Source organism: Lucilia sericata, unplaced genomic scaffold, assembly GCF_015586225.1.
Source record: "Lucilia sericata isolate MDLA Ls3-8-SP2 unplaced genomic scaffold, ASM1558622v1 Contig000377F_arrow, whole genome shotgun sequence".
Lineage (NCBI taxonomy): Eukaryota > Metazoa > Arthropoda > Insecta > Diptera > Calliphoridae > Lucilia > Lucilia sericata.
Window position 1 is genome coordinate 1 of NW_023994396.1, and position 144,179 is coordinate 144,179.

At 28.4% G+C, this 144,179-nt stretch overlaps 7 protein-coding genes across 21 annotated transcripts in view; 2 read left to right on the forward strand and 5 right to left on the reverse strand.

Annotated features, from left to right (window-relative positions):
- Positions 1–4,508: 4,508 nt before the first annotated feature.
- Positions 4,509–89,510, reverse strand: LOC119604278 (partitioning defective 3 homolog). Of its 11 annotated transcripts, none has more exons than XR_005231503.1 (10): positions 14,247–14,543; positions 11,197–12,693; positions 10,929–11,135; positions 10,325–10,857; positions 10,022–10,267; positions 9,330–9,949; positions 8,772–9,264; positions 8,318–8,416; positions 6,660–7,509; positions 4,509–4,613 (listed from the first exon to the last, which is right to left on the reverse strand). XR_005231503.1 is itself a non-coding variant. In XM_037956794.1 (10 exons), exons 2-10 carry the CDS (start codon positions 88,140–88,142, stop codon positions 6,978–6,980), a joined length of 4,347 nt encoding a protein of 1,448 aa, XP_037812722.1. In that variant the 5' UTR covers positions 88,143–88,700; positions 89,213–89,510; the 3' UTR covers positions 5,598–6,977. The 11 variants fall into 11 exon arrangements, 10 of the variants coding, with proteins under 10 accessions (XP_037812722.1, XP_037812721.1, XP_037812720.1 ...); XM_037956794.1 differs by lacking the exons at positions 4,509–4,613; positions 14,247–14,543 and adding exons at positions 88,023–88,700; positions 89,213–89,510 and having other exon boundaries at positions 5,598–7,509; XM_037956793.1 differs by lacking the exons at positions 4,509–4,613; positions 14,247–14,543 and adding exons at positions 88,023–88,790; positions 89,213–89,510 and having other exon boundaries at positions 5,598–7,509.
- A 400-nt stretch (positions 89,511–89,910) lies between these two features.
- LOC119604276 (pre-rRNA-processing protein esf2-like) lies at positions 89,911–91,785 on the forward strand. The gene is made up of 2 exons (XM_037956786.1): positions 89,911–90,443; positions 91,309–91,785. Exons 1-2 carry the CDS (start codon positions 90,035–90,037, stop codon positions 91,698–91,700), a joined length of 801 nt encoding a protein of 266 aa, XP_037812714.1. The 5' UTR covers positions 89,911–90,034; the 3' UTR covers positions 91,701–91,785.
- Positions 91,786–92,221: 436 nt separating this feature from the next.
- LOC119604274 (proton-coupled amino acid transporter 4) lies at positions 92,222–94,424 on the reverse strand. The gene is made up of 5 exons (XM_037956784.1): positions 94,068–94,424; positions 93,643–94,003; positions 93,122–93,579; positions 92,675–92,850; positions 92,222–92,611 (listed from the first exon to the last, which is right to left on the reverse strand). Exons 1-5 carry the CDS (start codon positions 94,199–94,201, stop codon positions 92,367–92,369), a joined length of 1,374 nt encoding a protein of 457 aa, XP_037812712.1. The 5' UTR covers positions 94,202–94,424; the 3' UTR covers positions 92,222–92,366.
- An 11,408-nt stretch (positions 94,425–105,832) lies between these two features.
- On the reverse strand, positions 105,833–122,088 carry LOC119604271 (proton-coupled amino acid transporter 1). 2 transcript variants are annotated; one of them, XM_037956780.1, is made up of 7 exons: positions 121,769–122,088; positions 107,752–107,828; positions 107,291–107,651; positions 106,868–107,224; positions 106,705–106,799; positions 106,470–106,642; positions 105,833–106,373 (listed from the first exon to the last, which is right to left on the reverse strand). In XM_037956780.1, exons 1-7 carry the CDS (start codon positions 121,784–121,786, stop codon positions 106,099–106,101), a joined length of 1,356 nt encoding a protein of 451 aa, XP_037812708.1. In that variant the 5' UTR covers positions 121,787–122,088; the 3' UTR covers positions 105,833–106,098. The 2 variants fall into 2 exon arrangements, with proteins under 2 accessions (XP_037812708.1, XP_037812709.1); XM_037956781.1 differs by lacking the exon at positions 121,769–122,088 and having other exon boundaries at positions 105,860–106,373; positions 107,291–107,641.
- Positions 122,089–129,602: 7,514 nt separating this feature from the next.
- On the forward strand, positions 129,603–140,934 carry LOC119604273. Its single transcript, XM_037956783.1, has 8 exons — positions 129,603–129,824; positions 129,951–131,172; positions 132,050–132,874; positions 135,243–135,627; positions 135,689–136,212; positions 138,111–138,472; positions 138,681–138,870; positions 138,940–140,934. The coding sequence occupies exons 1-8, from the start codon at positions 129,603–129,605 to the stop codon at positions 139,101–139,103; spliced, it is 3,894 nt and encodes a 1,297-aa protein (XP_037812711.1). The 3' UTR covers positions 139,104–140,934.
- LOC119604272 lies at positions 136,157–138,107 on the reverse strand. The gene is made up of 4 exons (XM_037956782.1): positions 137,660–138,107; positions 137,502–137,588; positions 136,686–137,438; positions 136,157–136,193 (listed from the first exon to the last, which is right to left on the reverse strand). Exons 1-3 carry the CDS (start codon positions 137,980–137,982, stop codon positions 136,856–136,858), a joined length of 993 nt encoding a protein of 330 aa, XP_037812710.1. The 5' UTR covers positions 137,983–138,107; the 3' UTR covers positions 136,157–136,193; positions 136,686–136,855.
- Positions 140,935–141,238: 304 nt separating the features above from the next.
- Positions 141,239–144,179, reverse strand: part of LOC119604270 (WW domain-containing adapter protein with coiled-coil homolog) — a 10,588-nt gene continuing 7,647 nt past the window's right edge. For 3 of the 4 annotated variants that reach the window (XM_037956777.1, XM_037956776.1, XM_037956778.1), the window contains 5 exons: positions 143,929–144,131; positions 143,383–143,864; positions 143,149–143,318; positions 142,479–142,606; positions 142,182–142,398 (listed from right to left, as the gene is read on the reverse strand). In XM_037956777.1, coding sequence (XP_037812705.1) covers positions 142,320–142,398; positions 142,479–142,606; positions 143,149–143,318; positions 143,383–143,864; positions 143,929–144,131 — 1,062 coding nt within the window. In that variant the 3' untranslated portion in view covers positions 142,182–142,319. Of the gene's footprint in view, positions 141,320–142,181; positions 142,399–142,478; positions 142,607–143,148; positions 143,319–143,382; positions 143,865–143,928; positions 144,132–144,179 lie in introns of those variants that run through there. The other variant, XR_005231502.1, reaches the window with a different exon arrangement.

Genomic DNA, 144,179 nt, shown 5'->3' on the forward strand with positions numbered 1-144,179 from the left:
TTAGAGATGTAACCAGGGACCGTAACCGATTTTTATAATAAAAATCCAAAAATAATTATTATTTTTGATTTTTATTTTTATTTGGCAGAAATAATAATTATTTTTCGATTTTAATTTTTTCAGGCAGAAATAAAAATCAATTTTTGATTTTTATTTTTTCTGGCAGAAATAATAATTATTCTGGATTTTTATTTTTTTGGCAGAAATAAAAATCAATTTATTCTAATAAACATGTAGTATGTATGTACCAATCATCATGTATGTATGTATGTATGTATGTATGTATGTATGTATGTATGTATGTATGTATGTATGTATGTATGTATGTATGTATGTATGTATGTATGTATGTATGTATGTATGTATGTATGTATGTATGTATGTATGTATGTATGTATGTATGTATGTATGTATGTATGTATGTATGTATGTATGTATGTATGTATGTATGTATGTATGTATGTATGTATGTATGTATGTATGTATGTATGTATGTATGTATGTATGTATGTATGTATGTATGTATGTATGTATGTATGTATGTATGTATGTATGTATGTATGTATGTATGTATGTATGTATGTATGTATGTATGTATGTATGTATGTATGTATGTATGTATGTATGTATGTATGTATGTATGTATGTATGTATGTATGTATGTATGTATGTATGTATGTATGTATGTATGTATGTATGTATGTATGTATGTATGTATGTATGTATGTATGTATGTATGTATGTATGTATGTATGTATGTATGTATGTATGTATGTATGTATGTATGTATGTATGTATGTATGTATGTATGTATGTATGTATGTATGTATGTATGTATGTATGTATGTATGTATGTATGTATGTATGTATGTATGTATGTATGTATGTATGTATGTATGTATGTATGTATGTATGTAGGTATGTACATATGCATTATAAACGGAAAATATTACAATAAACTGATTTTTATTTCTGCCAAAAAAAATAAAAATCAAAAAAGATTTTTATTTCTGCCCAAAAAAAAATAAAAATCAAAAAATAATTATTATTTTTTGCCAAAAAAATAAAAATCAAAAATTTAAAAATCATATCGTTTTATAAAAATATAGCTCAAACCAGTGATGCCAGGAGATTTTTTTCAGAAATCCCTACGCTTATGAGAAAAAATCCCTTTTTTCCCTACACCCACTTTTTATTTTCCCTACATTTTTCCCTACACTATTTTTTCCATTTTTTTCAAAGTTTATCTTAAAAAAATACAAAAATAACATCAAAAACTAAAAAATTAGCTACGTTTTATAATATACATATATGTATGTATTTTTTTTTAATTTTTAGGAATGAAATTTCTAGAATTTAAATTTAAATTTTTTTTTTCTTTCAATTTTACATCATACAAATCTTCCAACCCTGACTCTTCAGTTAAGATTAAAAAAAACAATTGAAAGATTTATGGCAGTATATCGAATCGTGATAAAAATTTATTTTATGTGCCTCCAACAAAAAATTTTCATAAAATAATTATTTTAAATAAGGTTTACTTTTGCGTTTACTTTTTGCGGTTTACTTTTATAAATTTTCAGAACATTAAATTCATTTTTTCAATCCTGAGTTACTGCATTAAGCCCCCGACTACTCTATCTATAAGGAGTCAGAATATATCGCCCTACAGGATTGGCATAATCCAAAAAGTCGTTTCAAGAAAAATGGATATGAATATTTAATGACATTTAACTATTGTTTTAATAACTTTTAAACAAATCAAGGGGTTTTAAAAATCCAGATTCAGATAGTTGAGGTTAATATGTTTCTCATCTAAATTGAAATTAAATTTTTAGTTGTCTAATATTCACAAAAACGTGGGTTTTAGTTTTTACGTTTACAAAAAATCGATTTCACATCGAAAATAATAGACATATTTGAAATTTCATAAATCTATATGAAAGATTTTAGTATGTCGCATGTTTTGAAGACCTTAGTTCAAGAAAGCCGAATTTTGGATTATGCCAGTCTTGTAGCGATATGTAGGTACATATATTGTAGAAATTACAAGCGGAATTTTTACTAACGATACACTTAAAACTGATTTCATTTTTAATTTAAAAGTTTAATACATGAAAGAGTATATTTTAGTTGTTAAAAACTATGAAATTGAAAAATCCCTACAATTTGACAATAGTAAGAAATCTTTCCCTTTTTCCCTACACGTGAAATTTTTGAAAAAAATCCCTACAAAAAGGGAAAAATCCCTACACTTGGCATCACTGGCTCAAACCAATAAAAATGGTATGTTTGAATTTGTTTTCCGATATTTTATTGTATTTGATTTTTTCTATAAAAAATTCAAAAATAATTATTATTTACGATCCCTGGATGTAACAATACGTACAGATTTGAAAATAATTGTTTTCCAGGGTTGCCAAGTTTTCGTTATAAAAATGTAGCTAAAAATTAGTATAAAGCTGTCTTCGCCTATAAGTTTCCAAAAACTGATTAATTTTTAATACAACCTAAGTCCATGGTTGGGGTATGAAATGAGGTTCTCAAATTTAATTTTCCAGGGTTGCCAATATCTGATAAATGTTTCAAAAGTCAATTTAAATTGGAAAAGTTTATTAAAAAACAAATTTGTATACGTTTTTGTAAATATTTTTAATTTTTACCAATATTTTCATAGCAAAACGCTGCAAACCTGTTAAAATAAAATTCTTGACTCCCTAAATCGTTCTCAACCTCTGGACTTAAAAATATTCTTCGTAGTTCTAATATTACCCGAGTTATTAGAATGTTTCCTTAGGTCCTTAAAAACTGTAATATTTAATTTATTTATGAAACCTGGTAACCCTGTTCAAACATTTTTTCAAGCTTTATACTTTCCCTATCCACTGTCTATGGTTTTATTCTTGTTGGTTCATGGGGTCTTAAGAAATTTCACTATAAAACTGTATTTGATTAACCCTTGATAATTAATGAATTTAAACTTATTTGCACAACTTGGCAACTCTACCAATTAATTTTTCAAATAGCCCTTTATTTCCCCTATACATAGCCTATAGTTTTATTAAAATCGCTTAATTGGTTTCCGAGATATTCCAGTTTTAAATAATCCCACTTTGTACTCGATTTCTGTAAGATGGTAACCCTGGAACTACCTCTGGTCAGCGCCATCTATTGGGCAACACAATTTTTGATCGACAAAACAAAAAATGAGCCACCAATAGATGGCGCTGATTTTATGTCGAAATACAATATTGCCAACATCAAAAAATACAAATTTCTTAAGCGGCATTGCCAAATTAAATTTTGATTAATCTCTGTATTTATAACGACTTTTTATAATTCAAATTGCATTTGAATCAATTTGAAAGGGATTTAAAGCGATTCTTATAATTTTATAGGGATTAACCAAATTTAGAATATATAAATAAATAAAAACAATTGTCTTAATATGTTTTAAAGAGAATTTTTTATTTTATTTTTTTAAGTTTTTATTAATTTTGAATGAATTTTTGTTTAATTTAGAAACTTATTAGTAGCTATTAAAGACAAGATAGTTGTAGATGTATTTAGCTTGGTAACTATAAAAGTTCTGTTGATTTAAATCCTTGAGACTTCCTTCAAAACTGAAACCAAAAATTGCTCCCATAATATTTTGTTTAAATCTAGACTCTGGAGAATGTTTTCAGAATGAAATTGTATAATAATTTCCATAACAACCAATGTTGCGTATGCAGTTTAAAATTACATATATTTCAAATTAATTGCACTTAGTGTCAGAATCAACATGATAATTTACGCCAACCTTAAACTCATGGAACAACTTAAAATTCCATTATAATTAAATGCAAAAATGTTGTTCGAGAAAGATTTATAAAAACAACAAAAAACGTGATTGGTGAGATCAAATAAATGTTAATCACGACATAAATTAAAAACATACAATTAAAAACATGGATTTGAAATACGATTTTGTTTAGTTTAACAGAAACAATAAAACCAAGTATTATATTTCTTTTTTAATAATTTTTGTATATTTTTTATATATATTTTATAATTTTTTTTCTTTTTTAATTCATATGTAAAGTTTTAAACAAATTTATCAATAATCGTACTTAAGTTAATTCGAAATGTATAAAGATAAACATAGAAATATTAATTATAATACTAAAATTAAATTATACAATTAAGTTTAAATTAAATGTCTTGTTATATGATTATTTATAAAAAACATAAACATTTTTAGAAACATATTACTAAAAATAGTTCATTTTGAAAACAAATATGCAAATTTCTAAAATTGTATGGGTTATAGTAGTCGCTTTCAATAATTAATTAATAAAAAAAATTTTGATGAAAATGATAATAAAGAATTATTTACATAAATTAAAACAAAATAATAGTAATAAAAAAAAAACACAAAAGAGAAACAGAAACAAAAAAAACATATATTTCTACACCATTTCCAAAATTATTTTGTTTATTAAAATAACTATAAAAATAGTGTAGATATTATTTAATACAAACAAAAAACTTACAGAGAATATATTATTAAATATTAAAGATTTAAATATAAGCAGTAAATATTGCTGCTCGATTGATGATTGAAGAAAAAGCTAAAATTAATTTAAAAATATTTTTAAGTTTAGAGCAGTAAAAAGTATTTCATATTTATTCGTTTATTTTTTTATGGAAATTATTAGTATTTTTCGCATTTTTTTTAAACATTCATTTTATTACAAAATATTTCTATATACTGGTAATTTTGTTTAAAAACTAAATGAAATTATGTTTACTAATTATTGTTAATAATAATTAAAACTAATTTGGAATGTAGCAATTGCTTTCATTTTTAATTTTTTTTCGTTTTTTTTTTTTGTAATTTATCTCTTTTTAGGTATTTAGTTAATTTTACAAACTGTTTCGAAATATATAATCACAGTTTTAGTAGGATTTTGTTTTAATTTACTTTTTAAGCTGTGTGTTGAAACTGCTTATCTTTTAAAGTTTATTTCAGTGCTTAGCATTTAAAATTTGTTACATTTAAGTCCTTTAGTTTTTATGCTTTTTAGCAAGTTTTCTTTAGAAAAAAAAAGGTTTAAATTTTAAATACTGCTGTTTTTGTTTTTAACTTGTATATACAAAATATATTTATGTTTTTAAAACATTTTTAATTTTTTTTTTAATTTCTCTTTATTGTTGTTATAAATGTAATTTGTTTAATTTTGCATTTTATTATATAAAAATTTGTAACAATCATGTCAAATACTTTTGTAAATGGATGTGGTTTATAATTTGTATTTTCATACAATGTGGGTATTTTTTCCCCCAATATATAAAATAAAATATTTTGAAAATTATATAACTGATTCAAAAAATACAGATTGAAATCTATTTTATAACCTTGCCTGGTTGTTCCACTAAATGTGAATAAATTTTGAAACGAAAACAACAAAAATTTTATTTACAAATATCTGCGTTCAAAAACAATAACAGAAAATTCATTTTAAAATTAGATATGAAAATCACTGTTTTTTTAGAGAATTTTTATACAAAATTGCAAAAATTGTTATTTTTTATAAATACAGGCCAAAGTTTTTAATTTAATTCAAAATATTTTGTTTTATAAAATGAGTTCTTTAACTTACATTTACAATTTTTTAACTATTACTGTTTAATTATTAGAAAATGATTACAATTTTATATAAATTAATTTATTTTGATGTTGCTGTATGTTGACACTTTATAACTGGCAATTTTGAAACAAAGTGATTCATTTTTCAGAGATAAAATAATGAGTGATTTGTCCTGAATGGAAAGATGAAAGCTTTTTAAACTACATTTACATTATTTTAAAATGTTAGTTACGAGATGTCAACATGTAAATATCAATACAATAGTTACGCTTCAGATCAAGTTTATTATAATTGTATTATATTAAGTTTTAGTAGAAGTTAATTTAAGAAAAAGGACTGAATTGGTAATGAAATTTTGAAAATAATTGATATATTTCTTTAAAGAAAGCAGAGAAAGTAAAAAAAAAAACGTTTTAGCTAAGTTTGTTTTGAAAAACAGAATTTTAAAATTTCAATTATAATTTGCAAATAAATTTAAACCCATGACATAACTTTTAAATTTAAAGCAATTCCTTTTTAAATCTAAACAAAATCAATTCAGTCCCTTTTAACTTTAAACTAAATAAATTTCCATTTAAACATTAAATACAATAACATAATAATATACATATTTCTCTATGTAAAATTGAAAATTAACAATTAGAAAAAATACCCACTTTTAAAGCAATTTCCAAACATATACATTACAATACAATAAATTTTATAATTAATAAACAGTCTCTAGTCAAATATTTTGAGTTTAAAGTAAGTTTTTTTGTAATAAATCTATATATATATTCGTTTGTCTTTTTTTGTAATTTACTTTTGGGAGAAATTGTTTTAATTTATAAATTGTGTTTTACTTTTGAAAATATATTCAAAAATTTGCACTTGCTTTTTAAATATTAAAGAGTCAGTTATTTTGTTATAGTATAGAAGTAATTTAGAAAACATAAATTTTATATAATTTCAACAAAGTATACACAAAATTTAATAAACTACTTATAGGGTGGTAGTCTGTTTATAGGGTTATTTAAGAAAACTCACCATGACTTATTAATAGTTAAAGATTTAGATTTTTAATTGTAGTTAGAATATTGTTTAGCATTCGGTGGCAAAATAAAAAATCTCTACAATATCCTCATCTTCTGAGTCATTATCCTGTTCTTCCTGTATACTAGCTTGGGATTTATGTTTAGGATTAATGACGACACCACCATTTGGACCACCTTTATTGAAGCAATTTGTTGTGTAATGGGAATTATTAGAAGTAGTAGTAGCTGAAGTAGTAGTTTTGCATTTACTGCTTAGGCCACGAACAACAACGTCTTCGCCCAAACATTGACGAAGAACGTTGGCCTATAGTCACACTTTTGAAGCGGTATGTTGCGGTCCAGCTACGGCACCTGAATATTGAGATTGTGTTTGATTGTGTTTTTGTACCGTTTGGTATGTAGGCTGTGATTGTTGTTGCTGCCCGGCAGCAATACTATTACCAGACGAGGGACCACCCAAAGTGACTTGAGTTATAAATGGTCCTCGACTGCGTGCACTACTATTCAAGGTGGCTGGTGAGAAGCCATTCATGGCAGCCGTCCTCCAATGAGCCTGACTGGTTGTTGTGGCGGATGAGGCTTGTTGTGAATGATGCGCAGGATGTTGATGTTGACTGGCATTTATTGTTATGCCCGCATGACCATTGTGTTTAATACTGCCGGTGCGTTGTTGGAAACTATTGTTAAGCATGGATCCTGGACTTAAATTATGTTGTTGTGCTGTTTCGTAATCGTAATAATTTGAACGTATACTTGTGTTATTGCTGTTCGTTTGATACTGTTGCATGTTTATATCCTGTGAGCGCGCACTACGTTGGGAATGATAATGATGATGACGACGACTGTTATTATTATGTTTATACACACATACATTTTTCATTTATATGTATAAATAACAAATATATTTACAATAGTTTTTAAATTGCAGTTGGTAGAATATAAAAGCCCAGCCATATAATTATGCATTTTATTATTATTTTTTTTTATTAATTTTTTTTTTTTTTAATAAAAGCAGAAGAAATTTGTTTAATTTTCATGAAAATAGATAAAAAGTTAAAGAAAGTAAATAAATGAATAAATGTTTAAATGAAATACAATAGCAACAGCAGCAATTGAGCTAAAATTATGCGGTATGTAGCGGGTTTAAAGCAAAGATACAGGCAGCCAATTATAAAAATAAGCAAAATTATATTAATCTAATTAATTAAACAAAACAGATAAAACTGCTACAAATAATCAGTATTTGTATTTATCAAAAAACGAATGCATTAAAAGTAACTTTTAGAAATTTTATTTGCAAAATATTAATAAAATAAAAAGTTTTTAAACGATCTTGCAACTATCTATGAAAAATTTAATTAAATTTATTTATTAAATTTCTATAGAAAGCTGGATTTGGTAACGACCGACTGTAGAATCCAACTGTTAAAAGCTTTCTTTAACAATAATAATAAACAAAAGCTCTAAAGATATTTTTATTTTCTAAAATTTCAACAAAATTTAAAACAAAATGAATGGAAAACTACTTTTAAAAATAATAAAGCTACTAAAACTAAAAAAGCAATTTGTAAAGAAAGATATAAACAAACAAATCAGCCAAATATTTGTTTGATGTTACCAAAAAAAAAGTAATTGTTTCAAAAAAGTTACCTTTCTGCTTCGACTTTAAGACGTTGTCTAAGCACTTGTTGACGCATGCATTCTAAGGTTGATTCCGACAAAACATCATTATTTGAGCAGTTATCATCACTATGACAGAAATGGGAAAAGTTTGGTTTTATAATTCAAGATTTTTCAAACAATTTCAATTTAGAATTCAAAACGAAAGTTGTAGGAGTTGTTGGTATGAAAAAGAACGCCATGAAATATAAATAAAATGAAAAAATTGCTGCAGTTTGATACCAACCGAAAAAAGCTTATGAATGTTGAGCGGATATTTAAATTAAAAAACCGTTTCTTATTTAAAATAAATAAAATGTTTGCTATTTTTTGGATGCAGTAAAAAATATGATTAATGATCATGTAATTTGCTCCTTTAGCCCATAATGTTATGTTTTTGTTTAGATTGATTTGAAAAAAAGCAGTATTGAAATTTGTTGCTCACCTAATTTGTTGATGATGATTGTGTTGTTGTAGCTCTTCATAGTTGGAATAGTGTTGATAGCGATGATTGAATATATCATTTTGATGAATGCCACCATTTGTATTACTATCAACATGATTTGCTGAGCCTCCGCAGCCTCCAGTACCATTTGCATTAGCTGGTGGTAGTGGTGGAGGAGGTTGATAAGCTGGTGGAGCTAATTTGGCATTACGATCTAAAGCTGCCAATGCAGCAGCAGGTATTTGATTATTGGCAGGCGTTCTTTCATTTGCAGCATTATTTGTAACGGGAGGCTGGTTTTCCGAAGGTGCTACTACATCTTTACGGTTTTTACCAAAACGAAACATGTAGCCTATGCCTCGTAATATGCCGGGCTTTTTAGCTCTAGACTTGTGTTTACCATCATTAAGGGAACTTTGGAAGGGGCCATTGCGTTGAGTAAAACCACCTTCTGCTGCATCTCCGTCTTCTAATAGCCAGGTTTGACGAGCTTCTTCAAATAATAATACACAGATTAGAGATTTTTTCCCAATAAAAAAAAACATTAATTAGACTTACTCTTTACATCATGATCACTGGCAACAGCCGCTCTTAAACTCTCTTCGCGTCCTCTGCCGCGTGGTGCTCTTAGGGTGGTGGGCCCACCTCTTGGCTCCTCTGACATTTGTATTTCTTGTACCATGGTTTGTAAAGACTCTAGAGAAGAAGATTTCTTTAAACCCAAAGAAGGACCCAAATCACCCACTTGATCTCTAGCTTCAGACTGTATCTGCTGCTGTTCAATGCCCGAGTTGGTTTTAGCATGTTTGTAACCGGGAATTCTAGCATTAGCTTCTGCTATACGAGCCGATAATGATTCCATAGAACCACTAAACACTGCTGACTTAGTATGGGCAATACGTCTCTCACGTTCTCTTTCCTCACGCAATTTCTTATTACGCTGATATGTGCCAGTTTCGCGAGCATCTAAGGCAGCATGATGTTTCTCGGAAATGGAACGTCTACCCAAAGCATCACGGCTAAAATGTTCGACTCCCGAATTGTTGGTTTCAAGACTAAGCTGTGAGGAATAAGTGGCATCGAAATTTTGAGGAGCAGATCCAGTTGTAGGATTACTGGAGGCGCTGTTATTGATTACACTAGAAGCTATAGATTCAATGGGACGATGAGGAAGAGTTCTAAACAAAAAATTAAATGCAATTACATTTTTTAAACCTCAAACATTTATAATTTTTTATGTATTCACTTACGGTGATGTTGGCTCGGGATCATGTTCTATCAAAACTGAATTATTAACATGTTGTGCTGGATGATGTACAGCTGGTGACCAGGTTTCATTAGTGGCCATATAATAGCTCTCATTGCGTAGAGCATGCGAAGCACTACTCTTAACACCTGCTGCGGAGTTTGTAGTAGCTGCTGTTGAGCGACCTTTTTGTCCTGAATTGCCAGAGCAAGCACCACCGGTTAGTCTATCCAAAACGGGGTTGCTCCAACTAATAAATATAATCAATTAAATTTCAATTTCATTATAATTTGCTAAAACAACTCACCGATTCATTTCACTATTCGAACTGCCACTATTACGTTTATCTGCCGAACGTTTTTCTGGACTTAAATAAATCACTGTAGCTCCACTAGTGTCACTGGTATTTGAGCTTTCATTGGTATGTTCCAATATATCACCCGAACTGGCTGATCTGGTGATTTTGCGAGCAACTTGTAGAGTAATCATGCCAGGATGTCTGCCTGGATTATTGACAATGGCATGTTTTAAGGTGTTCATAGCTTCAGCATTACTCTGCCCCAATAGGGAGACACCATTTACACTGACCAGTTGATCATTCATGCGTAAACGGCCATCTCGTGAGGCGGCCCCACCATGTATGACATTCTTAACAAAAATACCCAAATCTCCATCGTTTTTCATGGAACCATTCGAACTGCCAGTAGAGGAGCCGGTAATATTGGAACTTGTCTTGCCTTTAACACTAACACCGAGACCAGCTTTCTCGGTGTCGTGAACGGGTATGTGTAGTGTAAGCATTTCTCTGGAACGCCAGGCAATACCAGCTTGTAAGCTGTCCTGTTTGTTTAAGAAAAAAATTAAAAACAATTTCGTTAATATTTAAGGGGGATTAAATAAGTTAAACTTACACTTGAAGCCGCCGATTCACTGCCAGCATCAATGAAATGTTGAGATTCGTTAAGATTGTGATTTTGTTGCTGCTGATGCTGTTCGAATAATGAACGGGCACTATTGGACTTTTTAACATCTTGCTGATAATTTTGCATAGAAGCAGGTAGCACTGGAGCTGGTGGTTTAGGTGGTGAATCAAATTCATTTTCTTTGTTTTCGAAATTCTGCAAAAAATATTAAAATTAACATATTTTTTTAATTTAAATTAAATTAACTATAACTTACAATTTCCCTTTCTTCTGGTTCCGCCAATTCTTGTTGTCTTGATACCACCAATCTTACAGTAGCTCCTGGTAAAGTGGCTCTTAATATGGACACCACATCCGTTTGTGTTTTACCCGTCATGGCCACACCATCTACCTCTAAAAGGCGATCTCCCGGTTTTAAACGACCATCTTCTATGGCAGCTCCTCGTGGTAATATATTCTTAATGTAAATGGGACAATGACCACCGGCAGGATTGTCACGTGTTGTTACCGAAAATCCTAAACCGTTGGGACCTTTTTTCAATATAATCTCTATTTTGCGTCCTAATTTTCGTGTATTGGCCACTTGCAAAGAAGCACCTACTGGTGCGGTATTTGGCTTACGGGTAGGCGAAACTGTGGCTACTTTACTCTCTAAACTAGAGGCCATTTTCTCTTCAGCTTCTATCATTTCAGCCACCTTAGAGTCTCTACGACGATTTTTCGAGCCTTTGGCATTTGCTCTTATTACACGCACTCTTAACTCGGAAGATTCTAAAGCTTTGCGTAAATAATCCTGAACTTCTAGCTCTGTTAGACCCATTAGTTTTGTACCATTAATTTCCAATATACGGTCACCTTTGCGTAAACGGCCACGCTCAGCGCGACTGCCGGGTTCTACATGTTGTACCAAGAGCCCACCACCATGTTCATTGTCGGGTATAGCGGTTAAACCCAAAGGACTACCATACTCATTGATGAGTAAAAGCATTTCACCGTCTTTTTCCCTTATAGATTCGTAGGCTTGGCCTAAAGGTTCTTTACGTGTACTTTCCCGTGGCAAAGACTTGCTGGAGAAAAATTGTTGTTGATAATCTCTAGAGGGTTGTTGAGGCTGTTGGGATTGGTGTTGTAACTGCTGTTGTTGTTGCAATTTTTCAGCTGCATCCATCCATTTATAACCGGTGCCATCACCCAAAAACTGCATAGAAAGTCTGCCGGATCGAGCAAAAGGTTGGTGAGCTGGTACTGGTGGTGCTTGATGATGGCCATCATCTTCTTCCTCCCACTGAGGTGGTAAATAACCCGCCTTTTCTATGTGAATTCTTTCGGGAGAATCACCAGCACAATGAGGTGCCGCTGCTGACCAACGTTTATTGCCATTTTCAGCCGCTTTCAGAGAGGCCAATAAATTAGGATCACTACTACGACGCACTTGTAGACCCAGTCCAGTCATAGGACATGCTGTCGTGCTGGTTACCTCAATATGAGGTGTGGAATTATCATTATGAGCACCATTAGTGGGCGCATCTGTATTTGTGGGATCACGAAATATATCGGGTGAACCAGTGCCAACTGATGAACTACCTGAAGCACCATCACCACCGCCCTGTGGCACACCTGGATCCGGTCCAGAATCTTCAAAACTAGCGTGTATATATTCACGATCATCGGCTACATCACGCACACAATCATCGGGATCTAAAATGCCGCATTGTGTTTGTAAATGATGTACGGAAACCCAAGAATCTGGATCCTGAAATTAGTTGAAAAAAGAATAATTAGAATTTGTTCGATTCTTTCTTTTAATTAATATTTGTATGTTAGTAAATTTTGTAATGGGTATTTATGTATTTAAAACGTGACTTGCATTTTATTAGTTGGGGTTGGTAAAGTTTTGATTTCCTTTAAAAATATAAATATTTTAGGTTTGACTGGTGTCCGACGATATTGGCGGAATATTAATGATTGAGAAATGTAAGTCAACCAATAGCTATAATGCTTTATCGATTAGAACATAAAAATTATAATGTTACAAAAAATAATGTTTATTCAAATGTGGGAATAAATTAAGCCTTTAAAAACTGGGGAGAACCAGTTTTACTTTTCGGGGATACTTAAAATTTCTAAGGGTCTAATTTTGAATAAGGTAGAACAAAGTTCTGTACAAGGGCGTTTTTTGTTTGTTTTTGTTTTAGAAAATTTGGCAATTTTTATATCTAAAATTTTAAAAATGAACCTAAAATATTAAGGCCTATAAATTCCATTTTAATCTTGATAAAATTTCGTTTTTTTTATTCAGATATCAACAGGTTTTTTGACTCTGTTTCCTCCAACTGCAATTTAATACCGAAAAAACAATAAATTATAAAAAAATATAAACAATTAAATGACTCATGTTTAACACCAAAATGTGTGTTTTTTAAAACAACATTTGTTAAATTTTTTCAATAAACAAAAGTTGTGGGAGTTGCATTTTTGATCTAAAAGAAGAAAAAAAAAAAAAAATGCCGACCAAAACTTCACACAATGTTAACTACTATTCCTACAATAACAACAACAAAATAAATAGACCAAACATTTGGACAAAACAAGATTGAATTAAAAATAAAGGCAGTTCGAAAAAAAGAAGATAAAAACCTAAAAAATTGCATCACAAACATGATGAAACCAAACGAAGCATGAAAACCAAAAAACCTATTTTTAACAAATTAAAAACAAATTTATTTAATAGAATTTGCATTTTGTTTTTTAATTTATGTAGGTTAAATGTTTGATGTGAATTTTAGCAAATAACATCAGATTGAAGGAATTCAGAAACTTCTAAATATTTTCATACTTTGGAAAAAAATGTATGACATGATAACCCTACGTTTTTTACTAATTATGAAAAGAATTGCTGTCTGAAAACTCTACATTGTTTACAAACAAAACATTTTTAGAGAGAGAGTAAAGTTGTCATTCAAAATTCTAACAAAAGAATAAATAATTGGCAATATTTAATAGAACTTTTTCCTTTCTTCCTAGAAATGGTGTATAATTAAACTTTTTTTAATAAATAAACAGAAAAAATATATTAATAATTGTATTGTACTCAACCGGAAATATGGCCATTGCTTTAACAGAAAACCCAAAGCAATTGTCATTTTTGATAAAATAATTAAACAAAAAAAAAAAAAAAAAACGCACAGAAGAAGGAAAAACTCCAACAAACAACATTACCATAAGATTAAAATAACTTTTTTTTTTGGAATAAAAAAACTTTTTATGACTTTAACTACATAGATATGCATAAATATGTATATTTACCTTTATATAACCATATGGTGATGGTGGTCTTTTGGTTGGTAATGTTAATGAATAGGATTTTTGTAAATAGACATGTTGTATGCCTTCATGTTTGGCGGAGACTTTATAGGTATGACGCCAACCAAATATGCCCGTTAATTTATTGGCCAATGCTGGACATTTTGGTGGTAAATCAAACATTGTTTAAACTCTTTGGTATTTAGTTGATTTATTAAATTTATGTTTTTTTTATTAATTTTATAAATTAAATAATACTTTTGTTATAGATAATTCGTTTCAATTAGTTTGGTTTTTTTTCAAGTATTTCTCACAATGTTTAAGACATTTTTAACTAATAATAAATAATAAAATTTTAATTTTTAAATAAATAGTTATATGTTATGTATTGTATTGTGTTTGTCTCAAATAATACTAAAGTATTGTTATACATTTCATTTTAAAAATATTTAATAAAATTTTTTTATCTTTTGCAAAATTGTACCAACAAAATTTTTTTACTGATAATGACGCAATTTTTAATTTCACTGATAATGAAAAACATTTTTTTGTAAAAATATCTTATATTCATTTACGTGAATAATTAAGTTAAATGTAAGGTAATCTTATCTTTTAGTTGCCATGAAATATTTCATGAATTTACTAAGATGCCAAATAATTGAAGACATTTTTTGGAATGTTAAAGTAATTAAAGAACTTTTAGTAAGCTTTCTAGATAAAAAAATTGTATTTTAATTTTTATATGATCTAGAAGCAAAATATCTTGTAAATGCAATGAAAATATTTTTATACTTTTTACAACCAATTTAAAAAACTGCAATTGCAACACTTTTGCAACTTTTTCAATATGACGAAATTAAAACAATAGAGAAATTTAAAGATAACAATTAAAGCAAATTTATATAAGTCACTCCGGGGAATTCATTTTTTATTGTATATCGTAAATCATTATTATTGTATATCATCGCTCCTTGCTACAAGACTGACATAACTCAAAAACAAATTGAAAATTGTTCTATAATAAACAGCTAGTCTAGCTGTAATCAAAACAAACTAATTTTTTAAATATATTGCAAATTATGACTCAATTCATAAATACAAACAAACACAATTTGCAAAATTTTTAAAATACCTAATAGATTACCAAAATAACACGTGCTTTTAAATGAACAAAAACAATAAAATATGAAATACATGTTAAATTGATTGATAATAAAATATGATCAATATGACATCTATAATGATGATTAATTTAATTTCAAACTTATATTCAAAAAGCATAACAAATAAAGAAAAAAAGCAACAAATACTTATGTATGTGTTATATCTAAAACATGGTCCTACGAGCTTAATCTTAAATCTATTAGATCTAGACTAGACTACGGTAGACAAGGCGTATTATCAATGAAATATATTAGCACTCAAGTTTTAAAAATGATTAATAATTTTTTGATAAATTTCAAGAATTTTAATACTTTAAATTTTAGCAAAACCCTAACTAATGTAAATAATGTCTTTTTACTATTTCTTTTCAAAACAAAAGTAAAAGTTTACATTACTTTTCTAATCATTTTGTCAATAAATAAAGAATAAAATAAAAGAAGAACTTATGTTGACTTAGTATGGAGTTGTTATCGCAAAAATTCCTTAACAATTGCATTGTTTTAAAAATGTTAAACACACTAATAGTGTAAACAAATTATTAACAATTTTTTCAAGTTATAAATTTACTAATTATGTATTTCCTTTAAAAAAAGATAAGAATCAATGTGTCAATGAGTTTTTGTAGGCATTGTTTTATAGTAAGTTTTTAAACAAATAAATAATAAAATGTTAAAAATAAAAACTTATTTACTCAAGCAAAAACGAAGGCAATTAAAAAGCATAAAGGTTTAGAGTTATAAACAATTATAATAAGAGATCAATCATTAATTCCAATAGGCTAAACTTTGTTATAAGTTAGTAAAATGAACTCATAATATCTACTTATGAAGATGTACGTGTGTGTATGTGTGGCTATAAGCTCTTCAATTACGAAATCTCTTAAATTTCTTCATTATCTTAAAAAAAAAAAGAAAATAAACTTGAGGATCATCTAACTTATATTAAGATATCTACTGCATTTAAAGGGTTTTTTATTGTTTACACTTTGGGTTATCGTAAACAATATGTAACTGTATAATCACATAACAAAAAACCGTTACCTGATAACTGATGTAAATCTCATTTTACTACAGGAAGATATTTTTAACTGTTGTACGCAAAACAATAATAAAAACACATTGTTAAAATTAAAAAAAGAAAACATTTCATACTAGATCAGACGACTATTGTTGACTTTATTTTTAGCTTATTTACAAGTACATAAGTATGTATAGTATATGTAGATGAATATGTAAAATATTTTGTGAAGAAAGAAAAAAATGATCGTGTAGTTAAACAGGTTAAAAAAATGTATGGTAGGAATGTGTAGTTGAAGTGAGTAAAGTTGGTAAATAATTGTATGCATTGCAATTTAACAATGTTGCAATTTAACGTGAAAAAAGTTGGAAAAAATTATGTTAGCAGTTAAAAAAAAACTGAAAGAGGAAGAGATTTGAAATTTAAAGGGTCATGATTAAAAACATGGAGTAGATAATTAGATAAAAATAAGCAATGACTTTTTAACAACAGTAGAGACTCTGAGTTTTAGTCCATCTATTTTTTGCCAATTTATAAAGAAAGTGGATAAAGTCCGATTTTTTAAAATCTTAAAATTTGTAGTACATTTGTTGAATCCAACAAATGAGAAAAAAGATATCATTAATATAGACTACACTAGACTATAAACTAGTCTATAGACTAGGACTATAGACTAGGCTAAAGACTCGACTAATAAGACTAGACTATAGACGCAGAACTATAGACTAGTCTAAAGACTCGACGATAAAGAACTAGACTATAGAACTAGACTATAGACTAGACTATAGACTAAGACTATAGACTAGACGAATAGCAGACTATAGACTAGACTATAGACTAGACTATAGACCTAGAGTATAGACTAGACTATAGACAGACTATAGACTAGACTATAGACTAGACTATAGACTAGAGACTATAGACTAGAACTATAGACTAGACTATAGAACTAGACTATAGACTAGACTATAGACTAGACTATAAGACTAGACGATAGACTAGACTATAGACTAGACTATAGACTAGACTATAGACTAGACTATAGACTAGACTTACTAGACTATAGAACTAGACGAAGACTAGAAGCTATGAACTAGACTATAGACTAGACTATAGACTAGACTAATAGACTAGACTATAGACTAGACTATAGACTAGACTATAGACTAGACTATAGACTAGACTATAGACTAGACTATAGACTAGACTATAGACTAGACTATAGACTAGACTATAGACTAGACTATAGACTAGACTATAGACTAGACTATAGACTAGACTATAGACTAGACTATAGACTAGACTATAGACTAGACTATAGACTAGACTATAGACTAGACTATAGACTAGACTATAGACTAGACTATAGACTAGACTATAGACTAGACTATAGACTAGACTATAGACTAGACTATAGACTAGACTATAGACTAGACTATAGACTAGACTATAGACTAGACTATAGACTAGACTATAGACTAGACTATAGACTAGACTATAGACTAGACTATAGACTAGACTATAGACTAGACTATAGACTAGACTATAGACTAGACTAGACTAGACTAGACTAGATAGACTATAGACTAGACTAGAGACTAGACTATAGACTAGACTATAGACTAGACTAGACTAGACTATAGACTAGACTATAGACTAGACTATAGACTAGACTATAGACTAGACTATAGACTAGACTATAGACTAGACTATAGACTAGACTATAGACTAGACTATAGACTAGACTATAGACTAGACTATAGACTAGACTAGACTATAGACTAGACTATAGACTAGACTATAGACTAGACTATAGACTAGACTATAGACTAGACTATAGACTAGACTATAGACTAGACTATAGACTAGACTATAGACTAGACTATAGACTAGACTATAGACTAGACTATAGACTAGACTATAGACTAGACTATAGACTAGACTATAGACTAGAATATAGACTAGACTGTAGACTAGACTATAAACTAGACTATAGACTAGAGTCTAGTCTATATGACTACGCCTTGAATGCAAGAGTAATTGAATGAATCTCTCCATTACAAAATGGCCTAGTTAGTCATTTTAAAAAATAAGCTTCCATTAGTGCGAAACATTTGAAACAATTTTATTTTAAATATTTAAAATATTCTCTTTCAATTTACACCAATTAAACCACAATTTAACCTCATTTCGCGGTTTACAGCTAATAAATTGCCCCTGAATAATAGTTAATTTCTTAAGCATGCCATTGAGCTGTATTTTAAATAAAAATTACCTCATTTATTTAAAAAACAAAATAAATATGTAATCGAATTAAAATAAATTAACATTTACAAAAGAACTTAAGCATGTCTGCAATAGAACACAAAATGTACTTTAGCTGCTAAACTTAACAACTAACTAATTGGTAATCGTATTAACTAACAACAGAAATTTCCAAACTATTAAACATATTGGACGACTGAATTTATAAAACACTAATAGATATTAAAGGCATTTTGTTGTATCCAAGTTGTTAATACCGAGCGATAACGTGATTAATTACATTAGCAATTAGGGGCACAAATTAAAAAGCATTAGATTGAATTCTATGATTTTGAAAAAAGTAGCAAACAAAGAACGCAAAAATTTAAAGAAAATAAAAACCAAACCACAAAAAGTGTGTTATAAAAGCAAATGACCCAGATTTATTTGTAAAACTAAAAAAAAATAACTAAAAAATCTTCAATCCCTTAAAAATTGTAATTTAGTTTTTATAGATTTTAATTAAAATAATTTTTTACGTTTTTTTTTTTCTAAAGTTGATTTGAAATAAACCTATAAATCTTGCTTATTTATCATGATAAATTATATTGCCAGTTTGCATGTCATGAGTTGTTGCAAGCTGCTGCTGCAGAATTAATATTTTTCATGACATGACATCAAATCAAATGCAGTTTTTTTCCAACTATAATGGCAAAAATTAACAACACTGCCAACAAACATTTTTGATTTAGTTTATTTTCACAATTTATGAGAGATTTTTCGTGGCAGATTGTTTATTTTTTGCTGTTCATTATTTGATCACGAGCTGGGTAAAGTGTCAAAATGTTGATTTGAACTCATTATTTTTGAACAAGTTTTTTCTCTTTTTTTTCTTAGCATTCAATGAAAAAAAAAAAGTATCTTGTTATGACATAACAAAATGCCACCATTTGCATTTAGCTGTTGTTGTTCTTTTTTAATTTGTAAAATAAATACTAATTACAGCATTTAAATTGTAAATTTATAAACAATATACATAAATAGTTATTTGTTTATATAATATTTTTAGCATTAAGTTTTAAAAAACACACATTTGTATGCAAAAACAGTAACAAAATAAACATTTTGAGAGAGGGCGAAGCGGGGCGAACAACCTGTTGTTGTTGACACACCTGTATTTAGTAGTAAGTGGTGTATGAAGAGAAAAAACAAAGAATATTCTAAATAAAATAAATAAAAAATGATAAATAAATATGTACGAACAATTTTTAAAGTTACTCAAGCTTGAAAAACAATGTCAGTTGATTTTTTATTCATTCTATTGATTTTTCGATTAAAATATGTTTTCTTAATCGAATTTGAGTTTAGTAAATAATAAAGTAAAAAATTTGTATTTATATTTCTAGCGTGCAATTTTCAATTATTTCAAATATTCGTTAAACTTGACAGCTTAGCTTTTTTATTTATTAATGGGAAAAAATTCAAATTTATGCAAAAAGTACTAAAATTTAACCTCAATGTGAAGAGTAATGAAATTGAAAAAAAAAAAACTGTAAAATATTTATAAAAATAATATAAATTTTCTATATATACAAAGATTACTTAACGAAATTTTCTATAAAATAACAAATATTAACAATTTTAAGTAATTTTCATTGATTTCAATAGCTATTTTTAATAATTTTCTGAGAAAAAAATGTTTTCATTCACTTTTTTATTTCACTTTCATTAAATAACAGATTCCACTCACTTAAAACAATCAATGATCAGATCAAGTAATTTTTATTTATTTTCCCATAAAAATAAATCAAAAACTGGCTTAAATAACACAACAAAACAACAACAACAACAAACTTTATCATAATAATTATAATACAAGTCAATTAAAAGATTTTTGTTAAACAAAAAAAACAATCTGATTAACAGACAATTTGGCAGACACAAACAAACAAACGAACAACAACTAAAAAGAGCGAACAGCAGCAAACCGACCATCTTTTTCTTACAACACTACTGTGGAAAAAAAGCTCATAAAAACAGAAAGAAGGAAGAAAACTTAAAACAAAAGAAGCCAAACGTCAAATAAGCACAAACACATGAAATCCCCCAAACAATAAAAAAGATGCAATAACAAGTCGGGCGAGTAAAACAGAAAAATTACGTGAGGGTCACTTAAGTTCACTATCACTTTCACTTGAACAACAATAATAAAATCAATTTAAACAGAAACAACGACAAAAAATAGTTAACAAAAATTAAATATAGTGCACTACTGACAATCATAACAAACAACAACAACAAGTAACAACAATCTAAAAAATAAAAACAACAAGCCATTGGCGGCAAGTGACTTAATGATGATAAAAATTTATAAAGAAAAAAAAAAAAATAACCAAAAACCTGATTTAAAACTAAAAACAAAATTAAAAAAAAAATAAAGTTAAAACATGTGAATTTTGTTGTTTTTGTAAGTTGTATTTTGGTTTAAATAAGGTGAAAAAACCATAAACATGTAGTTAATAGTGTTTAAAAACAAATTGAATGCAAATGTAATAACTTTTTGTTGTAGTTGTTGTGCTTTTTTGACGTCTTGGTGCCCAATTGGCAAATTGTTGTTAATTGTTAAGTAAAAATATGAATAAAATTGAACTTGAACTTATTTCCTCCACCTTTAATTTATAAAATGGAGAAAATAATTCAATTGCAACAAATAGAGCATTTTTCCGGAGTAGGTAGGCTTAGGTGCATTTCTTTCGATTGAAAGTAACATACATCCTCTATCTATCTATCTATCTATTTATCTATATATATATATATATATATATATATATATATATATATATATATATATATATATATATATATATATATATATATATATATATATATATATATATATATATATATATATATATATATATATATATATATACTATATATATATATATATATATCTATATATATATATTATATATATATCTATATATATATATATATATATATATATATATATATATCTATCTATCTATCTATCTATCTATATATCTATATATCTGTCTATCTATCTATCTATCTATCTATCTGTCTATCTATCTATCTATCTATCTATCTATCTATCTATCTATCTATTTATCAATCTATCTATCCAGAAAGTCTTGTGTTAGTTGCATTTTTAATTTGTGGAAAAATGTCAATTAAAAATTATATTTTTCATACAAATGTATATTTTAATGAATCATTCATCTAAATTAAAAATATATATTAATAAACCTTTTCAAAACTTTTTTGAAAATGTCAAAAAAGTCAACGTTGTTTTAAATGTTACTTAAACATAATGTAAGTATATTTAGTTTATTTTTAATTTTCTTCTAGTTCATTTTAATAGTTTTTTTTCCAATGGCACACATTCTATCTAACCAACCGTCATCAGTCCATGCCAGCTAGCATCCGTCCATCAAATTAGTACATAACTAACTAACTAACTAAGCCATCATCATCATCTATCTATGTACTCTCTTTTCTTTAACAATTTCCTTTTATTTTTTTTTTCAAGATTTTTAAGTTTTATTTTATTTATAGTTTAAAGTGACACTTGATGTTAAGTTGAGTTTTAACCAGGTCCGCCAGTTTACAGCCACATAAGGCTTAAACAGAAAACACTTGATCTTTGTTGGTTGTTGGCTTTTTAACACGAAATGAAAATGAAACCAAAACTCTACTTAAAGAGTTAAGTTATAGTTAAGAAACTTTAGATGATCTCTTGGTTTTTTTGAAAATTGCAGTTAAATTTCCATGTTTATTATTAAATCTGGCATATATATTTTTCTTTGTAAATAAAATGGACCAACAAGAAACTAGTGTTTTTTTTTGGTTTATTTTCTACTCAGAATTAACGAATAACGAAAACGCCTTTCAAAAGCCACATTCCTTAGCCATAAATATCCAGTTTTTATGTTGTTATTGTTAGCAACTCTTCTTAAATACAACAAATCATTTACCAATATACTAGAGTTATGTATATTTATTGTAATATTACGAGGGTAAAGCGGAAAGTTGTTTTAGAATCTAATGTAAGGCTTAGTTTACTAGGAGGACTAAAGATCCATGTTAGAGTGAAATGTTTCTTTATGAATAATTTTTATATTTAGGGCTCAAGTTCGATTACTACCTAGGAAAGTTGGTTTACTTTATATAAAGTGTCAAACCTCGAACTGTTACGATCTCCCAAAGGACCTATCCGGGACTGAAGATTTTTTAGTTCTCAAAATACTGTTTTAACTTAACTTAGCTTGAAAGTAGGATGAATATTATATAATCCGACGAAATGTTCATAGGCAACTATCGGACCCGTTGGGATCTAAACCAAAACCCCATGACTAAAACATTACTAACTAGCAAAGGCGCAAGGAGGCTTAATAATGAGATTTGGTTAGAACATTGGATAGATACATTTGGGAAGAAACATATCAGGACATCAAACTTCGTATGATAAAAAACTGATTCAAATTGGGTTCTTTAAATAAATTTGGGTTATTTGGATAAACAACTCTATTCTGTTACCTTTGAAAATACATATGACAGAAAAACATGAAAATCTTCTGAAATTCAGTTAAAACAACTTTTAGTTCGATCCTCGTTTTATGTTATAGTATAATGTAGATGTTCATGTATCTGAATTGAATCTATAATTTAATCTTATAAGAATGTGTAAACGTGCAGGCCAGGTCTATCTTGCAGAGTATTAAGTTCTTTGTTTCGAGATACTACATTTGGCCGTAAGTAAATGTTATAAATGTCGGTTGAGTTGTTGCAGTCAGTGTAAAAGACTAGAGTAAATAATAATTTACAGCATGATTTAACATTTAAGCTTTTTTTTGCAATTTGTATATTTAACTGCAACACTTTTTTAATGTCATTCGTATGCAAAGTTGTTGCAATGGGGTATAGGTTTATGTGATTTCCTTTAAAACTTCTAGAATGTTAAATATTTAGGGGATTATTCATAATATATAGTTAATCGAAGGTTTATAAAATAAATTTGCTTAATAAGTGCCTAATAAATGATAATAAATGAGATCCTCAACTGTTAAGAACCCGAAGAATATGCCATCTTTATAAATAGATTAATGAGTGCTATATCCGGGAAAGATCTATAAACCCCGATCGTTGCCATGAATTGTTTGAGTAGAAGTTTTGATTGATTAATTGCGTAAATAACATGCGGTTAAAATTTTGGCCCCTTCCTCTAACAATAAGTTCGTGAATTGTCTCATTCCAGGTTATATCTCTAACTGTTCGAGGTTTATGGATCATAATAGTTGCAAAGAATGGTTAAGAAGTTTATTCACTAAAGAGATTTATTGTTTTTTTACTATTGTGCGATAAAAATAAAAAAAAATTGAATATTACTGAAGTAAGAGCCCTTTTAGAGCTCTAAAACACAACGTGTGGAAGAGTAATAATGGTTCCTTCTAAGGTTTTTGAACCCTCAATGAAACGTTAAATGGACCCTGGATTCATTTGGTTAATTTTAGAGGTAACTATGCAATCGATTTTAAGATTATGTTAAAAATTATCAATCGGTAAATTATTTATTAAACTATATTTTCTGCCGAAAATACTTTTGCCCTAAACGAATAATTGCACTAAAGTGTAATTAAGTCACATTCGAATTAAATTTGTGCATTATGACATTGTAATGGAGTTCTTTGGGAAAATTTACCAGTTTTTTTCTGCTTTTTTTTCTACAACATGGTGCATGATAATTTAAAACTTTGTTTTTAAATAAAGATTTTTTTAAACAAAAGCAACATATAAAACTTGATGACACATAATGCACATGATAATAAAGTTAATGATAATGATGATGGGTGAGAAAAATAGTAGGACGATTAAAATAAATTACAAGTGGGTAGATCGATAGAGAGATTAATGACAGATAAAGAGTGGGCTTTCAAGACTTAATCTGGAAAAAATGAAATTTATAGTTGGGAATTTAATAAACAGTAGGGATCTTAAAAAAGATTTATGTAAAATAATCTTAAGGTTTAAAGAGTTTTATTATTATTTATTTTTTTTTGTTGTTAAAAAAGGAAGTATGTAATTTTACTGCAATTTTCTTGATAATTCAATAATATAGTTGTTAGCCTGATAGGCTGGTTAAATAAAATCATGCGTTTTAAATCCAGCTTCATTAAAAATCTTTTTTTAACTAACTCGTGAAAGTTGCCTGTCTTTTTGACCACTATTATTATAATCACGGCCTTCCCAACTACCATTCAACCCGCCAGCGCTTATAGTTTTTTTATAAAGTCAAAAAATTAAAAGAGAAATACCACGAAAATTATGCAACATTTACGAAAAAATAAAAATTTAATGGTCAACAATTTACAATAAACAAATAAATAGATGTGAAAAAAATCCAAAACTAAAAACACAAATGAAAAAAAATCTCAAAAAAAAAAAAAAAAAAACAATCAATCATTTGTTATTATTAAAAACTGTGTTGTTTTCTTTTAAAATGTGACAAAATACAAATTTATTTTAAATTTTATAAACATTTTTCATCATAGTGAATCTAAACGAAAAAATAGTTGTCATTTTGTTAGATTTATTATTTGTTACAAGTTTTACAAGTGTTATAATTTTTTTTCTTTTGTGTGTTTAATATTTTTTTTTTCTTTAAATCATCTTCAATGATTTATAATTATAGTTTATAATGTTTTTTTTTTTTTTTTTTTTTTTTTTTAATAAAATTGGACTTTTTACTTTCATTTTGTCATATTTATTCACACAGCAATTGTTTGTTTCTTTTGTTAAGTTGGTTTTTAAATTAAATTTTTACAATTACAATTTGGGGTTTTAAAAATACAAAACTATTTAAAATTATATAAAACTTTAATATCTATGCAGTTAAACCTCTAATTATTCGGTTCATTATGCAATAATTTATTCTATTAAAATAATTTACGAAAAAAAGTTTACAAACTTGAAAATCCACTTTCTAGAAAACTATACACGCCAAAAAATCAAGCATTAAAAAGGCTAAAAATATAAAGAAATCAAATTTCCGATAAGAAATTCCCTTATTAGAATTTTAAAGAAATGTCGAATTTTCGTAAAAAATTAGAAAGTAGGATTTTTGGTCCAAAATAATAAATTTTCTGGTTAATATCGGAATCAGTCTATATTTTTGGTAATTTATTGAATTATCACTAAAATATGGAACTTTTGGTGGAATATAAAATTTTCGATAAATATCAAATTATCGATTTGCCATGAAGTTTGAATGTATGTCAAAGATTCGTTTAAACAAATTTTAGATGGAATATAGGTAGAAAGTAAGTATCGGAAATATCGGCGAAATGTCTATTTTTCGATAATTTATTGAATTATCACTAAAATATTGAACTTATAAAATTTTCGATAATTATCGAATTTTCGATTAAATATTGAATTTTCAAAGAAATATCCGAATTTCGATGATAGCATATAGAATTTTCAATAAATAGTTGAATTTGCAATAAAAAGTGAATTGAATTTTCAAACAAAGGAGTTTCCTGTTAAAAGTCAAATTTTTTATAAAAATCGAATATTGAATTTTTGATGAAATATTAATTTTCTAATGATATAGAATTTGGAATAAATAAAGGAATTTCAATAAAATATCAAAATTTCGAAAAAAAAAATTTATAAAAATTTAAATTTTTAAAGAATTTGTTGATAAAATATCATTCGATATCATTAATAGAAATTTCGAAGAGAAGTCAATTTATAGCGAATTCAAGGTGAAATATCGAATATTTAATGAGATAGTGAATTTTAGTAAATTTTTAAAAGAAAGATTTTTTTGGTGAAATATCGAATTTTGGATAGATATATCAAAAAGAATCCAAAAATTCTCAGAAAAATAATGAATTCAATTCAATTTCTAATATTTTTTAAATATCAAATTTTGGAAAAAAGTTTAATTTTTAAAGAAAATATTGAATTTTCGATAGATATTTCGAGGAAAATTCGAATTTTCGATTTATAGAAAATTTTAGATGAAAGAACGCATTTTTGATGAGATATAAATTTTTCGAAAAAAAAGTCGAATTTTAGAAAAATGGTAACATTTTCGATAAAGTTAATTAAATTAATTTCTAAAATATGGAACGTTTGATAGAAATTCGAAAAAAAAACAAATTCTCGAATAAAAATATCGAAGAAATTTCCAATTTTTAATAAATAAACAACTTTTTGATAAAACTATAAAAACTCCAATTTTCAATGAAAAGTCGAATTTTAGTGAAAAATCAAATTAGTGATAGTCAAATTTCGGAATTTACAGTTTTAGGAAAATTTGTTAAATAATTCATACATTTGGGGTAATTATCACGATTGGGAACAAAGTTTTGATTTAATTAAAACTTTAAAGAACTTTTTACTGTAATTTGTGAATTATCCCTGAGGAAATATTATATTGTAATTGTTAATCTCTATTAGTTTTCTAATTAAATTGTTCATATGCAAATTTATTTACTTCAATAATCCAAAAATATCTAAAAAACTGGGAAAAACCCCTAAAAACATTATCATCAAAGTTTATTAACCTCTCTATCATAAACTGATAAAAATACCATTAATAATACAAAAATTATAAAACAATACTTAATAAAATTAAGTATGAAAAACCCCCAAAACAAATAAATTACAATGAAAGTGTCTCTAGCGAGAAAAATAATCAAACTAAACAGACAATTGCAATAAACATATAAAATTACAACCAAACTATATATCTTACTTATCTATTTCTAACATCCAATGTCTTATTATTCCCTTTATAATTTTCATGATCACATTCCCATGACGTCCCTTCAAAACGACTACAAACCAGAAATACACAAGTCTTGGCAAAATGCCGGTGCTTAACTATTTGGCTGTTGTACAAACTTAACATGTGTGTAACATACACTTCAAAAGGAAGAAAGAAATTCCAAAAGCAAATAGGATTTTTTTAAATAAAATACTTAAAAGGAAACCTTAAGAAAACTAACGAATATTTTCCCACACTGGACAACAGGTAAAGTTAAAAAGTATCATCTGCCTCTTAACTACCTGTTGGAGTCAAACAAATAAAATACCTTTTAAATAAAAAGAGGGTGTTTCTACATATTATTGTTATTTTCCTAAAGAAGTCATAGAAGAAAGGTGTAAGAAGTCACAATTATTAGTTATTCAGCCATAAAAACATTAAAACGTTGTAAAAGGAGTTAAATTAAATAGTTTGTTTTTCACTTTTATTTTTTATCTTAAAAGATCTCCATTAATTCTTTAAGAATTATATAAAACCCATAAAAGGACTTTAATTATTATTTCTTTTTAGATTCTTTAGTAGTATAAAAAAGACTGAAATGACTTTACTTTAATCTTAAGTAATCTTTTAATTCTTTTAGATTTTTAAAATATTTCTAAGATTAGAATGAAATGGAAATGTTTATTAAAAATTCTGGTTTATTTATATTGTGTTCATATATGAATTTCAGACATTTAACTGGTATTTCAGCTTTTTTTCATCTTGTTAAAGTTTTGTTAAGATCAAAAGTTAATTTCACTTGCGCTTGTTTGAATATTTTACTACATGTGCAATTATTTCAAAAAATTATTTAAATGTTTTTTATATGTTTTTGCTGCAAATCTAGGTTAAAAATCTTTTTTTATTGTTCTCAATTTGTTGCAAATACAAAAGTCCTCTTTTTACGTTCTATTATGAGAAAGTTTCAATAAGATGTCGAAGAAAGAATACTAATCTGCTGGTTACTTATTTGTGTTAATCTGGGATGATTGCAGGCGGATGATCTATTAAATTATCTTGAAGATGTTAATGTAAAATGGTATCTAAACTTGATTTAATTTGTAGCTTATAAATCGGAATTAGGCTCTAATTACCAAAGATACATTTAAGGAATAATTGAAGTGTTAAAGACTATACTAAACTCAGATTTGTTTTAGCATTTTTGTGATTGAGCTGACAATGAATACATAACTACTAGATCACTTTTATTTAAAACTGTGGCCTTAAATAAATCAGAAGTATCGCTCTTAAAATGTATACAACTGAAGTGTTAGAATCAAACATCGCATGACGTTTAATGACCTAAAAAGAAAGCAGGGTTTTGTTAAAAGTAAATGAAAATGTATGGGAAGAGAGTTTATTCCAAATGTAGCACCCCTCAGTGTTTCTCCGGTGGTTTGTGTTGTAGCCAGTTAGACTGGAGGTTGTAGGTTCGATTCCCACCAAAGGCACTGGTGAAGGTGGAGAATTTCTTTGGATTTGATGTTAACTAATTAAATAACAAACTAAATAACAAACAAATAAACAAACAAACGAAGGAAGGAACGAACGAACTAACGAACGAACGAACTAACTAACGAACAACGAACGAACGAACGAACGAACGAACGAACGAACGAACGAACGAAACGAACGAACGAACGAACGAACGAACGAACGAACGAACGAACGAACGAACGAACGAACGAACGAAACGAACGAAACGAATCGAACGAACGAACGAACGAACGAACGAACGAACGAACGAACGAACGAACGAACGAACGAACGAACGAACGAACGAACGAACGAACGAAGAACGAAACGAACGAACGAACGAACGAACGAACGAACGAACGAACGAACGAACGAACGAACGAACGAACGAACGAAGAACGAACGAACGAACGAACGAACGAACGAACGAACGAACGAACGAACGAACGAACGAACGAACGAGCGAGCGAGCGAGCGAGCGAGAGCGAGCGAGCGAGCGAGCGAGCGAGCGAGCGAGCGAGGCGAGCGAGCGAGCGAGCGAGCGAGCGAGCGAGCGAGCGAGCGAGCGAGCGAGCGAGCGAGCGAGGAGCGAGCGAGCGAGCGGGAGCGAGCGAGAGCGAGCGAGCGAGCAGCGAGCGAGCGAGCGAGCGAGCGAGCGAGCGAGCGAGCGAGCGAGCGAGCGAGCGAGCGAGCGAGCGAGCGAGCGAGCGAGGACGGAGCGAGCGAGCGAGCGAGCGAGCGAGCGAGCGAGCGAGCGAGAGAGCGAGCGAGCGAGAGCGAGCGAGCGAGCGAGCGAGCGAGCGAGCGAGCGAGCGAGCGAGCGAGCGAGCGAGCGAGCGAGCGAGCGAGCAGCAGCGAGCGAGAGCGAGCGAGCGAGCGAGCGAGCGAGCGAGCAGGAGCGAGCGAGCGAGCGAGCGAGCGAGAGCGAGCGAGCGAGCGCGAGAGCGAGCGAGCGAGCGCGAGCGAGCGAGCGAGCGAGAGAGCGAGCGAGCGAGCGAGCGAGCGAGCGAGCGAGCGAGCGAGCGAGCGAGCGAGCGAGCGAGCGAGCGAGCGAGCGAGCGAGCGAGCGAGCGAGCGAGCGAGCGAGCGAGCGAGCGAGCGAGCGAGCGAGCGAGCGAGCGAGCGAGCGAGCGAGCGAGCGAGCGAGCGAGCGAGCGAGCGAGAGGAGCGAGCGGAGCGAGCGAGCGAGCGAGCGAGCGAGCGAGCGAGCGAGCGAGCGAGGAGCGAGCGAGCGAGCGAGCGAGCGAGCGAGCGAGCGGGAGCGAGCGAGCGAGCGAGCGAGCGAGCGAGCGAGCGAGCGAGCGAGCGAGCGAGCGAGCGAGCGAGCGAGCGAGCGAGCGAGCGAGCGAGCGAGCGAGCGAGCGAGCGAGCGAGCGAGCGAGCGAGCGAGCGAGCGAGCGAGCGAGCGAGCGAGCGAGCTAGCGAGGAGCGAGCGCGAGCGAGCGAGCGAGCGAGCGAGCGAGCGAGCGAGCGAGCGAGCGAGCGAGCGAGCGAGCGAGCGAGCGAGCGAGCGAGCGAGCGAGCGAGCGAGCGAGCGAGGCGAGCGAGCGAGCGAGCGTAGCGAGCGAGCGAGCGAGCGAGCGAGAGCGAGCGAGCGAGCGAGCGAGCGAGCGAGCGAGCGAGCGAGCGAGCGAGCGAGCTAGCGAGCGAGCGAGCGAGCGAGCGAGCGAGCGATCTAAGCGCTAGCGAGCGAGCTAGCTCTCGAGCGAGCGATCTAGCGCTCTATCTCTTCTATCTATCTATCATATATCTATCTATCTATCTATCTATCTATCTATCTATCTATCTATCTATCTATCTATCGATCTATTATCTATCTATCTATCTATCTATCTATCTATCTATCTATCTATCTATCTATCTATCTATCTATCTATCTATCTATCTATCTATCTATCTATTAAAAGACGTGCATGAGGAATAGTTCCCAAATATTTGATTAAGGAATTCAGAATTTTAAAAGGAGTGGATGATTTACAATCTTTGAAAAATTTTGAACTGTATAGCACCTAGGAATAATGTCCTTGATAATTTCTTTAATCATATTATCGTTTACATATTTTTATAAAAGCATCTTTTAAACAGCTTTAGATTTGCTTAGAAAAAAACTAGTCTCTGCATTTGCTGGAAAGTGCAAAAATTTCCGCGAACGTCTTGAATCTGTTTCTTACAATAAATGCGGAAATAAGTGCAGCAGCTGGTCTCATGGTGCTTTTGTTTTAAAAATAATTATTTCAGAAACGAAAAACTCTTTCATTTTAAATGCAATTTGATTATAATATTTTTGTTAAATTATAAAAATTACTGCAATTTAGCTAAATATTATTTTGAAAAGAGAAAAATCATTAGTATTTTATAGATAAACACGTTTAGAGATAATTAAAATTTTGATAAATATTTTATTTATATTTTTATGCAATTTTTTAAAAACACAACACAATACATAACAAATAGCTTAAATATGGTTAATTTAGGTAAAAAAACTTTTTAAAAAACATCAAAATTTGTTTTTATAGTTGTTTATAATGTTTAAAATTATTTTATAAAATGTTTAAATTTTGTTTGTAATTCTTTAGTAGTTTTAAAACTTGTTCAAAGAATTTGTTAGTTTTCTTTGTAATGGTTAATTACTTTTATAAATGTTTAATTTTTCGCAAGATTTACTCGTGTGGCAAACATTCTTTCACTTTATCTAAAAGCACGTTTAAAAATAATTTTTTTCTACAAATCCAAAAAAATTATGACTGATTTTTAAAGAATTTCTCATAATAAGGCCAATTTTGTAAAGAAAACACTCATTCATACACAATTTTTTATTTCTTTTTTTTTAATTTTTTGTTAAGCAAACTTTAAAATAAAAGCTGTCATTATGAAGTAACACGAATAAGAGTTAAAAAATTTACAATTTCAATTTAGTACACTTAATTTTATTTTATTTATTTTTTTTTCGTTAAAATTTTTTGTTGGTTTTCAAGCAGAAAATTCAATTTACAAATACTTGTTTTGTTTACTCTGCTTATTTTGGTTTTATTTTTTGCACGAATATTTGCCCAAGTGATTATTAACAGACGAGGTTTTTTTAATTTTTCAGTTAGTGAAGAGCTTTTGATTTGGTTTTTTTTAAATAAAATTTTTTTATAAAAAAAATAATTATTTTATTATTTATTACTTTTTATTTAAATACTTTTAATTTTTTGTAAATTAACGTTTTAAAAATCGTTCGTTTTTCATTTTTACGTTTGTTTTTGAAAAATAACAAAAAATACGTGTTCGTTACCGCAGCGTGTTTGAATTAAAACTAAATTTCAATGTTGTTGAAGTTAAACCAACAAGTGAAAAATCGTCTAAATAAGTTTATGTGTTTGTTGTTGTTATCGTAACGTAAAAACGGCAGGAAGAGAAATAACAGTAAGTAAGAGAAGAGTGTTGTGTTTGTTGTTTATAAAAATGCACGTTAAATATGTATTATGGGTTTTTTTTTATAAAGTTGGTGGCAATTTGATATAAAAACACCATGAATCAACGAAACAGATAAAAGATAAAAATAGAGAGAGAAAAAAACATATTTTTGCATCTTTGTACTTCAACCACTGACTACCATCTCTAATAGAAAATATCGCAATAGTTATCTACTTGGCTATTAGTTGAGTGTACAATTACTATTTAGTCACTTGTTTGTTATTTTTTTTGTTTTTGTTTTTTGTTTATTTTTAGCTATCAAGTAAAACGCGAGTAAAATGGTGGTTAAAATGTGTTGTTATTGTTGATCGTTCAATGAATGAATTTGTTTTTCCTACAGATTGAGAGAGAGAGAATACTCATTGCTATTGATTTATTAAGAGAGCTACTGATTAAGTATCGATTTCTAGCAATACTTTTCAAACTGTTATATTAAGAATATTTTGAGGTTTTTAAATATTTCTTACCAAGTCACGTTTTTCACAATAATTACCCGAACTGACCCATCTTAATGGCGGGGTATTTGATTAATTAATTTTAAATATTTTGCCCAAAGTTTAGAAAACATACCTGGAAAGAAAGAAAAAGTAAATTTATTAATAAATTTTAGTAAAAACGTCATTAATACGATAATATTTTATGGTCATACACGGTTTTTAATATAACAAATCTGTTATACGTATATTTTTTATATAGAAATTGTTAAACGGAAATATTTTGCATAAAAAAACTGTTATAAATATAATATTTACTGTAGAATAAACTGTTATACTAATATTTTTTTAGAGAAAAACTATTGTACACAAACTTTTGTACAGAAAAAGTAGAAAAAACTGTTATACACAATTATTTGTAGAAGAAGGTTAGGTTACGTTGATAGTAGGTGTGTATTAGTATATCATATCCGAGGAAATACACCTAGGCCACTATCGGGCCTGGTCACTTTTTTCATGAAAAATATTTGTGGGTAAAAAATAACAAAAACCCTTATAGTGTTCACTTCTACAAAAGCCTGACAATGGCAAAGAAAGTATTCAAGTGTTTTACTTTCCTCCCTACATGATCACTCCGAACACGTACCATCATAATAACCTCAGACTTGATAATTTTAAGGAGGCTTCTTGTCCAGCTTTCATTAAGATCCACCGTTTCATTATTCCAAGAGTCCTTATGGGATTCTCTCTTCCTCCCCTTTAAAACTAGTACATTCGTTCTGGCCTGATACCAATATACATGTGTATATATGCAGACTCCACCTCTGGGAGAGTATTCGTATAAAGCTTTCTTACAATCCAATACGGTCTTAGATTTTACTTTATCACCGTTTATACCAGTTGGCGCCATATTTACTCTAATCCAATTTTCGCATTTCATTATTGCTCGGATTTGTAGCTTAAAACTAGTATTGTGAATAGGTAAACGGTAGTATATTTTCGTTTCTGGGTCTTCAATATTTAACCCTAGGCCCGCTTTATCCCCATTTAGAGCTAACAATGGATTTCCACGGGTATTTGCTCTAATGTTCCACTTGACCATGACATTCTCAAAGTACCCCCGACATATACTGTTTCTGGTATACGATCGGGCATGTCCGATGATTGGGTATAGCCTTCCAATATGTCCAGTATACATGATGACGTGTCATATAACCGACTGTTAGTGCCACCTCAATGGGTGAAATATCTAGTGACGTTTCCAGAGCCTTGACGTAATGCTCACACAAGCATTCTATAATAAAGTGTTATACTTAAATTTGCTACAGAAAAAAACTGTTATACACAAATTTTCTATACAGAAATTAAAAAAAAAAAAACATTTTTTACACTTCATATTTTAATTATACTATTTTTTAAAGTGTATTTAAAAAAAAACAGTTGCTGCTTCCCTATAAAAATTTACGAAAAATAGTTCGAAAAATAAAAATTGCGCACAAGCGTGGCTTTAAACCTAAATTTAAAATAAACGTTAATGAGTTAATGAGAGTTAATCACAACATAAATCGGCCGGTGTTTTTAATACAAAAAAAAACCTATAAAAATTATAAAAAATAAAAAAAAAGTAAACCAAACCACAACAACCCAAATGTACCATTTAAATGTATAGAGATAAATGTTTTTATTTCTCTTTTCGTAAATTTATTTTTTTATTAAGAAAATAAATAAAAACCAACAAAAATAAAGTTCTTCATAAATATTTAAGAAGTGGTTAAACCAGCAGCTGATTTTGTTGTTTGGAACCTCAAATTTAACAGACAATTTTTTAGCTTTTTCTTCTTCTGCTGCAATGAGTAATCAAAAAATAAAACAAGTAGCTTTAGACTTTGTCTCACCAGCAACCAGTCTTAATAAAAAAAAATATTTGGCATTTGCAAAAAGAGGAAAAAAAAATATCTTAAATCGCGTTTTTTGTTTGTTTTTGTATTGATATTTTTGTTGGCTTGAAGTTTTTAAAGTTCCGTTCATAACATTTCATTATTATTATTTTTTTTCTTGTTTTTGTTAGTTTTATTTATAAAATGCGTTTAAAAAAAACATACAATAATAATAAAAATTTCATATTATCGTTCAGAAAAGTTGGTAGTCAACTCAGCAGCCAATTTGTGCTGCCTCCTCTACTTTTAACTGTTTGTATGATGGTGGCATTTGATTCGATGAATCGTGTGTTTGTATGTAAGCAGATTTTGAAAAGGTTTATTTATTTTTTGTAGTTTTTGTCTTAAAATGTTTGAGTTCATTCACCAGTTTACCTAATTTTTATGATTTTTTTTATAATAACAAAAAATAAACAAAAAAAGCTTTATAAAAAGAACCAAATATTGTTAATTTGCACTGAAATTTTTAAACTAAGTTTAATTTGCCGGTAGTAAATCAGTCAGCTAACTTAATGTTTTAATATTGTTTAAATAAAAGTTTCACTGTAAAATAAATTAGAGAAATTTTTGAAATTGTGATTACAACAATTCACGATTAAATAAATTGTTTGTTTTATAGTTTTGTGTTGATTTTAAAATTCAATATTTCTAAATTTTTGTTTAATAATTTCATTTTAAATAAATTCACTACATTGCCATGCAATCAACACAACATGGTCGGTCTATTCATTAGACCATGTTTAATATTAATATTAAAATTTTGTAAAACCGTTTTATTTTGTTTAGAAAAAAAGAGTTTTTTGTTTGATTTTTTTGCTTCTCTTTTAATGGCATTGCAGTTTTAAGAGTTTCTCTTTATAATCTCCCCTTCTCAACTTGGTTGGTTTAACAACAAGTGGTCATTTTACATTAAGTTTTTGTGCTTTTGTTTATGTTTTTTTGCTGTTTTAGAAAATTACACTGCATTCATGTGCAATTATATTTATATTTTTACATATTTTTTGTAACGCTTCAAAGATTTCCTTTTTTTGTTGCTGTTATTTCAGTAGCCGCCATATTATACTCACACAAAAAAAAACATATTTGAGGCTTCCTTCCTTTAAGTGTTGAGTGTGCATGAAAAATTCTTTTGTATCCATTCAATGTTTATTGGATTTTTACTTTAAATTAAAACTTGAGGTTAATGAAGTTTATCATAAAAAAAGAAACACGTTACAATTTAAAAATGAAATATTTGGTATTTAAAATCATTTTCACTTTGTTTAACAACAAAATTTATAAGCAAAACTTTTTTCAGCAACATAATTTTGTTTAGCAACAATTTTAATTAAAAAATTTTATAGTCTTTCTAGTCTGTAGTCAATTCTATAGTCTAGTTTATAGTCTAGTCTGTAGCCTAGTCTATAGTCTAGTTTAGTCTATAGTGTTTTCTCTTTTTAACTTTGTTTAGCAACAATTTTTATAAAGAAAACTTTGATTAGGAAAAAATTTCATTAACAAACTTTGTTTCAAAGAATATATAGTCTAGTCTATAGTCTAGTATATAGTCTAGTCTATAGTCTAGTCTAGTCTATAGTCTAGTCTATAGTCTAGTCTATAGTCTAGTCTATAGTCTAGTCTATAGTCTAGTCTATAGTCTAGTCTATAGTCTAGTCTATAGTCTAGTCTATAGTCTAGTCTATAGTCAAGTCTATAGTCAAGTCTATAGTCTAGTCTATAGTCTAGTCTATAGTCTAGTCTATAGTCTAGTCTATAGTCTAGTCTATAGTCTAGTCTATAGTCTAGTCTATAGTCTAGTCTATAGTCTAGTCTATAGTCTAGTCTATAGTCTAGTCTATAGTCTAGTCTATAGTCTAGTCTATAGTCTAGTCTATAGTCTAGTCTATAGTCTAGTCTATAGTCTAGTCTATAGTCTAGTCTATAGTCTAGTCTATAGTAGTAGTCTAGTCTAGTCTAGTCTATAGTCTAGTCTATAGTCTAGTCTATAGTCTAGTCTATAGTCTAGTCTATAGTCTAGTCTATAGTCTAGTCTATAGTCTAGTCTATAGTCTAGTCTATAGTCTAGTCTATAGTCTAGTCTATAGTCTAGTCTATAGTCTAGTCTATAGTCTAGTCTATAGTCTAGTCTATAGTCTAGTCTATAGTCTAGTCTATAGTCTAGTCTATAGTCTAGTCTATAGTCTAGTCTATAGTCTAGTCTATAGTCTAGTCTATAGTCTAGTCTAGTGTCTAGTCAAGTCTATAGTCAGAAAATCATTAAATTTTGCGTTTTCTAGCGGCTTTTGCAAAATCTGACGCTTTATAGCGGTTTTTGTGACATGGTTTAACGGGAAATGGTGAAAAATGGTAACACTGTTCATCCGCTTGTTATAAATAATTATTTAAACTATTTTCCTTTGTTGAAAGTTAGTTTTTCTTATTAAAATCATAGTTTTAATTAAAAACTAAAGTCTTTCTATTTACTTATTTTCATATAAAATAATTAGTTTAATGTTGCATCTAAAGTTTTATTATAAAATCTAAATAAATTTTCACATTATTTTGCATTACAATGTAAATCTTTTTATCATAAATTTCATTTCTTACGTACTTTAAGGTAATTAAATTCATCACATTCACATCAACACAATATACATCACTCACTTGCGATCACTTTAATTCACAACAATTCACAAACACCTTAAAACTCAACTTAAGTCGATTCATTTCACCTCAACTGAAATGCATGTAAACATATAATTTAACTAAATAGAGTTCAGCAGACAAACTACTTACGTACATATGCATCCATGTACGTACTCCACAAACGTACCGAGAAATTATATTAACTCATATGAAAAGATTGTAAGACACTTTTTTTAATATTTAGTTAAGTCTATAGTAATTTTGAGTTTAGTTAACAATCATGTACAAGAAACATATTTATGCGAATAAAGACAATTTCGTCAGGAGATGTTTTCAAACTAGTTTTCTAAATTTTATCCAAATAATATTTTTTGTATTCCAGAACATGTTAACGAGTTTAATCAAATTTTTTCTTATTTAACACCTCTTTCTAAAGCACACTTTTGCAACATTCCTTTAAACAATTTAGATCAACTATTTTTAATATTTTTATAAAGAAAGTCAATACAAAACAAAATGTGAATGTGTGCATAAATTTTCTAGCTTAAATAACGTGGGAAGTGCAGGAGGAATAAAGTCTAAATCAAAATAATTAATTTCAAAATGTTTATGTTTAACAGTGCTAAAAGGCGCATGTTAAAATCATAACTTTACATTTTATAACAGTTTTCACAAATTAATGAAATATGCATGAATATAAAAAATATAATTTTAAACAATTTCAAATTACTATTTGTATGGGGTGTGGTTTAAAAGACATTAAGAAAAAATCGTATAGGTAAGTATTTTACATATGCAGTTTATTTTTCCCGAAAAAAATTTACATAATTTTTCACCCAACCTTAAAATATTTTTAAAGTGATTTTTTTTGGTTGTAAGTATTTAGTGGGAAATTAAAGAAAAATGTGCATAAATATTTGAAAAGTTTTAAAGTGATACTAAAACTGTATATTAAATTTTATTTGAACGAGTAAAGTATAGGGTTTCTTAATGAAACTTTGTTTAGCAACACAATTTCTTTGCAACAAATATTGCATATGAAACTTTCTTAAAGCAATAAATTTTCTATATATCAACACATTTGTTTCTCAAAGTTTTGTATAGAAAATTTGTTATCCGACAATGTTTCGTACAACAAAGATTTATAAAAAAGGTGTTGTCCTAGTCTATAGTCTAGCCTATAGTCTAGTCTATAGTCTAGTCTATAGTCTAGTCTAGTCTAGTCTATAGTCTAGTCTATAGTCTAGTCTATAGTCTAGTCTATAGTCTAGTCTATAGTCTAGTCTATAGTCTAGTCTATAGTCTAGTCTATAGTCTAGTCTATAGTCTAGTCTATAGTCTAGTCTATAGTCTAGTCTATAGTCTAGTCTATAGTCTAGTCTATAGTCTAGTCTATAGTCTAGTCTATAGTCTAGTCTATAGTCTAGTCTATAGTCTAGTCTATAGTCTAGTCTATAGTCTAGTCTATAGTCTAGTCTATAGTCTAGTCTATAGTCTAGTCTATAGTCTAGTCTATAGTCTAGTCTATAGTCTAGTCTATAGTCTAGTCTATAGTCTAGTCTATAGTCTAGTCTATAGTCTAGTCTATAGTCTAGTCTATAGTCTAGTCTATAGTCTAGTCTATAGTCTAGTCTATAGTCTAGTCTATAGTCTAGTCTATAGTCTAGTCTATAGTCTAGTCTATAGTCTAGTCTATAGTCTAGTCTATAGTCTAGTCTATAGTCTAGTCTATAGTCTAGTCTATAGTCTAGTCTATAGTCTAGTCTATAGTCTAGTCTATAGTCTAGTCTAATAGTATATGTTGCGTACAACAAAGTTTTTTTAAAAAAGGTGTTGCCCAGCATATTTTTGTACACAAGAAATGTTGCTAAACATGATTCAATATAGAACATTTGTTGCCGTATATTTCGTTTAGAAAGAAATTTAGAGATTTAAATGAATTTTTTGTATAAAGAGTTTATAATAAACTGCACTTAGCTAAATTAAAATATGAAATAAAGTGTGAATATACATATTTAATTACTTTTTTTTAATAAATGACGAAAAACCTAGTGAAAAAGTTCAATGTTAAATTTTGTTTGTTTTATTTAAAAGGGGTTAGCAAAGCTTAACACTCAGTTTAACATAAATTAAGAAGATTTTTTTTGCCATATATACAAATTAAACCTAAATAAAAAAATATTACAACATATTTCTGTTTACAAAGCAAAGTTTAAGCATAAAGTTAATTTTTATATATAAACCGTATTTTTGTTAAAAAGGTATAAAAAAAAAAACTTGGCAAAAATTATGGTTCAGTAATCTTAAACAAAGTAGCAGACAAGTTAAACTAAGAAAACTTTAAAAAATATGTCTGTATACAAACAGAAAAAAATTGCATTAACCCTTTTTAAAAAGCAAAAAAAGTTAATACAATTAAATAAACTAAACTTGGCCTTGAGGAGCTAGAAAAACAAATGTTTATAAAAAATAACATGTTTAAAAAAATAATAAAAAATCACTCAAATGTGGCAAAATATTTTATATATTTAAAGAAAAAAACATACATACATAATTTTATAAAAATAGTAAATACTAAATATGCACGTGTTTATTTTATGTTTAAGTACTTTTTTGGAAAAATAAGCCTAAATGGTATGGCATTGTTAAAAAGCTTTTAACATGATTATGTTTTCCTTAATTAACATTAAACTTGAAAAATGTAAATAAATAATTAAATTAATAAGAAAATTATGAAATTTCTTTCCGGTCATATAAAATCAATTTCCTAAGAAATAGAGAGATTTGTAAATTCAAACAATATTTGGTAATAAACATGTATAGAAATGGACAAAAAATTATTAAAAAATTATAAACCCTTTACATTAATGTAAAAATGTTAATATTTTGATTAGTTTTTTTTAACATAAGTTAGGACTTTAACTGCTTTAATTGATTTGATTTCAATGTAATGGATTTTTATTAAACAAATCAGTTATAAATTACACAATTATGACAAACATTCAATTAGTTATGCAGTTAGATAATGTAAGTAATGTTTAAACAATTATTTGTTTTTTTTTTTCACTTTTATTTCTTAACATAAAGACGACGGAAACATCATTCAATTTTAAACAATACCAAATTTTTAGAGTCTTTTAACAACCATTTAAATTTGTTGTATAGTTATTGAAGTTTTATAGATAATTTTTTTTTTTTTTGAAATTGAAGTATTTAGTAAAGATTTATTTGTAATATTATCCGTCAAAAAAAGAAAAATAACTAAAACAAACAATGGAGTTTTATTGTTTTGTACTCAACGTTTAGCTTCATTCATCATATTTTTTTATACATTGTTTACATATTTTTTTTTTTTTTTTCATTGTAAAGTTTATTTAAAAGATCCATTACACCAACTAAATAAACAATCAATTTGTTCATGTTTTAACAGTGAAAAAAACCGAAAATGTGGGAAAAGATTAAATAAATACTTAAAACGTTATGTTTAAACAACAGCTTAAATAAACTTTTAGCAAAGTTTTAAATTTTCAGTTAAATTTTAAACTTATATATAAACAAAACTTCAATACATTTATAATTAAAATTAAAGTTGAATATTTATTACTACTTTTTACTATTATGAACTTAACAATTGATATTTGTTTAGAATTTCTAATTACAGGAAATGTTAAAAACAAGGGCTTGAAGTTACAATAATACAATTAATAATTTTGTATAATGTATACAAATACATAATTATGTTGAATATGTATATAAAAGTGCTAAATAAAACTCACTAACCACATGAATACTGTAATATTTTCAAACATGATACATAAATAGTTACAGTCTATTTAAACCTTATAAAAAAAAAAACAATTCATTATCAACACTTCTGTGTTTTTCAAACTTAATAAAATTGAAAATAAAACAAGTTTGTCAGTAATAATTTAAATTCTATTTAAATATCACACAAATAAGGTTCACCATTCATTATTCTCTATTTAAATTATGCTACTTTACACAATTTGATAAAAATTTATTCGTTTTAATGAACTACAACTTCATTTACTAGTATTTTTATTGAAAAATTATATTTAATCTTTAAAAACGCTGATATTAAAAAAAAAAAACATTGCAGTATTGTCAACACTAAAGAGTTTTTCAACTTTACCGCTAATTTCTTTACACCACCGCAGCAATCAATTTCACCTCCATTCATAACTCAATGCAGTGGTGAAACAGAAAGTATATGGTGGTTGCATTAGCTAAGCCACATCATATCTACACTATGGAGACAATTTTAATGCAAAAAGTCACCACATTTATGTAGTGTCCAAGAATAGGTTGTGGTACTGACTAAAATTTACTTCTATGGGAACCTAATACACCACACTACAGACCCACCGAATATTATGACGAAACTTTGCACAACAAAGTTCCTTCTAGAAAATGATTCTTAGCCGATCGGTAAACCTTAAGGTGGGTAAAGGATAAATATTTTAGTACGTTACAAACATCACCTACATATGTATGTGTGTATCCACACAATAGTGGTGTAGGGTGTAACAAGTTTCTTAGAGAATAACCCCCTCATTTTATAAAACGAAACGACAAACGTTCAAAAAAATTTTCAAAAATTTCCCAGTATTCTTCATACAAATTTTTTACGTTAACGAGAGTTTCGTTTTATAAAATGAGGGGGTAATTGTTATCTGAACCCAGTTTCTCATAGACAATTTTGTTGTAGTATTTTCCAAGTTTCATTGAGTAAATTTGTTGCCTCAACAAAGTTTTGGTAAGAAAAGTATATCTCAACATGTCTCTTTTAAATAAATTGTTGATCCAGAACAAGGTACCAGACAATTAGTTGCTCAACAAAGTTCCTTACAGAAAATTTACTTTGTGAAACGAATTATCTTGATAATTGAAACATGGACATTGGGTTCAAGATTTACATAGACAGCCAGACAGACGGACGGTCATGGATAGACTGTGAAAATGATTCTGAACCGATCGGTACACCATAATTTGGGTAAAAGATTAATATTTTAGGGCGCTACAACATAAGCACACCAAATAATATTTGTGTAGGGTATAAAAACTTTCTTAGAGAATAGTTGTTATATCAACAAAGTTGTGTAGGGAAATTTTGTTGTCGCAACAAAGTGTTGCCGTAAAAATTTCTTACTCAACATGTCTCTTATAGAAAATTTGTTGCTCAACAAGGTATCAGATAGAACAGTTTATAGGAACCAATTTGTTGCTCAACAAAGTTCCTTATGGGAAAATTGCTGTCAGAAGCAGTTTCTTAAAGAATATTTGTTATCTCAACAGAGTTTCTTAAAAACAATTTGTTGGTCAAAGTTTCTTAAGACAATTTGTTGCTCAACAAAGTTTCCTAAAGACCATTTTTCTCTAAAATTTTTCAATTAAATAGGTAAAATTAACAATCTTACAAAATTGTTCTATTCTTTCCATATCATAAACTTTAAAAATTCTTGGGAATCATATAAATTACAAAGATTAAAATAAAAATAATTCCTTGAAGTAATTTTTATTTATTAATAAAATTTAATTACCTTTGAAAATCCCCTATAAATAAAATCCCTTATAAAATATTTGTTCACAATTCAATAGAATAGATTTTCAAACATTTAATTAATCCGACATGCAAGCATAAAGTTATTTATTTCTAAGCAAAGTCATATATTGAACATTCTTTAGAAAAAGGTCTACAATCAATAATAATAATAATATTTTTTTTTAGAAAAAAAGGTAAACATAAAAGTTAATTTAAAATTTAAATTTGTTACAACTCATTAAGATAATAATCCCAACAAAGAAGCATCAACAAAAGGTCTGCCATCCAACCATTTAAAGGCGTTTTTTTATTTGGTATGCATGTAAAAACTTTAAAACAAAATAAGTTTATTAAAAAAAACTTCAAAATAGAATTAAAAAATAATAATAGTTGCATGAAGTTATAAGTGTATAAAAAAGTCCATAATGCAATAGATTAGGAATATGATTTAATAATCTGGTATAGAAATTAATTTTTAATCAAAATGTAATCTATTTAGTTTTAGTTTTGTTTTTTTTTTTGTAAAGATTTTCAACACATGAAAGATTTTACTCGCATGAAGCAAACACATTCATTGTAAATACACACAGATACAACTATAAAATTTATAAATTTATGAGATCTTTTGAAAAACATCGTCATCGTCATCGTCACTATCATCATTATGGTCTTTGTCATCCTCATCTTTGTCGTCATTATTATCAAAAGGATTGTATTGCGTTGTATATTGTTGTCTATGGTTGGTAAGTTGGACTTAATGAACTGTGGCAAATGTCTCAAAGGGAATTCCATTTACAACTATCAAACATACAAACAAACTTATGAAAAATATTCTTTTATACATATTTATTTATACATATGGGCAAGATAATAGAAAGCTTTAAAAGAAGCCTCCTCAACAGCAGGAGAATGCACAACAAAATAATAAAGAATCTTTGAGCAGGGTTTCACAAACTGTTTAAAAAATGGAATGCAATTGGTGAAATGTATAAAAAATAAAATGTTATGCATTATTTAATCAATAAGAATAAGTAGAATTAAACTAGAACTGCACTAAAACTGAACTAGAACTGAACTAGAACTGAACTAGAACTGAACTAGAACTGAACTAGAACTGAACTAGAACTGAACTAGAACTGAACTAGAACTGAACTAGAACTGAACTAGAACTGAACTAGAACTGAACTAGAACTGAACTAGAACTGAACTAGAACTGAACTAGAACTGAACTAGAACTGAACTAGAACTGAACTAGAACTGAACTAGAACTGAACTAGAACTGAACTAGAACTGAACTAGAACTGAACTAGAACTGAACTAGAACTGAACTAGAACTGAACTAGAACTGAACTAGAACTGAACTAGAACTGAACTAGAACTGAACTAGAACTGAACTAGAACTGAACTAGAACTGAACTAGAACTGAACTAGAACTGAACTAGAACTGAACTAGAACTGAACTAGAACTGGACTAGAACTGAACTACAACTGAACTAGAACTGAAGTAGAACTGAACTAGAATAGAACTGAATTAGAACTGAATTAGAACTGAACTAGAACTGAACTAGAACTAAACTAGAACTGAACTAGAACAGAACTAGAACTGAACTAGAACTGAACTAGAACTGAACTAGAACTGAACTAGAACTGAACTAGAACTGAACTAGAACTGAACTAGAACTGAACTAGAACTGAACTAGAACTAGAACTAGAACTGAACTAGAACTGAACTAGAACTGAACTAGAACTGAACTAGAACTGAACTAGAACTACTGAACTAGAACTGAACTAGAACTGAACTAGAACTGAACTAGAACTGAACTAGAACTGAACTAGAACTAAACTAGAACTGAACTAGAACTGAACTAGAACTGAACTAGAACTGAACTAGAACTGAACTAGAACTGAACTAGAACTGAACTAGAACTGAACTAGAACTGATTTAGAACTGAACTAGAACTGAACTAGAACTGAACTAGAACTGAACTAGAACTGAACTAGAACTGAACTAGAACTGAACTAGAACTGAACTAGAACTGAACTAGAACTGAACTAGAACTGAACTAGAACTGAACTAGAACTGAACTAGAACTGAACTAGAACTGAACTAGAACTGAACTAGAACTGAACTAGAACTAGAACTGAACTAGAACTGAACTAGAACTGAACTAGAACTGAACTAGAACTGAACTAGAACTGAACTAGAACTGAACTAAAACTTGACTAAAACTGAAGTAGAACTGAACCTTGAAATTGAACCATGAAACTGAACGTGGAAAACAGAACAATCTAAATTACGGTAAATTTATATGAATTAAACCCGAGATTTTTGAATCACATTTTGGGAATCTCTAGCCGAATTCTTTTTTATAAATTTATTATAAATATCTTTCTATAAGAGTGTGTGTGGAATTGTTAAGAATGAAAAGACCGCCAGCTAAAATTAATGGTTACTATAGGTTAGTTACACTACGATACTAAAAAGGAGAGAGAAATAAAAAATAAAAAGAGGGAATATGAATGTACGAACTGCAACAGCGATTGACTATTGTTGTGGTCAGCAAGAACAGAATGAACATTTCCTTGTCTTTCGTTTTTATAACAAAAATATATATTTATACAATTTTTTATAGACTTTTTATCATTATCATCGTTTGGTTATATAAATGTATAAGAAACTCTTGAATTTTCCTAAACACATGCTAACTCTTCTTTTTTTTAATTTTATTTATTTTGAGTTTCTTTTTCTTTAAGTTCTTGTCTTGTGTGTGTTTTTTTTTTTAGTTTCTAAAATGGCTTTTTGCTTGGATGGATCGATGATGATGATGATGGTGGTGGTGAAGATGTTGATGATGATGACGACGATGATATCGGTGGTTGGTTGTTTGGAACACGTTCACTACTAACTATATATGATGCAGTTTTAAAAGAATGCAAGTAAGTTTCTTTAAACAGGTTCCTGTGCATCGTGAAGCAGAAATAAAATAATAATATGAAAAACAACAAAAACAATCTTATAGAAAACCTTGAAAATGTTTACAAAAACAACAAGAGCGAGCGGCGGTAGTAGCAACAACAACAGAAAAACCATCAATAACAGAAAAAAAAAGAAATGAAAAATAATAATAAAGACAATAATAAAATAAACAAAAATGAAAAAAGAAAAAGAAATACAAAATATTAAAACAAAGTCATAAACTATCAACGTTTGACTATTGGTAGCTGGTAGCAATAACAACAACAATAATAGAAACATATATTTTAAATTTAAAAAGGGGGAAGGTATTCCCAAATAAAGGTTTTTTTAAAATACAGTATTTAAAGTTGGCAGCATTGTTTCAGACATTTTAGCAGTTGTTAGAGGTGGCATGCTGCCAGATGAATTTGGTGAATAACCAGGAAGATTTATGAAAATGTCGTATACATAATTGGACCTCAAAAAACAGTAAGAAATTCAAATTTGGGCTTGTTATTTATATACGATCCCAAATGCCTTGAGAAGTGATCAAAATTTTGACCTTCCTATTGTGTTTCTTCGTCTTATTTGACAACTATTTGTAGGCTTAAAACTTCAATAACGTTCATCAGCTATACTTCCCCTATCTAACCACCCTATATACTTTTCTCAACCTAAAACCTCTTAAAATTTAATTCTTTCAAAGAAACAAAAAATTATTATAAAATAATTTTAAAGGCCAACAAAAAACAACATTAATTATGCAGGCCACAACAACATTACAAAGTAGTCATAGGTCAAAAACACATCTACATAAAACTTTCATTGCACTTCTTAAGTCATTATAAATTCCAAAATGTTTTTGTTGCTGTATTTTTGTATTAAAAATAATAAAATGTAAATGACTATGAAAAGGTCATTTTAATAATAAAAAAAATCTAAAAATAAATACAATAAATAGATAAGGCCAAGAAAAAGAAAATATGCCTCTACTCCAAAAATTAAGCTTAAATTTTAAGAAAAACAAGTGGTTCTTTAATTTCAAACATAATTTATAGTTGGTTTTCGTTAAAAAGATGACAGTTGGAATTTTTTGTAAAAAATAAAGTGGTTTTTTGAGTTCTCAAACCGGCAATGCACCTGTTCCTTTATTAAAAGTTTGTTTGTTTATATTTACGGGGTTTTCTTCTCCCTTGTGTAGTTAATGGTGGTTGGTGGAAGAAAAACAAAATAGTTAATAACTTTTGTTCAATTATCAGAGTCTTGAGCTTTAAAATAAACAAAGTCATTATATTTATAATTATAGTTTAATAATTCTATTTAATAATGATCGACTTGGCTTAAGTGTTTGGGTTTTTTGTTATATTTCTATTTCTATAGTCATTTGAATAAGACAAATAATGACGTCTTGATAAGTTCTTTTAATTGGAATTTACATTCAGTTTGTCAGCTCAATTGAATGAAACGTTTGAGTTTTCTAGATCAATGTTTAACAGAAATTTCCAATTCTATTTCAGTATTTCTTCGATTATATTAAACAAGTGTTATTCAGAAATTTCCATTTATATTTCCGGTGGCATTTCAAATTTTTTCAAATTATGGAATTATATTATTAATTGAATATTTTCAGACTTGAGTTCGAGTCCCACTTGGGGATAATTATATCCTACACCACTATAGTGGGGGAGGGTATTATGCGCTTGTGCTGATGTTTGTAACACCCAAACCTACACTCACCTTAAAGTATACCAATCGGCTCAAAATCACTTTCAGAGTCGATTTGGCTATGTCCGTCCGTCTGTGTGTCCATGTAAACCTTGTGCGCACTCTACAGGTTGCAATTTTCAAGATAATTTGATGAAATTTGGCACATACTCTTCTTTTGACCCAAGGATGAAAATGGTCCATTTTTTAATATTTTCAAATTTTGAAATATTTCTGAAATACCTTTGGAAATGGTGTAATGATATTTTTGTTTATTATTGTATATTTTGTTTTAGCATCTTCCACTATTCTTAATTAACGTATATATGCGGTTTTTTGTCACAAATTTTGCTTAAAATTATTTCTAATTTATTTTTAATTTGCACTTTTGAAATAATAAGTAATAGAAGATCTTTCAATGTTAACTAAAGTTTTTTTTTTGTTTAGAAAAAACTTGTTTTTGTTTTTATTTAAAATTAACAGCTAATGATTTCATTTCCAAACGACATGTTCAAAGTTTTCAATATTTAAAGGTTTCGAAAAAAGTCGAAAAAAATTAAAAATGTAAAGATTAAATTAAAATTTTATTACAAAACAAATAATAAGTTTTGCAGTAAAAATTTTATAATTTTTCAATACTATATCGATTTTTCACTAAATTTTAATATTTATTTTCTTCTTAAATTCCCATATTTTACTTAAAATAGTATTTTTAAGATTTTACTCTTTTCAAATACTTTTTGTATGAATTTTATAACAAAAAAATTCGCCTCAACATTTATTTATTTGATATGCTTTTAAACGTGTGTTCGGCACATTTTTTTGTTTTTCTAATATTTTTTCTATTTTTCTTTTGGCCAAGAAAAATAAATATATCTTGACTATCTGTCCGTCGGTTTGTCTGCAAGGCTTCAAAAATTCAGCGGTAGTTAAATGTTTGCAACTAAACTGCAATCTAAACAACAATAAATATGAGCAGGCGCAATTTGAAAACTTACAAAATGTGCAAAAGAATGTTGAATAGGTTTTTTTTTCTTCGATAGATTCTTTCAAAAATAAACAAAAACAAGAAACCAGAACTGAATAAAATGTGCAAACAGCAGAAGAGATCGCCTGAGTGGCAGCTAAGTAATACAATGCGCTAAAAAAGAGTAATATATTAAAGTAAAGCTCAAAAGTGTAGTAGAAGTCGACTTGAAACTACTCTAAAAGGAAAAAAAGCTTTAACTGAATACATATCAGAAATGGGCAAAGAATTCTCTAGCTCTCTTGCTTCACAGATTATTTGCCATTCACTGACGATGCCTGGTATTTTTTAAGTATAAAATAGGTTCTAAAGTTTAAAACAGACAGAGTCTAAGCTTTTGCCTGCTATTTGTGTGAGCTTACATGCGCATAAAGATCTTACATGAGAGAGCTCTTTGCCGAAAACATATTTAGAGTTTAAAGGGGAATGTATGGTATTATGTTCGATTCTTATTTGCCGTATATAGGGTACATTTGCTTTTTTCTCAATTCAGCATAAAAATAAATTCAAATGTTACGATTGTCATAGATAAATTTACAATAAACAAAAAAACATAAAAAGAATTTCAGCAGCATAAAATTCTTATACCAAGAGCATAAGAAGAAGGGGGAGAAGATTTAAAAAAAAAAAGATGTCAACAACAAAGCTTAGGCACCAAAAAGAATCTACATATAAGCAGCCAAACAATACCAACAAAATATGAGCTTTAAAGATTCATTTTTTTCTTTGCAGACTTTCGAACGTCTTCCATTCTTAACTGACAATTGGCAGTTAAAACAAGATTTTTTAGTATTATTTTTTTTTTCGTTGAAAATAAAAACAGCAGAAAAAAACTATTGGATTGGAATGTTACGAAAGTGAATTGTATTATGTGGCCGTTTTTATATATTTTATGGTGGTGGCATGTTGGATATTTTTTTAAACTTGCTTTTGATTTGCTATTTAATTCAATTAGAAATTATTAGATTAGATAAATATTTCTGTAACAGATAACTGTTACATGGCAGAGAGATTTTGGCAAAGTTATAACAAAAATGGTAAATAATAAAAAAAGTAAATACATAGTTTCTATAAATAAATATTTCAAGATGTCCAAAAATGTATAGTATGTTTGTGAGGTTTTCTTAAGTATGTACTTAACACCTACATCACGTTTTTTATACAGAGTAGAGTTTTTTTATTGTGGGCCAAAAAAAGCTTATAATAATAACTGCTATACTTTTTATTTATAACAAGTGATTTTTTGTGGCCAGGTTTGGAAGTTGAAGAATTTAAAAAAAGTACTAAAATGAAAAAGCTTTTTTTGGGAAAAACTTATTTAGGAAAAATATTTTTTTTGTAAAGTAGATTTTTTTGAAAAGTTTCTTTCATAGAATATTATCTATGGTTTCTTTTATAGCTTTTTCTTAAAAAAGCTTTTTTGGGAAAAAGTTTTTTTTGGAAAAGCTTTCTAGGGAAAGCTTTTGAGTAAAAGGTTTTTCTAAAAAAAGAAAGAATTTTCTTTCATAGAATATTATCTATGGTTTCTTTTATAGCTTTTCCTTAAAAACGCTTTTTTGGGAATACGTTTTTTTAAAGCTTTTTAGGGAAAGTTTTTTTGTGGAAAAAAACTTTTTAGTAAAAGCTTTTTCTAAAAAGTTTTTTGCATTTTAGTTCATTTAATTTTTTTGAACTATTGATTGATTATTTTTTCAGGCTCGAGTTCGAGACCCATTTGGGAAGAAATTTTTTTCCAAATTGTAATGATATTGTTAACTATAAGAGTAGTGAAAAATGTAATATTATTGGAGCAAAAAAAAAGTCCTTTTTAGTTTTTAGTGTAAAAATTTTCTGTAAAAAGGCTTTATTAGAAAAAAATTTTATTTTAATGAAAAAAGCTTTTTAGTGAATAAGCTTTTTTGCAAAAAAAAAACTTTAGAAAAAGCTTTTTGTAAAAAAGCTTTAGGAAAAGCTTTCTTGTAAAAATTGTTTTTGAAACCTACGTTTTAGCGAAAAATCGAGAAAAATCCGTATATTTTAATAATGTTACAATTTTTGAAAAGTACTTTCAATATATTTACCAAACCTGTTTACAGGCCCACTTAAAATACTTAGTTCTTTTAAACTTTATAAATAACAAATTTTCTCTTTTTTGCACTTTTTGCAATTCTTTTTGCTAAAGTACTACTACATTTCACGAGTAGTCAGAAGTATTAGCGTGTTTTCTAGCTGCAGTTGCATTTATTTAAACATTTTTTTCTTTTATTCTTCATAAGAATTTTGATGTTCAAGTCAATGTTCGCTAAAGAGTTTTTTTATCAATTCTTTATATATATTTTCTTTTTGTTGAAAACAAAGTTTTTGGCGACTTTTTCTTTTCTTTTTGTATAATTGTAACAAGATCCACACACAGCAGTTATTCAATTCTTGGAATTCTTTCTTATTTTTTTATGATTTTTTCAACATTTAGTGTGAAAAATATATTTATAAATATTTCAAATTCATAATGTAAGCAAAAAATGCTTTATGTTAATATTTTAATGATACACAGAGAGAAAATAGAACAAATGAAAACGCTCATTAAGGGATTAGGTTTAAGGCGGGGGTGTTGATTTGATAAAAATCTATGGTAATAAAGTAAGGTTTGGTTTTTTAAATAGTCATGAAGTACATAATATAAACCTTGTTTCGAGCAATTTTTTCTCCAAAGTGTTTAAAAACAAGTTGAAAACATTTTTGTGAAAAGAAAACATTGAAAAAAGTCTATTTATTATTACAAAATATTTCAATTTAAAAACTCTTTTATCATTTCAGGTTTTCTTTGTTACTTTAACTTTTATTTCATCAGACAAAATCCAGTAGTAATAAATAAGTAAAAAAACACACAACCACTATTTAGATTTAAATGACAATAGAAATTAAGTCCAATTTGTGTAATTTAATTTGTTAAATTACCAAAATGTTGTTGAAATGAAATGTTGTTGAAAAAAGCCCTTAAACAATAACTATGACTAACTTCTTTTTTTTTGTGTTAAACTTTTTTAACATCAACTGCAACTTAATGAATATATTATGTATAAATTTCAATCTTCCAAATGGTTTTACAAAATGATTAATAATACTTTTTTTTAAGTTAAAAAAGAGCTAAAAACACAAAAAGAGCATAATATTTAATGATCTGTATGCACATGATCATGCAAGTTAATATATTAAGAGAGAAAGAGTGGTTAAAGTAAGCTTTGGAAAAGCCCTACTCAGTTAAAACAAATAAGCATTGATTTGCTTCTTAAAGATTAAAATGCGAATATAATAAATTTCACTAATAAAAAAGCTGTTAAAAAGCTAAAAGGTGTCAGGATAAATATGAAAAAGTCTATAGTCTAGTCTATAGTCTAGTCTATAGTCTAGTCTATAGTCTAATCTATAGTCTAGTCTATAGTCTAGTCTATAGGCTAGTCTATAGTCTAGTCTATAGTCTAGTCTATAGTTTAGTCTATAGTCTAGTCTATATTCTAGTCTAATTTAGCTAAAGTCTAGTTAAAAAGCTGTTAAAAAGCTAAAAAAATCAGGATAAATATGAAAAAGCGGAAAAAGTTTATCATTTATATTTTAAAAAAAATTTTTTGAAACTTATTTTATAAAATACGTTTTTTATAAACTAAGCTTTTTAAGCAAAAAGTCCAAAAAAAAACTTTTATATTCCTGTCTATAGAGAAAAATACCTGTTTAATACGACAGAAAACTTTTATGTTTTAGAAGTAAGCTTTTTAAAGCTTTTTTGCTTTTGATTTGGAAATAATTTAATAATAAGTAAAATACTATTTAAAGCTTTTTATACAAGCGAAATATGCGAAAAACATTGTTTTAGAAATAAGCTGTTTAAAGCTATAATGCCAAAAAGAACTATTGTTAAGCTTTTTTGCATAAAATATGGCTAAGTTAGTAAAATAAGCAAAAAAGCTTTAAACTTATTCAAGAGATTGGAAAATCATTATTCTTTTTTCAGAATCTGCTAAAGTTGTCATTCAAATTTTTAAAAATTTGAAGAAGAGAGGCAAACACTTTAAGTAACTAATGTTATTATTGCCAGATATAGATCTTTTTTTAAACATTTATAAAAAGTTTTGATAAGCTTATGAATATTATTATTATTATTATTTTGTTTTATTATTAACCAGCTAATAAAACAAAATAAAAGATGAAGAAACACAGCATGTATGATGTGTAAAATAAAAATTATTAAAAATGCTCTAAAATTATAAAATAAAAATAAAAGCCAAAAAAAACAAAAATAAAACAAAATTGATAAGAAAAATACAAATAAATGTTTAATTTCTATACAATCAATGATTAATGAAAAATTCATATCTAGCAACTTCATGAAAAAGGGCAAACAAATTATTAAAAGAGTTTTGGTTAAATGATGACCTAAATAAACATAAAAAATAAACAAACATATTGAATGCCATTGAAGATAAGATATGGTCGCAGTAAGTGCAACATGTTGCAATCAACAAATCATATCACACAAAAATTCTTTTTTAAGGCGAAAATACTCAATAGGGGTTTTAGTTGACATAAGGTTACAGGTAGATATAAATTACACTAAAATAAATATTTCTAATAAAACAGATTTTCTATGATAAGATAATAAATATCATGGCAAACAAAAGGTGTTATAGATTTATGTTATTTGGAAAGAAAAAAAAAAAACAGGTTGAGGTTAACTTCAAAAAAACAAAACCAAAATATGAAATACTTAACAAATTTTTAGAAATAAAACAATACATTTTAACAGCAAGTGTTTCCAATAGTTACCTGTAAAGAGAGAAAAACAAAAGTAATATAAGTATAATGTTAAAGTCAATGATTTTTTAAAATGAAAATTGATACACATATCAAAATAATTTCTATAAAAAATTATTTTTTTTTTCAAAAATAACGCCCTCTATTTATAATGCGTTTCTTGGTAATTCAATATTATTTTGAAATTTATTTCATTTTCGAAAATCTCTTCTCTCTTTTTGTCATAAACAACAATTCACGTGACATTTTTAAATGACAAATCCACTTAAGCGTTACAAATGCTATAAATTCACTTAAAAAATTAAAACGCAACAAGGTTTTAGTTTTTACAAATATAAATAATATATACATATGTAAGTAAATTTTGTAAAAAAAGAAAAAGAAATAAAAACAAACAATGGGAAAACACCATAAAATACCAACAAGGAAAATGTCATGATGATGTTGATGATGATTGCAAACGCAAGAACTAAATTTAAACTCAACAAATACAAAAACAAATTTGCAACAATTTAACATACACACGCAGCAGCAGCAAAAGTCATTGTAAGTAATCCCTGTCGTTCTGGTAGACGGTACTGAACTAGTGACTGTTATTTCTACCATTTAACTATATAATAGATCAGTATAATCTGAATAGGATCACTTGTATTGCGTTGTATAGTCTAGCCTATATTCTAGTCTATAGTCAAGTCTATGTCTAGTCTACAGTCTAAGCTAGTCTATAGTCTATATAGTCAAGTCTATAGTCTAGTCTATAGTCTAGTCTAGTCTAGTCTATAGTCTAGTCTATAGTCTAGTCTATAGTCTAGTCTAGTCTAGTCTATACTATAGTCTAGTCTATAGTCTAGTCTATAGTCTAGTCTATAGTCTAGTCTATAGTCTAGTCTATAGTCTAGTCTATAGTCTAGTCTATAGTCTAGTCTATAGTCTAGTCTATAGTCTAGTCTACAGTAACTAATACTCTTTTAAGATAAGTCCTCTTTGAAAAGTATCATGCACTCTCACGCGAGTTTTAAATGCAACAAAAGTTTTAACTGACTACACTTTAGATTACTTAGAGACAGTATAATGAAAGTTATTAGGTATTAAATTAGATTAAGGATAGAAATTACTGTATAAAATACGCCTTTTAAACTGTCGGGTATACTTAAAGGTAATTCACTTACATCGACTTAAACTGCTTTAAAATACACACCCCCACTTTTTGTCTCTTTAACGTTCAAAAGAGAGGAATAAAATACAATTTACAACAATGTCAGTTATATTTTGTATTTTTTTGAAATGAAGCCAACAAAGCGTCAAATAACGTATAAAAATATATGAAAATCGTACAATAACCTTCGTTACGTATGAATGTGTCCTTAAGGGGATAGTTTTCACTTTAACAAGTTAACTAAAGATTTAGTTAAAGTTAAACAACAGATTAACGATTACTATTGTTTTTATGATTTTTTTCAAATCAAGAAGAATGTTAAGTTTAATTAAAATTAATTTCTAAATACTGATCTAATAGAGGAGAGAGGTGGTATTAAAAGCGTTCTACTTGAAATCGAAAAATATGAAGTACTTTAATCTGCGATCACTACAATTTTCCCTCAAAACTCGATAAAGTATTAATATAATTCTCATTTAGTTTAAAATATATAAACTATAAGTAATCATGTTTCTGTCAAAGTCCAGGAAGAGGTTAATGTTTTGGCTAACGTATTTAGGATTCTGAATACTTTATGGATTAAAGTTTCGTCCTTAATTGATTCCATTTAAAACCCAAGATTAGCTAACTAATGTTTTAGTTAATGCACACTTTAAAACTGGCCCTTGAATTCGTTAAATACCTTCTATAATGCATTTGAAACAACAATTGGTTTTTGTGTCTTCTTTAAATTGTACAAACAAAAAAAAAAAAAAAAACGACGTAACGAATTGTCACTGATTTGTGGTAAAATGTAAATGAAGTGTAAAAGAAATATTTCGAAAAAAATAACAAAAATCCACTGCAAAAAAAAACTAAGTGTTTGTAATTGTTATACGATATCAAGGTGGGTGAGTTTATTGACTTACTGCGCATATTTGTGATATAAAACTTTGGAATTGGTTTTTAATTATAACATAATACTTTGCAAGAAATGGATGGTATGAGTTTAAGGAAGTTAAATTTTAATTCCCTTCGGAAAAAATATACTAAATATAAAATTACATTTAAGCCAATTTGGGTAATAAATTAAATTAGAGAAAGATTTGTTTATAGTTTAAACATATTAAAGAAATTTGGAGGTAATACAAATGTTGTTTTAAAATTAATTAAATTAGAAGAGGAGTAATTCAAAGAAATATTTTAATGTTAAGACTAAATCAAGTTGTAATTAATATAAAGATTTAATGGATCGAAAGTAAAGTTCTATATTCCCAGATTTCGCCTTAAATTATATTTTCGTTTAGATGTAATCAAACCTAGTAAAAACATAGTTAGTTAGTTAGTTTGAAAGGAGGATGTACATATATACATCAAATCCGAAGAAATACAGCTAGGCCTCTATCGGGCCTGTTGTGCGCTCCTTAACCAGTACCTTAGGTGGGAATCGAACCCACCACCTCCGGTCTACCAGACTAGAACACTAATCTACCGGAGGCCACTAGTAAAAACATTGTAATGACTTGTACTTACTCAAGAACATACTTTTCAGTGACTACTACATACCGCCGACATTACTTAGGAATCTAGTAATGACTTACAACTAAGTATATACGTAAGTGCTTACTTTTAGCCTTTGTTTTGTGTTTGAAAACTAGTAGTCGACACAGTGGACGTAAACTCCTAGTCTTTCTTTGCCTTAAAAACAAAACAATTACATACTTACTAGTAAGTACTTATCTAATTCCCTACTTGTAAGCGATAGCGGTAAGTACTTGAATATTTATGGCTTTGTAATTGAGAGACCAATGGTTTAACAGAGAAATTATTCATTTGAGAAATTCTCCAGCGTTTTTCAAATGTAGATTGCAGCATATTATCTGAGAATTAGCAGTTTCTACCCAAAGGTTTGACTTAAATGGAGAATATTTTAAAATAAAACCTTTTCTCAAAGACAAACGTTTGAGGATTATTTTATAGAATATATTAAAAGAGAAGTGCATTTTTTTGCTTGCTGGGTTATGTACTCAATTTTAATAAACAATGTTGTTTAATACTCAATTGACCACTAAGCAGAATAAGAGAATTCAAACAGTGATTTTCGAAAGAAAATCTACATATTTTAACTAGAATAAGCACTAGACAGATAGAGAGTGTTGTAAAACATTTTTAAGGTTTCACATTTAAAAACGAGTACCATTTTCTGCAGTTTAAACTACAAATTAAAGACAAACATAACAAATATTTAACTGGCAAAGTTCTAAATGTAAAATAGTAAACTAAATAGTTAACTAAACAATAATATTTAATAGATGCCCACATATTCAGCAGTAGTTGACCTCAAGAACTCATAGAAAATGGAAACAATTAAATAAAGAAAGAAATATGAATAGATAAACATAGCAACTTAAAAATACTATGCAAGTCTAGGAGAAAATAAAAAAAAACTAGAAATCAATTGTTATTACATACGCTCCAAAAAATATGTATTTAATAGGATTTATGACAAATTTCAGCAGCAAAAGCAGTAACAAGTGGCGAGTTGCTTATGTTAAATGAAATTAAATGAAAAATATTAGTCAATTAGTGAGCAAAAAGGAAATAAAAACAAGTAAATAAATTATAAAAATTTTAAAAAATAATGGAACTTGTTTTTTTTAAGTTAAAAATAACAAATTTCACCAAAAAGAAATTATTTATGAAAAATAAAAAACAAATTTAACACAATGTAATAGCACTGTTAAAAAAAAAATTTAAATAAATAAATGTTGTTTATTATTAAACAAATAAAAACAACAAATTTACTAAAATATTAGCAAAATATAAACTTTCTTAACTTTAAGTGACAATAATACTTAAACTACATGATTATTATTATTACTATTTGAAAGTTTAGTTAGTTGGTTGGTAGTTAAAAGTTTTCTTTCTTTTTGAAATGATTTCTTTAAAACTTATGTAATTGTAACCGGAAATCTCTATTTCTGTTTTTGGTTTCAAATTAAAAATGACACATTCATTCAAAGAGCAATAATTCTAAATGTCTTGTTAAAACCAGCATGCGGGAAGTGTGACTGACAATTTACTTGAAAAACAAAAACAAAACGATTTTTTTCATCATTATTCATTTAATACTTTTTGGTTTGAAGTTGAAAACGGTGTTTGAAAGCGACCTGTTTATTTAAAAGATTATAATAATATTCTTTTCAAATTATTTATAAAGATAAGTGAGTGGAGTGCACATACTTGTGGTTTGAGTTTTTTTTCTTATCTTCTCAAATACAAAAGATTTATTATTTGTAAAGCGTTCTCATGTTAAGGCCTTTTGTTAAAATTCTGTATGGGGATAAATGGGTAAAATATGAGTAATTATTAAAAGAATGTATACAACTAAGCGAACTAGAGAGTAAACATAAATTGTAAATAATAAGTTGATATTAATGCAGATATTTTATGAAAGTGCTAAACTTTCAATATATGGTAACTTATTTCAAACTAAGGAAGAAGACCAAGTTATACTTTCCTAGGGGATTTCTTCATCACTATCTGGTATTTGAGATATAGTGTCCTGAAGTTTAAAATAAAGGTTTAACATCTCTCATATATTCTTTATCCTTTGAGATATATTCAGCTTAAGCTTGAAAACTCATGGTTTTCGGTATATATTAATGGTATTTATACCCTACATTACAATAGTGCGTAGGGTATTATGCATTATAAATATTGTTTATAACGAACAAAAATATTGGATGTTCCAATCGATACAAAATCACTTAGAATTACCATTCTCTTATGTTGAGAAAATGGTTTCCTTCCCAATTTCGTTGATTACTAGGTTCTTGCGGTCCCCTAGAAAAACGCTAGCTCTAACTAGATATAGTAGTCTGTGTTCTTGTAAGGCTGGGCAGTCACATAGAAGGTGTTGTACCGATTCCTCTTCTACTTCCTCGTCCAAACAGCTTCTACAGTAGCTATAACGTATGTAGCTTATACGTTCCGACATATGTCCATTCACACAATGCTCGCTCAGTAATTGTACCAGTGAGAAGCCTAATCGAGTTCTTACTAAAAGATAAGAAAGTCCTAGTCCTAATTTCCGTCTCACTCAAAGCCCAGTCATCGATCAATTTTGATAGGGTCACCAGAGGAGTGTGAATATCTCTTTGCGCAAAGGTTAAGTCTAAGAACGACCCTTTGGTCCTTATGTCCTGGAACCCATATCAACTCAACGTGATGTTGTGTCAGTTATAACAATGATTGAATACAATTGAAAAGACATTTCGACTTAATAGCATTGGAGTTAAGAGCCTTGATTGATGCAAGGCTGTCCAAGTATATACATATGTATGTATAGTCGAATTTTCGACATTCAATTCCCGGATTCTTCTCGCGGCTGTATCGATGGCATATATCTCTGCCTGAAAGACCGTGCAGGTGTCAGGAAGATTCAGTTATTCGGAGAAGATTGCCTATCCCGTGCCCCTTTCTTTCTTTGAACCATCAGTGTAGATTGAGATCACGGTATTCTAATCTTGAATGGCCTATTAAAATCCGAAATAAGGTAGAAGCTTTGTTACAATTCCCATATTCCATTTCTTCAAAATTTCCCCAAGTGGGACTCGAACTCAACCCCGATTGAATAAGAATTAAGATCAAAACGTATATCAATCAGTTATTTATTTCCTTTTGAGATATTTATTACAATTTCACCCTTCTATGTATAAATACCACGAAAACATACTGCTTCATAAAATTCGTTCTCAAATGAATCTGTTCACTCAAATATTCGATTCTGAGAGGATTCATTGATTTATTTGTATTTCGTAATATAGAACTTTAATCAAATAATCTCAAAAAGCATTTGATAGGAGGAAATAAACATGAAGGGTCTTTCTAAACAATTAATCTAAATATATATGAGAAACTTCTTAGAAAACATGCAGACAAGAATTTTAGATATTTAAACAGGAAATCAATAAAGGCTTGGCAGCTTAAACCAAATTATTCCGTGTAATCTAAATTAAAATAAAATTCCTATAAGACAATATTTTCAATACCTTTGTTCTCTAAACTTTACCGCCTTTCAAAGGAAAACTAAGAATAAATAGTTGGTCTCATCAATTTCACTATTGACAAGCTCAAATTTCATCACATACACACCCCCTTCCGTTTTTACAAATTCAAAGAAACTGAAAGACAGACAGACAAACAATACCATCTAAAGTGTTATGAATAAAGATCGGTGAGTGGTGGAGTTTTTGAACTACAAAGTAGTAGAAAACACGACATAAAGAGGTATTTTTTTCTTCTTGTATGATAAAAGGATTTATTTTGATTAAGTATTCCTGAAAGGTACAAATTATAATTCCAATGAAATCTAAAGAAAACATAAATGTGAGACAACGCTGCATACAAAAAAGGCTTCATTTTTCAATAAACACGTAATAAAAATAATTTAACAAAAATATATTTATTTCAAATGTTTAAGGTATAATAAAAATTCTGTATACGTAATTTAGCCACAAGTATAATAAACATTTAGTATTTGAAAAAAATCTAAACTAAAGGATCTTGTTGAGTTATAAAATAGCAGAAATTCTCAGAAAAACCAACATTATCTAAGTAATAGAATTAATTTAAAATAGAGCATTTGAATAATAGAAAAAATAACTAAATATTCTTTAAGCATATTCATACGGAAAAATTTTATTAAACAGATTTTCTTGGAACTTTTTAAAATATTCAATATTTCATTAATAGTTAGTTATTGTTGAAATATCATTTAAAATAATTTGAAATTTTTGTACCTGTTGATTTAAATTGCTTTTGCTACCTGTCTTCTTAGTCATTATTTCATCATTTATGCATTTTTTGTTTCTAAAATAAAAACAAATTTTTGTGTCTGGGTGTGTGTGTCAGAATCTCTACATAAGGATTGACTGTAATTATTATTTTATGAAATTGTGTTTTGTAAATTGTTTTTACTGAATTTGTAGCTGTATGATTGTCGTAGTGTTGTACCTTATAAGTAGCGTAAGAATAATATAATATTTTTTGTACGAGTTTTTAATATAAATTTTTTATTTTGTTTTGTCAATAAATAAATATTGATAAAATAAACAGGAAATTCATTTTAATTGTTTACAGAAAAATAAATTCCTTAAACAAATATTTCAATGTTTTTCTTAAAATAGTTAACAAAAAGATTAATCAAATGAAACGTGATGCAAGAAAAATTTAAACAATTATCTTCTCAACAATAATTATAAACAAAATTTGTTAAAAAATTACCTCAACTTAACAATTTGCTTAAAAAATCACTCTAACTATGGAAAAAATACTTTTTCCAGCTATAACATAGTTATACGTTAGAGAATTAACATTTTATGAGTCGATTTAGTTATGTCCGTCTGTCCGTCTGTGTGTCCATGTAAACCTTGTGCGCACTCTACAGGTCGCAATTTTCAAGATAATTTGATGAAATTTGGCACATACTCTTCTTTTAACCCAAGCTTACTGAAAGTTTAAATCGGTCCATTATTTCGTATAGCCCCTATACAACCGTATACCCCGAATAGGGTTTTTGTTCACAAATAAGTTAAATGTTCTTGTGTCAATTTAAAAATCGGCAAAACTTAGTTTTATATGGCCTCCGGTAAGTTAGTAGTTAGTGTTCTAGTTTGGTAGACCGGAGGTGGTGGGTTCGATTCCCACCCGAGGCACTGGTTAAGGAGCGCACAACAGGCCCAATGGAGGCCTAGGTGTATTTCTTCGGATTTGATGTATATATGTACAAACAAACAAAGTAACAAACAATCAAACTAACTAACTAACTAACTAACTAACTAACTAACTAACTAACTAACTAACTAACTAACTAACTAACTAACTAACTAACTAACTAACTAACTAACTAACTAACTAACTAACTAACTAACTAACTACTAACTAACTAACTAACTAACTAACTAACTAACTAACTAACTAACTAACTAACTAACTAACTAACTAACTAACTAACTAACTAACTAACTAACTAACTAACTAACTAACTAACTAACTAACTAACTAACTAACTAACTAACTACTAACTAACTAACTAACTAACTAACTAACTAACTAACTAACTAACTAACTAACTAACTAACTAACTAACTAACTAACTAACTAACTAACTAACTAACTAACTAACTAACTAACTAACTAACTAACTAACCTAACTAACTAACTAACTAACTAACTAACTAACTAACTAACTAACTAACTAACTAACTAACTAACTAACTAACTAACTAACTAACTAACTAACTAACTAACTAACTAACTAACTAACTAACTAACTAACTAACTAACTAACTAACTAACTAACTAACTAACTAACTAACTAACTAACTAACTTACTAGCAAACTAACTAATCGAGCCTTATGTCACCCTCATCCCCCATTCAAAGTCCCCTTCGGAAAAAGACTTGATGGTCAAAATTCACACTAATATTTCGATGATATTCTGCATAAATAACTAATGTAAACGTAAATCCCTCTACCAAAATTTATAAGGATAAGACCATATTAACCCCCAAATACCCCTCTTATAGAAAATCACTTTTTTGTCAAAAAATTATTAAAATATTTCTGAATTAAGGTAAAAGTGAAATTAAATACTTTATTATTAAAAAATATTCAAAATTTGTAACATTATCACTGGTGTAGGGTATCATATGGTCGGCCATGACCGACAAAACTTTCAAATTCATTTGAGAATAAGTGGAAAATTGCAAAATCTATTATACTTTAAACATAAGCATTTCTTAAGCATTAGAGAAGTAGTTTGATGTTAAATCAATCTCAATTACTGGTAACCTAAGTTTTTCTTTTAAATCATTCTTTACGAACTAAACTTCTATACATACATGGGAATTTTTGATATTGGCAAAACACTCCCAAAAATCAAAAACTAAAATTAAAAAGCAATAAATTAAAAAAAATCACTAATGCTGATGATGCCCACAAACCGTTAAGAAATATTTAGAAAAAAACGAAAAGAAAACAAAACATAGTATAATACGTAAATATAAGCAAGAAAAAAACTATAAAAACATACAATTTACCGGCCGATTCAAATAATATTAGGCGGCTACTGTTGATTGAATGTGTGTTTGCTAAAATACCATAAACAAATATTTAAAAAAAAAATAAAATCAAATAAAAAAATCATGCCAAATTTGTACTGAAATAAAGATAGAAACAAAACAGCAAATACATACATATTACAAAAGAAACAAGTGAAAAAAGAAAGAGCAACAAAACATGCAAACAATATTTTCAAAAAATTTATACTGAAAAAAGGCGTAAATTTAAATATTTAAGCCAAGTTTAAAGTAACAAACCATAAGAGGAAATAGTTTATGATTAAAGATACATAAACAAATTACAAAGGTTACATTTTGTTTAAAATAAATTAACAAAAATTTTAAATAACACGAGTTGTAAGGAAAACCATAAACTTTTAAAAGTTGACAAATTCAGTTTGAAAAAGTTTAATTTGAAAGTAATTTGTTCATTTTATTTAAACACTTTGACCTAGTAAAAGAAATTTGTAAAAATTTTAAAATATTTTTTAATTTAAAAATTATAAACATAAATTTATTTCTTTAAAAATTTGTAGGCCTTTTTAAAGGAATTTCTTAGGCTTGGCTTTTTAACAATTAAAAATTATATTTTGTTATAAAAAGTTAAGCCTAATGATTTATAAGGCAAATACTTGTGTTAAAAAAAAATACAACAATTGCAAAATGATATAAAACTTTAATTAAAATTACACCGTTTTAATGAGCAACAAACCAAATAAATGTAAAGAGAAATTTTGAAATGAATGTTATAAAATGAAATAAAATAAAATATAAAATATTAATTTTGTAAAAATATGTGTAAAAATTGTTACTAAATGAATATAAAGGCTATAAAAATGTTTTAAACATTTTCCCGATTTATTTTTAAACAAATTTTTATCACGAAACTAAATCTTCTCAATCAAGTTTGTTGCTTAAGTCTTTTGTTTTATAGAATATTTGAATTAGATATAAGCAAAGAGCTTTCCAGGAAGCTTTCTTACACTCTTGATTTTCACTCTATAGACTTGTTCATAAACAAGTTAATAGAATATTAAATATACTAGTAAGAAGATTATTTCATAGACTGCTCCATGAAATAGTCAATCAACTAATCAATAGACTAATCCATAGAATAGGTTTACTAGTCTTTAAACAAGTTTATAGAATAGTCAATCATATAGTCAATAAACAAGACCAGACTAGATGGAGTATGCAATAAACCAGTCAAAAGGATAGTGCATGGATTAGCCATTGTCTAACACATAGACTAGTAAGAAGATTCGTTTATAGACTAGTCTATAGACTAGACCACAAGCAAGTTAATAGAATAGTCGACTAGTCTCGCACAAAAATCCATTGAATAGTCGATCAACTAGACTAGATTTAAAAGCTCTTATACTTGACCATTGAATAGGCAATAGGTTAGTCAATAGATTAGTCGTTAGAGTAGTCAAAAACCTTGTCAGTAGATTAATGCATAGACTAGTTCATACATGAGTCAATAACTCTTGGACTAGTCCATTGAATAGTACAACAGTATAAAACGGGCAACAAACTTGCCAATAGATTAGTTTATAGAATAGTCTAGTGACTAATCAATAGAATAGTTCATAGTGTTTAGAATAGTCAATAGACTTGTCAATAGCCTAGCACATAGATAAGCCAATGGACTAGTCCATAGACTAGACAATAGACTAGTGAAAACGCTAGTCAAAAGACTATTCCAAAGGCGAGTCAATACAATAGTCCATAGGCGACCTAAATTTATAAACAGAGAACTTATGGCTTATTTTAATTAAAGAAATTTGGGAGTAACCTTTAAATAAAAAATATTTGTAAAATTTATTAAAACAAATTTGCAAACTATTCAATCAAGTTTGTGCCTTAAGTCTTTTGTTTTTTCTGTAATATTTTCATAACAAAAATTCAAAACAAACATTTATGTTTTAAAAGAAGAAAGTAACCTATTGAACTAATAATAAAAAAAGGGGAACAAATTAAAAGTATTACATGATTTCACATAACGTGTTAACTTCTAATTATGAAAACTCAACAAAGACTTTTAATTAATATGATAAGACATCCACAGAAATATGTATAAACCCAACAACAACATACAACAACAACACCCTTTTGTATATAATTCACAACTGAATAGAGAAATAGAGAAAAACTGACATGCCATTGTCTAATTGATGGCATAAAAAAGCGCTATTTGAAAACTATTACAGGAAAAATGTTTAAAATGCAGTTTTTTACGAACTTTTTTTTGAAAATAATTAAAACACAAGACATAACACAATAGTCTAACACTGCTGCGTGCCTTAAATGGTGGCGGCTCATATAAGAAAAACATAGAAAAAGCAAAAACAATAAATGCAAACAAAATAGTTTTATAATGACTTTTTGGTGGCGAGTGTTAATGAGTGTGAGTGTTAAGAATGTCTGTATGTCTTTATGTCAGCCTGATGGTATGACTGTGTTCAAATATGCCGTAATATATGAAGAAAAAAACTAAAACCAGGCTGCATGTCTACAAATTAGTCAGTTCAAAACATTTGCATTTTTATATACGCATTAGTTTAAGCCAATTGTTATTGTTATTGTAATGCCAAACACGTAATTAAACTTGAAGGCATGATTACACGCATTTTATGTTTTCAACATAAAAATTTTGAGGAAAACCACAAAGGAGGGCAGAATGTTAAAAGAAACCCCAAAAAATAAGAGACAAAAAAAAAACTAAGTAACAGGACGTCATAACAAAAAGATTGTGTGAAACCATATTTTTTAGACTTTTAAAATGAAATAACTGCAGGGAATCCAAGCAAAAATTTAACAAAATCATCAATAACGACAAAACAGCCAAGACAAGATAAATCAAGCTAAAAAGACAGCTTTACACTCGCCCAAAAAGCCACACTTTAAAATTTAACCCAACCCAATTTTGAAAAAAAAAAACATATTAAATACAAAACTTAACATTAACAATTTATTTAACCAATATCTTTAAAAGAATTTTTAAGAAATGAAAATTTATCTGAAACAAAAAGTGAAACTGTGATGTTGGGTTATAAAAACTTTTTTTTTTTCAAAATCTTACTAAAAAAACAATAAAAATAATTTAAAGCTTTTAGCAACAAAAGCATAAATTACGTTGTATATTAAATAGTTTTCAATTTCTTTAAGAATAAATGAATATTTTTGAAAGAAGTTTAAAAACTTATTGTTATTGAAATATTTGAAAAAAAACACGTTAATAAAGTTTGTTTATGTTAGTTTAAGAGAAAACTTTTATTTATATAAAATTAAAAAAACGAAATTTATTTTAAATTTTTTATTCGAAAATTATTTGGAAACTATTGAATTTTCTGTCTAAATTTAATTTACATTTATTTTTCTTGCTAGCGACAGTTGTTTTTCCACCTTTTCTCCTCTAATTACTCTTCCAAGTTTAAATTACAAGTTTACTAAAAATAATAACAAATTTTTGCAGCATAAATACAACAAAAATAATAACAACACTAAAACAAAATACTAAAATCAATACAACTACAAAATAACTATAATTTTGACATAAGAATTCCTATAACAACAACAACTACTACTACTAATCAATACAAGCTTCTGTTAAGCATAAAAAAACCAACAATAATAACAAAAGTATTTTTGCAAAAACAACTGAATCAAAACATCTCTTTGTTTATCGCAATGAGAGAGTGAGTATAAGCAATAAATAGCTGTAGTTCTGTGGAAAGATCTCTAATAACAATAAAAATTTAACTTTAAAAAAAAACATTAAAATTATAAATAAATATAAAAGCAACAATAAAAAATGAACACGATTACTAAATATGAATCATTTGCTGTAAATGATAGAGAATGAATAAAAAGATACTGAAGGAAGGAATGAATGAATGCAAAAAAATAGTAATCAAATACATACATGTATGTATTAAAGACAGGGTTGGATAATGAAGTAGTTTTTACATTGTTTAGTATTACACTTAAGGTAAATTCAGTTGATATGATATGTTTTACATCAGTAAACCTTTCTCAATATATTAGGAAAACTAAATTTATTTTTCTTTTCTCTTAAGATACCTTTTATACAATACTAGCTATATCCAGTATGCTTTGCTACCCTCTCTAACTCTATCTGCTCTAACAGTTTCCCAGATATACGGTTTTTTTGTAGTTAATTCATATGGAAGGTGACTGGTCGCTCTAATAAAAGTCCGTCCATTTTTCTCCCAAATGTTCAAATGTATGTTAAAATTCTTCGTTCGTAAAATTTAGCTTCAATAGTTTTCTAGATAAACGAATTTTTAATTTAATTTATGTGGGAAGTACCACGCCCCTAAAATCTAGTCCCCCAATTTATTACCAAATATTCACATGGATGTCACAGTGGTTCGTGCAAAATTTTAAAATTTTAGCTCTAATAGTTTCTCAGATATACGAATTTTTGTATTCAATCCCCCTTATGGAAGTCCGCCCAATATTCTCCTAAATATTTTCACGGATGCTAAAGGCCTTTGTGCAAAATTTTAAGATTTCATCTACAATAGTTTCCCACATAGGTGAATTATAGTATTTCATTCGTATGGGAGGGGTGATCCCCTTTCTAATTCGCCCAATTTTTGTCCTAAACATTAATGTTGATACTAAAGTGCATCCGAAAAAATGCTGTATTTTCTCAGATATACTAATTTAATATTTTCTTTATAGGGGAGGTGGCACGCCCACTATAGCTAGGCTGCCATCATGTGTTCATGTGGATGTCAAAGTTGTCCATACAAAACTTGAGAACTGCAGCTCTTTCAGTTTCTGCTGTTTATTCCAAACAAACATACAAACACACATATATTTTTATAGCGCATGTCCGGACTGTCGAAGTTGCACTGTATATAAATATATAGATAAGTTTGTCATTCCGTTTGTACTTTTCACAATAACATTTCCGATCCTGTAAATTTTCTATTCCGAATTCTTAAAGATACCGAAGTCAATTAAGCGATGTCCGTCTGTCTGTATCTATGTCTGTTGAAATCAATGTTATGAAGCTCCAAGATTTTTCGGTATCAGGCTGGCAGAATAGTGATTACATTAAGTAATCCATTACAATTACTTGTAATGTGTAATTGAGCAATTATAATTGAAATTGTAATCATTACCCCAAGCCTGTTAGGGATACAAATCTTAAATAATTATATCAGACAGGGAAGTTTGCATTCAGCAATATTTGCTCTTAAATAACGTAGATATCAGCAAAAATCGGAATAAAACATAAGTTTTACAACATTTGGAATATATTTATTTTGGATGCCACTTATGTTCGATAAGTATTGGTACACATAGGCAATATGTATATCAAATGAGAGATATTCGAAAGACATTTTATTTGATATGCGTTGTATATTCGGAATATATCGGAAAATGTGTAAAAATATAAGATTTGGAAGATTTTCCTCATTAAAACATTTGAATTTAAAAAAATCCAAAAGTTGTTTTGAATTAAAAAAATAAGAAGTTTTCCACTCCTGACTTGAAATTCAAATTAAATAAAGAACACCTGGTTTCTGTAGAAAATTGGGGAAATATGAACGAAAAAATCCCAATTATTTAGTAGCAAATTATTTTTAAATTAATTTTAAAGTTAAAGAGTTTTAAAGGAACTAATTCATTAATATAATGAGAAAAGAAATCGAAAAAATTGTCATAAGTCGATAAAACTTTCTATGTTCAAATACGAAGAAAGTCAAGAGTGTTGAAATCCGAAATTCTGAATGGAAATAGATTGATTCAAATTTCAGTTTTATTAAAACTATAAAAATTACTTACAAAATTTCCAAATATATAATTACAAAATGAAATGGAACATACCTGAAAATAAAAAAAAAATAATCATTAAAAAATTACAGAAAATTGGGAATAAAATTGAAAGAATTAAATAATTATACAAAAAATAAAATTTTTTAATTTTATTATAAAATGAATAAATTTTTTCCAGTCTTCGGGTTCAAATCCCACTTTGAGTAGGAAAAATTTTCTTATTCACTACAGTTTGAAAATTTTTCCAGTCACAAATATTTTCATTAGTTTTTTAGTATAAAAAAGCTAGCAAATAATACCTGAATGATTCATTACCTAGGAATTTCACCATATTTATAACTAGATTTTATAAATCTATAACAATTTAAAATTTTTTCATTTCATTAATGTCATATTTAACCAATTTTTTCATTAATTAACTTGCAATATATAAACATTTCCGTTCAGGAAAGTGAAAAAAAAATTAAAACCTACACGACTCAAGCTGCATGCAGCAAGCAAAACAGCAATTGCCACGGAACGAACCAACAAACATTAAGGTCTGACCATAAATGGTTATTTTTTTTTCGTTATAAATCAATTTGAAAGTAAATTTTATAATTAATTAATTAAAAACGATACAAAACAATAAATACAGAAACAGAAAATGTTGTTTTACAAAGGAAATTAGCAAGAAAAGAAAAATAGTTTAAAGTGAAGTAAATTAAGTGTAGGTGGTGTTGTTTGAAATATTTTAAAAACAATTTAATTAAAATTGTAATGAATTAAAGAAAAAAATGAAGAAATATCTGTGGATTTACAATAAATTAAGGGCAATTACGATTTTATTGCAAAATAAGCAAACTCCATTTTTAAACATTAATAAAATTTCAACTTTTAAAATGGAAAATCAGCTAAATTATCTAAATATTATCGAAATGTTGCTTAAAAAACTTGTTAAAGCTTTAATTCTTTAACTGTTAAGCTTTAAAGTTCATTATGCTTTGTACAAAGCTTTATACACATCTCCAAAGAAAATACCCTTTATTATTTAACAGTATTTTTCATAATATTATTATTTAATCAATTAGTGGTTTAAATAAAAGAGCAATAAACTAATAGTTGAAGATATAAAAAAGCTAAAAAAAACTGAAATATTTCTTTTAAGTTTAAGTATTTTATAGCTAAAACGTGTTCAATTAAATAAATAATATCCTTATGAATACAACAATTGAATAAAAAACGGTTCTTATTTATAAACAAAAACTTAAAACACGTTTAATTTGACGACATAGCTGCAACTACTTAAAACAAGAGTAATAATTAAAAAAAAAAAAGTTGGCCCTCTTTTAACTAAAATGGAATAAACATGTTAACTGTTACGGTTAAATAAACTTTTTCGTTAACTAATTTAAACCATATAAACTTAAATAATTTGTCACACAACAACAATAATAACAACAAAACATGAAATTAAATAGCCAACAGCCAGCTAAACAACAAAACATTTCTTTTATGACGTTTTCAAGTCAAACCGACGACTACTCACTAACTCATCATACTTGAAGCCTGCAGATGTTCGGAAATAATAATAAAAACTGAAAAAAAAAAGCTTTTGAAATCAATGAAAGAATGAAATGTAACAGAAATATGAACAATTTTTAACAAAGCATGAATTAAAACACGTTTGTGTTGAAAAAAAGAAACACTGGTTTATTTTCCAAATAAGCCAAAATTGGTGCAGTTGTGTAAGTTTCAACTGAAATACGTTAAAAACCTAGAACATAGAGGATTTATGGTTTGACAGACATGGTAATTATGTTGCTGTACTGTAGTAGCTGGCTACAGCAACAGACTTTTTTAAGCCAACAATTAAAAAAATTGTAGATTGCGAAAAAAGTTTGCATGTGTTTTTTTTTATAACCCAAACAAAAAACCAATACAAAAATTATGAATATTCATATTAAAAAAATACACTCACGAGAAAATGTTAGTTAAAAGTAAGATTCTTGATAAGGATTACAATTATTTACATTAATCAAATATTGGACCAAATCTGCTGTATACCCGATATCTGTCATAAGAAATAATACTACATTCGTACGACTCCGTTAATATTGTGCAATAACTTGTTCACACGACACAATTGTAATTCATTTTAGCAATCAAATATGTAATACTATATTCTCCATGGCACCATGAATTACTTAATTCATTTTATTCGTTTTAGCATTAGTTCAGATTGATCAAAGATTTGTTGAAATCCGAAACTTATATGACTTTTGCGAACTAAAATCATACTATATGCCTACACCCTCGTCTTCTAAATTACCGTATAGTAAATTAAATAACAGAGTTATTTTATTCATCTTTGGAGGAGCTAAATTACAGCTCTAGTTCTTAATGCCAATTGTGTTCATTTATTCAAAAGTCATGGATTATATGCTTAATAATTGCTTACATTGCATTATTACCTAAAGTGGATAGTGTAGCAGTTGGACAATTTTAAGTGAATGGACTATTGCAAATTACTTTGTTCACACGACACATTTTTAATTCGAATAATCAGTTCCGATTAATCAAATATTTCAGGAAATCAACAACATATATAATATTTCTAATCGCAAATAATACTATTTTGACACGGCTCTATCAATTACATCGGTTATTTCGTTTTATTTTTAATTCAGATTGATAATCTCAAATAATACTAAGTGCCTACGTCTCCGCTAATCGTCTTGTTTACACTACAAATTTTTAATACGAATTAGTAGTTTAGATTAAACAAAATAAATTAACAACTTATATGACTTGACTATGTACTCTCAAATAATATGTACTATGTTCCCACGACTCTATCATTTACTTAATTCGTTGATTAAATTACTATTGCGATATTGTTCACACATTTGCAAATGGATTTAGAAGTTAAAGGTTCTTAAATATTTGATGAAATTAGTTCTTGATAACTGATACATATGTCTCGGAAACCGTGAAGCCGTGGGAACATACTCAACGTTTTCTGAATCATATATGTACATCGCTTTCTGAATCAATATTATAAACTACTCGGTTCACACAGGACTTCTTATATACAATATTATAACCTCAGATAGAGAAAGCATTTCAATCTTAGACAGAGATGCCGGTACTCCAAGATCTAAAAATGTATTCGACAGATAATTCTTCATTGAGAGATAGTGCAGGTTCAACACATGATGGTTCTGAGAACTAACGAATCGATGAATTCTTGATGAAAATCATCGATAATGTAATGACAAGTTATATTCATTATCGGTCCTTCACTCTGTACTCAGTTAAGACTAGAGCATTTCATTTTGAATAAATTTTTCTTCGAGTATATGCAAAATTTTCCAATAACTTTTGTTGGTCACACTTTCAAAATTGCCAGGCAACCGAAAAAAATTTCTAGAAAATAATCGAACTAATATATAAAATAATGTGCGAGCACCCATTACAAGTTTTTTATAAATTAAGGGATATTTTCAAAAATTCTTAAATTTTCTACAATTTTTGATAAAACTAAAACTAATGAAGGACACACCTTGAAAATTATAAAAAAACAACTTCCCTGTTTAATGTTAAACCACTAAATTCCTAAAACAGATGTAGTATTTATTTGTATTTAAATAGCAATTGCATGTCATTGAGTAGTATTAACCTTTTTTAGGGGTTACATACAATTTTTACCTTTATTTCATAGCAAAAATGTGTAAAAAAAACATCAATAAAATGAATTTTCATTACTATGACAACTTTGTAAAAATATAACACAGAAATATTGTATGTCGTGTGGTGCATTTAATTATTTTATGCTTGAGTGCAAAGTATGCGTACCGAGAAAAATTGAAATGAATGATTTATTAGAAAAAATATGGTCAATATTTTTTTTTAATGTAGAGGGTTTTAAAAACGTATGTCAATATTTGTTAAGAACCAAGCCTTTATATGAATAGAGTTTTTTTTTGTCACATAAATGCAATATTTATTTATGAATAACTTGAGAACCATAACTGTTAAAAGTAAAGGGTGTAATATTTGTGGGTGAGTATTTATAGTAAATACTAATTTAATTCGAAAAAAGTATGAAATGTTGCAGCTAATACTTTGCCAGAGTATCATTAATACTTTTCTTTTGAATTTTACAATTCTTGAAAAAAAATCTATTAATTTATTAGTAATTTCAATGAATAAATATAAAACAAAACCTCAAAATGTGTATTTTGTATGATGATACATAGATAGTTTATTTTTATAAACTAAAAAAGTTCTTTTTAAAGAATGTATTTTAGAATAGACAAAAGAAACCAATAAAACCTCATAATATAATTAACCTCATTAGCCATATAATAAATATGTAGTTTCTAATTTTATTATTATAAAACATTATTAATTCATAAGGCATTTTCAATGAGATTCTATTTTAAATTTTTCGATACAAAAATAAAAAAATTTTTGTATGTATAACTATTGAAGTTGTCATGACAACTTAAACGTTTCCAAACAAATTACTATAGTTATAATAGTATTTTTTGTTTTATTGGCAATACTGCAAAAAAAAAAGTTCAAATGAAATAATTTGTTTTTCTAGGAGTACCTAATACCACGTTATTTTTTTATTTATTGTCAGAGAATTAAGTTTAAAAAAAACGTAAATAGCATGCATGCGTCATGTTTTATTTGTTTATATTATAAGCGTAGCATACACTCAAAGAAAAATGTTAGTTAAACAATTTATATATTTATATCTAGACTAGACTATAGTCTAGTCTATAGTCTAGTCTATAGTCTAGTCTAGTCTATAGTCTAGTCTATAGTCTAGTCTATAGTCTAGTCTATAGTCTAGTCTATAGTCTAGTCTATAGTCTAGTCTATAGTCTAGTCTATAGTCTAGTCTATAGTCTAGTCTATAGTCTAGTCTATAGTCTAGTCTATAGTCTAGTCTATAGTCTAGTCTATAGTCTAGTCTATAGTCTAGTCTATAGTCTAGTCTATAGTCTAGTCTATAGTCTAGTCTATAGTCTAGTCTATAGTCTAGTCTATAGTCTAGTCTATAGTCTAGTCTATAGTCTAGTCTATAGTCTAGTCTATAGTCTAGTCTATAGTCTAGTCTATAGTCTAGTCTATAGTCTAGTCTATAGTCTTAGTCTAGTTAGTCTAGTCTATAGTCTAGTCTATAGTCTAGTCTATAGTCTAGTCTATAGTCTAGTCTATAGTCTAGTCTATAGTCTAGTCTATAGTCTAGTCTATAGTCTAGTCTATAGTCTAGTCTATAGTCTAGTCTATAGTCTAGTCTATAGTCTAGTCTATAGTCTAGTCTATAGTCTAGTCTATAGTCTAGTCTATAGTCTAGTCTATAGTCTAGTCTATAGTCTAGTCTATAGTCTAGTCTATAGTCTAGTCTATAGTCTAGTCTTTAGTCTAGTCTATAGTCTAGTCTAGTCTATTCTCGAATGGAAACCCATAACTGTTTTGACACATTTTCTTGAAATGAAGCCTTTAAACCACATTTTAGATCTTTCGAATTCTTGCTTTTTCCATTCAGTATTAATTTTAGAGTGTATCTTAAGCTTTGTGTGAGATAAAATTTTGTAAAAAAACACAACAAAAGTCCAGCAATAACAATGACACCTTAATATGGAAAATTCGCAAACTTAAATACGAAACAAAGTCTGAGTTTTGATCTTAAGTATGAGTAATTCCTGGGTTTATTAATGTTATTTAAATCGTATTAAAGATACTGATTCATCAGGATTGATATTAAAAAACCATTGTTTGGAGAAAAAGAAAAAAACTCTAAACAACAATTGTTTTAGAAAAATTTTTAAAAAATTACATTCAGATTAATGAAACATAAATAAACAAACAGTTTGTTTAATGACAGCTGTCATTTAAATTAGTTTTTTTTTTTTTTTTTGGTAAATTTGTAATGAAAGCAATTTAGAAAACCACATTTTATAGGCATATTGTCACAGACACACACATAAAACACACATAATAGACAGGGAGACAGACGAACAGTCGGACAGACAGATACTTCAAACTCAAAACTGGAGTATTGCATTTTATTTAGAAATTTAACAACTTCTGCAGTAACAGAATAATTGTAGGTTTCCTTTATTTTTTTGCTATTGTTTTCTGAATATAATTTGTGTTTCTAACAACAACATTGTTTCTGGGATACTTTTCTACTAGAATTTCTAGTTTTAGAAAAAGAAAATAATAGAAGAATATGGTTTTTGGTTTCTTTTGTTTCCTGTTGTAATGTTAATCATCTTATAAACAACATTTTACATTTTCTAGCACATGTCAAACATTATACAAAAGTGGAAATGCAAATAAACAGTGGGGGATAAATAATTAGCAGCACAAGAAAATTATCGTAAATACAAAAGGTTTTATATAAAAATAAGAGGAAACTTAACTATAGATTTTAAATTTTTATTTTGGTCCTTCAATGGTTAATTGTTTAAGATAAGTGCTATTACTTTTTCCACTGCTGTTAGTATTTTTCTAAATGCATTACTTGTACAAGTAGAAATGTATGTTGTTATAATTTGTTGGTTGTTCTAGGTTTTGTATTACATTACATGGAGTTTAATGTAAACATTTTTCAAGATTTTTTTTTTACTTTTTACCTTTTATTTTTTGAAAACCATACAAAAAGCATTTCAAACCGATTCGTTTATAATAGATCTTACGCACGTTCTACCGACATGATTTTCAATATTCTTTACTTGACATTTACTTACAAAAATGTAAAAAAGGTAAAGAAATTTCTTTTAAACCTTTTAACATTGACAGACGCATGAAGAATTATTCATTGTATTTATTGATGTTCGGCGTGCATATGTGTTATTTTTACTGATTAACAATAGAAAATAAAAGTCAATATTTAAAAACTAATTAACAATAGAATGTGGATGAAGTTGTGGGGGGATAAAGTGACGTTTCTATTACAAATATTCTATTCAAAAGGTGTTAATGTTTTGTTAGATTTTAAGAAAAGAATGAAGAAATTTTAAAAATTTTGACGGCTTAAACAAAATTTTAAAAATTTATAAAAATAAACCAAAATTTTTAAAGAAACAACAGAGCTAAATATTTAAGTTAAAACAACATCTCAATTTGTTGGTAACAAAATTACTAGAACTATTATCAAAATGTCATAGCTATAGGCTTATCTTCCCGAAATGTCTTCTATTTGAACTTTTTATAAAGATATATTAAACGTTTTTAGTAGATTTCAGTTTAAACGAAGTTTAAGTGACTTTTTCTAAACCTGATTATAGACTAGACTACAGAGTAGACTTTAGACCAGACTATAGACTGTAGACTAGACTATATACTAGACTATAGACTAGACTATAGACTAGACTATAGACTAGACTATAGACTAGACTATAGACTAGACTATAGACTAGACTATAGACTAGACTATAGACTAGACTATAGACTAGACTATAGACTAGACTATAGACTAGACTTTAGACTAGGCTATAGACTAGACTATAGACTAGACTGTATACCAGGCTATATACTAGACTATATACTAGACTATACACTAGACTATAGACTAGACTATAGATAGACTATAGAATAGAATATAGACTAGACTATAGATTAGACTATATACTTGGCTATAGACTAGACTACAGACTAGACTATAGACTAGACTATAGACTAGACTATAGACTAGACTAGACTAGACTATAGACTAGACTATAGACTAGACTATAGACTAGACTATAGACTAGACTATAGACTAGACTATAGACTAGACTATAGACTAGACTATAGACTAGACTATAGACTAGACTATAGACTAGACTATAGACTAGACTATAGACTAGACTATAGACTAGACTATAGACTAGACTATAGACTAGACTATAGACTAGACTATAGACTAGACTATAGACTAGACTATAGACTAGACTATAGACTAGACTATAGACTAGACTATAGACTAGACTATAGACTAGACTATAGACTAGACTATAGACTAGACTATAGACTAGACTATAGACTAGACTATAGACTAGACTAGACTAGACTAGACTAGACTATAGACTAGACTATAGACTAGACTATAGACTAGACTATAGACTAGACTATAGACTAGACTATAGATTAGACTGTATACTAGACTATAGACTAGACTATAGACTAGACTATAGACTAGACTATAGACTAGACTATAGACTAGACTATAGACTAGACTATAGACTAGACTATCGACTAGACTATAGACTAGACTTTAGACTAGGCTATAGACTAGACTATAGACTAGACTGTATACCAGACTATATACTAGACTATATACTAGATTATACACTAGACTATAGACTAGACTATATACTAGACTATAGACTAGACTATAGACTAGACTATAGATAGACTATAGAATAGAATATAGACTAGAATATAGACTAGACTATAGATTAGACTATAGACTAGACTATAGACTAGACTATAGACTAGACTATAGACTAGACTATAGACTAGACTCTAGACTAGACTCTAGACTAGACTCTAGACTAGACTCTAGACTAGACTCTAGACTAGACTCTAGACTAGACTCTAGACTAGACTATAGACTAGACTCTAGATAACAATTTCGAACACTTTAGCAAGTCTCTAGTTTAAATAGAGTTTAAAATGACTTTAGTGAAACTATTTAGAAATTTTAAGTTTCAATTTTAAAAAGTTTCATTTAAAAAATTTCAAATTTTGTTAAATTTAAGAAATTTTTTTAATGTAAAAAATGTGTTATTTTGTACTGTATCTCTGGAAACTTTGTTTTTGCATAAATTAAAATTATTTAACTGAATACATTGTAAAAAATACATTGTAGTTTTGCTGTCATTTTTTATTTTAAATAAAAAATTAGTATGCGGGTGGGGACGTGTTAAACCAAGCCTAAAAGTTTTTTATTAAAAAACTTTAACATACCACAACATTTTTTAAATTTTTTTTTCTTTGTGATATGTGCTTTTTTATAAAATAAATATTAAAAGAGAAACAAAGAAGTTTTGTAAACTAAAACCTAAAAATAATTATGATTTTATGCAAAGTAATTGCCACAATTTACGTGGGAAATCACAGAAAAACCAAAACAAAACTTTGAAAACTAAAGGTCAAGGTAAACAAAATAATGACATTTACAAGAGTACTAAGTACTCGTATGTATAAAGAGTATAAAATAAAAAAAATGATTTTATATGAAATTTTATATGCTTATTAAACACTTGACTTAATAAGCTTTAGTTTTTCTCATTTCGTCTAATATATGCTTAGTTGCTTGGCTTAAATAGACTTAAATTAAATTATAATAAATTAATATTAATAGCAAAAGAGTTTGTCTTTATAAAAATAACTAAACTAGCTTTTCTTTACAAATATTACAGAGATCATAGAGAAACATTTGTTGAAAATAGTATTAATGCTTGTTGTTGCTAGAAATATTTAATTAAAGTGAGAGTACTTCCTTTACTCTCACTATAGAAAAATTGTTCTTATACATGTGTCCTGAAAACATTTCCACCACTTCCGTTTTGGATGGAAATGACTAATATTTGAATTTCTTAAGATTGTAGTCATATTTATAGTAGCAATGCTAGTTTCCTTGAAAATAAATATTATAAATTACTTTCTTTGTCATTCCTAAGAATTTCAAGTACGTTCGTGTGCAAGCCAGGCAGTCACCCACATGTGTCTGCTTTCAGTGTTTTGTGTAAATATTTACTTTAACCTGTCTCTTAATGTCCCACATATAATTGACTTAATTTTTGTTTTAATGTATTATTTGTTTCTCAGTTTAAAAATAAAATTAAAATAAAAAAAAAAACTACAAAATATAATACATCTGTATACATTTTGTTCATATGAACCCAAGTATACTAAAATAAAAACAACAAAATATTTATTGTCTTTAGACAGTCATACTGAGCATGCGCAACTTGAGTAGCACAAAACTGAAACATGAAATTTTAAACTCAAAACTTGTGAGTTAGTTGTCTTTTTCATTCATAACAAAAATGTATGGCAAATTTACTATTTTGCATTACACTGGGAGAAATTTGTGTAAATTTTAAAGAAATTTTTTTTAATTAACAATACTAGATACAGTGACTAGATAATAGACTACACTTTAAACTAAACCATAGACTAGATTATAGATTAATTATGGAATACATGTAGACTAGACTATAGACTAGTCTATAGACTAGACTATAGACTAGACTATAGACTAGACTATAGACTAGACTATAGACTAAACTATAGACTATACTATAGAATATACTATAGACTAGACTATAGACTAGACTATAGACTAGACTATAGACTAGACTATAGACTAGACTATAGACAAGACTATAGACAAGACTATAGACTGGACTCCAGACTAAAGACTATAGACTAGACTATAAACTATACTATAGACTATACTATAGACTAGACTATAGACAAGACTATAGACTGGACTCCAGACTATAGACTAGACTATACACTAGACTATAGACTAAACTATAGACTAGACTATAAACTCGACAATAGACCATACTACACTTTATGCTACACTATAGTCTAGACTATAGACTAGACTACAGACTTTATTACTTATCAAAGTTTGTAAGTTAGAAAAATTGCCGAAAATGTTGTGGTTTTACCAGGCTATTGTTCCAATAATTTTAAACTTTGAAATAATTTCACTTTTTTAGTTTAAAATTGGATTAAAAATTCAAATTTTGACAAGTTTTTATATTCTAGTTTAAAATTTAACTTTATTCAAAAGTCCACCTAAAGCTGTCTTAACCCTGATTGAAATACTGACCCTAACTTTAGTTTAAACCTAGTTTAACTAAGTCGCAATTAATATAATCATTTTATAATGTTAACATTCCTAAAAAAACTTTTTGGGCTAAACTTTAACCAACCTTAACTGAGGTTTTGTTAAACTTACTTCATGTTAAACTCTTTAATTTATGTTTAACTGAACCACCATATAAAGTTATTTTCATCTTCAAAACTATTAATTAAACGTCAAAAACTTAATCTTCTGTTAACATAAGTTTAAAGGATTTCGTTTCTAGGCTTAGTTTTTTCATTGCAGTTTCTCTAAGTGTAACCCATATACTATTATTGTGTTTATGAGAAAAATTTAAACAAACAAAATACAACAATGAGCAGGAAATGTTCATGTTATTTGGAGTATTTTATTTTTTTAACTTAAAAATACAAAACCACATATTAAGCAAAAAATATAAAATTCAAAATTAAATAACAAAAAAAGACAATAAAGCTAAAAAAAAGAATAAGGTTGTAACATCTATATGATGGTTTTATACTGCATTAAAAAGTATGTCAAAATAATTTTTATTTATTTAGTTATTTTCTTTATGTTTTGAAAATTCCAGTCCAAAAAAAGTAATAATAAAAAATAATAAAATTGCAAGTATTAAAGGAATGATAATCAGTTTTTGCTGTTAATAAACATGTTTAAGTTAATGATTATAAACAAGTTTAATAAAACCGGGATTTTCTGATGTTTAATAATGTTGGCAAATTAAGTTTTAAATATGTAACTGTAAAAACACGTGTGTTCTTAATATTTTTTTGTTATGATTGGCAATGGTTGTTGGTCTTCTGCAATTTAATTTAAATATTTTGTAATTCAATGAAATAATGTGATTTTAACAAGAGCAGCAGCAGCGGCTACCAACACTGAATTCTTTTTAAATGTTTTGTAATAAATAGCAGTTAATAGACTAACGTTTTTTAGCGGTTATCAGGTACGTGGTAAAAACCCCCTGCTCTATTAAAATTAAAAATTTGTCATGCTTTTTTATATGGAAAATGGTTCATTAAATACACAAATAGTGTTTAGTTTAAATAAATATTTTGCATTTTTTAAATAGTTAACCATTAGTTAAATAAGAGCTTTTAAAGGTTTTAATTTTTTAGCTGAAAAAGCAGTTATTTGTTTAATTTTTATTTGAATGATTAAATTCTTTTTAAGTTCTTTTATTTTTTGAATACAAACTTTAAACGATTGAAATTAGATTTTTTTCGTTTTATTTTCAAAACGAGAACAAAAGCTTAGATTGCAATATGTTTTTAGTTGTTGTTGTTGTTTAAAGAAAATGCTGACATTTTTATTTCCCACGTTTAAAGTTGCAATTTTTAGTAGACCATATGAACATACTGGTGGTATGTTTAATATGTTAACCTTACCATACAATTATTTGAGTTTGTATTATATTTGGATTGGCTAGGTTTATATAAATTTAGTTATAAATTCCCGCTTGGAAATTGCAACAGTAACAGCTGTTGAAAACTACGCTTTATACAATTTATGACGTTTAACAAACTATACTTAAATCTAAAAGACTTTGTCAAAACTGTTAACTATGTTTAGTTTAAACTGCCTTTAAGTTAGATTAACATAACGAACTTATAATTTCTTAACGTTTTTTTTTTTTCTTTTCTGTTAGAAATTTAACAGCTGCCTTTTGTATCATCTTAGTTTAAACAGAGCCAAAGTTTAACTTAAGGTTATCATTTCACTTTATTTAGTTTAAACTCTGGATTAACCAGTGTTAAATGATTTTTACAAGTTTTTAAGTTCCATTTTTAAATTAAATTTTAATTAAAGTTCGCCTAAAGCTGTCTTTACACTGACTAAAACAACTGAAATTAAGTTCGGTTTAAACTTAGTTCCCTTTAAACTTGCGAACAAAATGTGTTTATTAATGGTTTCTAAGTTTAGGTAAACTACAGTAATCTCAGTTAAACTTAGTTTACAATATTTTTCTGTTAGTATTTCATTTCTGTTTTTGCAACAATTCATTTTCAACGGCTGTTACAGTCTGAGTTAAATAACGTTGACAACTAAGTATAGTTTAAAAGCAGTTTAACTAAGCTGCAGTAAGTAAATCTATAAATAAAACTACTAAGCAATTTTCTAGCTTTTTTATACGAAAGCTAAACTATAATTGATCTTAGTTTAAAATGTTAAGTTTAAAAAGTATTTTCTTAAGGTTATTTTTTTTAAACTTAACTATAGTTTAACTGAACTACACTCAATATAATCGTATATTAATAACTGATTAATACTAATAAGTAGGGTTCTATAGTTGAAACGAAAAGTCGACTTTTCGACTTTTAGCATTTTATGAAATGTCGATTTTTCGACTTTTTTCATTTAATTAAAAGTCGACTTTTAGAATTTTCAACTTTTAGTATTTTATAATTAGTCGACTTTTCGACTTTTTCCGACTTTTTCGACTTTATCCGACTTTTTTTCGTCTTTTCTGACTTTGAATTTTTTCGACTTTTTGACTATTTTCGACTTTTTTACGACTTTTTTTGACTATTTTTTTTTCGAGTTTTTCCGACTATTTTAGAGTTTTTGACTTTTTTCCACTTTTTTTTAAATTTTCGACTATTTTTGACTTTTTTCTACTATTTTCGAGTTTTTCCGACTTTCCGACTTATCGACTTCTTTCGACTTTTCGATTTTTATTTACAAAGTCGACTTTTTTCATAGACGATAATCGAGTTATCGACTTTTTGGATCAAAATAGTCGACTTTTCGACTATTTTCGACAAAAAGTCGATTGTTCGATTATTCGAAAGTCGATTTATAGAACCCTACTAATAAGTATTTGAATAAGATTTTGAAATATTATCGATTAACTTGCCATAAAAAGGAGTTTATTATTAGCTTAGAAGTTTAGCTAAACTACAACTGATTTCAGTTAAGTTGAGTTTAAAGTATTTAGTAATACTTTCTCAATGCTATTTTACTGCTCACAATATTTTGTAATTACTAATACATAACCTTTGCATTACTTTGAATTGGTTAAGTAAGTTACCCATCACATATACATATAAAGGATCGATCTAATTCTCAATTCGTTAAGAATATTCTTGTTATAAGGATTCAGGTCACTATTTGTCAAAGTTCTTTAAAAATTGCAATTGTTTTTCCCCAAATTTCCAATTGGGTTATTTTATATTCAACATTTATCGTTTTTTTTTTTATTTTTAAGTAGGCTTTTGAGTTTAAACTTACAATTTTGCAAATTTATTGATTTTTTTCTCTCTCTCTCTATTCAGTTAATTGCATATGGTTGATTGTTCCATTATTTGTTGATGAAGTTGTTTTAAAATAAAACTAAACAATTCTGCTCTAAAAAAATTTTGCTGACCTTCCCATTGTTAAGTCTAAAGCAAATCGTCCCCGTCATACATTTGTCAGATATTTCCGTTTATAATTTACAATTGAAATTTATTTTGTAGGCGTTTATTTAGTTGTTATTTGTTTAAGATAAAAATGTTAAATTTGCTAAATAATATATAATTTTATTAAAAATATACACAGATATGGAGTCATTCATTTGTAATTAATGTAAAAGTGAAACAGTTGTTATTTATCTATGAATATTTCATTAAATTGTATATTGTTCTGAAAAATAGACAGAACTTTAAAGGAGTTGTTAATGCCAACGATTTTCTAAAAGATAAATCAAAAGATTTAAAAACTAACGATTAAAGTAAGATTAAAGAATTAAGGTTAAGTTTTTTGAACTTAATTAAATGTTAAAATTCAATCAGCAGTTTACTAAACTACCTTAAACACTAGTTAAGCTATGATAATCTAAGTTAACACTTAGAGAAATTTAGCTTTTACTAAAAAGTTTTAGTAATTGTTTGCATTACAATTTGCACTTAAAGAATTATAGGTGTAATATTTATGTGTATTTTGCCTGCCTTGACGTAATTGTTTCAATATGTATTTTTTAGTTTTATATTGAAATAATTATTATTTAAAACCAGTTAAATTCCTTAACTGAATATCAAGAGTAGGTTGGTATGGTAGTGTGTTGTTGTTTTTATGGAGATTACGTTTCTAGTTAGAATTTTAATATTTCATTCAGGTGTTTTTTTGTCGATACTCTATGGAGGAGTGTCAAGTAAAACTACATTTATTGAATAATAATTGTTTTAGTTTTTGTTGTACTTGATATTTGTTGAAAAGAAATTACGTTGTTTCTATTAATCTTGTGTTAGATAAATATTATATAATGTTTTATATGAGTAAAAGTTTTTATTTTAATTTGTTTATACCCTACACTACTATGCATTTGTACTGATGTCTGGGTCAATTTAGCTATCGTCTGTCCTTCCGTCCATCTGTCCGTCTGTCCATGTAAAGCTTGTGCGCACGCTAAAGATCGCATTTTTAACGATAATTTAGAGAAATTTGGCGCATACTCTAAGGACAAAGACTATTGAGAATGGTTAAAATCAGTTCATTATTTCCCCTATCCCCAGTACAACGGTACCCCCAGAACAGGGATTTTGAGCTCATAATTATGTTAAATATTCTTCATTTGACCCAGACAATAACTTGAAGGTTAAATATAATATATAAATAAATGATATTACGATAACATTCAGCGTGAATAACACTAATGTAGACGTAAATATCTCTACCACAATTTATAAGAATGGGCCCATATAACCCCTCTTGTCCCCGTATAACCACTCTTTCGTTGGGCCTTTTTAACAGTGTGGGCTTTTGAAATTTTATGATAACATATCTCAAAAACATAAATAAGATAAATTGCAAACTAATCTCCCAAATTCAAAGTTCGTAAATACTAAATTTTATGAGAATCGGTCCATCATTGACACCCCATATAAGGTCCCATTCTGAAAATGACTTTAATGCTCATTACTGGCTTTAAAATACGAGTATAGCGATGCAAATCGTAATAAGTAAGTTTCTTACTCTGAGAAAAATCTCTTTATCAAATTTTATGAGGATCGATCCATAATTGTCCGTACCCTCCACTTATAGACCCTTAAAAACCGTAAAATTGATATCTACTCTTATATAAGCAAGTTTATAAGTACATACTGGATTTAGAAAAATATGTATTCTGAGACGATTGATGGGTGTTATTGCTGAGTATACAACGAAATGCTTCTGTCAAAAGAAAAGTTAATTTCACAAAAAGAGGTATTTAAGCAAAAAAAAAAAAAAACTTTGAAAACAATTGCCAATCCATCAATACATGTACTTTTGACATTGTATAAAGATAAAAACACAGAAATAACTATAAAATTTTATAATAATCTATGTAATTTATAATAAACCCGATCATACAAAGTAATCCATAACACAAATAATTCACTATGACACATAATAATTTTTACCTAAACAACAACAAAAAAAAAGCACAGCAACACAACTAATTTTGATTGATCATCTTCAGCTTCACCAAAAAATACATTTGAAGCTGATCTTACCACAACAACATGAAAGCAGGGTGTGCCACACTTCCAGCCTAAAACACAACAGCAGCCAGCAAACAGCACAACAAGAAAGGTTTTTTTTTTAAGAGCCCTCCGCAGTCTTAGAAGATTTGAAAAATGTTATAATAACAAAATAATAATAATGCTCCAATTTGATGATATATTAGTAACCACCAACCAAACAGCACAAAAAAATAATCTTGGTGAGAATTAAGCATGATTTTTCATTTTATACAGAGTAACGTAGTTATTTTTTAACAAAGAAGATTTATTTTGTTTTGCTTCAACAAAGACTTATAAGGAGTGCTGGAAGAAGAACGAAGATGATCAGCTCAATTTTTCAAGTACATACTTTGACAAGATGATATTATGTGTGGGTTAGGGATTATAGGTTTTGACTTGTCACTTTGTTATCTAGTAATAATAATAATAATTCATTTTGACTTTTCTTAAATAATCAAATTGACAAATATTGGAATTAAATTTTAAAATTTAAATAAAAATAAATCTTTTAAACAAATAAAGCTTTATTTAATTTATGATTAGTAATCTTTATAAACAGTATTTTCTATTAATTTTCAAAAACAAATCAATCAATTTGAAAACAATCTGTGATAAAGTACCTGCTGTTAAGTGAAAAGAACTGTTTACTTGTTTAGTTTTCTAAAGTAATTTCTTTCTACGATTTTTTTTTTCTTATTTTTTATTTTGACCTTTTACAAGTGATTAATTACTTTTGATCTATCTATCTATCTTTCAGTAAAAAGTAAAGCGTTAAAAAATGTTTCGTTTTTGTTTTTTTCTCTAAACTTCAAAAGGTAACTATTTCATTTCAACGTGCAACAAGTGTAAAAGAAGGGCGTCTTTAAGAAATCTTGTTTTTGGTTAAAAGAAAAATTTCCATTAGGGTTTCTTTTCCCAAAGGTCATTGGGGTTCATTTTAGTAGTGTTTGTTGTTTTTTCTTTACATTTTCTTTTAAGCTTTAATTAAAAATTTATGGGAATTTTTCTTGTTTTATCAAATTGTAAGTTTTTCAAATAACAAATTTTTAAAAACTACATGCATTATGATTACCAAGCAATTTGATTGGTTGTAGTCTCTGTTATCTTAAGGTAAATAAATAAAAAAAGGTATTTCAATTAATTTTTTCTTTCTTAATTTTATGAGAAAAGTCTATATAAAGAAATAAACGTACTTGTAGAATTGTTTAAGCGGTAAGTTTTTAAAAGGGTTTTTAAAAAATTTATCACCTCAAAACATTTTTTGTAAATGTTTAAAACGGAAATGAAATTTAAGTTATAATTACAAGTTTTAAACTTGGTCTTATTGAAAAATATTTAATAAAAACTGTTCCTAAGGAGAATTTGTGCACTTTGTATGAAATGTTTAAAAGTTGGATTTAAACCCGGTCCTCAAAAAAAGCATTTCTTTATTTCGTTTGCATATTTATTAGATTTGCTGAGTTTGCAATAAATCATTCACTATTGTGCTCAAAATTTTAACATCTTTTGTGTTTTTCTGATTAGTTTAAACTAAAACCTGTAAATTTGAGGAGTAAATATTTCCTACTTATTGCACAGTTAAACTGTAAACAAATTTTGTCTGTAATTTCATATCAATTACCTGCAACACTTTAGAGGGTTAAAAGTATTTACAAGTAACAACGGAAGCCGTCATTTAAGCATAAATCTTATCTTATTTAAAAATTAAATATTTATCTAAGAAATTTTTTAAGGGAATTAATTTACTTTATGATAATAATATTGAAATTCTTGAAATTTTATCATAAAAATATGTGCTGTTTATAAAAATATGTACATATCTAAATGAAAGAGTAATAAAATATGCAGATAAATGAATATTTTTTCGATATAAATAAAATATGACTTATGAATTCGAAATGATTTAAGAGACCGTTCTGAATACAAATATATTTGCAACACTTTGGATAATAAATTTACAGTTAAGTGCAGGAAAAGAAATCCACATTTATGAATTAAACAAAAGAATTTCTAAAGAAATCAATAGGTGGCAGACAATTTGAACAGGGACTCATCATTGTTGTTTTGTTTGCTCTAGTCAATAGATACGTGATATTTCTAACGGTCATCTTGTAGAACTGTATGTGTCAGGTGCTAAATTTGACTAACAGACTGAATGTATACGCAAACCAAAGAGAGAACAGTTATCAGGATAATAATTGTTATTTACATAAGATTTCCGATTTCCAGACACTAAAATATTGAACAAAATTTTATTACATCAGAAAGAATACGAAAAAACAGATATTTAACCAAAATCTACTAACAAATAGAATAGGACTAAATAACAAATAGAATAGGACATCGAATAATAATGATTGATAAATCTGTTTTATATCAAAAATTCTGACCATTGTTAAGGTATATACCTATTCGAATTTGGAGAAAGTATTTATGTCAACCTCACTAAAATCAACTTCTTCTAGTCTTAACTTTAAAACCAAAAGAGAATCATAAAGATCACGAAACTGTAAAGAAGAATGTTGTTAAAGACAATGACTTCAATGATGAAGAAGCAGACGATAAAGCACTGACTTAGCTCACGAAGGTCCTGACAATGGTGACAATAAAATTAATTTCAGTAGTTTTCTAAATTCTGCTTAAAAACCCAAAAAGAATCAAAATAAAGTCATATTTAGAAAATGAACGTTCATTAATAACCGCAATCGTTGAGTTTAAATTTTAATCTAATTTCCAGATTCAGAATTTAAGATGTACCTACCTATGTATGTATTAACTAATTTCTCAAAGATTGAAATAATTTTTTAAAATTTCTCCTCGAAAAACATCAAGAAAATAAAGTATAAATTTCTTTATAGTATTTGAAAGTGAATTTAATTGCAGCAGATTAGACAAATTTAGAAAAAACACTTGTTCTAATTTCTCTTTAAAAATATTTTTCTAAGAAATCACACATAAATCTAATGAAAAGCAATGCAACTATCTAACAATAATTATTTATTTATCTAACTTTTCTTACCCACCAAAAAAATACTCATTAAAACTACAACAATAACATAATACAGAGAAAAATAAAAGAAAAAAACTAACTGATAAGATTTGTTTGTTGTCGTTTTTTTTTTTTTTTTTTGTTTCGACTTACCTTTCCTGCTGCTTTTTTATAACGTCTGGTGGCTTCATTAATTAAATCCTTCACCAAAAGATTTCCATCGCCACAAGGCACTAAAATGCGTGTGTCACCAAAACAAACGGTGACTTTCATGTTGGCAGCAAAAAACTCACGTTTTTCTCTGACTTTCTTTTGCAAAACAGCAACAATAATAATGAAGAAGAAAAGACAACAAACACAATTACGTTCCAGGCAAAAATGAAACAAATAACTTTTTTTATAATAAAGTTGAAGTTTATTATTAATGTTATTTCTTTCCGCAAAATAACTAATTTGTATTATTATTTATTTATTTAACTTCTTTTCACTTGTTTATTTTTTGTTAATTTTTTTCTCGTTTCTGTTTTATTATTATCAATTTTACTTTGCAATTGCATTCACATAAAATGTTTGATGTTGTTGTTGCTCACTACTAGGTTAGTGTTGTTTAAGTTGTTTTTGCTGTTGTTGTTGTTAATATCAACGTTAGAAAAATAATCAACGTAAAAAAGCAGCTGCATTGTTAAGAATTTTTTAATAGTGCTACGTTCTTATTGTTGTTTTTCATTTGTAGTTGTTGTTGTTTTTAATGGAATACAGGGTTGTTATTACGAATTAGTAATAAACTAGTAAAGGGAGTTTGCTCATACATGTTTGTATGTGCGTACAATACTTAAATGAAAGAGAGAGATTTTAATATTTAAAGGACACTTGCTCAAATAGGGAATTTTTGTTCACTTTATTATATTAACAGCACACTTGCTAGAAAGAGACCACAATACAAAACACTAAAAAAAACACAAATTTTTATTAACAAACTAACAAAATTTAGTGATCCTCCAATAAAGATAAACTTTTTATGGTTTTCTGTTGTGTTATGTATAAAATACATAAATATATTTATTTTGATTTGTTTAAACTTAGGCTTTATCTGTGTTGTTGTTATTGTTGTTGTGTATATTTCGTTAATGATTCATTTTGTGTTCACAGAATTTATTTTTATTTGGAGGAATGTCTGGAGTAATAGCACTTTCAACACGCACTTTATCGATTTCAAATTCCAACATTAGATTGTTAATAATTATACTCGGTTCAATTTTATAAACATTTTTATTAATTTATTATGAGCTTTTTTTCAGCAACATTAATAATTATGTTGTTTTATTTGTATTTGGTTTCATTACTCAAACTCTAAACTTGTTTTTCTTCTTGTTGTTGTAGTTTTTGCACTTTGTTTTAGCACTGTATTAAGTCGTTGGTTATTGTAAATTCTTATAGATTTCGTTGTTGTTTTTCTAATTTAATAAAACACTTATTTCGTTTAATTTTAATTTCAATATTTCGTTAATTTCATTTATTTAAGTTATGCAAAAGTTTAAACTTGGTTACTCTATTTATAATACTACATTATTATTTTTAGTAAAACACTAACGCGCGCGCCCTTTCTTTTAACGACTTTACACGTTCATGTCAACAACTCGTTTGTCGTGTAACGTATTTTTCTAATTTTGTTTTGTTAGTTGTTTTATTTATTTTGCTTACCTGTACTTTTTCATTCTTGTAGTTTTGTCGCTAACAGGGTTGTATTCTCCGTGCAGAAACATCTGGCTACTCTATAACAATGTAGAATTTTTCAAAACAAAGGCGCCATTTTTTAAACAAAAACCGCTACAAAATAACTGCAATTTTACTGAGTCTTAGTAAGAATCCGGGGTATATGAGCAAAATCTGCTCATAAGAATAACGAACTGAATTTTCTGTTTCATTAAAGTCAGTTTGCCACCAACAGGGTTGTATTACCTTTGTAAAAACATCTGGCTATTCTTTCACAAACTATTAATTTATAGCACACCCTGTTTATTTAGGAAAATGGGCAACTCTTAACAACTACACGTGAAGTGAAATGTCAAATTAGTTTGTTTTGTTTTTTATTTCTGTGAGCTCTACAAAAATTTGTAAAATTATTTAAAAAAAAATTAAAGTTACTATAGAAATTCTGATTAAAAATGTCTGTTAAACTAAAAAAACAAAAGAAAGTTAAGACTGGTATAAACAATTCCCAGAAAAAATTAAGCACTACACAAACTACAAATTTGAACGAAACTGTTTTAAGTGATAAAGAAGAAGAGGAAACTATGGAGGAGAATGTTCCTGAAAACAATGAACAGTCCAATGAGGAAGAAGTAGATGATGGCACTGGCTTGGCTCATGAAAGTTCTATGGAAGAAGATGATGAAATGGATTTGGGTAGTTTACACAAATCTGGCTTAGATAAACCAAAAAAGAAACGCAAGAAGGGCATTATTTACATATCCAACATACCGAAACATATGAATGTTACCCGCATCAGAGAATTTTTGGGGGAATATGGCAAAATCGGTCGTGTATATTTGCAACCGGAAAAGTTGCCGGGAGGTAAGCTTAACTAAAAACTATAATGATAGTGAAATATAACCATAATCGGGAATAGTCGGGATAAATAATTTATAATTTAATATGGATCAAATTAAGGATGGCTGTGGGTTGTTGATACCTTAATATATGAACCGACATCACCAAATATTGAAATCATTGATTCACTTTCAAAAAACATATGTGTTCAAAATTTAACTCTAATATGATTGTTTTAAGAAATTAATTACAATTTGTTCAAGATTCAAATATAATTTGTTTAGGAGCTAGGTGAGGTAACAAATATGTATATTAATGAAATAAAAAATAAAATTAGACTATATTAGAATATGTGCTGAAAATTTAAATTCAAATGCATGCCCTCGCTTAATTAGTATTGTTGTTGCTGGGGTTGACAGCACTTGGCCGAATATTTCGGTTCATTCCGGGACGTAGAACCGGCTATCGAAGAATGTTTTAGTTTTAGAATGGAATTAGTAGTAAGGGTTTTAGTATGTTAGCAGTAAATCGGGGTTTTGCTTCTCACGGAGCGCACAACAGGCATTTTCAAATAAATATTCTAAATGAATCATTTGTAATGTGTTTATTTATTTAAAATGTATGTTTAAACGTAGAAATGTACGTAAAGCAATTAAATATTTGCTTTTAAATGAATGAATGAATGAATGAATGAATGAATGAATGAATGAATGAATGAATGAATGTACATATCTAGAAATATTTTTACATAAAATTTGCTGTAGTTTTGTGTATTTGCATTATAAACTACTTAAATAACTGTATTTGAAATCAGTATCAATTCATATCTAATTATTTCCCATTGTAAAACATTTTAACTAATATTTTCAAACCTTTTTTCTACTTCTAGGTGATGACAAAAAGAAGAAAAAACGTAAGCCCTTTGCCCGCCACTTTACCGAAGGTTGGGTAGAGTTCGAATCGAAACGAGTAGCCAAACAAATTGTACCTTTATTAAATAACAAACAAATTTCCACACGTAAAAAATCACAATTCTACGATTATCTCTGGAGTATGAAATATTTACCCCGCTTCAAATGGTGTCATCTTACCGAACGCATGAACTATGAACAGGCCGTACATAAACAACGTCTCATGACAGAGGTATCACAGGCGCGCAAGGAAACTACATTCTTCCAAAATAATTTGGATAAAAGTGAATTTATTAAGAAGAAAGAGAAGAATAAACAAAAAATGGAAGCGAAAAAGTTAAAGAAACAACAACAGCAGGGAGAAGTGTAAATAATAAATAAGAAAATAAAAACAAATGTTAAAGTGAATATTTAATAAGTGAATCAATCAACTGCTTTACTGCAAACAAACGAGAGAAAAGTATGTATAATTAAATTAAACAACAAGATGCAATCTATTTTTGAGCTCAATAAAACCAATATGAATGCATTTATTATAAAAATGCTAGCAATGATGACAAATCCACAAGAACAAGTTGTACTTGAACTAATGCTTAAAACAAGTTGTAATTTGATGTTGGCAGTTGTTTAAATGTTACATTACTATGTATAAAATGTTGTAACAGTAACAGCAGTCAAGTTATTTTTTTTTAGAATTAACAAAGGCCATTGCTAATGCCAATTGTCCGTAAAAAACTAAAACGCAGTTGTTTTTTAATTTTTTCAAATAAAGTCTTTATAACTTTTAAATATATATTTATAAACTTATGTATTGAGATTTATCTTTATATCTTTACAAATAATACTTATTAAACCAGTTTAAATTAAATTTTTAAAAACGACAAGTAAATACACTACACATAATCAAACTTAAATAACAAAAATAATATACAATAGAATAATGGATTTTTATATTAACAAAGTAGTAAAATATCATTAACAATTTATATGTACAAGTAGAGAGAAAGCACTTTTTTCTTATTCCTAATAAACTAACTTATTCCATAAATTCTTTTACGATTTCATTAATACTTTCGTAGGTGCCAGTGATAATACCCAAAGTGGCTATAATCAATATTACTATGTTTTTCAAATACACCCAGGTATTTAAACCTTTGGGTCTCTGAGCTCTAATAACAAAATCGACGAAAACGGGGAAAACAAAAGCCAAGGCGGTTGAGCAGAAAGCACCAATTAACGATATGAACAAATGCAATTTGGGCACCATTAAAGCAACACCAACTGTAGGAAAATAAATGGAAAATTAGATTTGTTTTGTTTTCATAGATTTTTAGTTAAACTTACAGGTTAATAGTACCATGAAGAATCTTAAAATGACTTGTATGGTTATGGGATATTTTTGGGCGCTAGAGTAATTTTGTTTCATGGGTGGCCAGATGATTCTGATCATGATAAAGAATTGTATGGGATATCCAAAGAATACACCTAGAGCGGCGGCAATTTTGACAACTTGTGATAATCTGAAAAAGGGAAATTAAAATAATTAAAATGAATATGTCTTTATACACAAAACAATAAGAGCCTGTTTCCTTATAACGTGCGAGTACTTTGAGTAAAAGTTTTAGTTTTAGTTTTTTATCAAAATAACAATGTACAAGTAAAATTTATGTTACTCAAAGTACTCTCATGTTATCTGCAAAGAAAAGTAGATTGAACATTTTTCAATTGAAATTCTGATTAGAATAATTGAAATTGCAAACAAAGTATTTTTTAGAAATTCTTTATACTTACGTATTATTTGGATCCAAATTCAAGGTAATACTGCCTTGAACATCTTCGCCCCATCTTAGATAACTGATGAAACCGGTTATAATGAAAATCGAGGTAATGCCCACCATAGTAACATTCAAGACACCATAACGACTATTGAATTTTTCGGGCTTCTTCATGGCATTGCGTAAAGGTAAAATCAAGGCCACACCTTCAAAAGAAAACAAGGCGGTGCCAAAGAACAAAGACATTTGTGGACCATTAGTGAATAAATGTCTCTCGGCTGGTGAAGGCATAGGGCCACTGGATACCGCTATACTCAAAGTAGCTACCATGCCAAAAATCAAGGAAAAACTGGCCAGAGCCGATACGGGTGAAATATATTTAAGATTGGTCAACAGAGAAGGCAACATGGCGGGTAGTAAACATAACAGCATGGTAATATTGAAACTTATTTCAAAGCCATATGATTCTAAAATCTACAGGGGGAATGGAAGGGTTAAACCAATTCAATTTTCTTAATATTTCAATAGCTGTCCTACCTGATGTAAATTTTCGGTTATAAACACAAAATAAATGGAACAAAAACCAAATTGTGTGACACACAAAAATGTTTCCACCATTACTCTCATAAGTTTGGCCAAACGTCTGAAGGGTTTGGGTCCATATTCGAAACACTTCTCCACTGTATCGGGATAATCATAAAATGTGGCACCTTTAGTGCGTTCCACTGCTAAAACAGAGCCCGCTATTAACATTTGTTCACAGTGTACACATATCAATGCAATAATGGGTAAAAATATAGTGGCACCCGCCAAGCCACCATTTTTAAAACAATCACCCATGGCAAACAGACCAGCACCAACACTGCCCTTAAATAAATGTATGGCAGTCTCCAGTTGACTGTAAAAATGTTCATAAAATTAAATTTATTTTATTTAAATTCATTAAATTCTTTTCAAATTACCTGGTTCTATGTGATTTCTTAGTGGAAGCTTCAACATCTTCGCTTACATTTGCTGCTGCCTCCCGGGCTTTTGGTGTTTGTAATTCTAAAGGACTTTCAGTCTTGGCGCTTTGTATATCTTGTGGTAGACCCATTTTTAAGTGTTTGTTTATATTTTAAAGTTATCACAGTTTTATTAAATTATAAACTTTTTTTATTAATTGTTAAAAATTAAAAATTATGTTTTATTTTCTTAAGTTAAAAAAACAGGACCAGCCTTTAAACATTTATGTCGACTAAAATGAAACAGTGAAAAAAAGTAAAAATAATATTAATTAGTTGGAAAGAGTCAAACACTGAGGACTGACTGATTTATTAAACATAAACCGTTAACGGTATTTATATTGATTTAAGTATTCAAATAATCGTTTCTTAAAAAAAATTGCAGAGAATTTAAGGAATCTAATCAATATGATTTAATAAGATTTTAATCATTATGTTTTCAATATGAAATTAGCTCAATATTATTAGCTGAAGTGTTTTTGCAATTGTATGTTTAAAGTTTTATATTTTATCTGCCATTCACTTGACGAAAGTAATTGATAATCTTTAAACGAGATTAAAACAATTGAATTTTGTAATTTGAATTTGATTGCTAAAATCAAATACAAGACGTCAGCACTAAACTCATCAAAAACTGCACTTGGTGGCATTTAATCATGACAACCAATGCAATCGGTTGCAAAAATCAGACACATAGATTGTGTTTACTTTAAGATAAGATAGTAAATAATTAAATGGCTGCACAATTAATGGGGGAATTCAATTAGTATAAAATATATACATACATATCTTTTGAACAAGTTGTTAATGTTTTAAATAAGTTGTTAAATTTTTTACTAAATTTTGACCTTTTGAGAAATGCAGATGCGTCAATTACGAAGTTTGAAAATCGGTCACTATATTAAGTGAAAAATATGAATTTATTTTAATAAAACAATTCCTAAATGAACCACTTTTTTCAAATACTTAAAACACAATGATTGAAAAATTAATTATTCTTAATTTGTTGTACAAATGTTTAATCAAAATTAAAAATAATCACGATTTAATAACAAGTTAAATTCCTTAAAAATATTTTATTTGTTGTAAAAATAAAATTAGCACATGATCAAATACAATTTATAAATGTATGTACATATATAAAAAGTAATTTTGTTTATTATATTTTATAAAAACTTCTGAAGATTTAAAAAAGTGTAAAAATTGTGAATTGTGAAGATAATCGTCACTTAAGTGTCCTCTTTGTAAGCGAGAGAGGGGACACTTAAAAACAAACTTTTTGTCTGTCTTTTCGTAATCTATGGGGTGATGATTGACTTCCTTGTAGGACAAGCACATGTTAAAATAGCTAGTCACCTGGACAGTCGGTGGCTAGGGGTAACCCTAAGTGGTATCCCTAAGCAGTAAGAAATATAAATCTGTTTTTAATAAATAATTTATTTACATGCTGGTTTTTATTCATAAAATGCATTTGAAAACGGATTGTGGTTTTCCATTGCATTAATTAAGAAGAAAAGTACCTTTAAATTGAATTCAGATGAGAAAAATACTAGATATATTGCTCAAACAATACTTGATATATTGCTCGGACATGGCCGAACATATCATACCCTACACTATGCTATGTGTATATATAGAAAACTAATTTTCTAAAAGTGGTTTTATATGGAAATTAAGGACAAATATTAGATGATCCTAATAAATCTAGTAGGAGGAATTGATTTTGTATAAAAGTCCTTAAAAATGGCGTGAGAGTTGCTCTCCAACTCAGGCCCTAATTCGTATTAATTGCGACACTAATGGTTATAAGTCATCATTTTCTTAAAGGGTACCTTGAATGGGATCTGGAGTCAAATGGGAAGATATAGGGCTAGGTAAAACAATGGACTAATTTGAACCATTTTCAATAGTCGCCCTTGGATGGAAAAAACGTATAGTCCAAATTTCATCAAAATATATTGAAAATGGATGTCTGTAACTTGAGCACAAGGTTTATATGGACAGCTAGTCGGACTGAAAGATGGACGGACATGTCTTAATGGAGAGAGACACTGAGTCTACTTTATGCACAAACGCCTAATACACTCCCCTCTATGGTGGTATAGGGTATAAATGTAAATTTTTATTGAGGAATCAAACAAGAACTTCGGAAAAATTTGAAAAAAGTAAAAACTCTAACTATACTTCCATAAAGGATTGCGCTCTTCTATATCCGAGTCTTACTTTAGGTTAAGAATTGGAAAATGGTAACTTCTTTACTAAATTATACTCAGGCCTCTGGGTTAAAAATTCGTACTTCAATCCTAGTACATACAAATCGGGATCGAATACGAGCACATACCGAATAATTAAATTCGATAATATCAATAAAGTATTTCAAAAACTTGACGACATTTTTATTTGAAATTTGCTGAATTCTGCATTTTAAAATTAATAATTTCGTTTAAAAATATTAAAATTTATTTAATTGTATTTGTTTAATTATTTTATTTTTAATCTTATCCATACCGTAGCTTTTGATTAAGAATCATTGTGCATATTTTTATTTAAATTCACTGAAAAAAACGTGACTTTTTGGTATTTAAAAACACTTATAAATATTTTAATTGAAAAATCATTAACACTTCAAACTTTTTTAAATTCCAAACAATTTTTTAAAAAAATCATATTTTAAAATTGTTATCAATTTAATTAAAGAATATGTATGTTTAAAAAAATTACCATAAATATATAAAAATTAAACCATTTAGTTTAATTAGTATTGATTAATTTTAAAAGGATTTCCAAATTAATTATCCTTTTTTATTTAAAATGCATCACTTTTCTCAAACGTTGTGCTCACGTCAATGTTTCATTTAACACTAATTTTCATCAATAACTTTTTGAATTTGGTAAAATCGCACTCACTAATAAAATACTTAGTGTTAAATTAAGTGTAAGGTAGTTTTTTTACTTTTATCTATAGCGTAATGTTATTGGGTCACTTCATTTCGAGTACCTGAAAAAAAATTTTTTCAATTCAATCTAAGATTATGGTAATTTAGACACCCTACTGAACATCAAGGTGGTGTGTAATGAGAGTTGGTAACGTGTGTAATGTTTGAAATATGATCGAAAAGTTTTTTAAAAAAATTTTTGAAAATATTTCTACATTTTCCGAAAAATAGAGATCTTTGAAGTCAATATAATATTCCAAGGACAAAAATGTATATGTTTTGAATTGACTCCTAAAAACCTAGAAATAACGATTAGAAATTTTATATACGAAACTTTAACATGATAAACTATTTTTCGACCAGATTCCGTGTAGCCGAGTGCTCTTACCGGTGGATAATTTTTCGATTGTAGCTGCCTCTAAGTTGACATATATTGATAAGTATTACCCGGGAAATACTTCAACAATTCTATGGATTTTACTAGATTTTGGAAGATGTTACATATATAACATTAAAGTCCACAACTACAGTTTATAGCGCCACACTAGTCCACCATCCACCTGTCAGTTATGTGGAAAAAAACCTACAATATTCTTGTCATCAAACATTTCAAACACTTCAACGTGATAAGATTAAAGCGTAGGACATAGCGTGTTTTTTCCCCGACTCTTTTCCTTTTAGCCTAAAGTAACGTAATTTTCTTGTTAACCCTTAAGGCCAAATCGATTAGATCGTTGCAAATTTGATAAGATTTGGCAAAGACGCATCCATCCATCAATTAACTAAGAGATTAGCTCTAGTGTAAACAATATGAGAAGTGACGTAGCAATTTACCTTTAAACACGGAACCAAAACAATCTGATTAGAAATGAAAACAAATCATAAACATAAATTTTATAGTTTGGGAAAAAAGTACACAGTGATAGATAAAGTGATAAAGTTTAAACAATTAGTTGTTTATTAAGTTTATAGCTTATCAATTAGTAGCATAAATGGCGTTAATTTTTAATGGCTGTAGGTTTATTACGTGACTGGCCGAAAAAAAAGTATTACGATAAGGAATTTAGTCATCTAATGGCTATCAAAAGATCTAGAAGAGGAACTTTTATGGTGTTAAGCACTTTAGTGTTAAATATTTAACTAATTTCACTGACAGTTTTCTAAATTAACCCAAGAATAATAGTTCCAAACAAGTTGAAGTTACTGGCCAATTAAGAAAAGTGACACGATTTTTATAATATTTTTAACGAATTCGTCTGGAACCAATTCATTCATCAATGATTTTTGTTTGAATTTGTCACTAGCTCTAGGAGAGTTTTAGAATAGTTCTTGAAATAGTTATTTTTTCACCGATTTTTTTTTAAATTGTTAAGATTGTGACCAATTTTGAGGAAGAGTTGCTGAACTTTAACTTAAACTCAGTTGGACCAGTTTTATGTTGACCGGGTGCTCTGTAACTGGATCAAGTACATGATACGGAAAAGATGGATAAGCTGCGAGATATGCGATATAACTATCAGGAAAATGGTATTTCGCGGTACACTACAGGGTGACATTTTGTCTCCTTTACTCTGGGTTACCACGATTAATAGCATCCATAAAGGACTCAGACCTGTCTGCTATGCAAACGATATCGTAATACTTCTAAGAGGAAAAGATAAAATTAATTATGAAGAAGAGCCGAGGAGGCTCTGAATACGGCCTTGAGCTGGGCTCAACCGTGAGTCCTCAATGTTAACCCGGCAAAGATGGAAATCTGTATTTTCAGAAGAAACACAAAAATGTCCCCTGTTTCCTGGCAAAAAGATACCGGTGACAGACAGTGTGAAGTATTTAGGTGTAATGCTTGACCGGACAGAGAGGATAGAATCAACAATGCAAATCGGTGCTGGGTGAAATGTAGCAGAACTATAGGCATGGAATGGGGTCTTAGTGATACTTTGGCACATTGGCTTTATAAAAGTGTAATTAGACTAATTCTAGCTTATGCTTCAATAATCTGATGGGCTTCTTCGGACAAAAAATGTAGTATCGAACTACTACAGAAAGTTTAGCGTACATGCTGCTTGGGTATAAGTGGTGCCATGAGTACTACGTCAACCAAGGCTCTGGAAACGTTACTAGATATACCACGCATTGAAACATGTTTAAGATAAAAGGCGGCACTTACAGCTGAATGGCTCATAACTTTAGGCGAACTGGCCAAAAGCGGTTACAGGACACGTCATCAATGTATAATGGACACATTGAAAGGCTATACACAATCATCGGACGTGACTGATCGCAAACTTTAAAACGCTGATCCCAGATAGAATGTATTTGTCAAGCGGAACATTAGAGCAAATACCCTTTCGTTGCTATACGGATGGCCATATATTGGAGGTTAAAACGGGCCTGGGGTTCCATATTAAAAACCCAGAAACGAAAATATACTACAGTATATACGAATATGTTTATCTCTGTATATCACAAATAAAACTCTCTAAATTAAGAAATGACTATTTACGGAATCCAGTTGTACCTAAACTCCTTATTTTTCCATATTTACTTAAGTGTTATGAGATACAATATAATGCAAATTTTATTCTCTGTAAACATCTGTCACATGTTTGTTTATTAATGACTTATTGAATTGAAAATTATTTGTTTAACACGAAATCTGTTAAAAATTAAACTGAAACGTGCCACTTTCAAAACATTTATTATCTATTGTATGATTTTTTTTGCATCAATAAAGCCGAAAAATTATTTACTTAAAAATTAAAAAAAAAAAAAACATATAAAACAATTTTAGTTTAAATGACCAACAAAATACGTTTTAATAAAAATTCGGTTCATTAACCAAATAATTCGCGAAAAAAACCTGTAAATACTTTTCCCCGCCAGCTGATATTTCGATTGCAACGAAATATAAAATCAATTTGATTCTTAACTGCCTGTTAAGTATCAATTGAATTTCGTATTAAAATACTTGTTACGATTTAACAGACAAAAAAAACTGCATATTTATTTTAATTGCCTGATTAATATCTGCTGCCATTTTAATTGCTACTGATAAAACAAATGCTTTAACTTGTTTTTTAGGCAACTAAATAATTTAAATTTTGTTTTTTGGCAACCGAACATAATTGTTTACTAAAAAGTTCTTACAAAAACATTGGGATTAAGGTAAATGGTTGGCAAATAGTTTATAATTGTTAAGTTTTTTGTTTATAACAAAATGAGAACAAAAAAAAAAATAATCTTAATTATTTTTTTCAGTCTATCAAAACAAGTCGTAATGATATTATTTCAATGGGGACTCTCCACTGTGAGACATAGCGATAATATTTATTGTTTTTTTCTTTTGAATTTTAAAACCAAGTTAGTAACTAAAATGTAACTAAAATCACTATTACTAGTAAGTCAATCTATTGATTACATTCTTATTTTAAATTGTTATCGCATAAATTTATAAAAATATGAACATTTGATAAAAACTACAAAAAATGTAAACAATTTAAAATTTACATTAAAGATTTTAGATTTTTGAAAGCCTCTACTTCAAGGCCCCTGGTTTATTATTTCATTTCAATTGGTAAGTTCTACTTTGCTACGTATTTTATTATTTCTTTTTGGAACATATGTTTTGACTTTATCAATTAATAAAAAAATTGCACTTTAATAAAATAATAATGTCTTTGATAATAACTCAATTTCTCCTATCTTTTTTAAAAAATCAGTGAAAGTTTGAGGATTATAGATTCTTGCGTCAAATATTAGGAAATGTCACATATAAAACTGTCATATCCACAAGTACGTCAATAAAGTTTGTATACTTACTCGTGTGACTTTTTAATTGCAGATAACAGTAAATAAAAATTTATAATTGCAGATGCTCTTCTAGGAAATTTGAACCTTTAGAAAATCTGGATAATTGTTTGTTAATTGCTATGATTCTTACTATAGTTTTCATCATGTTTGACGAATTATCAAAATTTTCGCTTATTTAGATATATCAAATTTAGATTATCGCCTACAAATGTGAATGTATATTCACTCAACCCTTAACAGTCCGAAAACCTTTCAGAATAACTTTCAATATAACGCTATCCGCTAATCAACGTTATCAAGGTAAAGGTGAAAATAATCAGTATAACTTAATAAAATTTGGCATTAAGCCTTGTTTTTGTTCCGTTTAAGCCAATTAAAAACGAATGAAGGTTCTTCCCGATTATAAGGAAATTTTCTTCCTTCCCACAGTGATTTTACATATATAAAATCTATACTTTTGAGATAATCAATTCATAATAGAACATAGTTCCCATATCAGGACCTCTTCCGAATAATAACATAGGCCTATTTGAAAAATGTTGAAACATAGAGACAAAAGTATATTTTTCTAAAGAATTGAGCGGAGCTGAATCAGATTATAGTTTCCAGATATCGTGTCATAAATTGATTTAAAAATCTTGTTTTTGGCAATATTTGATATGTTATAATAACGCGAATATACATATGTATCTTTATTTATAAAATCGTCTAAAAGTCCAATCAGTCGACTTTAAAATAAGGCATTAAAGACACGTTATCTTCAAAACAGTTGTAATAGAGTCTCCAGACTCGGATAATGTAGCTTTTTAACACATAAACGCATGGCAGGAGGTGTAAATATTAAGAAATCGGAAACTCTTGATGTTCTGGGCACGAAAATACAGTGCGATGTCCGATGGACTAAACACATTTTTTAAATGTCGAAAGAAGCTTTCAAGTGTCCCGGTTTTTTGAAACGGTGTAAGACATACTTCACTCCTTCTAATCTTTTTACTATATACACCACTTATATCCGACCGAAAATTGAATACAACTCTCATGTCTCTCAGCTTCGAAGTATATTTTGGAGCCACTCGACCGTGTACAAAAGAGGGTGAAGGTACTTAACGGTAACAATTATAGATACTATAATAGAATGTGTTCCTCTGAAATTAGGGAACTCGTTCCCGATACCTGTATATTTTTACGCAGCACACGACTCTCATCAAGAAAACACCCATTTGTGGTCGATTTCCCAGTGGACCGCACAACACATTACAGGGAATATTAATTCTTAAGCCGCACCTTTCGTATGTGGAACAAACTTCCTCCAGAAGTATTTCCCGCCACTTTCAATGTGAAAGAGTTTAAATCAAATGTCCACAAACACTACTCCCAGACAGAAAAATCTATTTCTTAATCCAAAAACTAAGTTTTGATCAGGATTTGGGAGTAATGATTCCATTTTGTAGCTTTGCCAATTACAATTACTTGTAATTTCTTATTGCTCAATTACAAGTAATTGTAATTGACCATGCAATGAATTACTTTATGTAATTATTACCTTCCAAGCCTGGTTTCGATTTCGATAAAAATAACTTAAAACAAATCTTTTCGGTAAGATTTTTAAAACTTTTTTTCTCCCTACTTAGAATATAAAAGAAATCTAATTTATGTGTGATTTCTGTATCAAATCCTAAAACAATAAAATAATTTTTCACAGATTTATCTCAAGCACTATTATTATACATTTCTGTTTTTTAGTTTTAATTATTAACTAAAAATTATTAAAAATTACATACTTTACTCACACAATGTTTTAAAAATCATTCAAAACATTTGTTTACAGTTTATATTTAAAATTTGTTTATAACAATTTCACTATTGTTCTTTTTTTTTTGTGTAATTATTATAATTCAATAATTAAATAATTCACGGTAAATCTATAAAGTCAACATGTCAAATGTAACACAAACAAAAAAAAAAAAAACATATAAAAACAACAAAATCGCGATTATTTTATAATATAAAATAATTGATTTTAATTAGCATTTTTTATATTTATGATATTATAAAGCCATGAAGCAAAAACAGAGTTATGGCAAAATTTAATTGCAGTTTTAATTATTTAATGCACTTTTATTTTTTTTGTAATATTATTTGTTTTAATTTAGAACGTGTTGTTTGTTTTCCGCTGTTTCGTACTGAACTCAACGAGAACTTAAGAACGACTCAGAGTTTTGAAAAAAGTTGGCTTAAATCAGTAACAGAACGACTAACAAATATTAAATCGTTTTATAACCAATATGTATTTGTTTATATTTACATACGTCCGTACTTACGTACTTTTAACAACAATAATAATAAAAAAAGTGTACCTTGTTTACATTTTGATTCATGATTTCGGAAATTATAGCAAAAAAAAATTTACAATATTTTGTCAGATTTTTATTGAGACTTTTCCATTAAACATAAAGTTCTATAGAAAATTACAAACAAATCAATTTGTTTTACTTAAAGCGGAAATACAAACAACATTAATCGAACATTATTTGATCTACCTTCAACTTGAATATTACAAACTTATGTCGTCTATTCGTACTCGTATGTATGTATATTGTCCGTATTTAGATCGCAACATGTTGGATTAGATCGCCCGACAGACAGTCATCGATTTTAATTTCAAGTTCGGGGTCAATTGCCTTTTGCGCAGGCGCACACAAATTGATTGTAATTCATAATTAATATTTAAACATCGTATATATTTTATTTTTAATCGTTATTAGTTGTTTTTTGAATAAAAATAAGCTTTTGCAAGTTGAGCTTTATTATTTTATATTAATGATCACTAATTGTTGGTTGCCATATTATTATTATTGAAAATTAAAAAAGCTTTAGATAAAGTTGCGGGAAAATACGAGAACTCGTTATTTTTAAATAATTGACATTTAAAGCAATTACAGATGTATAGCATTCTTTATTAAATTATATTCTACATCCGATAGGAGCATATCGGACCAATTGTTAAGCGATATTCATGAAATTTAATACAAAATCCAATAAACCCACTCATTCCGCTTCTAATAAATCGTAATATTGATTGTAGATCCAGAAAATGGGTCTGGCTCCTTATCAAATTTTAAGACGATCTTGTCATGTCTATACAACTATGTATCTGTTTGTTGAAAGTGCGTTAGGAGTCAAAAGGAAAGAAGAGGTCCTTACACAAAAAGTTTGATATTGAAAATGGAAAATATGAACAATATTCCAGATTTCAACTATCTCCCATAAAAATGGTCCCTGAACTGTTGAAACAGTTGTAAACATGTTGATTATACAGAAATCGAAATGAAATTTAGCATAGGTTACTTAACAAACTGTTAAATTAAGTTTTCAGGTCCGAAAAAATTCACCGCTTACGAGCCTATTGTGCACTCCTTTCTTTTTAGCGATCTATGAATAATACTTACATACTGTTAAGTATGGCGGATATTGGGTCATCCTAGTACCCATATAGGACATTAACAATTTGATCTACCAAATTCCATTAGAATTGGCCGTATTAGAATTGACCGTACCCCCAAATATTTTTTTTTTTTTTTTAATTAATCACCTATTCAAATTCTGTTGGTCTATGTTGTTGTAACAGTGACACTTGTAAAGTCTGTATAACTGAGTTGACAATCCTTGATCGTTGTTCATTGAACTCCGAGTCGTTCTGGTGCGAAGAAACGATTATCGTACGAACGTTCGGTACATAATTTATTTTAATCCAGAGACCAATGTATAATATTCTAAAGGTTTAAGTTGCTCTGAATTCGAATCTGAATTTCTCTATTACATACATAAGGTTTTTGAGATATCGTGTCATAAACTCGGTTTTTTTACATATTTGAGGCGTTATAACAACGTGAAGTCATAGATTTGTTTAAAAAACATTTGAAAGTCGACTTTAAAATAAATTTTATTATATATTTTTCATTGTTCGAAACCCAAAGCTCGTTTCTGTAGAAAAGTATAGTGAGGTCTCTGGGTTTCGACTCAACATCCGGTTACCGTCTAACAGGTAGATATTCTGTCGATTAAAATAATTTTTGTATGAAAACTGTCAATCTATCGTTTCGATAAAAATATAACCACCCATTGAGAAAATGGGGGTTAGTAACGAGTAATTGAATTCCTAAAAGTGATCTTATAAGAGATAAGTGTATTCTTTCAGGTCCTACAGGTTCTCATGAAAATAATTAATTTTCAATTTCAACTATGCTTACGTTTATAAGGTTTAACCATATTCAGAACGGGAATCAAGTTGTTTTAGTTTATTAAAAATTGCGATCTTTGAACTTTGATGACAATGTTTAGATAGATGGACATCATTAATAGAGCCGTGAGTAGTGTGTATCAGCAAATTGGGCCCTTAATTATAACATTTTCTTCTAAATCGTAGGCATTACACAAAGGAATGCCTAATTTGAATCAATTATTTAACTAATTGATCCATAATATCATAGATTTATAAACAGCAATCGGCTATAAGTTGTGTAGTTTTTAAAAATATCAAATCATGGGAATCATTTTAAATTTTTATAAAAAGTATTTCCGAAAATATGTTTTTTCATTAGTTTCATCGATTTACAGTTAAAATTATCTCAAAATAAATTCCATTTCTCTATCCATTTGCCTTTAATTGGGCAATTTTATTCATAAATAAAAATCACTTTAAAATATTATTGTTTAACCACATAATTTAATTATAGTTAAATAAAAACCAAAAAAAAAAACCTTGACAAAATCTCTAGAAATTGTTAGTCATGGTAGGTCAGTTATATGTATTAGAAACAATATTCAAATTACTAGACTCCAAACCATTGGAAATTAGCACGAGTATGGTAAAAAATTTAAACAAATTGGCATTAATAACTAAAGATATGTACTTACATTTAAGATTTCTAAGTTTGCATAGTTTAATTAAAACTACATGCTTGAAATTATAGTTATATTTTTATAATAATAAGTATGTATTTTTAATTGACTTTTTTATTTTCATTAAATTTAAGTAATTAAACGGTTTAGAACCGTTTAATAAATAAAATCTTTTAATTGTATATATTTATGTATGTATAATGTATGTATTTTTGCTTTAAAGCTATTAACTAAATATTTGAGGTAATTTTAAATTTACAATTTAACTTTCATTTAACTTAACACTAATAATAATGATAATTATTCATAAACTACTTAAATTAATTGTTAACTAAATCTTATGAATCTAAATTGAGAACATTTTCCTCCTCACCGAAATGTTTAACAATTTCAGATAAACTTTCATAGGTACCGGTTGAGAAGCCCATTAAGGCTAATATTAAGATGACGACATTTTTAGCGTACATCAAATATCTCATCGATTGGCTGGCAATGTCACGTCTTACAATGATTTCAATAATGGGCGGAAAGACTAAGGCCAAGGCGGTGGAGCATAATGAGCCAATGAGAGAGATGAAGAGACCTAAAGCGGGTACCAATTCAGCAATGCCCACTAAGGAGAGTAAATAGAAATTAACAATTATTTTACTTTCAAGACCAGAATAAGATCGAAAATATATACGAAATATCAAATATTTCTTCAACTTACAGGTCACTGCTACTAGAATGGTGCGGAATGTTAAATTTCCAGTAAAAGGATGAGTATAACATTTGAATAATTGTACTACAGAAGGCAACATAATTTGTATGGCAATGTGGAATTGTAAAGGATAGCCAAAGAGTACACCCATGGACACCATGATCTTAACAATTTGTGCGCCACTAAAGAAAAAGTTAACAGATTTAGCAAAATTATATTTAATTTTAAAGCAATTAAAACTTACATGGTATCACCCAAATTCAAAGTCAAACTACCGGCCACATTTTCACCCCATTTCATGTAGCCCACAAAACCGGCAAGCATAAACATTAAAGTCACCTTTAAATCAAATAAAAAATTCAATTAAAATACAATCTTATTTAACAAAAAAAGTCTTTAAAACTTACAAAAAACATGCCCACATTCAAAACTCCCAAAGGACGATCAAAATGATTGGGATTTTCCATGGCATTTTTCAAAGGCAAAACCAAAGCAATACCTTCAAAGGCAAAAATGGCCGTACCAAAATATAAAGCCAACTGCATGGGATCGGTGTAAAGTTTACGCTCAGCAACATCGGGCAAACCATCTTTCAGACCATAATACATGGTTATGCTCAAACCACAAATCATGCAAATATTGGCTATAAATGAAACCGGAGTCAACCATTTTAGATTGGTAATCATGGAACTCAGCCAAATGGGTATGAATGTTACCAACATAACGATATGCACATCAACATTAATATTATAGGCCGATAAAATCTTTAAATTATAAACAAAAATTTTTAAATTAATAAAATTATTTAGTTTATTTTTTCTAAAACCCACCTGTTTAATATTTGTACTGATAAACACAAAGTATATACAGCAGAAACCCAATTGCGTTACAACTATAAATACATTGACCAAGGTCTTCATGCTCTTCGACCATCCCTGCAATTTCGGCGGCCCAGTTTCAAAACACTGCTCTACGGTTTCGGCAAAATCCGGATATTTTTCGGAATTTTTCAGATTTTTCATTTTAACCGAACAGTTAATCAACATATGCTGACAATGTATGCTGACCAAGGCTATGACGACCGTTAGTATGGGTGCCACTATGAGACCGCCATGTTTGAAGGCGAAACCCATGGCAAAGAGGCCAGGTCCAATGTTGCCCTTAAAGAGATGTATAATAGACTGAAAATAACTGTAGATGTTGTGGATGGATGTAGCTTTATACTTATATAAGGTTTCTTTTTACAGATTTATCCGGTTAGAGATAGATAGTTTTATTTTTTAATAGTTACCTGGTGGGTATTTCCTTTTTGATGTGATCATGAATATTGGGAGTTTCTGATATACCAACATCATTGGGTTTCTTTTTCTGGAAGAAGAAAGAAGTTGTTTTGAATTAAATTATAAGTTTGGTTTTAATAAAAAGTGTCTAAAAACAAAATTTAATAAAATAATCCACGCCTTTTCAACATGCACCTCAAAAGTATTATCTGTATAATCTAGATCTTTATACTATAGTCTACCTCATCACACTAGCTTCCAGGCGGAAGTCTATACTAATAGAATGTGTGAAACAACTGGACTAAATATAGCGCTAACAGGGCGATATCAGTTTATAAGGCTTAATATAAGACCGTTTTGGATTGTAATCGAATGTAATCTTCTAGTGATAAGTTCTAAATCATATGGGAACAATCGGCAAAGAAATAGCGAAGATACTTGGTATAAAGGGAAGGGAACTGATGAGTACAGAACCATTAAATGGACCGAGTGTTGAATTAAAAACATTCCACTTGAAATAATTGAACGATGGGTAGGACTACAAAGATCATATGGGGTTCAACATCATGTAGGTTTCCGTACACTCGGAGATAATCGACAAAGAAAAAGCGAATGTACTTGTTATAAAGGGAACCGTTTAACGGACCGAAGACTGAATTACAAATAATTCTACTTGACACAATGGAACGATGGGTAGGACTAAAAAGGTCCTATGGGGTAACCCCAACGAGAGGAGGACGACATGCATTCGAACGGATTCAAGCGAATGTGGAGAACTTTCTCTGTCATTGTCAGGCTTTTTTCAAAATTAGGTCCGAATGTTATTCCAGATACACAGATTTAAAAATTCTAAAGAACAGCATTCCAGATATCGACCTAGATTTCTTTCTTTCGATTTGGTATATGCATCTTCCTTTTGAACTAAGTCAATGAATGATTGTATTCTAACCTTAATGGAAAATTTTTGGTTTATAAAATCACTGCATGCTTTAGATCTGGTATCGGCTAACTTTGGAGAATTACAATCGCAAATAGTTCTATTATAGAAACTTATGTAATTCGGATCCAAATAACGCCTTATAAACAGCTTAGTAATGGTATAGGAATCGAGGAATTGATTTATATCTAGACTAATTTTTGTTTACATTTTCTCTTCTCCCATCCCACTGTATATAAGGCGGTTTTATTAAATTGTATTACTACGAAAAAAGTTTTTTTAATTACATTGATTCATTGACGTTTTCGTTTCAATAATGGACTTTGATAGTTGGAAAAAATTGATACAATTATAAAAAAGTAAAAAAAAAATAAAAGCTTCTCAACAATTTACCACTTAAATGGACCACTGTAAATAAAATATTTATTTATTTTTTACAACATGAACACAAATAATAAATCAAATTTATTTATGCACGAAAAAAACTATATTTTTTACAAAAGAATAATTTTTACATTTACTATTTTAATAAAATGTACAAACAAATTAAACACTTGACAAATGGAAAAATTATAAGAGGAACAAGAGAGAAAAAAATGTGTCTGAAATTTAATTGGACTGGGCAAATGACACGTTAAGTCAAAGTAAAATGTAGTCACGCGTTTTGCAAATATGTGGATGATGAATAAAAAAAAAATTATTTTGGGTTGAAGACAACAAAAAATAAAAATACTTACTATATTTAAAAAAATATTTAATGGATATTAATAGATCTTTATAAAAAATAATAAAAGTGTAATAAATTGTTATTATTTTTTTTTTTTTTTTGAGTATGCTAACTTATCACGTTTTATTTATTAATTAATAGAATTCGAAATCATAAAAGAAATTCAATTTTATTTAAAGAAATTTCCAAAAAAAGAAACTGGCAAAAATGTAACAACTCAAAGTTTTGTACCCTTACTCTTTGTATAAAGTCAATGATCTTTAATTGCAGTGTTTCCATAATAAAAGAAATATCTTTTTATATAAAAATTAATTCACACGCCGACACACTTTACGAATTAAAAGCCGAAAATATGGGGAAAAAAGGGGAAATAATCAAAAAATATCGTAAACATTATCGTTCTGGAAAAGTAAATCAAGTTCATTAAGAAAATATATATAGAATTCGTTGGAAAAGTAACTTAATTTAACGCGAGAAATAAGTTTTTATTTTCATTAAAGCATTTCTTTGTATATAACAAACTTAATCCATTGGGGAGGAGGGGGGTTCTGGTATTACCGTCACAAGTATTACACATGACCCACAGACAATGACAGTAATATTTCTTTTGTACAATTTGAAAAAAACGTCAAAGAAACCTGTTACTGTTAACGTACTTTTAGAATCTTATTCTTATAAATGTACATATGTACGTATTTAAATAATAATTTCTATACAGTGACTAACAAAATAAACAAATTAAAAGTTAATTGAAGCATTGTGTATTATTAAAACAACAATAGGAGGATCTTCGCTAAGTAACAACTCTGTGTTCACCGAAGCAGCAGAACTTTTACTTAACGTTTAAACAAAGTTTAATAAACAGTTAATCGGCAACGGTAAAACTTATAGCTTTTATTATCAGTGCAATCTAGATCGTTAAAATTATATGTATTTATTTATATTATATCAATGAAAGTCTAAATCAGTCAACCATTTGCCAATGTATCGTAATCAGTTGAAATATGCGAAATGTCTAAGACATTAGTCAACTCATATCGCAGTCGTTTACAAAATTTAATTGAGGTTTACAATTCTTTAGCGCACTTTGCAGACCTTTCACCATTTTTAAACATTTATTATTATATTTATGACTTGTGCCTGTTATTGGAGAGGTACCTTCAGAGTATATGTGCCGACTGAGGTTTAAATCGCGGAAAGAGAATGTTAGTTAAAAGACGAATACACGGTGAAATCTATATTTCCAGATAAGTTCGGTGTTGTGGCCGAAAAAGACAACAGATACCCCGCCGAGAAATGCCTGTCTAAGCTTTGGAATTGGTATCAACACGGGATGGATGTTGGTGTATCAGGGTCTGACCCATCCGTATACCTAGAGTGAATGTGTCGGATGTTTTTCTCAATGAATTTGTCGGATAAATAAGAGGTGCGCTGGGTTAAATGGTGATGTTGAGGTTGAAAGGTATGTGTTCCGAGTTTGCTATGTTCATACCAGACTTACCACAATGTAATCTCTGTGAGAAACAACTAGTTTTTGACTTATTGAATGGGTTCGTACTACGCTCTACAGATTACGTCTCTAGGTTTTGTTGTCGAATCAACAGAGATCATACCATGGAGCGACGGAACCATTTAGATAAATTTTCAACTGCGTGTGAGTAAGGCACACAAGGTGATGAGTCGTCTAATAGCTCAAGTTGTAAAAGTATCACCCTGGTGCTTACGTAAAGCACTTCAACCTATTACATGTTTTGGCAAATAGAGGTTGCTTAGAATAGCTTATTAGATTAGGTATCGACAAATTGCAATTCCATATCGATTGGAATCATCTGTTCAACATTTGTGAGCAGAATGCGTTATGGCGTAAGTGCTAAAGCAAGAGAGTACAGTAAGGTTTTAAAGGGAAGGCTTAATATTTGTCTGTGTTGTTTTAAAAAGTGAAATTCAATTGAGAAATTGTTCAAAGATCTCATTTTGGACCAGTTCTCAAATGGATTAACGCATAAAACAGAGTTGGATCTAATGGCATACTCCATTTTTAAAGTTTAGGTCAAAATAATGAGAATCGTTTTTCTAACAACTTTTAAAACCAATCTGACTCGATTTCTTGTATTTTTAGGTGTTGAAACCGAATCTGATGTCGATTTTTCTTTACCATCCCCAATTTTCACGGATTATGGTATTGAATATTTAGTTCAAAGTTTATATATATATTACTGAAATTGTATACGATTATAAACATATATTTACGTTTTGACGGTTAATATTAATTTTATCGTTGTCATTATAAATATGGCTCTTTATTAAATATTTTGACCAAAAATCATTTAAATCGGTTAAAAACTGAATAAAAATCATTGTTCCCTTCAGAGCCGAGGTGCCAACAGTTAACGTTACAGAATTGAATATTTGGGACTAATTCTCTACGACCCAAAAAGTACTTCTTTAGAAATAGACTTTTATAGTACCATACTCCGAGATTAACCTATTCTCTAATTTGTTTTAATTCCAAATCTTAGGTTTTTAAATAATTCCAAAATATAGTCTCTACTCTATGAAACAAAACTGGAAGATATTTACTTTGAAGTTTTGATATTTAATATGGTTTGGACCCTTAAGGTTCAGTTTTATTTAAAAAATTACAACTTGTAATGCATCTTACTGTAAATTTGTAATTGTAGTTTTTTGTATTAATAGTTTTTTTATAAAGTAATTGAGACAGTACTTTAATATAAAAACTTGTTACTTGTACGTTGTTTAATAACTTTTTTTTATTAAAATTATAAACAAATTATTAAAATAACTAAAATAAATATAAAAAAACGTGATATTTGTCGGAATTAAAAAAAATAAGCATTGAAATAAATTTGCATATTTACAGAAAAAAATACCTTAAGTAAATTAAATTTTTTGTAAAAAAAACAATAAAGCGGAAAAACCTTTGGGTCGCAGCATTTCAATCATTAAAAAACTGCGCAGTTGATTTTTTTCGTAAGAAAACGAAAAAAAACTCGATTTTGTTTTTTATTTTAAATGCAATTTTTTATCAAATCGTTTCACATTATTGCTTAAAAAGTTAATTTTTTTATAAATACAAATTTTAAGAATTAGGAATTTTAAAACAAATTCTTCTACTCGTGTACGTTAGATAAATAATTATGTATGTATGTTTTTATTGTGGGATTTTTGAAAATTATTCTTTCTATTTGCATAAATCGTGCAGATGTTATGAAATTTATTTGGAATTTTTTATTATCATTTTCGAATACCCTACATAGGGTTAAATAAGTTTTCAATGGGATTTGTGTGGCAGCAGATCAAAAATGATGTGACATCATTTGAAATCCAGTAATGAAATTTTTTATATTTTTTTAAATTAAATTGATTATTTAAAACTTTCTTTAAATTAAAAAAAAAAATAATTCCTAAAAATAATCCTTAATTTTTGTTTAAATTTCTAAATACAACAATCTATTAATTATTTTAAACACTTATTTAATTAATTGCTGGTGAAAAGTCCTTGATATGAATCATGGGAATAACGTTCTTTTTGCAATTTAAAATTGCTATATTAAGTCGTATATTCCTCTTAAGAAAAATTGTTTCTTAAAAAGCTATTATAAATATTTCTCTCTTGTACGGAATTTGTCATTAAACCTATTAAAATTTGACGCCAGCAGCAGTGCGCGGGGGGGGGGGATTCCCAAATTGTAGACGTTATTTTTTAAAAATACATTTTATACTAAATGATGATTTAACAGCTGTGATTTATTTATCATTATATTTAAAAAAAAATACGTAAATTTATAAAAAATATTTTTAAATAAAAAAACCCACAACATTTTTAAAAGAGATCAATCCTTAATAAATAATTAATATATACATTTTAACCCAAAAAAACAAAAGAACCATAAATACTTTAAAAATTCGAAACATGTTTTAAATTTAAAAAAAATTCTGGCAACAGGAAAATATTTGCCCCAAGGTTAAAGAAATATAAAATCTATAGATATGTACTGTGATATATGTATACACATCCATACAGTAATATGTACTATATATGAGTAGATACTTTTTAAAATGTTTTACTGATGTCAAACTAAAATACGCATTTTTCCCCATGACGCTAAAACAACTGACCTCTATCAAAAGAAGGAGGGGTATATTTATTTTGTTATAAGATAATATAGTAGCTAATGCAATTTCCGGTGCAAATTCTTTTCAATTATTGCTTCTATATAATGTTCATTAAGGAATTTGTATTAATGTTTTAAATTTTACCACATAGAAGTGTTTTATGGTCCAAAAGTATTACCTTAAGTAGGTATTTTCTATTAATTATTTATCAACTAAAACTTAAACCAGTTATATTAGTAACATAAACTAGTTTATAATCAGTTATGTATTTTGAAAATAAATGTTATTAGACTTCTCTGACGATAGTACTTAACCATTGTGGAATATTTTATGTTTTTTACTTGTAGAATTCCAATAGTTTAGATAACATAACTATGTAGATGCCCCATATTAGATAGTTAGCCTTTTGAGTTGCAAAAACTTTGAATCATCAAATACCCGATAATACAAATCAAAACAAGCAATAATTTTGTTCGTTGAAGTACTGCTAAAACTATTTCAAATCACATAATTATAATCGGTTAGTTGCGTGTGAAAATTACTGATTTGTTTATATCGTCCGTCGGTCCTATTAGTTTATCTTTCGAAGGAATGCTTGACGTTAATTGCTTAAGTGAAAGTACTAATATTTGATATTTTAAATCAGCTAAATCGGTAGGTCTTTGTATAGTAGTGAATCTCAATAATGGCTCTCTAAATAGTTCTATGTACGGCTCAAATAATGGTTTTTAATCATAGTTCTTTATAGGGTAGCAATTGACTTTAGCTTAGTCTAAAATTAGCCTCCAAGTTCCAAATTGGCTTTAATTTAAATCAATTCCTAAATACTAGAAATTTAATGTCTTGTGAAATAGTTCGGTTTTAGACGAACTCGCCCTCCCTTTGTTACATTTGTCAATGAGTTAATAATCTTTGGTTGAAAATGACTTGGGTTCTTCCGGAGCAAAGATCAAATTGTCGGGGGAACGACTTAATGTATTTAGGGAGAATTATAATAAAACCTTAAGAATCTTAATCAAAAAGATCTAATGGGAATAGCAGTATAAATGGTTTTGTTGTATTCGATAAAGATCTTATCCTCAGTGCGATAACATTAGCTAATACCTATTAGGTCTATAAATAAATAAATCCAAATTATAGATTAATGGCAATCAACAACGAATAACTTCCTCATTAATAAATGACAACACTATCCAAGTTATCATTCATATTCGGAATTAACATTAGTCATATTTCATTGATCATAATGAGTCAAATATATACAATAATAATGTCTGAGTGGATAATCTTTGGCCAAGTATGATTCGGGTCTTTCCGGAGCAAAGATCCATTTGTAGTGGGAATGATTTGATGTCTTTAGGGACAATTATAAAACAACCGTAAGAATGTCAATTTATAAAAGTTTGGAAATATTCCTTAGTATTTATTCGATTCTATATCAATTACAAAAGCCTACTGCTTTTTGGCCAAGTATGATTCGGGTCTTTCCGGAGCAAAGATCCATTTGTAGTGAGAATGATTTGATGTCTTTAGGGAGAATTATAAAACAACCGTAAGAATGTCAATTTATAAATGTTTGGAAATATTCCTTAGTATTTATTATCTAAGGCCCCCTATATCGATTCTATATCAATTACAAAAGCCGCAAAATTAAAAAATTAAACAAATTTACATTAAAATTGTAAAGTCAAAATAAGTTTTTTAAACAAAAAATTAATAGTCAATTAATTATAGTAATTGAATTAAAACATAAATCATTTTTCCAAATGATGTGGTTTAACAAGTTCATGTCCTTCAATTTGAAATCTTTGTTAATTTAAGCAAATTTCGATTTCACTTTTTTAACACCGGAAATCAATCTTACAATTAAAACAAATTAAATCTTATAAGTTATTAGCATTATTACTTACAATTAGCAAAAATCAAAATATCTCTTAAAACAACAAAAAATACATAAATCATAACAATCTTAATTGAGTTTAATTGAATTGCCCGCTTTTAATGCATTTTGTAATGTATTTAAATTACAACACACAAATGTACTTGTATTGTATTTAAACAATTATTTATTTAAATTTTAAATTATACATATTTCTGAGATAAAATATTTTAAGATTTTTAAAATTGTAGAAAAATTTAATTGTTATTGACGACACGATTTTCTTTTTAGCAAAAACAATAGGAAACTTTTGTATTATTTTTGAAATAAATCAAGATCATTTATATCTGAAAAAAACTTTTGAATGAAATTCCTCAAAACAATAACAGAAAATACAACAACAAACCAGCGAAATCAAAACAGCAAATTTTTTTTAGCATTGACAATGAAAATAAAAACAAAAATAAATAAAAATATTCACCCACCAAACAAAAAAAATATAAATAAAAAAGAGGGAAAGGAAAAAACAAACAAACTAAAACAAAATAGAAATTATATACAAACATTTAATAAAAATCTAATAGATACATGTGTGTATGTACATATAATAAAAACCTAGAAATAAATGACGATACACTAGGTCATTATACATACAAACATACAACATACATATTATTAAATTAATATAAACAATTTCAATTAATTTTGTTTAATTTTAAATATTTTATAAAAATAAACACTTGTTATTGAAACAAAGTGTTAATAAATTAAAAATTTTTAAAATCATTGAAGCTTAAATCATTATTTTTTGGCTTAAATAATTTCTATTATTATAATTAATTATTCTAATGCGTTATGGCTTAAACAGATTAGAGGTCAGTTACCTTTTAAATTAACAAAAAAAGTAAAAATAAAAATAAAAGAAATTAACAAAACAAATTGATTCAAAACAAAATAAAGGTAAATAATTTCATTGTTTTTTAGTGTTTACATAAATAATTATTTAAACATTTATAAAAAAAACTAGTAAAAAACATTTCAACATTTATTTTATACATAATCGGCTGAGACGAATTTTTTATACCCTCTTCTAGCGTGACAATTCAATACAGCTGCCAAAATATTCACAAACATGACATGACGCCAACAGGAGTGGAAAATTTTTGTGCAAAAATTGTATTTTAATGGGATAAAGTCCAACAACAAAAACCACTTCTTTGCTGCTGCTTGAAAAACCATCAAATTTATGGAATATTTATTTGTTTGCCAATTTTTTATATTTTATATAAATTTATCACGTCCGCCATTTATAAGTGTTACTTTCGGAATACAATTTTGAATTGCGAATCAAAAATATACGTATTTTGTAGTGGTTAAAAGAGAAACAACTATTTATTGTAGATAAAGAATGGATAATAGAGTTGTTTTGAAGTGGTAATAATTTACATTCTGTGAGAAATAAATATTAGAAAATATCTAAAACTAGTAGTTTAATGAATAGTTATAATTCCAACCAGGCACGAAAAATTCAGTACTTAGTACTTTTTTCGGTACTTTTTGATATCGACAAATACCGATGAACTCCTAATAAACATTTGATAAGTAGTCTAATCTATAGTTCAGTCTATAGTCTAGTCTATAGTCTACTCTATAATCAAGACTATAATCTAGTCTTCTATATTCTAGTCTATAGTCTAGTTTATAGTCTAGTCTATAGTCTAGTCTATAGTCTAGTCTATAGTCTAGTCTATAGTCTAGTCTATAGTCTAGTCTATAGTCTAGTCTATAGTCTAGTCTATAGTCTAGTCTATAGTCTAGTCTATAGTCTAGTCTATAGTCTAGTCTATAGTCTAGTCTATAGTCTAGTCTATAGTCTAGTCTATAGTCTAGTCTATAGTCTAGTCTATAGTCTAGTAGTCTATAGTCTAGTCTATAGTCTAGTCTATAGTCTAGTCTATAGTCTAGTCTATAGTCTAGTCTATAGTCTAGTCTATAGTCTAGTCTATAGTCTAGTCTATAGTCTAGTCTATAGTCTAGTCTATAGTCTAGTCTATAGTCTAGTCTATAGTCTAGTCTATAGTCTAGTCTATAGTCTAGTCTATAGTCTAGTCTATAGTCTAGTCAATAGTCTAGTCTATAGTCTAGTCTATAGTATAGTCTATAGTCTAGTCTATAGTCTAGTCTATAGTCCATTCTATAGCCCATTCTATAATCTACTCTATAGTCAATAGTTTAGAACATTAAATCCTAAAGAGTACTCTTTTTGTTATAAGTTAGTACTATTTCAAAATTTCAATTTCCATGGATACCAAAGAGTATATTTTAAGGGGCTTATGGAATTATTGGATCGTGCTTCTTTGAAAACAGTCCTAATCAAAAAGTTCTAATTGGAATAGCAGTATAAATGATTTTGTTGTGTTCTATAAAGATTCACTTGATATTACGTTTGTTCTATGGACTAGTTAAAAACGATGTAAAACTTTTATCGACACTCCATCGGGTCCGGAGTTTATGGGCTTATGGAATTATTGGATCGTGCTACTTTGAAAACAAACAAAAAACAGAAAATTCTAATTGGAATAGCAATATTTTGTTGTATCCAATCCTTAGAACGACAGCATTAGGTCTGTATGGTAATCAATAACTTCTTCATTTTAAAATGACAAAATTATCCGAGTGATTATTAATATTCGGATTCAAATTTTGAAAAAGCTATCTCTTTAGTCATATTGCAGTCTGTCAAATACAATAATAATGGCCACAAATTAATTAATAACATTTAAAATCTCATTTTAGTTCCAACATGTGGAATAGGTTTAGACATGTTCACATATCCTTTAAGTACAAACTGACCTTTTATCCCAAAATTTTGATCAAAAATTCAACTTTAACAATTTTAAAGTGATCGTATTGAAAAATTTAGCCATAACTTTTGAATAGACTCATTTAACTAGCGTTTACTGTAGTTTTTTTTAGTAGTGATCTTTATCTTTTAAACTTTAACTATTGGTTCTAATTAATTAATCAATAAATGCTAAAAAATGTCTGCAAAATTTTTGTTTGACCAATAAAGATTATTAAATTTTTTGCTTGGGATTTATCTAAAAACTAATAAAAATTAATGAATTAACAATAGACTGATTTATTGCAAACTATGTACAAAAAAGCAAAAAATATTTAACAATACATAATAATAATAAGAATGAACTTGAAAATATTGTATATACAAAACCATTGTTAGGTCTGCATAGTGAAGCAAAAAGTGATAGATAAAGTTTATTCACAAAATAAATATGTATGTATGTATTTTTATGCTAAATAGTCATGAAGTACAAGTTAAAAGTAATTAACAATAATTATTATTTGTTTACATTACTTAAGCTTAAGTGTTTTTCATTTTCTAATAAAGATTATTTCGGCACTTGTCTTAAAATAATTGAGGAATTTTAGAAATATTCCAATACAAAAACTTGTTTTTATAATGCTTTCACATGATCCCAAACGTAAACAATCTTTGATAATATTGCGTCTACATAATCTTTAACTGAAAATCTATACCTATTCACACTTTATCTTTTTGACAGTTTACTTGACAGCTATTCAACAGCTGTTTGATATTAAATAAAATAATAACAATAAAGTTGGAAAAATAAAAATTTATTTGTTTTTATTTTAAACGCAGAATTATTTTAAAGTTTTTCATATTTGTTTTTTTTTTTTGCAATAAATTGTTTCCAATCTCTTTTTCCCCATTCACTTTAAATTCAATTCGTAAACAAACAACAATAAACATATGGGATAGGTATGTACTTCCATTTACGAATCTATAAGTTTCGTGTGAATATTTTACCGTAAACTGCAGTGTTGTTTAAAAATTTTCGTATTAATTTGATATAGGTATTACAAGGTTAACTGGTTGTTTAGTTTTTTATGAAAAGATCAATTAGATAGATTTAAATACAGACAATTTTCATCGCTAATTAATTATTTAATTGCATTTATTAATGTACTGAAAGTATTAACTGAGTTTATTTCTTAGAATTATAAATTAAATAAGATAAAAAATTGTATTGAAAAAAGGTACTAAGAAAATATTAAACAAAAACTCATTAGTTTAATGACGATCATTTTTAAAATCCTTATAGTTACCAATCTAAATTTCGACATAGTGACTATCATTGCGCCAGATCTTTTTTATATATAAGCGTACAAAGACCTGTTTTGTCGAACAAACCGGTAATACCCATAATAAAATCTTTTTTTTTAATTCTTAACGTACAAAAGTAGATAGATAAGAAAAGTGCTAAAATCGTGTCATTTTATGAACAAATATTATAAACAACTTCCATAAAATTGCTAATAACTTTTTAAGAGAAGATTAAAATGAAACAACAGTAATAAATGCAAAAATAAATACATTGGCTAATAATTTTTTAAGAGAAGATTAACTTAAATAACTACTTTAAATAAAGCGGCAAAAATTGCTAATAAATTTTTTAAGAGAAGATTAACGTGTAATTAACTTTAATAAAGCGATGCAAATAAATAAATTCACAATAAATTAGAATAAAAAAATACAAAAGACCTTCAAACTAAACAGGAAACGATCACAGATTACGTACAAGTACTTTGAATTTCGAAAATAAGTAAAACTAAGAACTTATTGAGGCAGGTGATGTTTGAACAAAAGACTTTCAAAAAAATATTTTCTAAAATACCAAAAAACGGTTTAAATTTTATAACTGTTATATGGTTGTGAACTTGTATGAAAAACAAAGCTAATCAGTTAATAGACAGACTTTGCTAAATCGCTTTAAGGAATGATAAAACTTTTATAGAACCTCATCATCACTTGTGGTTGTGAATAAAAAAAAATATTAAAAAAAAGAACAAACAATTTTATACATACAATAATACACATGTATGTATGTATCCGCACTTGCATATCAGTGATGTGTAAACAGATTTACATTTTTTTGGTACAAAATTTCAGGATTGTACCAATATTGAAGAGAAACTCCGTTCAGTTGCCTTATGTAATGCTGGAATGGACTCATTGTTTATTGTTTTTGAAAACATGTTGTGGATCATGTGCTTTAATAATTTTAGTTAAGGATTTTGGATTAAGCTATGTATACAAGGATGTTAGATCTTACAATGCTGTCAGATCTAGCAAAAATTGTTAGCAACCGGTATATTGTCAGTTCAGATGTTTGTAAGAAAATTTTCAGTTCACATTCAGATCCTATTTTAGCTGTATACATATGTTTACTTTAATGAACGCTGTCACTAATAGAAATAATTTATCTGTCAATGGTACGTACCATGACAAATTGTCAGGCAATTAACTTACAGTGATCAACGTAATGTGTTTACAAGATTGTCAGATGTCTGACAATATTATCGTTTTGCAATGTATGACAATAATTTATTTGTTCATACAATTGTAATTGTTCACACAATTGTTAGACATTTTCTGAACATTTCCCTGACACTATTGTAATATGTATCTGACACTCAACTATTTAAAACTTAATAGTTTTCATGTTAGATCTTACAATGTTGAAATGCTTTTGCTGACAAGTTCAAACAATTGTTAGATATTTTCTGAACATTTTTCTGCCAACGTTGTAAGATCTGACATACATGTATCACAGCTTTAAAGTACCAACGTGATCGTTGAAAGTACCAACTATTTTATTCCCTTCACATGCAAACACATTCATAAAAATTTTATCACAAACACACATTTGCACACAAAAAAATAGCTTACAAAACAAAAAAAAAGTACCACGATCTAATAAATTTCTTATGGACACCCCACTGTGTAGAGTTAGCGATATTTTTGCGGCAGTTGTTTTGTTGTTGTTAGTATTTTCTGCTGTTGCTGATTCTCTTGGTGTGCACTCAACAAGTGTTTTTTTTTTGTTGGTTTTTGTTGCTGTTTTTATTGTTGTATATAGTTTGTTTGTTTGGTGCTGTTGTTGTATTTTATGCGTATGCATGCATTTGCAAGCAGTATTTATAGATGTGGGAATTTTCCACTCGATACTGTAAAATTTCAAACAATTTGGTAGCAGCACACACAATACGAAATGTTTGGGTTTGAAAACGTACGAAATGTATAAGAAAAGTATTGTGTGGTATGGGCAAAATCAAAATTAACCAAATAAAATGTTTATAAATATTATATTAATACGCAAATTTAGTAGGTCAATGGACATTTAAAAGACAAAAACCCGTTAATGATTAAAATGGTATTAATTAAATGTTTAATCAAACACGTTAAAATAAATAAATATAAAACAAGTATTTATTATAAAAAAATAAATAAATAAAAGAACACACCTCTGCAATCTGAGCCATTTTTAAAAAGTTTTATTCTGTTTTCTTTAGCAAATATTTCAAAATTTATATAATATTTTTTTATAAAAATTCTGCCAAAAATTTGTTTTTTTTTATCAAAAAAATGTACGCGTTTGTAGGTGTTTATAAGTAAATTGGCGTAATATTTTTTATTTTTTTAAATTTAAAATAAACACTTTCTATTTTAGTTTTTATTTTTTAGATATTTTTTTGTATCTTAATTTAAAAAAATCTTTTTTATTTTGCGTTATTTTTTTCTGCTGTCAATGTTGTGTTAATCGTTTAACGAAATCTTTAAGACTGATTGTCCCATGAAAAGTAGACGCTAAAGTAAGTAAATAAATATACAGTATGAATGTATTTCTGGCTAGTTGCCCCACCAGCCACCGAACCAGCCAGCCAGTCATACAACCAGCGTCAACCATAAAACCACCAGCCAGCCAAGCCAACCAACCAAACAACGAAACAAACAAACAGTCAGTCAGCCAGAATTTTAGATTTTGCCATACTCTACTCTACATACGGTATGTAGAGTGTGCACACTGCTGCTGTTTATTATTTGTAGTGTAGACGACGCGCCAACCAGAGTCATACAATTTTTAGATCATTCTTCTTTCTATTGCCACACAATCATTTTTTTATTTCTATTATTGTAGATTTTTTTATAAATAAAGTTTTTTTTTTTAATTTTGTATTTTTCTACAATTGTTTAAAAAAATTTGAAATTTTTTGCAATGTTTTTTTTTATCTTTTATTTGTTACCTCAAATTTCTGTAAAAGTAAACGTTTGTATGTGTGCATTCATTGTTGTTTCATTTATTACTTTTGTTTAATTGACAGCGTTTAATTTTGTTATTGTTTTGATTCATTCACATTTGTTTATTGTAATTAAGGCAAAGTAGTGTCAGTTTTTTAGTAAACGTAAAAAATTCCAAGTGGTTTTGTTTAGTTTACAAAAGAGCAATTAATTGAGTTGTTATTAAAAAGAGAGTTAGTTAAAGAGTACTTAACAATATTTAAGAGTAAATTGCAATTGCATAAAGTTAGTGATGCCACATCATTTGTAAGAAAAAATCAAAAGTCGTTAAAAAAGGCTATTTCTGAGGGATGCCCTTCCTTCTCTAAACTTTGATATTTATGAATCGATCCTTTATGTCATTGTCAAAATAATCTATTTATTTATTAAATTTAGATTTTCATATATCAACATGATCATCGAAGAGATTTTTTTTTGGGTTTTATGGAAAGTAGAGATCAATTATGGACCGATCCTCATATCTGGTAGACAGATTTACGTTCGTATAAAATTCAGTAATGAACGTTAAAGTTATGTTCTAATGTCGGCTTTGTATGGATGACAGGGTCAATTATGAATCAATCCTTATAAAATTGTTCATATTTAACTTGTTGTTTTTAAATTTTATTGCTCTATTCGTATTTTTTAAGGCAGTATTGACTGTTTAAGTTTGTAGGGATGTAGGGTCAGTCATGGACCGATCGTCATAAAACTTGGTAAAACGATTTGGGTTCATATAGGACATTATTTATGTCGAATTTTATATTTTTAAGGCAGTAATGGGCGTTAAACTCATTTTCTGAAGAGGGCTTTATATGAATCGATCCTCATACAATTTGAACCGATCCTGATACAATTTTTTTGAGAGATTTTTTTTGAATGTATGGAACTTGTTTATGTCGAATTTCGTCACTATAATGATATTATTAAAACAGTTATGGGTGCATTTTTTGGGGCTACGATCGAATATATGTATATATTTGTCATTTAAAAATCGATTTTAATGTGAAAACTCTAACATTGGGAAGGTATCTTGAATAAGGTTAAAATAAAAAAATAATTTAAACTTAGTGTCATTCATACTTTCCATCAAATAATCGAATTTTAAGTGAAAACCCTAATATTGTATTAATTAACAATTCAAGGGATCTACATATCTGTTCGTCTATATGCAAATAATGGGCTTTGGAATTTGGTTGTTAAAATATTGTTAACATTTATTATTAAATATACATACATATTTCCTCATTTCAGAAAAAACACCAGATACTACTTATCTTGGATAATAAATAATTATTGAAAATATTAAATAACAATTTACATGCATTGTTTCGTTATTATCAGTAGTGTAAAAATAGTAGTAATTTATTTATATAAAAAAAATAATTTATTATTTAAAATGTTACAGTCATTTTATTAGGAAATATTTTCTCTAGTATATTACAAAAATGTGAAAATTTTCAATAAAATAAATCATGTACGTGTTAAAAAGGGAAAAATAATATTATAAATCTATATAAATAATTGGACCCAGTATCAATTATATATACATACATATATATGTATATGTATAACACTAAAAAACTCTATGTTTATGTTTTAGATTTTAAATTTCCTTATCGAATTCAACGATTTCGAAAAAATATTTTTAAATTAAACCTTGCGGATCGTAAAAAACTATTTACAATTGAGAACTTTATTAGAAAATACATATACATAAATAAAAATTTAAATATTTAGTGCACGTTTTTTTTTAACTATGTATATCGAAATATTTATAACTTTCCTATTAGATTACACTATTTTTTGAATAAGATTTTATTACATTTTCATTTAGTATTTTGCATAAAATTAAGACCGTTTCAAATAATAGAGCACTAAGATTATATTTGAGTTAAAATGACAACAGTATTCCTATATGACTTTTTTAATTTCTCGAATTGACTTCAAATAGTTAAAGTTCGTTATCAAATCATTCTCCTAAATAAAAATCATATAACATTTAATAACTTTATTTTGAAATATGAATTAACTAAGCTAAAAAATATAACTTTATGTGAAGAAAATATTATGTACAATTTGCAAATAGCTTTGCTTAAAGAAAGTAATAAATAAATAAATTATTATCTGATGTTTTGACTTCGGTGGGTATGGATGGGTAGATAATAACATTATGTATAAATCAAAAAGTTTAACGATCTTTTCTTAGTCGAGGAAAAAAACACTTGAAAATATTACTTAAACGAAATAGCAACGAAAAAAAAAACAAAATTAAAATTATAGCTTAAAACAATTACAAATATCAACAAACCGTTAAAACTATGATGTAGATTTCTAGAAAAAGAAAAACAAAACAAGTTTCAGTCAGTTCCAGCAGCCAGCCACTTTTATTTTCATTGATGCCACTTCTACGAGCGAGCGCATCTTCATTCAACACACCATCAACCTGTTTAACATGCAACATAAAGTAGCATAGCAAATGTATAAACGTTTGTATGAGCCACGAGGATGAATGGCCACAAACGATTACAATTTATGTATTATGATCATTTTGGTTTTGAGAAGGCCAATGAATTTAACAAGATTTAACAAAAAAAAAGAGAATTAAGACATGAAATCTGCAGAAGTAAAAAAGCTTTTAATTGTAGACAAATATCATTAAAAAGTAACCCAAAAAAAACCGTATACATATAGGTCACTAGAGTTCTAGGAATTTGTGTTAAAAATACTCATATAACTGAGAAAAAGAGGCACCATTACCATTACCAAAAACTTGTGGAAAATTTACATTCTAAATATTTGTAATTTCACATTGTTAAAATATTTTATGAAATAAACTTTACAATTAGTATATGATAATTCAGCTTCCTTTCGAAGCCATATACCAAGCGATTTGCGAAATGATCCCAAAAATTATTAAAAATACTTATAAATAATAAACAAAGTTTAAAACCTTTCCAAATTATGCAGATCCGAAATTTCTTGACCCTTGTAAAACATGTGTTTTAAATAAAAATTTATTTAACTAAAAAATCTAATAAAATTAAGGTATGATAAAATAAACATTTGCTAGAAATAATATTTACGTTTATTACAACAAATATTTGTACTATATGAACGTTCACATATGAATGTAAAAGTAGATTTTATTAATATTTTCACAAAGGACTATATTTTAAATACCAATTTGACGTAAAATATTTGACCTAAAACTGCAAAATATTTTTGCGAAAACTTTTAATTACACTTAATATTTATTGAACAATCTTGTCTATTATATGCATAGGTTTCTTATTGGGTTAAAAGTACGAGGGTTGTTTGATTTAGACGACATTGTTAATTCAATATGGTAGTTAATCAGTTAGTTAGTTGTTAGTTAGTTAGTAGTTAGTTAGTTAGTTAGTTAGTTAGCTAGTTAGTTAGTTAGTTAGTTAGTTAGTTAGTTAGTTAGTTAGTTAGTTAGTTAGTTAGTTAGTTAGTTAGTTAGTTAGTTAGTTAGTTAGTTAGTTAGTTAGTTAGTTAGTTAGTAGTAGTTAGTTAGTTAGTTAGTTAGTTAGTTAGTTAGTTAGTTAGTTAGTTAGTTAGTTAGTTAGTTAGTTAGTTAGTTAGTTAGTTAGTTAGTTAGTTAGTTAGTTAGTTAGTTAGTTAGTTAGTTAGTTAGTTAGTTAGTTAGTTAGTTAGTTAGTTAGTTAGTTAGTTAGTTAGTTAGTTAGTTAGTTAGTTAGTTAGTTAGTTAGTTAGTTAGTTAGTTAGTTAGTTAGTTAGTTAGTTAGTTAGTTAGTTAGTTAGTTAGTAGTTAGTTAGTTAGTTAGTTAGTTAGTTAGTTAGTTAGTTAGTTAGTTAGTTAGTTAGTTAGTTAGTTAGTTAGTTAGTTAGTTAGTAGTTAGTTAGTTAGTTAGTTAGTTAGTTAGTAGTTAGTTAGTTAGTTAGTTAGTTAGTTAGTTAGTTAGTTAGTTAGTTAGTTAGTTAGTTAGTTAGTTAGTTAGTTAGTTAGTTAGTAGTTAGTTAGTTAGTTAGTTAGTTAGTTAGTTAGTTAGTTAGTTAGTAGTTAGTTAGTTAGTAGTTAGTTAGTTAGTTAGTTAGTTAGTTAGTTAGTTAGTTAGTTAGTTAGTTAGTTAGTTAGTTAGTTAGTTAGTTAGTTAGTTAGTTAGTTAGTTAGTTAGTTAGTTAGTTAGTTAGTTAGTTAGTTAGTTAGTTAGTTAGTTAGTTAGTTAGTTAGTTAGTTAGTTAGTTAGTTAGTTAGTTAGTTAGTAGTTAGTTAGTTAGTTAGTTAGTTAGTTAGTTAGTTAGTTAGTTAGTTAGTTAGTTAGTTAGTTAGTTAGTTAGTTAGTTAGTTAGTTAGTTAGTTAGTTAGTTAGTTAGTTAGTTAGTTAGTTAGTTAGTTAGTTAGTTAGTTAGTTAGTTAGTTAGTTAGTTAGTTAGTTAGTTAGTTAGTTAGTTAGTTAGTTAGTTAGTTAGTTAGTTAGTTAGTTAGTTAGTTAGTTAGTTAGTTAGTTAGTTAGTTAGTTAGTAGTTAGTTAGTTAGTTAGTTAGTTAGTTAGTTAGTTAGTTAGTTAGTTAGTAGTTAGTTAGTTAGTTAGTTAGTTAGTTAGTTAGTTAGTTAGTTAGTTAGTTAGTTAGTTAGTTAGTTAGTTAGTTAGTTAGTTAGTCAGTTAGTTAGTTAGTCAGTTAGTTATTTAGTTACTTAGTTAGTTAGTTAGTTAGTTAGTTAGTTAGTTAGTTAGTTAGTTAGTTAGTTAGTTAGTTAGTTAGTTAGTTAGTTAGTTAGTTAGTTAGTTAGTTAGTTAGTTAGTTAGTTAGTTAGTTAGTTAGTTAGTTAGTTAGTTAGTTAGTTAGTTAGTTAGTTAGTTAGTTAGTTAGTTAGTTAGTTAGTTAGTTAGTTAGTTAGTTAGTTAGTTAGTTAGTTAGTTAGTTAGTTAGTTAGTTAGTTAGTTAGTTAGTTAGTTAGTTAGTTAGTTAGTTAGTTAGTTAGTTAGTTAGTTAGTTAGTTAGTTAGTTAGTAGTTAGTTAGTTAGTTAGTTAGTTAGTTAGTTAGTTAGTTAGTTAGTTAGTTAGTTAGTTAGTTAGTTAGTTAGTTAGTTAGTTAGTTAGTTAGTTAGTTAGTTAGTTAGTTAGTTAGTTAGTTAGTTAGTTAGTTAGTTAGTTAGTTAGTTAGTTAGTTAGTTAGTTAGTTAGTTAGTTAGTTAGTTAGTTAGTTAGTTAGTTAGTTAGTTAGTTAGTTAGTTAGTTAGTTAGTTAGTTAGTTAGTTAGTTAGTTAGTTAGTTAGTTAGTTAGTTAGTTAGTTAGTTAGTTAGTTAGTTAGTTAGTTAGTTAGTTAGTTAGTTAGTTAGTTAGTTAGTTAGTTAGTTAGTTAGTTAGTTAGTTAGTTAGTTAGTTAGTTAGTTAGTTAGTTAGTTAGTTAGTTAGTTCGTAGTTAGTTAGTTAGTAGTTAGTTAGTTAGTTAGTTAGTTAGTTAGTTAGTAGTTAGTTAGTTAGTTAGTTAGTTAGTTAGTTAGTTAGTTAGTTAGTTAGTTAGTTAGTTAGTTAGTTAGTTAGTTAGTTAGTTAGTTAGTTAGTTAGTTTGTTTGTTTGTTAGTTAGTTTTAGTACTAGTGGCATTACGACAATCATCGCTTTATTTCCTTCAGGGTATTTTTCTTATCGAGTAAATTTTCTGTTCACAAATTTTTATACAGCCCTCGTATTAGATGTACCTACTTCAAGAAAAACATTTAGAATTTTTCTAACTTACTTGTTAGTTAATAATGACCACTGGCCTCATCAAAGTTTAAACAAGTAAAGAGATTTTTTTCAAATAAAATCCCATGGTAATGAAATAAACTAAATACTAAAGGAAATTTGTTTAAGGGTAAATTCCAGTTTAGAAATTAAAAACAAATAAAATGTTTCACTACAAAACCGATCTTGGATTAGTCTTAAAATCGAGTTTCAAACTGTAAATTCGCTAATATGGTTTCTGTTGCATAATTACAAAGAAAGCGGAGAAATGGAGTCACAGTCGATGTATAATTGTTTCTCGGCCTTTTTGAATTAAACTTTTGGAAGTATATTTTTTCACTATAAAAAACGGATGAGATTCCTCAAATTCAACAAAAGTTCTTTTAATTTGGACTTAAGGCAATAAAAATACATTTGAATTATTCACTTAAACTAAACTTGTTTACTGCTTCTAATCGATTTTTGAACAATGTACCTTTTTTTTGCTGCAATAAAAAACAAGTAAAGTGGAAAGGAAGCTGTAAAGACTTTACCAAGACTTCAGTAAATTGGCCACAAACTCAGTCAGTCCAACATTAGATGCATTAAAGTGAACAACAAACAAACAACACATGCAAAATAAACAAAATTTAACAATTAATAAAAACGCACCAAAAAAAAAAGAGAAACAAAAATATAAAATAAAATATAATATAATAAAGATATAAAATAATACCAGGAGATTAAAAGATGTGGTGTTTTAATAAAATTATGTTTAAACTAAAATAAAAGAAATTTCATTTGGAAAATTTTAAATACTAAAAAAATTTAAATAAAAATGGGATAAAAGAAAAGTAAAAGTTTTTTTGAAAATCTTACTTAAAAAAGCTTAACAAATGTTAGTTTTATTTATCAAGATATATGATTAGATTATTAACAATTTGTAATGCTTCGATAAATATCGAAATTTATGTGGAATATTCGACAGAAAGCCTTCGTTCGTGTGTTAAATATGTGTGTAATACATACGTTTGTGACATTTTGTCACTGAACCATTAAAATTTGTTTTCTTTGTGACCTAAAGAAAATTGAGGCGGTATTTTACATTTAACAAACTTCAAACTAAAGTAAAATTTCACTTGAATTTTACAAAATCACTTGACGAGAACAACTTGAACTAAACGGTTGTGTGTGAAAAGAAACGTTTAAACGGAAATTTAAAATTCTACTTGAACAAAAAAAGATTTAACAAAGGAAAAGGAAGTGTTTTAAAGAAATTTTCCAATTGTAAATGAATTTAAATTAAAGTGTGAATGTGTGAAAATGTGTTGGTTTTTTATTGTTATAAGATTGTTAATATTAAAAATATTACTAGCCGGTTTAACGGATCTTACCACGGCTTCGCGTTACGATTATGGTTATCATCCTAGTGCCGAGGAGTTTGATAATCTGTTACGTGAAACGCGTCGTACTTGGACTCATACATTTCTAAAAGCCGAAAGAGATCGTCTCTTAACGAGTCCTACGCCACGCCCTTATATAGCGGTAGAAAATCGGGCAAAAACTGAAAGCAGAAGACATTTTGTGCCAAAATTTCAATATGATAATGAAAAGAAATTTAATCAATTTATACAAAATCCTTTGCCAAACAAACAACAATACGATTTACAGCAGGCATCGTCCCAGAAACATCCGATGCCTTTGCAAAATATTGGTTCTTCTTTGGATTTTAATTATTTTAGCGATGAAGTAGCACAATCTGCCTTTAATACACCCCAGTCAATACAACATTCCCTAATAAGGCAACCGCCAGTACCTACCACCACTACAAAATCTATTATGGATATTAAACCGTTTACTTCAGCTTTGCCCGAAATAAATTTGAAACCTATAGCCAAACCGGATATTTTTAATTCTAACAAATATTCTTTAAATAATCTGTATAGAAACAATAGTCAAGGACATTTTCCTATATATTTCACCAACCCCGCCACTGGCATAGTTTATGCCATAACCGAGGTGGGCAAGTCTACAGAAAATGTTACCAGAACTAATGGCACCATACCTATATTCATAACTAAAGAACAATATGAACGAGATATATTCCAGCTGAAAAATGAATATGAACAAAAATGTCAAAACTTTCAACACAGCACTACAACCAGACCACAAATCATAAAAATACAAAAATCACCTACTTCCATACTTACAACGAAATTTTCTCCTCCTACTTCTGCCAGCGCCACCAATCCTTTAAAGAAACCCTCTCCGGTGGTGATAAAGACCCAATTAACTGTCAAAGACAAGAAATCAACTACTGTTAGACCTTTAAGAAAGAAGAAAAAGAAAACAAAACTTAAGCGTAAAATCAAAAAACAAAATCCTCCGGGACGTAAAACTGTGGCCACAACAATCAGACCTATTTCACCCAATCATCCTCAAGGTCCGGCAATTATAATGGGTTCTAGAACCACAACTAGGAAGCCTTTAACCAATAATGATAAACTACCCACCCAATTGGAAAAACCAAATTTTGATAATATATTTTCCAGTGCTGTCTCGCCACAGACAGCAAGTCTTCCAGCAGGATCATTGAATCCAAATTTATTTATTAATAATCACAGAGTTAATAAAAGATCTGCTAAGGAAGAATTGAGAAGTTTTGAATTCAAGGAACTCATTTTGAAAGATCAGAAAGAACAAATGGATACGCAGTTAAAACCACCAACATTAGCCACGAAATCTACAAACAAATCCTTGACCATGACTGATCTCTTGGTAAAAGAACAAGAGATTAACAATTCGGAAAATCATAAGTCGGAGAAAACTCTGGATAACCCAGACGTTAAAGCAAGAGACCAAGTGTCAAATAAACTATCGAATGAAACTCAAAGTGAAGTTAATCTTAAAATTATAAAGAGTCCAACGAATTTTCAAAGGACTACAATTAACCCAATTGTGGAAAATCCCTCAAAAAACTTTAATAAATTTAAAAAATTTTTAAAAAATTATTTTAATATTTTTAGTACAAAAAAATTAGAAAAAAATTTTAATAGCTCTACTTTCAAAAATGTTTCAAAAACTCAACATAACTCTACAAAAACCATAGAAATTTTATCAAGGAACTCAAATAATGCAGATTTTAAAGCGGGAAACTTGAAAAGTGATTTTCAGACGCCAGTTTTTAAAACCTCTTTAAAAACTTCTAGTGATTTAAATAACACAAAACTTTTTCAAAATTTAACTAAGAAAAATCTAAAAAACTTAAAAATTCAACAAAATAATTTACAAAATTCATTAGTTAATAAAACTTTGGATACTAAACATCGTATAAATAAAAGATCTGCTGCAGATTTAAAAGTAAATAATTATATTTTACCAAAATTTATTAAAAAATCAACCAATAATGAAACGGAAACAAATAATACAATAACGAATTCGGAACAGGAAAGGAGTTTAAAATTGAATGCAAAACATACAAATATTAATTTGAAATCAGTAAATAAATCCAAAGTTAATATCACCGATAATGGCAAAAGATCTTTAAAACGTGTTAAACATTTGAAAAAACGTAAAAGATTATCAAAAATTAAAATAAATAAAAATTTTAAATTAAAACAAAACTCTACGCAAACAAACAATATTCCCAACTTAACCACTACCCCCCAGAACTGTAAAGCAGGGTACCAGAGCCCCCAACCAGAAAAACAAAAAGCTGGAGAAAAAATCGAAACGACAACATGATACAGAATACTATTTTTTTGGTATAGGTGAAAATTACGATGATGACGAAGAAGAGGAGGATGAAGACGAGGATGATGATGACGGTGATGATTACGAAGATGATGAAGAGGAGGAAGATGATAAAGATAATGGTGAAATTTTGGCCTATGATTATGAAGAAGTTGGGGTGCCGCACACCAGTGAGGTGAGTTTATCATTAGAGGATTTAAGTGAGAAACCTACACAAGAAACCAGCAGTTCCCCGGAAGAGGAGGCTGATATAGGTGCCTTGGAAATAGAGCGTGTGGATATTAAAACTCCTGTTTTAGATTATGATAACACGGGCCCACTTAGTTTAAAAACCAAATCTGCATATATCAAAAAACGCATACGCCGCAGACCGCCACAATTTAAAATCGATGATGACTATGAGGACGATGATGATGAAAATAGTATGTCGGCTAATTTGGGAGGATTTTTACGCATGATTTTCTATCCCATACAAGTAGTAATGACCAGTGTTATGGACTCGATTGGGGGCAAAAATGCGGACGAAGAAGAAGATGATCCCGCTTTCAATCCCTATACACAATATACTTCCTATCATAATACTCTAAAACAACATTCTAGTGATGAATATGATGAAGATTATGATTCTAATGAATCTGCTGGTTCTTCTTTGGGTAGCTGGCTTAGTTCTTGGTTTGGTTTAAATCGTCGTAATAAGAAAATTGGCAGTACCACAGTGGCACCCATTAAAGTGAAACCTACAAAATCGTCTACTAGTTGGTTGCCATCATGGTTGGGTTTTGGTGCAAACGATAGAGTTTCCACGGAAGCAGCTTCTAACGAAGACTATGATGAATATGATAGTAAGTTGATTTTTAAATTTCTAAACAGATTAACTATAAAAGGAAGTATAATTAAAATAAATTATATCTTTAGTGATCTTTTTGAACTATAAAAACACAATTAAATTTAATAATAACAATTATAATTGTAGTCAGGAAACTGGTATGACAAAAGATCAATAGAAAATTGCAACGAATAGCAAGTGCATTTTAAAAAGTCATACTTAAATATTTTCCTTTTTTGTTTTTGGTTGTTGGGAACAAGACAGTTGCTCCTTCGATCCAAAAAATTCTTTACAATTTTTGATAGAAATCACTTGGACTTAATAATAAAAAAATAAAAATAGTTTAAATAATTGTGTTAATGCATACTTGATCGATTTATAAGTTTGTGTAGCGGAACTGTTTCATTTAGGCCTTAGTCTATATAGAATTTATTGCAAATATTTCAAATACTTCATTAAGCAAAAAATTTTTCATAAATTGCTTTTACTATAAATAGAGCAAAAGAAAACAATAGCATTTTCTAGTTACTTATACTTTCAATACGATTCCAATCCAAAGACCAAATCAAATTACACACATCCTAACAGATCTCGACATCATACTAACTACATAAAGATTCCAGCCAACATGTGTTTAATTTGGGTCGTGATTAACTTGTAAACTTGTCATAATAACTGAAATCATAAAGCCAGTCTTAGGTGAACACACTTAATGAAATAGGTCACGTTTTTTATAGCTGCTGATTGTTAACTTCACTTTTATTTTACGTCAATAACTGATATTTAGACGTTCTTGTGTGTTAATTGAATAATAAAACATACTCTTTCATATTCAAAGACCCGTAATATAAATCGATTAACACAAACCATTGTTTGCGGCAAATAAAAGTTAAGAAGAAATGTGATAGAAATATAATTAGGTGCGAATTAAATTTATAAGATTATTTAATTTATTGATAATGTCAAATTGTGAGAGATTTTTAAGTTAATTATCGTTTTTCAATTAAAAATGGAAGATTGAATGAGATATCGGCGAAGAGCTTTGCCTTGAGTCCTTGTTTTAGTACCCATATAAGGGTTACTTCCGAAAATTTATAGAACGAGCATAATTCATTAACTAATCACCATATCGGTACAAAATTCAACACGAATATGTTTTGTACATACATATCGTCACCTAAAACGCAAACGGCCATATCTAACATTTTTAAAATTTTACAGGAGAAGCAAAAAACTATTTAAATTGAAAAGTTTGTTTCTATCAACGCGATTTAATAGTGAAACCTATCAGTTGTTATGATAGTTGACAATGGCGTATATAAAAATTTATAAATTGGACTTTTTACCTTTAGTGTTTAAATGTTTTTGTAGATAAGGCCTTTTGTTTTTTGTCAATAAAATCGGAGGAGTCCAATTTTTTGTGTGGACATTTGTTTTGATGCAATACCTTATAATCAACAATAAAATCGATTTTGAATTTTTGGTTAGTTAGGGCCGTTTGCGTTTCAGGTGACGATTTATAAATTATTCGTATAATTTTTTGCCGATCGGGTCATAATTGTTCATAGCTCCCACAAAACTCGTGAATTAAAATTGATGTCGGGATAAAATTTGTCATTCTGTATTTTTTTTTTTCAAATCAGCCCATTTATATTTATAAACAAACCATTTCATCCGGATCAGATCATAATTTCCGAACTTTCAGTAGGAAATAGGTATATATGTATGTAGGTAAATAATGTCGCGTTCTTATAAGGCTTCAAGTATGGCCAAATACCGCGAAAACCTGATGTGATGGTCATATTCTTAGGCAGATTAGCTCATATTAATTCTTTGGTCTCTGGGTTAAAAATTTGATGTTATTTGCACTTTATGGTTTACATATAACAGATTTAAAATATTTCTCTCAAAGAGTTTGGCGAGAAATATGACTGATCACAAATTACTTCTTTATATAAACAATTGTCATTCAAAGAAAATTACATCAAATAAACAAAGTGTAAATCCGTTAGTAGATTTAAGTAAATTAATTTAAATTATTTACCACTTTCATACTTGCTTCTATCACTCTGTCTGTCCGCCAATTCAACAGTGACACATTAAACCATAAAACAAACCAACCAGTTCATAGAACATAATTTTTTTTGCAAGTAATAAAACAGACAAGCGAACAGACGGACTTACAGACAAGAGAACCTATAACGGATGAATGTTATACATATTCTATGGATGGAGGTTAAGAAAAAGGTTACGCTTTCTTTGTTTAAATAAACGTTTAGTATTTTACTTATTTCAAATTCAATTATAGTTAGTTACTTGTGTACAACTTGTGTAAAACAGATTTCATATAATGTTGTCATTGATTTTCATTTTAATAAAACTAGAATGGTTTGCCAGTTGGTTTGGTGAAACGAAACCAAAAGCCAGAAAAAGAACTACAACAACAACTTCAACTACCACCCAGATACCACATGTACCCATATTAACCATTGTGGATCCAATGAAAAATCCTCAAAATTGGATTGGTATATTGGCACATCATATTATCAATCATACCTCCACATCCACAGCGAATCCTTTAAAAGATATTTGGAATCAAGTCACCAGTACAACGACGGAAAATCCTGAAATACCACGAAAAATTTCATATGATAAATATCAGATATGGAGACTCAAACCACAAGATGATAGCCAAGTGAAGGCTTTGGAGGAATATAAGAAAAGTGAGGATGGCATAAAGCTACAATGGCTAAAGGGGCCCAGTTTAAGGTAAGAATTTTATATTATTATTTTAATAGATTTAATTTTAATACTCTTCCCATATTTCTAGAGGTTTAACTGATGTCTTGGTGCCACCTAAAATGTTGGTGGATTTTCAAGCTTCTCTTACATTTGAACTTATCGATCATGAGGTCTTGATATTCGACGTGGGCAAAGCTATAGCTTATGAAAAGACCAAAGAAGATTATTTCTTTACTACCACCCAAAAGCCTAAAAAACATCTTAGTAAAACTCCCACCATCTCCGGCATGACTTGGCATAAGTATTACGAATACGATGATATTATAAAATTTCTGGAAACCATGCGCATGCGTTTTCCCCATTTAGTGGAACTTATACATATTGGTCGTTCTTATGAGGGTAGACCTTTGATTGTAATGAAAATCGAAAGTAAAGAGGCGGCCGCTGTAAATACGGCGCATTATCCGGCACATCAACGTAATAAGTTAAGGCATAAGAAACGTATCGGTTTGGCAAATGCTGTTTTCATAGAAGCTGGTACACATGGCATGGAATGGATTGGTCCAGCAACTGCTACTTGGATTATTAACGAGCTGTTGAGGATTATGAAAAGTAAGTAATAGTTATATTTTATAAAGTCAATACTTGGGGCAGTCTAGTCTATAGTCTCGTCTATAGTCTATTATATAGTATAGTCTATAGTCTATTATATAGTCTAGTCTAGTCGATAGTGTGGTCTATATACTAGTCCAGTCTAATCTATGGTGTAGTATACAGTCTAGTCTAATATATGGTGTTATCTATAGTCTAGTCTATAGTATAGTCTATAGTCTAGTCTATAGGCTAGTCGATAGTGTAGTTTATATTCTAGTCCAGTCTAATCTATGGTGGTGTCTATAGTCTAGTATATAGTCTAGTCTATATTATAGTCTATAGTCTAGTTTGTAATCTAGGTACATTCTAGTCCATAGTCTAGTCTATAGTGTAGTCTATGGTACAGTCTATAATATTGTCTATAGTCTAGTCCATAGTCTAGACTATAATCTAATAAAAATTCTCAGGAAAATAATCTCATCTTTTTTTACCTGTTCAACTCCAAAATTTGACGTTCAAAGTTTCATCGACTTACACCTCTGTTGTTGGCTAGATCAATTTTAAAATATTCCAGTTCCAGAATAATGACATTTTATGTTTTAAATTTTACGAATGTTTAGTTTATTTTCAGTATATAATCACTGTTAAATTTCGAATTTACTTAGGAATGTGCGTTTCTACTAGAACCTGATATAGTATTGTAGAGTCCAGTTAAAAATTCAATAAGATTTGTAAAGGATGGTGGCGTTTTCATTTCAGTTGGAACGGCATATAGTCTATACTTCTTGTACATTTCACGGGCCTCGTCATCACTTAAAATGGACCGAGTTACCTGCTTCATTTGTTTAGCACATAAATCACACAGAGAAGGATTTTGTTTCTTAGTTAAACTGGAGTTCTCACTTCTGTTTCCATCGCACTTATCACATCTGTTGTTATTACTTTTAATATTATTTTGAGTTTTATCTATATTATTTAAAGTACAAAGACTTTCTTTAGACCCCCGAGTAGAACCTTTAGAATTTTGCAAATTAAAATGAGAACATTTCTTTCGTTGGCAAGATTTGCAATGGGGGCATTTTGGAAGTGGATTGGTGTTAGTAGTGTTATGGTTTGAAGCGGGATCGGAAGTTTTCTTTATGTTGTGATTTGTTTGGTATCGATGATGTCTGCCCTTAACAGCATGAAATGTAATGCTGACACAAAGTAATAGCAATAATATCAAAGTTGTTAATTGAGCTCTCCTAGAAATTTTGTATATGTAAATCTATTTATTTATTCTGAGAAGAAAAGTATGAAGGAAGTACCTTCCCCACTGCAAGATTAAGTTCACAAAATCCCTTAAATATTGGCTAATAGTAATCCAAAACATGAATGTGGTCATTATGAAAAAACTGTAAATATGTTTGGAAAGAAATCAAAATTTCAAAACATGTTCTCATAACCCAAATGTATCAATACTTACGAAATAATTCCCACTATATCAAATAGCACAGAATTCAGATCTGAGGGTGTAAATCGAAATGTTGGTAATTTGAAGTTTCGTATTTGTAAAAGGTTTTCTTTAAAAATCTTTGTAGGAATATTTGAAGTCCCTGCAGTTAAAGTTTTAGCATTAGGATCAGCATCTTTGAGAGTTACATCATTTGAGCTTCTAAAACATTTTCTAATTTCCTCTTGATCTGGTTTTCCCTCCGATCTGAGTTTTTTGCATTTTTCACAATTACAGGGTGGAAACTCACATAATTTACACTGAAGTGTAGCCGGGAAAGCACAGGAATTTTGCATATTAAGAAAAAAATATGAAAAAATTTAAATTTAATAAAAATAATAGACCAAGGTATAGACTTTTTGTTTTAATTTCGAATTTGTTTTAAATTTCATTTTTCAAAACGTAACAAATTTCCTTTTTTCAGAAAATATTACCGACGACCAGAGTTTCATACGCAACACTACCTGGTATATTATGCCAGTTTTGAATCCCGACGGTTATGTTTACAGTCATGAATATGATCGTTTTTGGAAGAAATCCAGATCACGCCATATTTCTCGTCCTTCGGGTATTTTAAATTCAGCCATGACTTGGTTGCAAAAGAAACGAACGAAAGAGAAGGTTTGTTTTGGCGTTGATTTAGATCGCAATTGGCATTATCAATGGGGTAAACGTGGCAGCTCAAAGACGCCTTGTAATGAATTCTATGCTGGGCCTACACCATTTTCAGAACCGGAAACAAAAGCTTTATCGGAATTTTTAATGGATTATCGAACACAAATTAAGGTAAGTTCTTTAATTTCTACATTGAGAAAAAGTCATTCCAATAAAAAACGGAAAGCTTTGAAAGGAAATGGAATTGTTTCGACTTTCCATTTTTTTGTTGAAATACTTTTTTCAATCGTTGTATAACTGAATGTGGAATCGTAATCGAACACATTTTTTATTCGTAAACATTTTTTGAAATTTTTTAATAATTGCCTTTTCTTTTTAGCTTTTCGTTTCTATGCAGGCTTATGGTCAAATTATAAGTTATCCCTATAAGGCCAATACCACCTACGATTCTGAGCGTTTAGATGATCTATTGGATGTTGCCATGGTGGGCACCGATGGTTTGCGTAAAAAGGGCAGTAAATCAAGATATAAAATAGATTCTTCTAATGACTTAATAGAAAATAGATCGGGTAAGTTTTGAAAATTTAGTACAATTCAACAAAAATAACTGTAACTCGTTCATTTGTTGTTATATTAAGGCTGTTCGGATGCTTTTGCCGCCTACGAAGCGGGCATACCCTTTAGTTATACTTTACAGTTGGCTGACAATGGAGTGCATGGTTACTTGCTGCCTAGTGCTTCAATAGAATCAACAGCTAAAGACTCGTTTGAAATTATTACAGGAATGTTGGACTATATATGATAGTTGGGGAAAATTTTTTAGGTATTAATGTTCTTTGTATATTTATTTAGTTTTTTTGGTCTCATTTTCGAATTGTTTTTTATCTAATTTTTTTAAATTTTAGAAACTTGTAAAATAATTTAATTTAATACAAAATTCGTGAAAAATTGTCACTTGAAATATGTTCTCTTTTCCCTTTATTTCTTCGAGTAAAAAATTTTCCAAAAAGAAGAATTTTGTTATCAACAAAATAAACTATTCTAAAAACTATATTCCAAAAACTATTCATTCGAATAATATTCGTGATCGAAATTTTTTTCGTTTAAATATAAAAGTGTCACCTTATAAAGCATTGGTATCGTTTAAAAGAAAGAGGGGTTACTTCGCATTTCGTTTGAAACGAATGAAGTAAATTTATTCTCGAGAGGGATGATTAAGAAATTTGATTCAAAATAAAAATCTATGAAAAAACTTGACGAATTTGTTATGAATAATGACGAGCAAAAGTGGACGTGTTCCTGCATATTTCTGCATTTCGATTACGTTTCCACATGATCGAAAATTGGTATTCCAACAAAAAACGGAATCGTACGAAAAAGAAGAAGCAATACCATTTTATTTCAATGCTTTACGATTGTGTGTATTTTGCGTTACGATCGTAACTACGTTTTTGTAAGTTGTTATTTTAGTGACGGAGCTTTGAAATGCAGAATACCAAAGTTGCCAAACGGAGAAAATTTCGATTCGAATTGAAATGGAGAATAGTAGTGATTAATTCACAATAGTTGATTTTGTACGTAAATTACCAAAAGAGGGTATGTTTTTCGATGCGCATAAAATCGCAATTTAATCATCAGATGCAGGGCACAGATGTATTTCCGAACAGAACATACTTTGGTTTTCGAATCGGGATCATTTTAAAGTGCTCCAGATGAAAATTTTGCTATACGATTTTCGATGGTTTTAGAGCCAGGCGAAAATAAGGGGATCAAATCGGCGCTATATCGAAATGTGCTGGATTTTTTTTTCGTTCGATATCGAATACCATAATCTCAAAAAAGAAACATTTTGATAAATTTTACTCGATCACAAATGATGGGATTGGCTCTCTATTCTTTAGCTTAATTTTATTCCATTTTTTTATTCACACTGCCCAGCAGTTCGACAAAGAGTCAATGCATCCGAAAATGACAGAAATTTCCACTAACGTTTAACCAACTGGTTGGCTCGTATTCGTATTTCTTTTTGAATGTACTCTTTGTAAACAGAGTGAAGACAGTCGTCACTTTGTAAGCGAGATCGTAGGCAGTCATCACTTTACTGCACCCAAGTAAACTAGTGTTTAGACACACATAAAAAAACTTTCGAAAATGTTCTCTAAAATATGAATCGACGATTGACTTCGTTCTGGGACAAGTACAAGTTGAAATAGCTAATCACCTGGATAGTCAGATGCCTAGAGGGGAAACCCAAGTATTAGGTTAAATAGCTTCTTCAGGAGTGTCTTCCTAAATTATTCGTTTCAAGTTTAAATCCTACTAATTTTAATTACATTTATACAACAATTAATTTTAATATTTATTGAAAACAAAAACTAATATTTAAGCCTTTTTTTATATTATAATTTAAGTTATTTATTTCTATTACTTAAAAGCACCACATTCATTATACATCAATAAAGAAAGGAGGGATTTTGATTTCTATTGTTTGTTAACAAAATAATAAAGAAATTGCAACTTGTTTAATTATTTTTCTCTAGAAAAATTAAAACAAGATTATTAAAAATATAAGAGTAGTAATTGTTATAAAAATAAAAAAAAATTCTTGAATAAATCAACTAAAAACTATAGGAAGCAGGATTTGTTTTAAATAAACCAATAAAAGAAAAAAAAAACGAAAACAAGAAAAAATTTAATTTAAAGGTTTCTATTGAATTGGATTTTTTGATTTTTTTTTTTGTTGTTGGTTTCTTTTACGATAGATTTTGTAGTTTTTGTTTAATTTTATATAATAATATAATAGTTATAACACTCACTTCTTATTTATATTATTTTTTTTTTTTTTGTTTTGTTTTTTTATGTTAATAATATAATAAAATTAGTATATAATGTAATAATGTGCTTACTTACAATGCTATTAAATTATTTATGTTTTTATTTATTAATGTTGTATGTTTTTTCCTTTTTTTGCGTACTTTTTTTTGTTGTTTTTGTTTTTTATCTACAAGGTGTAAAAAACTAAGATTATATTAATTAATTAATATATTTATTTATATATTATATATAAATTGTAAGAATAATAATAAAAATAAAAAACTAACTATAAAGAAAAAAATATATTTATAAATTTTTTTAAATCTTTTTTTGTAAAGAAATAAAATAAAATTAAAATTAACTGCTTTAAAAAAGCAAAAAAAAAAGGAAAATAATCTACAAAAGAAAAATCCAACAGTTTTAGTTAACTGTGTGTATAAGGTAGAGTAAATTATTATAGAGCAATTATTAATAAAATTTGTTATATGTTTTTCTAAACACAAATTCTTTTTAAAATCATAAATAGTTTTTCAATTTCTTGGAGAGTAAAGTCAATGCCAGGCATTTAACAAGAAAAAAAAAATAGGTTAAAAAACATTTATTAAGTTAAATTTGTAAATAAAAATTAGTAAAGAAAATGCTCAACAGTTTTTAGTTTTTGTTTTTTAGTGCGAGGGAGTAAGATCGATCCTAGACAGTAATTTTGTTAATGAGTGTAAAGGAAAATGAATAGCGTGGTTTAATTTAGTGTGTCTCTTTTTTTAGTATTTATTTAAATAATTTCTTTTTGTTTTGTTATTTTTATAATTTTTGTTTTATTTATTATTTATTTTTGTTTTACTTTTTGTTATTATAATTACGGTTTTAAATATTACTATACTTATTCATTTCTATTTATTTTTTCTTTCTTTTTTTTTTGCATATTTTCCTTTTTTTCTTTCTTGCAGTTACTTTTATTTGTGTTACTATTTCCATTTCTATTTCCTTTTTTTATTAAAAAATTTTTTGCTGAATTGAATGCAGTTTTTTTAATGTAAATGGTTCTTTTTTTCTTTTATCTATTGTATTGTATTTATTTTATTACCTCAAAACATTATATGGGGCACATTGCATTTAGCATTTCTTTTTTTGTTTCATTATTTTACTTTTTGTTTAAACAGAATCTCTCTATTATTACGCCTTAGATTGCTCTAAAAGTAATTGGCTAAAGATCATCGGACATGAATGAATTTTGTGATTTTGATTCTTCTATTCGACGTATTTGTTGGCGCAAATACATGATCCTAAAATAATAAAGATGAGGGGAAGTTAATTAAAAGGTAAATTTAAAAGGTGTAGGAGAGGGCGTGGGGAAAAAACTTACTTTTGTTCTTGCAGTGTGGCTGTTATTTCAGTTATTCTAACTAAACTCCTCGCACATTTCAATTCAGCCGACACTTTTGTACACTGTAAATCTCCATATAAATGTGCTTCTTCTGAACATTTTTGCGTCTGAAATAAGAATGTTAAAAAATGATTGTCATTTTAAAAAATTTAATAACTTCGATATAAAAAACACTTCAGTGAATATTTCTATGAATCATGTTCGTCAAGCTGTTATACCTTATTAAAGTCACTAGATACATCACTTTAGACATCAATATACATAACAGAAAAGTACTGATTCAAAATTCGGTTACGAGTGTTGACTAATACAAACTAACAAATAAAATTTATTAAAAGCTTTTAGGAAAGCTACAAACTTTGATCAATTTTTAGATAGACAATAGTCTATCTCGGATTATACTCTAGTTTATAATCTAATCCAGAGTGTAGTTTATAGTCTAGTTAATATTCTGGACTACAGTCTATAGTCTCGACTAGTCTAAAGCCTAGTCCAGATTATGTACGAGACTATAGTCTATATAGGCTAGTCTATAGTCTGGACTGGTCCATATTCTTGATTAAGAGTCTATTCTATAGTCTGTACTATAGCCTAGTTTATATACTACACTATGGTCTGAACTTTAACATCTCTAAATCATTTATCTTACCTGTTTTTCTAATTGATCTGCTGCCCAATTGGTAACGTGTGTTATTAAATCGGCTCTAAAATACTTGCTAAGTTTTGTAGAGATTTCGGGACCTTGCGAGCGACCAGCTTGTATTGAATTGGAAACACAACTTTGTAGCGTACTTAAAGAAGCCGACGATGTACCATCCACTAAAGAATGGAAATAAAATATTAAATAATTTCATAAGTGGATAAAAAGTCAATAGTTACTTACATTTTCTTTGTTGTTGTTCTAATGATGAATTACCACTTAAATCTAATTCCTGTGTAGGAGTCGGTGGGCCCTCACCGGGTATTACTCCCATGCTACTGCTGCTGCCGCCAACGCTACTACCGCTACCAATTGCACCGCTTATATTAATATTGGGAGTAACAGATAAACTCGATGAGGAACATAAAGCATTGTTGCCACCAACACTAACAATTCCCCCAGCAGCATTGAGAGAATTAATGCCAACATTGCTATTGACGCCACCATCGACAGTCTTAAGTCCATAGGGATTAGTGCAGGAATATGAGGAGACCATATTAACACTACCTCCACTGCCCACATTATTTGCATGTGTCATAGTCATAGAAACAGCACCGCTACTGCTACCCGGGGCAGACGATGTTATGGGACTTTTACTATAACCCATGGGAGACATGCCATGAGAATGCGTTAAATTGTATAAAGGTGAATTCAAAGCATTTTCCCTGTTTTTTAAGAAATAGTTAAAGCTTTGGGACATATTATTAGAAAGAATTAAGAAACTCGTACCTTAAATTCATAACCTGTCCAGCGGCAGCATGATTATCACCAGCTGACGAGGAAATGAGATGACCATCTTGTGTATTTAAATGATGATGATGCTGTTGTTGGCGCATTAAATGTGTAGGATCTTTAGAACTCATTTTTGGGGGACCAGGTGCATTTGAATTGAGATGATGATCCCCTTGATTCGATGACGATGGTATAGTGGACTAAAGAACAACGAAGTGCAATTATTTAAATTAAAAAATCTTTTTAAA

Coding starts and splice junctions, on each gene's coding strand:
- LOC119604278 (XM_037956787.1), bottom strand. CDS start 14,426: ATGTTTGATTTACCACCAAAATGTCCAGCATTGGCCAATAAATTAACG. Junction 12,694..14,246: donor CACCATATGGTTATATAAAG/GTAAATATACAT, acceptor AACTAATTTCAG/GATCCAGATTCTTGGGTTTC. Junction 10,858..10,928: donor GTGAATCGGCGGCTTCAAGT/GTAAGTTTAACT, acceptor TTAAACAAACAG/GACAGCTTACAAGCTGGTAT.
- LOC119604276 (XM_037956786.1), top strand. CDS start 90,035: ATGTCTGTTAAACTAAAAAAACAAAAGAAAGTTAAGACTGGTATAAAC. Junction 90,444..91,308: donor ACCGGAAAAGTTGCCGGGAG/GTAAGCTTAACT, acceptor TTCTACTTCTAG/GTGATGACAAAAAGAAGAAA.
- LOC119604274 (XM_037956784.1), bottom strand. CDS start 94,201: ATGGGTCTACCACAAGATATACAAAGCGCCAAGACTGAAAGTCCTTTA. Junction 94,004..94,067: donor AAGAAATCACATAGAACCAG/GTAATTTGAAAA, acceptor ACATTTTTACAG/TCAACTGGAGACTGCCATAC. Junction 93,580..93,642: donor TAACCGAAAATTTACATCAG/GTAGGACAGCTA, acceptor TTCCCCCTGTAG/ATTTTAGAATCATATGGCTT.
- LOC119604271 (XM_037956780.1), bottom strand. Junction 107,225..107,290: donor TCAGTACAAATATTAAACAG/GTGGGTTTTAGA, acceptor TATAATTTAAAG/ATTTTATCGGCCTATAATAT. Junction 106,643..106,704: donor TTGAATTTGGGTGATACCAT/GTAAGTTTTAAT, acceptor CTTTTTCTTTAG/TGGCGCACAAATTGTTAAGA.
- LOC119604273 (XM_037956783.1), top strand. CDS start 129,603: ATGTGTTGGTTTTTTATTGTTATAAGATTGTTAATATTAAAAATATTA. Junction 129,825..129,950: donor CGCCACGCCCTTATATAGCG/GTAGAAAATCGG, acceptor TACGATTTACAG/CAGGCATCGTCCCAGAAACA. Junction 132,875..135,242: donor AGACTATGATGAATATGATA/GTAAGTTGATTT, acceptor TAATAAAACTAG/AATGGTTTGCCAGTTGGTTT.
- LOC119604272 (XM_037956782.1), bottom strand. CDS start 137,982: ATGCAAAATTCCTGTGCTTTCCCGGCTACACTTCAGTGTAAATTATGT. Junction 137,589..137,659: donor GATATAGTGGGAATTATTTC/GTAAGTATTGAT, acceptor ACATATTTACAG/TTTTTTCATAATGACCACAT. Junction 137,439..137,501: donor TTAATCTTGCAGTGGGGAAG/GTACTTCCTTCA, acceptor CAAAATTTCTAG/GAGAGCTCAATTAACAACTT.